Source organism: Mustelus asterias, chromosome 16 (genome assembly GCF_964213995.1).
Source record: "Mustelus asterias chromosome 16, sMusAst1.hap1.1, whole genome shotgun sequence".
NCBI lineage: Eukaryota > Metazoa > Chordata > Chondrichthyes > Carcharhiniformes > Triakidae > Mustelus > Mustelus asterias.
The window spans coordinates 69,256,259-69,387,947 of NC_135816.1; the positions used below are offsets into that span (position 1 = coordinate 69,256,259).

At 46.0% G+C, this 131,689-nt stretch overlaps 1 protein-coding gene across 2 annotated transcripts; it reads left to right on the forward strand.

The window, feature by feature from the left end:
* The first annotated feature begins 22,382 nt into the window (after positions 1–22,382).
* LOC144505522 (regulator of G-protein signaling 14-like) lies at positions 22,383–120,477 on the forward strand. Of its 2 annotated transcripts, none has more exons than XM_078231647.1 (15): positions 22,383–22,500; positions 48,139–48,203; positions 65,375–65,544; positions 70,828–70,920; positions 74,673–74,816; positions 78,577–78,756; positions 81,496–81,634; positions 84,109–84,224; positions 87,227–87,418; positions 92,254–92,330; positions 97,981–98,107; positions 100,731–100,818; positions 111,439–111,482; positions 112,818–112,956; positions 117,617–120,477. In XM_078231647.1, exons 1-15 carry the CDS (start codon positions 22,490–22,492, stop codon positions 117,937–117,939), a joined length of 1,908 nt encoding a protein of 635 aa, XP_078087773.1. In that variant the 5' UTR covers positions 22,383–22,489; the 3' UTR covers positions 117,940–120,477. The 2 variants fall into 2 exon arrangements, with proteins under 2 accessions (XP_078087773.1, XP_078087774.1); XM_078231648.1 differs by having other exon boundaries at positions 48,139–48,160.
* Positions 120,478–131,689: the final 11,212 nt, after the last annotated feature.

The following is a 131,689-nucleotide window of genomic DNA, read 5'->3' on the forward strand; positions in this document are numbered from 1 at the left end:
ATAGAACCTTTTGTCATTGAGGGATGTCCCAAAGTGCTTGAGATTTATCTTTGTAGTGCAGTCATGTTTGAAGTATATCTTCAGAAAGAGCCCTCAATGATGAGATAAATGACAAGAAAATCAAACATTCCAAAATCAGTAAAAGTGCAGTGAGTTACAGAGTAAACTCCTTCTTCACTCTCCCATGGATATGCCTCAGTCCCAAGCTCAGAATCTCTGCACCAGAAATATATTTTTCTTTTCCTATTTTATCCTAGCTTTATAGAACCTTAGTTAGGCTGCACTTGGAATATAGTGTTCAGTTTTGGTTGCCACACTACCAGAAGGATGTGGAGGCTTTGGAGAGGGTACAAAAAAGATTTACCAGGATGTTGCCTGGTATGGAGGGCATTAGCTATGAGGAGAAGTTGGAGAAACTTGATTTGTTCTCACTGGAACGATGGAGGTTGAGGGGAGACCTGATAGAAGTCTACAAGATTATGAGAGGCATGGACAGAGTGGATAGTCAGAAGCTTTTTCCCAGGGTGGAAGAGTCAATTACTAGGGGGCATAGGTTTAAGGTGCGAGAGGCAAGGTTCAAAGGAGATGTACAAGGCAGATTTTTTACACAGAGAATAATGGGTGCCTGGAACTCATTGCCGGGGGAGGTAGTGGAAGCGGATACGGTAGTGACTTTTAAAGGGCGTCTTGACAAGTACATGAATAGGATGGGAATAGAGGGATATGGTCTCCGGAAGGGTAGGGGGTTTTAATTAAGTTGGGCAACATGGTCGGTGCAGGCTTGGAGGGCTGAAGGGCCTGTTCCAGTGCTGTAATTTTCTTTGTTCTTTGTTCTCTTTGTTCTATGCCTTCTGTTTCATGGTCTTGCTGCGTGAGTTTGCCAACTGGTGCTAAATTGGAAAGAGTTTAATGTCATGGGCCCATGCCTGCTGGCTCTTGGATTATGGCTTCACAAACTCATTTCTCGTATAATTCCCAGACTGTGCTGGGTTAGCTGGCGTCAGCTTGGGTGACAGTTAGGGTTGTAACAATGGACATCAATATTCCTGAGCTCAAGAGGTGACTTTTTAAAAAAGTAACTGTTATGTTCCTTATTATTCTTCAGGGAACTCTAGTGGGAGATACATGTATGTGGAGGTAAGATGCGATAGGGTTGATCTTGTGAACATACAAAAATTTTCAGGTACAAAAACACAAGCTGGTTCATCAAACCTGCCTCACGTTCAGATCAGCCAGGGCATTGCCATAGATGCTTGTATGAGCGGGTAGGTCCACTACTGCATCCAGGTCATTCACTGGAAGAAATATTTGAGAGAGTAATCCAGAAACTAAAAGAGAAAAAAACTATCATGGAAACATTCCTCTAAAACCCTCAGTCAATTGAAAACAATCCAGGAAATCACATGAACCAATCATTATCTCTGAAGTGACTTAACTTCCTCATGATATGGTCACTGCCCCAAGCAAAAACATGTCCAACTCTCTCTCAATGACATGCAAGCAATCAACACATACTGCCCAGCTTTGGCCATGTTGGTCCCATGTTTCATATCCTGCCAATGCTCAAAGCCTCACTCACAAACAACTGGTAGTTGGTGAAGTCAAAATCGGTTCACCTTCAGGAGAGTATATCAACCTAACCCCCCTTCCATTTCACTTTGATGCACATTATGGCTTTAAACCTGATGCTTTCTCTTTGACAGAGGACTGTGCAGTTCAATGATCTTCCAAAGAGATTTGGCCAATGCCTTCAGCAGTCTTCATACCGGAGGAAGCCTGGAAGAAGCAATACTTATAATGGCAAGTTGGAGGTGAGTAAATATCAAGCTCCATGAATTCAATAGATTTTGGTTCTCTGTCTCCTTTTGACAGGTAACACTGACTCAATTCTCAGAAGTAACCATTGGTGTTCTTGATGATACATGGGCAGGCCTGGGGTCATGGGCAGGTTGGATCTCCTTCAGTTGTGCCACCTCAGCAGACATTGTTCTGTATGCATTTGGACCACCATCTCTGTCTTACAGGGATTAAAGTTTCCCCAAGGGAGCTCCTATGAAGGGAAATTGTAGATGGTAAGCTTATAACCTGTTATGCTACTGTGCCTTTAATAAATGTATTTTAAGCATGTTCTCTGCAGTTATAAGCAGGCACCAAGCTGGCTGTCCTTTTATTGCAGCAATGTTTATTTTTAATTTGGGCCTTGTGCAATGTCCTGGAGTTTTACGAGTTTTAGGACTCTTTTGAATTGCTGGGGGAAGACTGATTGACAGGTCATGGTCAGATGGTTCCTTCGCAGAGGAATCCAAGGATTCACTTTCAGTTTGGCTAGTTAGAAGCTGTTGGACCCCAGACTGCAAGCAGTGTGTTTCTGGGTCTCTTCCTGGTATTTGGAATTTAGCTCTTGGTGGCTGGCTACTTAGTAACTGGAGGCAAGGATTGCCCCTCCCTCTTGAAGTTGTTTGCTGGCTAAAAGCTAGAGGCCAGCAGTGGCTCTATCGCTACCTTGAGATGTGCTGGGAGTTCCAGGACAGGGAAGTCAGAGTTTCAATACTCCATCCAAAGGACTAAGTCACAGCAGTTGTTGTAAAGCTGCAAGATCCAGTATCATGTGAGCAAACTCACTTTCTATGCTAAGCCTGGGGTGAGGGTGCATGTTTGTATGGGTGGCTGTGTTGGAACAATGCATTGACCTTTTATGGTTTATACAATATCAAGGTTGTTTTTTCTTGTTTGTAATTGGTAAAAGGTATTGATAATTATCTTATTATATGTTAGCTGTATTCTTATTCTTTGTTTGATAAACGCTCCCTGGTGGGTCTTTGAATCATACCTGGAGTGAAACATCTTATGCTTACCTGTCTCAAACTTCAAAGTGTAAAACTTATGATCCAGGGTGACGCCTGGATTATAACAATTCCCTCAACCACAAAGGAAGCATTCATTATATTCCCAGGAGTGGAATTCCAGAAAGAAATTGAATTGGCATTGGCCAGAATTCTCCTGTCTCATCCGCCGTGGGAATAGTAATGGGTAAGACAGAAAATTTGGCGGATCATTCAAAGGTCCGTTGAGCTCGGGCGGAAATTTCCAGTCTTGCGGTATGTGCGGCCTGAGAATCACACCCATTGTCTGACAAGGCCTGAAAGTTAAAATTTTCCGTCAAGTTCAGAGAACTCTTGGTATCCATCTTTAAGCGGGTGGGGGGGGGAGGGGGGAGGTGAGGAGGTTGTCGAGCAAGAGCTCTGCACAGCTTTGACGTAACTTCCACCTCTCTGTATTCCTTCTTGAGATCAAGTCCAACATCCCATTCGCCCTTTCAACTGTAATTTGTATCTGCCCTTGAGCTTTTAGTGGTTTCTATAAATGGACACCCAAATTTCTCTACTCCTCCACAGTTCCTCACTTCACATCATTTAGCAAATAGTGTGCAGCAACCAGGTTATGCAGGTCAGTGTAAATCACAATCCTTTCCTCAGTAAGACAATACTACTTACTCTATTTGAAGGTGTGGGCAGTGTTAGCAGAGGATATCTGTGAGAGTAAGATTACTCTATCCCTACATAGTAATGTTGTTACATTGTCAGCACTTTTCAACTGCTCTTCCAGAAGAAGGGATTTGGAAAAGGCATTACTTACAATGATTTCTGAGCATCCTCATGGATTTAAACTTGACATGCTGAGGTGAAAGGTGATTCATATGCTAATCATAAATTGTCACTTGGTAGCACAGGACTTGAGTATTGCTGAAAAAAGAGACATGCTGTCAAAGTTTTTCATTTTACACTCATCAGAACAGATGCAAGAATTCCAAATTTCAAAGGAAGCAACAATTTATGCTGCACATAAGAAGGGTGTTGATTGATTGGTAAAATGAAAAGTTTGGACAATATGTCTCTTTTTCTCAGCATAAATAATCATAAATTATTTTCCCCTCCTGCCTGCAAACAGCACACCCTGCTCTCCCCCACTCCCAATACTTGTTAGCTTGTCCCCCACTCCCAATAATTGTTAGCTTGTCGAAGTACTGAAAAACAAAACACTCACAACCATTCTACGTGAAACTATTTTGATCCGCAGCTGTAAAAATACATATAAAGCTAGAGCGAGGTACCAGAATCCTCTGGTCTCACATGCTCCACTCCAGTGAGAATGGAGAATTTGATACTCAGCCAAATCTCTGTTCGCCACAGAGGGACTGAAGAGTCCCAGCTGCAGATGAGGGCAGAGAATTCTGGCCATGATATAGCCTGAGGAGGGATTTTTGAAATAGAATTCTGTCAGACGACCAAAGGCAGGCTCAGGAAAAAAGACACGAGATTTCAGGGACTGGAAATTCTGCTAAGGGCTGTAAAATAAAATGTAGAAGATTTATTCTGCTTAAGTTAAATCAGCTAAATAGTTGATGTGATTAAACACGGTTTATTCATTACTTTATGTTGTTCTACAAAGATAATTACTGATCAAAATAAAGTAAATCAGAACAAATAGTTGGTAAGAGGATTAACAATAAATGAGTACATGCTTAATTTAATTTCCTCGACTCATTTTCAATCTGCAAAGGGGGTTGGAGAAGACATTTTCATTGTGTTTGTTCATTATTGGTTCTGAATTTTTGGTGGGAATTTTTTGCCTCTCTCAGTAAATTGCGTGCCTGTGGGAGGAGAAGAAAGGTTTAGTCATGATGCCCCAGCCATCATGAATGTGGGCTGGCTTGGTAACCCATCTAGTTATATCCTACCTGACATTTTTTTATGTTTCTACATTTACTTGGTGTGATGCTGAATAATTCGCATCAAGCCTTGGTCCATCAAGTATTAATTCCAGTTGTCACAGACAATACGTGGACAAAGGGACAGATATCAGCCAGGATTCTCCCCAAAAATTCTAAGTGTCGAATTTGCGTAAAAACGGGAGTAACGCCCACTGATCTTTTTAGCGTGATTTTCAAAATGAACCTCCCAGACTCTGAATATCACAGAGAGCCCTAGCGGGATTCACTCTGAAAATCTGTGGGCCTATTCCCACGGGAGAAGCTGGCATCATAGCACTGAGTGAACCCTTGCGCATGCACCAATCTGTCCGCACTGAGATCAGCGCATGCACAGTGGCCCCGCACTGCCAGCCTCCTGATCGCTGGCCACCCGATCATTGGCCAGCCCCATGACCTCGCATCGCTGCCCCTCCGACCTCCCCCCCACCTCCCAATCGCTGGCCTCCCGGACATCTCTGGGCCAGCCCCGATGTCTCCCCACCACCCAGCCAGCCCCAATCTCCCCAGTTCCTGCAGCACATGCATCTCCCGCAGCGTGTGCATCACCCAGTGCCGAATTTCTGGCGCCATCAGATTCTCACTGGAAACCGGCGGGAAGACAGATAAGTTATTTAAATCCCTATTTACATCTAATTTTAATGTAATTAGCAGGTCTGGGACAGAGGTCTCTGGGCCCGTTAACCTCTCCCATCCCGCCAGAGTGTTTCACTCCAGCGGGGTTTACGGTAGCTCCTCACTTTCGGGCAGCTAGCGGCCCGACCTGGCTGGAATGAAAGGGGAACAATTGGGGCCCCCAAGAGGGTTGGGTGGCGGAGGGTGGTGCCCCTTGGGCATAGGCACCCTGGCAGTGCCTGCCTGTGCTCCCTGTCACTGCCCAAGGGGCAAGGTGCCAATCCACTGAGGGCACCTTGCCACAGCCCACTGTGCATGGGGATGTGCCAAATGGGGCTGTGCCAAATGGGCGGGGCCTATGGGGGGCAGGGACTGGGGTGATCAGTGGGAGAGGGTGATCCCGCTGCCACTCTGCCATTAGGATCGATAGGGACGGGAGGGAGGCCAGCGATTGGGGCGGACTGGGGGCGGGGTTTTGCTGGGAGGGGTGAGGGGTCTGCCAGGGGGGGTTCTGCCTGAGGGGATTGGCACTGCGGGGGGTGGGGGGGAGGGAGGGGGGACTGGAGATCAGGGCAGTCCGGGGAGGTCCGGGTCAAGGAGGGGGGGCAGGAATAGTCAGGGGGTCCATGATTGAGGCGTGGGGGGGTTTGGGGGTCCCATGCTGGCCAGCGATTGAGCCTCCCGGTGGGAATGGGCCCGCTCCCTGAAATTTAATGATATACGTGCTGGTGGTCTTTACATTGCACAAAGTGTGGGAGACTCTAGTGTGAATTCCCACAACAAAAAGCAGCACAAAATACCCCAGTTTTTCCGCAAATTCAACACTTAGAATTTTTTTGGGACAATTCCGCCTGAAAAGTTTTGATGTCATGCCTCTCCTTACAGCAATACTGGAAAACTTTTCCAGTGATAGGAATGTGTCAGGGAGACAATCCAACACACCTCTCTTATCAATTTACCAAATTCTCCAATCCTCATTCTCACCATCTATTGCCCTGAGTGTCAAACTGAATCAGAACTGCAGCTTCGGTTGATGATAAGAGAAAGGGTTTAACCATTTCCAGCAGTAGATTGTGTGAAATTAGAACCCAACCAAAGAACTGAATATACCAAGAACGTGTGCTGAGCCACTGTTGAGTGACCCTGAGCTGCACTAGTTTCTCACCAGGCTGGAATATAAAGCTATCAACGAGAACTGTTCAGATGCTGAGTAATTTGAGTTGAACATCTAAACGGCACAATTCGGGTCAGGTTCAATTAAATAATGACAAAGTTTGTTATTGAGAATATCAACAGGATGTGACTTCACCACAGAAGGCTGCAGGCAACAGATATAGTTCATACATTTATTAATTCTACAATGAGTGTTGTAGCAATTAATAGTGTCAATCAAACTAATCAACAAATTACCACCAAACAATTGTTTATACATTTGAAAACTTCAAACTGCTGCTAACTTCGAGATTTCTGGTTGTGATTTTTGTGAATCTTATGCTTATTAACATTGAAACATAGAAACTAGGAGCAAGGGGGGGCCATTTGGCCCTTCAAGCCTGCTCCACCATTCAATATGATCGTGGCTGATCATCTTAGTGCCCTATTCCCACGCTCTCCTCATACCCGTTGATGCCGTTAAAATCAAAAACAAATCTATTCTTTTTCTTTGATATATTCAGTGACAGCCTCCACAGCCATCTGGTTCACTACCTTTGAGCGAAGGAACTTTTCCTCAACTCAGTCCTAAATGCTCTGCCCTATATCCTGAGACTGTGCTCCCTGGTTCTAGAATCTCCAACCAGGAAAAACATCCTCCCTGCATTTAATCTGTCCTGCTTTGTTAGAATTTTATACGCTTCAAGCAGATGTCCTCTCATCCTTCCAAACTCTGGTGAATACAGGCCCAATCTCTCCTCATAGGACAGTTCAATCAATCATGGTATCAGTCTTGTGAACCTCCTCTGCATTCCCTCTGCAGCAAGTATCCCCTTTCTTAGGGAGGGATGTCAGCACTGAAGAAGCTCCTTCAAGTTCACACACACAATGGACCCAATTTTACCATCAGGTTGCGCCTGTTTTCGGGAGCGAAAACTTGGTAAAGTCAGGCGTTAGGCGAGTTGCGCGATCTGCGCCCACCTCCGCATCAGTTCCCCCTTTACCAAGGCCCGAAAATGAACACAAAGAACAAAGAACAGCACAGCACAGGAAACAGGCCCTTCAGCCCTCCAAGCCTGTGCCGCTCATTGGTCCAACTAGACCATTCATTTGTATCCCTCCATTCCCAGACTGCTCATGTGACTATCCAGGTAAGTCTTAAACGATGCCAGCGTGTCTGCCTCCACCACCCTACTTGGCAGCACATTCCAGGCCCCCACCACTCTCTGTGTAAAAAACGTCCCTCTGATATCTGAGTTATACCTCGCCCCTCTCACCTTGAGCCTGTGACCCCTCGTGATCGTCACTTCCGATCTGGGAAAAAGCTTCCCACTGTTCACCCTATCTATGCCCTTCATAATTTTGTACACCTCTATTAGGTCTCCCCTCATTCTCCGTCTTTCCAGAGAGAACAAGCCCAGTTTACCCAATCTCTCCTCATAGCTAAGACCCTCCATATCAGGCACAGGTGGTAACCTTCTCTGCACTCTCTCTAAAGCCTCCATGTCCTTCTGGTAGTGCGGCGACCAGAACTGGATGCAGTACTCCAAATGTGACCTAACTAGCGTTCTATACAGCTGCAACATCAGACTCCAGCTTTTATACTCTATACCCTGTTCTATAAAGGCAAGCATACCATATGCTTCTTCACCACCTTCTCCACCTGTGCTGCCACCTTCAAGGATTTGTGGACTTGCACACCTCGGTTCCTCTGTGTTTCTATACTCTTGATGGCTCTGCCATTTATTGTATAACTCCCCCCTACATTAGTTCTTCCAAAATGCATCACTTCGCATTTATTTGGATTAAATTCCATCTGCCATTTCTCCGCCCAATTTTCCAGCCTATCTATATCCTGCTGTATTGTCCGACAATGTTCATCGCTATCCGCAAGTCCAGCCATCTTTGTGTCATCCGCAAAATTGCTGATAACACCAGTTACACCTTCTTCCAAATCATTTATATATATCACAAATAGCAGAGGTCCCAGTACAGAGCCCTGTGGAACACCACTGGTCACAGACCTCCAGCCGGAATAAGACCCTTCGACTGTTACCCTCTGTCTCCTGTGGCCAAGCCAGTTTTCTACCCATCTAGCCACCTCTCCTTGTACCCCATGAGCCTTAACCTTCTTAACCAACCTGCCATGTGGGACTTCGTCAAATGCCTTACTGAAATCCATATAGACGACATCCACGGCCCTTCCTTCGTCAACATGATTGGGATCGCGCCCGAAATGGGCTCAATGGCCATTTAAATGCATTTGCATGCATTTCAATTGACCTAATTGGCTGCACGCCCAACTTTACCAGCATTTCCCCCTTTACCACCACGTTCGCCAATCCAGAATTGGCGCGAAACAGACATGCTCCATAAAAGCCTGATTTGGGCATTCCATCAGTGAAGGTTAGTGAGGAGGTAAGTGCGTAGCGTCCGACAGCTCTCTGTTGTTTGCAGGTGTCCTTTTGTTGCGGCCATTTTCTTTCTCGTGTCGGTGGCGGCTCTGCGAGTGTGTGGGGAGGGTGGGGGGGCTGTAGCTCAGCAGGGTGTCCGATGCCCGACTTGCAGCACGGACCCGGGTCTCAGCACTGACCTTGGGTCTTGTGGATGCTGCTGGGTCCTAGAGCACTCAGCTCACTTCCTGCTGAAGGATGTGCACAAAGCCCTTGCAAATTGCATTGCTGCAGTCTCTCAACTTTGCAAGGAGCTGTGATTTTGGGGAGCATGTGGCTGGGGGAATTGGGGGGGGAGCGGCTGTGATTTTGGGGAGCATGTGGCTGGGAGAATTGGGGGGGTTGTGATTTGGGGAGCATGTGGCTGCAGGAATTGGGGGGTTGTAATTTTGGGGAGCATGTGGCTGCAGGAATTGGGGGGTTGTAATTTTGGGGAGCATGTGGCTGGGGGAATTGGGGGGGTGGCTGTGATTTTGGGGAGTGTGTGGCTGGGGGAATTGGGGGGCTGTAATTTTGGGGAGCATGTGGCTGGGGGAATTGGGAGGCGGCTGTGATTGTGAGAAGAAGGAGGGAGCAGAGACCCCGGCAGTTTCATGCACAAGTGTCATTTGAACAGATGTCGGACAATGTGTGCCGTCGACGTCTCCGCCTCCAAAAGGAGACAGTGCAACACCTGGGCAACCTGTTGCAGGACCTGGCACTTAGGGCTTGGGGGTCGGGGGGGGTGGGGGGCATAGGGGGGTGGGCACCTACTCTCAGTGGCTGTCAAATTGACGGCCGCTCTGAACTTTTATGTGACTGGCTCCTTCCAGATCCCTCGTGGAGATGTATGTGGCATTTCCCAGTCAGCTGTGCATACCTGTGTCAAGCAGGTCACAGAAGCCCTGTATGCCCAGGCTGGGCAGTATATCAAATTTAACCTGGACCAGACCCATCAGGAAGCCCAGGTTCCTCGGAGGTCCCTACAGCCATATCCTCCGAGGATTCGTCTGAGCTGTCCTGACCAGGATGGGCGGGAGCTGTAGGTGGGGCCTGTAGTCCAGAAGGCCCCAGGGCATCCGGGTCTATCCCTGCAACACAGGACACAAGGTTAAGTGCAAGGGAGGGAGAGGAATCCGGGATGCAAAACACGTGATTCACATTTCTCCATTGAACATAGAACAAAGCACAAAGAAAATTACATCACAGGAACAGGCCCTTCGGCCCTCCAAGCCTGTAGCGACCAGGCTGCCCATCTGATTTGTAACCCCCACCCTTCCGAGGCCCATATGCCTCAATTCCTATCCCATTCATGTAGCCGTAAATTCGTCCCTTAAAGGCCACTATTGTATCTGCCTCCTTGACCTCCCCCAGCAGCGAGTTCCAGGCTCCCACTACCCTCGCTGTGCAAATAAACATGCCTTGTTCATCTCCTTTAAACCTTACCCCTTGCACCCAAAACTCATGCCCAGAGAAATTGCCTCAGAGTGAGTGGAGGAATGACAGGTGCTCACGTCTTGACAGCAGCCCGATCATGCTGTCGCTGACAGCCCGCATCTCCCCTTCCCTTGGCAGCTCCAGCGCCCACTCCTCAAAGGAGGTGAGGATCTGAAGGACTGACTCACCACCCCCTGTCTTCGCCCTCTCTTTGGTGTTATGGTCAGTATTCTCCTGTTGGGACCCAAGGAGCCATGAAAGAAATGATAGTGTCACTCCTGCAAAGTATCAGGTAGTGGCCCTTAGAGGCAAGCGCAGTGGGGCTCTTGGGAGGGATAGGAAGGAGGTGCTTGGGGGTCAGGGGCTAGAAACATGCAGGGTGGATGGGAGCATCTGGGGGAGATTTGGAGGAAGATATTAGATGGGGCAAGCACTCACCCTTGCTGCCCGGATGAGGTCATTCACCTTTTTCTGGCACTGCTTCCCAGTTCGGGGGGGCCTGTGCCCTGGCACTGACCGAGGCAGCGACTGCCTCCCAGGCCGCATATCCATCAGCCCCCTTGGGTCTGTGTCCTCCTGGGAGGAAGACGGTGTCCCACCTCGCTTCTGATGCATCCTGTAGCCTCCTCAGGTCGCCCTCAGAAAATCGGGGGGTCTGGTCTTGTGCACATTGTCCAGGAATGCCTGCCTGCCTGTCCATCTTTGGATTTTGTAATGGAGCTGCCCCTCGTTAGAGCAGATGAGCTGCAGGCAGTTTGGCAGAGCCTTCCAGCAAGTTCCATGCGGTTTGCTTGTTAGCATTGAGGGGAAGGCAAGTGAGCACTTGCAAGTGTGCTGATGGGTGGGGGGTGGGGGGAGTTTGGGGGGGGATGTGTGATGCGCTATCAATAAGACGAAAGACTATCGGTGTGCCAATACAAGTGTAGGCTTTTATTCACAACAGAATCATGAGCAGATCCCAACAAATAACCGACCTGGACTGAACAAGGGGGAGGAGACAGCCACCTTTATACTAGGTGCCAAGGGGAGGAACCAAACTGGAAGGGGAGGTGTCCAGGTATGACAAACACACACAACGGTGGTCCATATAGGACAAAGGCACAACTGAGGTCCACCACATTCACCCCTTCCTTTAAAAAACAACACGGGGGTGAAGCGGAAACAATATTACAAGTCCAGACGAACCGGTGGCTTGATCCGCCGTCGCGATCGCCGTAGTGCAGGTCGCAGAGTCGTCCGAGCAGGGAGCGATGTCGGCCCAGGCTCCGTACAGTGAGCGTCGAGAGAAGGCGCCAGGTGGTGTGAAGCGGACCGATCCGTCGTCCTGTCCTGTCATCGGGTACTGCGTGGCGACGGCTCCGGCGACTCAAGCGAGCTGTACACAGGGGCGAGAGGAGCGAGCAGTGGCCCTGGTGGCGTATGGGGAACAGTGGGAACCGGAGCTAGGGGGGGGTGGGGGGGGCCGCGACAGGCTCTGGGCGCACTACATTGGGGACAGGGACTGAGGGAGGAAGAGGCGCAGCAATCTCCGAGTGGACAACACCAGGGACCGTGGGGCGGAAGGACGTGGTGACCTCCGGGGCACCCGCGGGTGCCAAGTCACGGACAGCACCCGTGTCCTCCCGCCCATCAGGGTACGCTACATAAGCATATTGAGGATTAGCGTGGAGCAATTGGACCTCCTCGACCAAGGGATCTGCCTTATGGGTCCGGACATGCTTCCGAAGCAGGACGGGCCCCGGGGACATCAGCCAATCCGGGAGCGAAGTACCCGAGGAGGACTTCCTGGGGAACGAAAACATCCGCTCGTGAGGGGTCGTATTGGTCGCTGTGCACAAGAGTGACCTAATGGAATGTAATGCGTCCGGAAGGACGTCTTGCCAACGGCTGACTGGAAGGCCCCTAGACCGTAACGCTAATAGAACGGCCTTCCAAACGGTTGCGTTCTCCCGCTCTACTTGACCATTGCCCCTGGGGTTATAGCTAGTGGTGCGGCTGGAGGCAACGCCTTTGGTGAGCAGGTACTGCCACAGCTCGTCACTCATGAAAGAGGACCCACCATCGCTATGAATATAGGCTGGGAAGCCGAACAGGGTGAAGAGCTTGTTCAGGGTCCGAATCACTGTAGCCGTGGTCATGTCCGAGCAGGGGAAGGCAAAAGGGAAACGTGAGTATTCATCAATGATATTCAGGAAATAAACATTACGGTTAGAGGAGGGGAGGGGGCCTTTAAAATCAATGCTAAGGCGCTCAAACGCGCGAGTGGCCTTTACAAGGTGCGCCCTACCTGGCCGGTAGAACTGCGATTTGCACTCAGTGCAGACCCTGCATTGCCTGGTAATCGCCCGGACTTCCTCGAGGGAGAAGGGCAGGTTACGGGACTTGACAAAATGGAAAAATCTGGTGACACCCGGATGACAGAGGTCGTTATGGAGGGACTGTAGCTGGTCTAGTTGGGCGCTGGCGCATGATCCATGGGACAGGGCATCTGGGGGCTCATTGAGCTTCCCGGGCCGGTACATGATGTCATATCTGTAGGTGGAGAGCTCAATCCTCCACCGCAAGATCTTGTCATTCTTAATCTTGCCCTTTTGCCTGGTGTTAAACAGGAAGGCAACTGACCGCTGGTCCGTAATTAAGGTGAACCGTTGGCCCGCAAGATAATGGCGCCAGTGCCGGACGGCTTCCACGATGGCCTGGGCCTCCTTCTCAACCAAGGAGTGTCGAATCTCAGGGCCTTGTAAGGTCCGGGAAAAGAATGCCACCGGACGGCCTCCTGGTTAAGGGTGGCAGCTAGGACAAAGTCAGACGCATCACTTTCCGCTTGGAATGGGATGGATTCGTCCACAGCATGCATCGCGGCCTTCGCGATGTCCGCTTTGATGTCGTCGAAGGCCCGACGGGCCTCCTCCGCCAGGGGAAAAGAGGTCGATTTTAGGAGCGGACGGGCTTTATCCGCGTAACGGGGAACCCACTGGGCATAATAGGAGAAGAAGCCCAGGCATCCCCTCAGTGCTTTGAGGGTAGTAGGAAGGGGAAGCTGCATAAGGGGACGCATACGGGCTGGGTCGGGGCCAAGGACACCATTTTCTATCACGTACCCAAGGATGGCGAGGCGGCGTGTCCGGAAAACACACTTCGCCTCATTATATGTGAGGTTCAGGAGAGTGGCCGTACGGAGGAATTTTTGTAGGTTGGCATCATGATCCTGCAGGTCATGGCCGCAGATGGTGACATTATCCAGATACGGGAAAGTGGCCCGTAGCCCGTGCTGGTCTACCATTTTATCCATGGCCCGCTGGAAGACTGAGACCCCATTGGTGACACCAAAGGGGACTCGGAGGAACTGGTAGAGGCGGCCATCCGCCTCAAAGGCAGTATATGGGCGATCCTCCGAGCGGATAGAGAGCTGGTGGTAAGCCGATTTCAAATCGATCGTAGAGAAAATCCTATAGTGCGCGATGCGGTTGACTATGTCCGCGATACAGGGAAGAGGATACGCATCTAGTTGGGTATACCTGTTTATGGTCTGGCTGTAGTCAATCACCATGCGGTGTTTCTCCCCCGATTTAACTACGACCACTTGCGCCCTCCAGGGGCTGGTGCTGGCCTGGATAATCCCTTCCCGGAGCAACCGTTGTACCTCGGACCGAATGAAGGCCCAGTCATCCGCACTATAGCGCCTACTCTTGGTGGCTATAGGCCTACAATCCGGGGTAATGTTATCAAATAAGGGGGGGGAGGTGATCTTGAGGGTCGAGAGACTGCAGGTGGTGTGCGAGGGGCGCTGCAGTGACGGCGCCTTGCAGACGGAGAGCGGGGGATAAGGGCCATCGTACTGCAGGGTGACGCTCCTATGATGGCTGAGGAAATCTAACCCCAGCAGTACAGCTGCGCAGAGTTGCGGCAGCACGAGGAGCCGAAAGTGCTCGTAGACTGTGCCCTGTACCGTCAGCGTCACCAAACAGCACCCGAGGACCTCCACTGAGTGGGAATTCGAGGCCATGGAGATGGTTAGGCTCCATGGTCACACGGGTAGGGCATATTGACGCACTGTGCGAGGGTGTATAAAACTTTCTGTGCTCCCACAGTCGAACAGGCAGTTTTCTGCATGACCATTTACCTTGATCTCCATTATTGACTTGGAGAGTTGATGAGGCTGCGACTGGTCCAGGCAAATCGATGCCACCGTCGAATTAAAGAAGAATCCGTCTTCGTCGCCGTCTGATGACGTCACGGATGAAGCTTCCTGCTCAGAGCGTCTTGATGCCAGTCTCAAAGATGGCGATTCCAGTGCTTCCGGTGACTGCACCAAAGATGGCGATTCCCGCACTTCCGGTGACCGCATTAAAGGTGGCGATTCGCGCGCAGCCGCCACCTGCATTAAAGATGGCTGTGCCCGCGGAACACACATGGCGCCATGAGGCTTCAGAAGCGGCTTTGCCCGGCAGACTTTAGCGAAGTGGCCTAGCTTACCGCATCCGGAGCAAATCGCGTCCTTCGCCGGGCAGCGACGCCGAGGGTGCTTAGGTAGGCCGCAAAAGTAACATTTGGGCCCCGCCGGAACAGCCGTCGCAGTGGAGCCGTCGGTAGAACGGGATGCAAGGCAAGACCCGAGATTGTGAGAGGCCGCTTCTAACGTTTCAGCCATCGTGGCTGTTCTTTGGAGATCTAGGTCATCTTGTTCCAGCAGGCGGCACGGTAGCACAGTGGTTAGCACTGCTGCTTCACAGCTCCAGGGTCCCGGGTTCGATTCCCGCTCGGGTCACTGTCTGTGTGGAGTTTGCACATTCTCCTCGTGTCTGCGTGGGTTTCCTCCGGGTGCTCCGGTTTCCTCCCACAGTCCGAAGATGTGCAGGTTAGGTTGATTGGCCTGGTTAAAAATTGCCCCTTAGAGTCCTGGGATGCGTAGGTTAGAGGGATTAGCGGGTAAATATGTGGGGGTAGGGCCTGGGTGGGATTGTGGTCGGTGCAGACTCGATGGGCCGAATGGCCTCCTTCTGCACTGTAGGGTTTCTATGATTCTATGAGGCGCTGCCGGATGTATGTAGACTCAATGCCCGCAACGTAGGCGTCGCGGATCAGGTCCTCCATGTTCTGAGCTGCTGTAACAGCCTTACAGTTACAAGCGCGAGCTAGGACCCGCAGGGCGCGCAGAAATTGGGCGCACGATTCTCCTGGCTGCTGCTTGCGGGTAGTTAGGAGATGTCTGGCGTAAACCATGTTAGGGCTCTTTTGGAACTGCCCTTTTAGGAGTTCGATAGCGTCCGCGTTTGTAGCAGTGTCCCGGAAGATACCGTAGACAGCTTCGCTTACCCGGGCGCGGAGCACGTGGAGTTTAGCGTCGTCGGTGTCGATGGCCGTAGCGGTGGCGACAAATGCTTCGAAGCAGTCCAGCCAATGATCAAATTTATCAGGGGCTCCAACCTCTTGAGGGTCTAATGCTAACTTGTCGGGTTTTAGAAACTGCTCCATGCTGGTCAACTGTTGTGAATAAAATTGATGCGCTATCAATAAGGCGAAAGACTACCGGTGTGCCAATACAAGTGTAGGCTTTTATTCACAACAGAATCAGGAGCAGATCCCAACAAATAACCGAAATGGACTGAACAAGGGAGAGGAGACAGCCACCTTTATACTAGGTGCCGAGGGGAGGAACCAAACTGGAAGGGGATGTGTCCAGGTATGACAAGCACACACAACGGTGATCCGTATAGGACAAAGGCACAACTGAGGTCCACCACAGTGTGGATCAGTGCCTCAATGACTGGGCTCAGGGGAGAGAGAGAGAGGTGTCATACAGCCACTAGAGTCCAGAGGAGATGGTGGCCTTGTGAGGGAGGGTACAGATTGGGGGGAGGGAGAATCACTCTGCCTGATATCGGTCAGCTGGAGGGGGGAGGGTGGATCTCTCTGCCTGAGATCAGTGGGGGGGAAGGGGGGGTCCGTTGCCACTCTGCCTGAGATCAATGCGGGGGGAGCGGGGTCCGCTGCCACTCTGCCTGAGATTAGTGGGGGGAGAAGGGGGGTCCGCTGCCTCTCCTCCTGAGATCATTGAGGGGCGAAGGGGAGTCCACTGCCTCTCTGCTTGAGATCAGTGGGGGGGAAGGGAGGTCTGCTGCCACTCTGCCTGAGATCAGTGGGCGGAAGGGGGGTCCACTGCTACTCTGTCTGAGATCAGTGGGGGGAAAGGGGCAGGGGGCTGCGATCGGTCTGAGTGGCGGGTGAGGGGATAAGAGTGTCAGTAATGTTGTGTGGGTGGGGCAATGTCTGTGGGGGCCAGGGGGAGGCATTATCTGGCCCGGGAGGGATGTGGCAGGGGAGCAGCATTCTATCATTTTCTTTGACTGTAGATGCGCAGTTGGAGGCGCCGATCGGAGCTGCTGGGTTTTGGGCGTGTTAAGCCCCGCCCACAGGCTTGTACAGCGCGATTCAGAATCACTGATATTTTCACAGGCAGAGTGCGTATGGGGGCGCCTCAGACCAGGTTTAAAAGTCGGATCTGAAACACTCTCAGTTTCAAGTGTGTCCAGTACTTAGAATCAAAATGGTAAAATAGGGCCCACGCTCTCAGCATTAACACTCTCAGGGCAGATACATTGTAGGTTGAATTCAGAGTAAAAATCCATCTACATTGTCTTCATCGAAATCCCCTAGGGCAGGCAAACTATGGGTTAGATACAGAGAAAAGTTCCCTCTATGTTGTCCAATCATGCTGTCCACGAGCCTTCCCACCCTAGACTTAATTGGGGCAAAGTTGAGAGTACCCAGCTGTCACTCTCCCACCTAATTAAATGCCCCTTTCCTGCCTTCAAACCCACACCAGGAGAGAGCATTAAACTCTGCCCATTGTTTAAGGGGAAGTTACATTTTCCAATCACAGCACTTAGTTTAATAAACACAGATACAATTCATGCTACGGCATTTCATGATGAACTGCAAAGGAGGCAAAACATCTGGCTTACGTTTTAAACTCTTCCTGCCTGCAATCCATGGTTCACACTTCTTTGCAGCTGTGGTAAGACCCAACAGCTGCTAAAAGTCTGGTCACCTCCAAGAAAATGAGAAAACTTACCTGCGCAGGGCTTTTAATGAGTCCAAAACAATGACAGTTGTTTCCTTAATAGCACCGGGTTGGTTCCAACGCGTATTCCCTCCTCATCCCTTGTGGTAATGGGTGAGGGCAGAAATGGAGGGTGGACCTCCGGTTACATCGATAGGCAGCCATTTTTTTCTGGCTCTATTTTGCCCCAATCAAGATCATGAAAATCCAGCCCTCGGTGTCTCTTTTCTAGAAGCAAGGGAATATGCCACCTTCTACCTAGTCCAGGGTATATGTGATTCCAGTTCTTATGACAGGTTGACTATCACCCACAGCCAGAGGGCCAATTTTACATCACCATTGCTCTTTTCACTGTGAAAACGGTAATTAGTCATAATTGACAAAGGGCCAGAGGCTTCTCTGCCCATTAGAGAGAAACAATTGTTTAGATATTGCTTGAGGTAGCGTGAGGTAAAGGAGAGACACCTCCGAGCACAACCGCAGCTAGTACAGGGATTGAACCAATACCATTGCTAATATTCTACACCCCACTCTAGTCATCTCATAGAAATTATAGAATCCCTACAGTGCAGTAGGAGGCTCTGCGAGCCACATCTGGCCTGTGGGCCCTGAATTGGACAGGCCATGTAGAGCCATTCAGCCCATCGAGTCTGCACTGACTACAATCCCACCCAGGCCCTATCCCCATAACCCCACATATTTATCCTGCTAATCCCCCTGACACTAGGGTCAATTTATCCTGGCCAATCAACCTAACCCACATATCTTTGGATTGTGGGAGGAAACTGGAGCACCCAGAGGAAACCCATGCAGACATGGGGAAAACATGCAAAATCCACATGGACAGCAACCCGAGGCTGGAATTGAATCCGGGTCCCTGGCGCTGTGAGGCAGCAGTGCTAATCACTGTGCCACCGTGCTGCCCCTGAACTAACTGACCCCCAATGGCTGTGATAAAGAGCTTGAAAATGAAGTTCTTCCCATCCTGGGGGCCTACGAATTATAGAGTTTATGGTAAAGTTGAAATAGACTTCAAAACTGTGCCGCTCCTTTCCTCTCGGTTTTCTCCTTCTCCCAGAACCCACTGACATTCTAAACAAGCAGCCACATTTAGAATCAGCGAACCACTATTTCCATGCCTTCTCCCCTACAGTCTACAACAATGATGAATCTTCGTCCTTTGCCTGGTCCGTTCAAAGTTAGGAAAGCACTGAGTCGTTTTAAAGTACACTGATGGTTACATCAGCAAATACAGCAGCCAGTTTATACATTGCAAACCTGCAATGGATCAAAGGAAAACCGAATTATAGAAATAACAGTTGGCCATTTAATTATTAAACTTGCTCAGCCAGTCAATGAGATCATAGCTGATCTGTGATCTAATTCCATGTGCCTTTATTCCTGTCAACACTGCATCCCAGTCCTTGGCTCGACTCTGCTGGTCTGACTGTAATGCTTCTGCTGTGTTCAATATGTCTGGCTGGTCACCTGATCTCCAATGGATAGAAGATCTCTATTTTCCTGTCAACCTCTTGCAGCAAGTCCTTTAGTGCTGTATTGGAGAAGCTTAAAGCATGGTCTCTCCCTATTGCATGGCAATAGGTGGCATAGTGGTTAGCATTACTGCCTCACAGTGCTAGGGACCCTGGTACAATTCCAGCCTTGGGTGACTGTCTGTGTGGAGATTGCATGTTCTCCCCATGTCTGCATGGGTTTCCTCCAGGTGCTCCTCCCACAGTGTAAAGATGTGCAGGTTAGGTGGGATTGGCTATGCTAAATTACCCCTTAGTGTCAGGCAGATTAGCAGGGTAAATACGTGGGGTTACGGGGATAGAGCCTGGATGGGATTGTTGTCAGTGTGGGCTCAATGGGCCAAATAACCTCCTTCTGCACAGTAGGGAATCTATGATTATTCAATGTTCTTCCTGCTCACTTGCCATACCTGCTACAGCCAAAACGCACTGACCTTTTAAGAGATGCTTAGGCTTAAATGCACTAAAGCATGGCCTGTCCAATTCAGGGCCCACAGGCCAGCTGTGGCCTCCCAGTGTGGTCCTCAGAGACAGTTCTCAAAATTCCCGGAAATGAAGTGGACGATTCTGTAAAGAACTGTATCGCCAATCACAAGGTGCTCCTTTCCTGTGTGGAAGAGAAGCAGTTTGCGAGAGGAGGTTCGGACGACACCAAGGACAGTGAGTGTCCTCTGGAAAAGGAAACATTCGGGGAGGGGAGGGGGAGAAAAAAGGAGAGACTGGCTAAGGGGCCAGTGAGGGAAGATGCTGCTAGATTAGGCAGGGGAGGAAGACACTGTCAGACTGGGCCAGAAGAGGCTAGATGTGGTGGCAGGGGAAGGAGCTACATAGAGGGGAGGAGGGGTGGATGTGGTGTTTGTGGGCAGGGTGGAGTGGTGTGTTGGTCAGAGGGAAGTACAGTAGGAGAGAGAGGGGCAGTGAGTGAGTGAGTGTGGATGAATGAGTGAGTGTGAAAGAATGAGTGAGTGCGGGAGAGTGAGTGAGAGTGTGTCTGGTTCACCCTCACCCTCACACACCAACACATAGTCACACTCACTCACACAATGGGCAATGGTGAGTGAGTGAGCATGGAAACATTGAGAGGGAGCTGGACACACTCCCTGTCCCACTCACATTCTATTGGTGATCTTCATTGATTTTTTAAAAATTATCAATTCATTGCTCTGATGTGGCTTTATTCCTGCCCAGCGAGTTGTTTCTTTTCCTCATACCACAGATTTATTTTGAAATTCATGTTCAATGTGCCAAACCTTAACTTTTTGAAATTTGATCAGCAGACCCATGAGTGAGAAAAAATGGAAATGTGTACCACCCGCCGGCACCCCCACTGTGAAAAGGTTAGACAAGCCTGTGCTAGAATTTCCCAAACCTGTTGTCACTGCTGATGTATGCAACCACTCAGCATAGTTCATGCTATCTGCACCCTACAATCATGGTAATGAACAAGCACAGTGGTTAGCACTGCTGCCTAACAGCTCCAGAGACCTGGGTTCGATTCCCGGCCCGGGTCACTGTCTGTGTGGAGTTTGCACATTCTCCTCGTGTCTGCGTGGGTTTCCTCCGGGTGCTCCGGTTTCCTCCCACAGTCCAAAGATGTGCGGGTTAGGTTGATTGGCCATGCTAAAATTGCCCCTTGGTGTCCTGAGATGTGTAGGTTAGAGGGATTAGTGGGTAAATATGTAGGGATATGGGGGTAGGGCCTGGGTGGGATTGTGGTCAGTGCAGACGCGATGGGCCGAATGGCCTCTTTCTGCACTGTATGGATTCTAAAAACAAAACCAAGACTGTGGGTTAATTGCGCATCACCATCTGCGAACTTGTTTTTGGGGATTATCCCTTTCCCTACTCTCCTTAGAATAGTGCTGTGGGATCTTTACTACCTATCTGAAAAGGCAGATGGGCCTAAGTTTAATATAGTAATGAGGTGATCTGGTCAAGTCTTGGGACAAACCTTGAAACCTAAAGCATCCCGCGCAAGTAAAAGTGTTACCCACTCATGCCAGCTGACAACATTCTTGGCGTTGCTGGATCTCCTTAATGTAATAAGAAGGTAAGTAGTCCTCCTGACCGCTTCACATTAAAACTCTTTGGTATGTTTTGTCATATGTGAAGGTCTCTCACTCCCTCTGCAAATCCCAGCCTGAAGTACAACTCAGCCATTACTATTGCATTCAACACTCTACGGCCACTGGTCTTAGATTGACAGCTCAGTTCAAGACTCCCATGCTTGTCGTTTCATTCTAAGTCCCTGATTGTTATGTCTTCCTGCCTGATGAAAGTTTCATGGGGGGAGAGGGTTAGGATTAGGGTTAGTGGGGTTAAAAATGAGGCCAGTCACCCCCTATCATCCATTTTTGAGCAAGATAGCAGGAGAGCAGCTGGAATGCAGCCAAAATATATAGATCAGATCCGGGACCTGGCTGCAATATGAGCCGGAGTCCTGAGTGGAGGAGTGGTGATGTCCTCCCCATCAGATCAGGTCATAGAATCATAGAATCCCTACAATTCAGAAGGAGGCCATTTGCCCCATCAAGCCTGCACCAACAACAATCCTGCCCAGGCCCTATCCCCGTAACCCCACATATTTACCCTACTAATCCCCTGACACAAAGGGGCAATTTACCATGGCCAATCAACCTAATCTGCACATCTTTGAAGTGTGGGAGGAAACTGGAGCACACAGAGGAAACCCACGCAGATACGGGGAGAACATACAGACTCCACACAGGCAGTCACCTGAGGCTGGAATCGAACCCGGTTCCCTAGCACTGTGAGGCAGCAGTGCTAACCACTGTGCCACCGTACCGCCCTACAGATCGGAGAGACCTGCTCAGAGATTTACCTCAGATATATGTGAAAGATGTTTTAGGTTTCCTTGTGGGTTGAGACCCCTTTTACATGAGCTACCCCTGAATCAGAGCCAAAACCCCATCCACTTCTCTGATGGCCTTCTAATTCCCACATTCATCTGGCTATCCAGCTGGACCTCGCCCATCCACTGGCCAGGTGATGGTTTCCACCATGTTTGACCAGGAATCAGAGAAAATGTATTCCAATATGGCCCAATAATTAAGATACCCTGGCCTTCACCTTCAGATTCCCTTGGACTTGCTGCACAATGTGCTCTTGTATTCTCTATCTTGACACACCACACCCCTACCCAATCTGGTACCATTTAAATGGGAGCGAACCACGAGTAGGTTTGTAAACATCTGACTTGGGTAGAGTATCACAGCACTGCAAGCGTCCAGTCCCTTTTAATATGAAATGAAGTAAGGGTGTCTCATGGGGTGAGATCACCACTTCCTCCTGTGGTCTGTTGCTATGACAGTCCTTCCTGAGGAAGAGTGACAGCAGTAATCTGGGTACGAGAAATCGTTAGAGAACGATACCTTCTACAGGTTTGCCTCTCTCTTTCCAACAAGTCTCTGTTGAAACTATCAAATGTTCTAGATGAAAGACATGGCAGGATTAACAAAAATTACCCTCAATGGGAGGATGGTGAGTAGTTTTTGACATGTTGGATGGTTTGCAGTGTGTGTTTTTGAAGTTTGTGCATTCACTGAATTATATGTTTTTGTAATTTTAACAGAAAATGGGTATGCCTCTCACTGATCTTTATCTATGTTCAGCTTAAATCAACTTGGGTGTTACCTTTCTTATGTTAGTACAGACAAAAATAGTCTGATTTGCAATAGTGGTGACAGTCACATAAATGAAAATGTACCTGTGTTGACTGCAAAGCTCTTGACAATTGAACAGTTCTATTTCTGGAAAAAGGGTTTTGGCAAAGATAGACTTACCTAACCTCCGGAACATGATCACCACAGATCTCAAGACTATGGTTTGCAGTGCAATTTTAGTGCTGGGCTAATAACATTTCTTCAATCTTTTTCACAATACTTCAGCTAAACACTAACATCGCACAGCACGACTCAAAACAGCATGAGGATGAAATTTCTTCTACGCTTGCAATTTGAGGGAGAAAAATCGCAGGGAATGTTATGTGTCCTATCCCATCAAACAATTTGTTGTCTGTTATCACTGAAATCATCCGACAATTGTTCTATAAACACAGGGTAAATGATTCCACCTCAAGCTGACACTCCTATTGATAATACTTGGTACATAGAGCAGCTCACCTTTGCATGACATCTCTAATATGATTGGTCAAATCCTGAACTTTGGTGCAGGAGTTGGGGGTTTCAAGTCAACTTTGTGTGAGGTGTTGTGTCATATACTCATATTGCAAAATCATGGTGGCAAGCACTTCTGCAACATTGCATTTGCACAGATGAGTCTAAGTCAAGTTACAAGACAGATGCTGGAAAAGATAGACACAGTGTGAAAATATTAATTCACTAATGACTGTGTAGCTGGCAGAAATACCTGCCTTACAATCTGTACCAGTTCCTTTTACAACTCTATTCCTCATGTTGAGATGATTTCCACTGCTAGAGGTTTTGTTTTGTTCCTATGTGTTTGCCACGAGATTAAGGTTTGTGAATGACATTGAGGTATGAAGTGTGGCATGGCCAATACTCATCCAAAAAGGTGGGGCATTGAGAGTGTGCAGTGCACCAAGAAGGCTGTCAGCCACTTGTGCGGCTCCTTAACCCTTTAAACAGGATGCGGTCGGAGCTTCTGAATGAAAACTCAGAGTCTGTTTGCTGCTGGTGACAGAATTGAGTAACTAAGAAGGTATTTGCATATTCCCCCACCAGAGGAAACTGTTTCTCTGCATTTACCCGAGCATTTTAAAGACCCCAGTATGATCAGCCCACAACTTCTAAACTGAGGGCAAAACAAACCAAATTTCAACAACCTGGTGTTATAGAACAAAGAGATCTAGAGGTATAGGTTCATAGCTTCTTGAAAGTGGAGTCACAGGTGGACAGAGTGATGAAGAAGGTGTTCGGCATGCTTGGTTTCATTGGTCAGAACATTGAATATATGAGTTGGGATGTCTTGGTGAAGTTGTACAAGACATCAGAAGGACCACACTTGGAATGCTGTGTACAGTTCTGGTCACTCTATTATAGAAAGGATATTATTAAACTAGAAAGAGTGCAGAAAAGATTTACTAGGATGCTACCAGGACTTGATGGTCTGAGTTATAAGGAAAGGCTGGATAGATTGGGACTTTTTTCCCTGGAGTGTAGAAGGCTGAGGCATAATCTTATAGAGGTCTATAAAACAATGAGGGGCATAGATGAGGTAGATAGTCAACATCTTTTCTCAAAGGTAGGGGAGTCTAAAACTAGAGGGCATAGATTTAAGGTGAGAGGGAAGAGATACAAAAGGGTCCAGAGGGGCAATTCTTTCAGTCAGAGGCTGGTGAGTGTCTGGAACGAGTTGCCAGAGGCAGTAGTAGAGGTGGGTACAATTTTGTTTTTTAAAAAACATTTAGACAGTTATATAGAAACATAAAAATATAGAAGATAGGAGCGGGAGGAGGCCATTTGGCCCTTCGAGCCTGCTCCGCCATTTATTAAGATCATGGCTGATCATTCAACTCAATAGCCTAATCCTGCTTTCTCCCCATAACCTTTGATCCCATTCGTCCCAAGTGCTATATCCAGCCGCCTCTTGAATGCATTCAATGTTTTGGCATCAACTACATCCTGTGGTAATGAATTCCACAGGCTCACCACTCTTTGGGTGAAGAAATGTCTTCTCACCTCCGTCCTAAATGGTCTACTCTGAATTCTCAGACTGTGACCCCTGGTTCTGGATTCCCCCACCATCAGGAACATCCTTCCTGCATCTATACTGTCCAGACCTGTTAGAATTTTATAAGTCTCTATGAGATCCCCCCTCATTTGTCTGAACTCCAGCGAAAACAATCCTAATCTAGTCAATCTCTCCTCATACATCAGTCCTGCCATTCCCGGAATCAGCCTGCTAAACCTTCGCTGTACTCCCTCAAGAGCAAGAACATCCTTCCTCAGAAAAGGAGAACAAAACTGCATACAATACGCTAGGTGTGACCTCACCAAGGCCCTGTATAGTTGCAACAACACAGTCCTGCTCCTGTACAGGAAACCTTTCGCAGTGACGGCCAACATGCTATTTGCCTTCTTTACCACCTGCTGCACCTGCATGCTTACCTTCAGTGACTGGTACACAAGGACACCCAGGTCCCGCTGCACACTCCCCCTCCCAATTTACAGCCATTCAGGTAGTAAACTGCCTTCTTGTTTTTTCTTCCAAACTGAATAACCTCACATTTATCCAAATTATACTGCATTTGCCATTGATTAGCCCACTCACCCAACCTGTCCAGATCATTCTGAAGGATTCTGCATCCTTGTCACAGTTCACCCTCCCAGCTAACTTGGTATCATCTGCAAACTTTGAGATGTTCCATTTTGATCCCTCATCCAAATCATTAATATATATGTGAATAGCTGGGGTCCCAGCACCGATCTCTGTGGCACCCCACTAGTTTCCGCCTGCCAATTTGAAAAGCACCCATTAATTCCTACTCTTTGTTTCCTCAGCCAACCAGTTTTCTATCCATCTCAATACACTTCCTCCAATTCCATGCACTTTAATCTTGCACGATAATCTCTTGTGCGGGACTTTGTCAAAAGCTTTCTGAAAGTCCAAATATCCCATATCTATTGGTTCCCCCTTATTAACTCTACTAGTTACATCTTCAAAGAATTCCAACAGATTTGTCTTGCATGATTTCCCCTTCATAAGTCAATTCTGATTCTATCTGATCCTACCACTGCTGTATAAATGCTCTGCTATTAAGTTCTTGATAATTGATTCGAGAATTTTCCCCACTACCAATGTTAAGCTTGCTGGTCTATAATTCCCTGTTTTCTCTCTACCTTCCTTTTTGAATATTGGAGTGACATTAGCTGCCCTCCAATCTGCAGGGATTGTTCCAGAACCTGGAAGGTGACTACCAACTATTTCTAGAGCCACATCCTTAAGTACTCTGGGATAAAGATTATCAGGCCCTGGGGATTTATCTGCCTTCAATCCCATCAACTTTCCCAGTACCATTTCTCTACTAATATTGATCTCTCTCAGTTCTTCCCTCTCACTAAATCTTGTATTCTCCAACATTTCTGACATCTGATTTGTGTCCTCTTTTGTGAAGACAGAACCAAAGTATGTATTCAGTTGCTCGGCCATTTCTTTGTCCACTCTTATACATTCCCCCATTTCTGTCTGTAGGGGACCTACATTTGTCTTCACCAACCTCTTTCTCTTACATGGGTAAGATGGGTATAGAGGGATATTGGGCCAAACGTGGGCAATTGGGACTAGCTTAGTCATAAAACCTGGGTGACATGGACAAGTTGGGCTGAAGGGCCTGTTTCCATGCTGTAAACCTCTAATTCGTGTGAATGCTCCCAGGGTAGCTGCAGTCCACAGAACCGTAGAATTCCTACAATGCAAAAAGAGATCATTTAATCCATTGAGTCTGCACCAATTCTCCAAAAGAGAATTTCATCCAGGCCCACAGCGCACCCCCACCCCTCCCCCCCCATCCCCGTAACCCCACGCATTTATCATGGCTGATCCATCTAACCTACACATCTTATAGAATGCGGCAGGAAACCGGAGCACTGGGAGGGAACGCACATAGACACGGGTAGAAAGTGCAAACTCCACACAGACATATATAAGAGCAATAGTGCTCTTCCACGTAACAAATAATGGGTGAGAATTTCCAACCCTTCCCACCAGTGGGATTTTTCAGTCCCGCCAATGGAAACTCCCACCAGTGGGACAGGTAAACCATGCAAAACGCCCTCCATCCCATTTTCTTATTAGTTATTCACCCTCAGAAGGTGGGCATAACTGGTAAGACCGGGATCCATCTCTTGTTGCCCTGAGAAAGTTAGGTTAAGCCTTCTTCACAGATCCCTGGTAGCAGTGAAACTTGCTGAACCACTTTGGAGGGGGGCCTGGCCTATACAGTCCCAACACCAACTCAGTTGGTGGAAGAGAAATGGCTGTATTTCCTAGTTCAACTTGATGCTGTTGTAAATCCCACTGAGGTAATCATTTTCTGCTTAGGCTGAAGCGCCTACACAACATCATCGAAAACAGGAATAATTAAACTTGAAATAAACCCCAAGTTGACATTGCTTTTCTTGTTTTGTGTGAAGTGTGGGAAATGAGCATCCATATTCATTATACAGAGGGGAATCCCAAATGTAAAAAAATTCCATCACAACAAATTAATGCGCAAGATAGCCGGTATCTCTCAGTCATTGTAATCTGTGTGGTTGAGTGGGAACATCTGACCTTTTAGCATTGACTTCTATTCTTTGTCTATGCTCAATGCTTTGGGAAATTTCTACACTGCTGACTGACTGATGCATTAACTTGTAGCTACTGTTATGACAAATCGCCCATATCACTTAAAGTGGAAACAAATTTCTGATTTTGTTTCAGTGCTTATGTCTGTGTGCATATTTATGTCTGTGTCCATGTGTGTCTGAGTACATGTCTATCTCTGTGTATTTGTGTCTGTGTAGTCATGTGCATTTGTGTGTGTGTGCACGCGCGTGGTGTGTGTGTATGTGTGTGTGTGTGTGTGATTGTCTCTGTATGCGTGTCTGTGTATGTACATATATATGTGCATCTTTATGCACCCTTGTGTTTTTGTGTCAGTGTGTGACTGAATGGATGTCTGTGTGCCTGTGTGAGTCTGTATCCGCACCTGCATTGTGTGTATATCTGTGTTGATGCTGCCTTTGTGCTTGCCTGTGTCTGTGTGCATGTCTGTGACTTTGTGTATATGTGGGGTCGTTGGTTATCAGCAATAATGCACATTGCGTTTGAAGTAGATATAGTAAAAATAGCCTGAGCTGCTTCATCATGGAAAGGAAAAACTTTTTAATGACTGTATGTGATAACTTGCCTTCAAATAAAACATTTCCTGAGCATGTTTTGAAAATATTCCATTTTGATACAATTCAGACCATAAGGGAGTAGAATTTAAACATTCATATGTGAACACAAGTCCAGAATGAATAAGAGTAGGAGTAGGCCATCGAGACCCTCGAGCCTGCTCCACCACACACATGGCTGATCTGAACTTGGCTTCAACTCCACTTTCCTGCTTCTTCTTGACTTATACTTTGTCCCATAATGTAGCTACTATTACGGAGCCTGTAGACTATTCTCACCCGTGACTTATTTTCCAGAATATTTCTTGTCTCCATCCAAACTGATTCTGCACCTTGATCTTCCCAGCCAAGATTATTCCTCAATATTGTACACTAGACTCATCTTTTATGAACATAGCTACCCACCTCACCTCTTTATCTTTTCTCCACAATGTCAAGTACCCTGGAATCTTCAGTTCCCAGCCTTGGTCATCTTGCAACCATGTCCCTGTAATGGCCATCAGATCAAACCTATTCTTTTCTACTTGTTCTATCAATTCATCTATCTTGTTATGAATGCGACATGCATTTTGGATCTAATTTACAGATGCTCACTTTTATGTGCATGATCTGTCCCTTTCTATCACACTCTGGTTATGGCATTATACATACCACTGCCCTGCTCCATAGACTTGTTCTTTCTCTTTAACTTTCTAAATTTCCCCTCACCTGGAAAGCTCCCATCTCCCCATGCTATTTTGCTTAAAACTCTTTCAACGGCATGAATTACTCATTTTGCCAGGGAACTGGTCCCAATATGCTTCAAATGATGCCCATCCCAAAGGAAAATCATAGAATCCATAGAATCCCCCAGTGCCGAAGGAGGCCATTCGGCCCATTGAGTCTGCACCGACCACAATCCCACCCAGGTCCTATCCCCACAATCCCACGTATTAACCTTAGCTAGTACCTTTGACACTAAGAGGCAATTTAACATGGCCAATCTACCTAACCTGCACATCTTTGGACTGTGGGTGGAAACCGGAGCACCCGGAGGAAACTCACGCAGACACGGGAGAATGTGCAGACTCCACACAGATAGTGACCCAAGCTGGGAATCGAACCTGGGTCCCTGGCACTGTAAGGCAGCAGTGCTAACCACTGTGCCACCGTGCTGCCCAAAAGCCTCCTCTTTCCTCAGTTCTATTGCTGCTTCCCGATGAATTGAAAACCATTACTCCCACAACAGTCTTTGAGCCATACATTGCATTAGATACACAGCATTTGGCTCAACTAGTTCATGCAGAGTTCATGTTCCACTCAAGCCACATCCCATCTTTCCTTATTTAAATCTCTCATTCACCATCTATTCCCTTCTCCCTTCTATGCTTGACCAGCTTCCCCTTAAATGCATCTATGCTATTTGTTTAACCAGTTCCTGTGGCCATGAGTTCCGCATTTTTACATATTGAGTTAGGACAGAGAGTTAGTACACACTGGAGAAACTCCATTCCTTTATTCTCTTTATTTGCATTCTATCCATTTAATATCAAGGTAGTTGAAACCCCTCATGGTTAATATTCCCTAATTTACCTTCATATTTCTTCCTCTATCTCCCTTCCACTATTAGATGATTTGTAGGCTGCACCACTTAGTGTGGTCGATCTTTTATTCTGTTTTATTTCTATCCATAAGAATTCTGGGGCCGGGATACATCAGCGGAGTCCATTGAGCGGGCTCCCCGCTGGGCACTATGTCTCCGGCTCCAAGATTTTTGAAGTTATTAGCTCCGTGCTGGAAATTGGCGTGGAGCTGATTTTAATATTTAAATTGCAATTTCAATGTCATTAGCGGACCCAGGACTGAAGTCTCCGGGCCCGCTAACATCTCCCACCACCGGCCAGGAGTAGTTCCCTCCAGCAGCGTTTACTCCTGCTCAGCAGTAATGGGGAACGGGTGGCCCGACCCTGCTAACCCTGAACAGAGGCCATGCAGGCCTCCCCAGGAGGTCAGGAGTAAGGGAAGAGTGCCTCCTGGGCAGTGCCAGCCTGGTCCCCTGGCAATGCCCAAGGGGCAAACTGGCAATGCCCAAGGCAATGCCCAATGTCCAGGCATCAGCAACACCAAGGGGTGAGGTCTATTGGGGGGCTATTGGGGGTGGAGACTATTTGGGGTATGACCAGTGGTGGTGGGGGCACCCACTGCCACTCTGCCAGAGGGAGGGAAGGGTTGATCGGGGCTGGCCATCTGGGAGGGGAGGGGATCAGGGCTGCTGGGGAGTTGGGGGGGTGGTGGTGGGTAGATTGGGGCTGGTCGGGGGGGGGGGGGGAGGAGGGGCATTGGGGCTCGCCCAGAGAGGTCCGAGAGGCCAGCAATCGGGGGGTGAGAGGGTAGGAGGGGCAGCGATGTGGGGCCGCGGAGTTGGCCAGTGATCGGGAGGTCGGCAGTGCGGGGCCACTGCGCCTGTACCGATCTGTCAGCGTGGAGATTGGCGCATGCGCAGTGGCCCACTCAGCGCTATGCTGCCGGCCTCTCCATTGGGAATAGACATTCAGCAGTACTTGGAGTGTGGGAGTTTCATTCTGAAAATCTCGCTAAAATAGTCGGCGGGAGTTACTCCAATTCTGCACTCAGAATTTTATAGGAGAATCGCCCGTTCTATTTTTGTATTGCTTTGAGCTGCATTCCCTTCATTACCCTGCCAATATTAATTCTTATTAAGTACAGTTCCTCTGCCTCCCCTTTTGCCCTCCCTCTCTCAGACCACTTATTATGCTGTAAAAGAGCAAGACTACAATTCTTCCCTCACTGTGTCAATTCCCTCACGCACCAAAGTTCCTGAGTTAAGTAAGATCCGAGTATTGACAGAGTGGATGTGAAGAGGATGCTTCCTCTTGTTGGAGAATCTAGAACTAAGGGTCACTTTTAAAAATGTGAGTTAAAAATAAGACAGATGAGAATGTTTTGCTTTCAGAGGGTTGTGAATCTCTGGAACTCTCTTCCTCAAAAGGCAACAGAAGCAGAATCTTTGAAAATGAAATGCTGGAAAATCTCAGCAGATCTGACAGCATCTGCGGGGAGAGAATAAAGCCAACGTTTCGAGTCTAGGTGACCCTTCGTCAGAGCTGAGAGCAAAGAGGATCAGCGGAGATTTATACTATGAGGATGGTCGGGGAGTGCGGGGGTTGGGGGGGAGGTGGAATGGGACAAAGGGAATGTAAATGAGGATACAGAAGGATGCAAAAGTGCTAAAAAGTGTCCATTAAGTGATCAGAATGCATGAATGGCTGAACAGACGTACTGATGGTTAAGGGACTGCCTCAGGAATGTGGAGGTTGCCCTGAAGAGAGGGGGGGGGGGGGGGGGGGTTGGTGGCGGTGGCTGGCGGGGAGGCAAGAAGGAGAGCTGGAATGGAAAGTGGAAAAATGGAAGTGAGAAAGAAGGATGATAAAATGGAGAATGAGATGAAACAAAATGAAACAAAATAATTGGAAATGAGATGAAGGTGGAGGGGAGAGTTCATGCTCTGAAGTTGTTGAATTCAATGTTCAGTCCAGAAGACTATAAAGTGCCCAATCAGAAGATGAGGCGCTGTTCCTTCAGTTTGCATTGGGGTTCACTAGAACATTGCAAAAGGCCAAGGACGGACATGTGGACAGGAGAGCAGGGTGGTGTGTTAAAGTGGTAAGCAACAGGAAGGTCTGAGTCCTGCTTGCGGACAGACCAAAGGTGTTCAGCAAAGCACTTATTCAGTCTATGTTTGGTCTCTCCGATGTAGAGTAGACCGCATTGGGAGCAGCGAATGCAATAGACCAGATTGAAGGAGGTGTATGTGAAGCGCTGCTTCACTTGGAAGGGGTGTTTAGGGCCTGGGACGGTGAGCAGGGAGGAGGTAAAAGGGCAGGTGTTGCACCTTCTACAATTGCATAAGAAGGTGCTGTGCGCAGGGGGTGAGGTGTTGGTATGATGGAGGAGTGGACCAGGGTGTCCCGGAGAGAACGATCCCTACAGAATGTTGACAGGGGGCTGAGGGGAAGATGTGTTGAGTAGTGGCATCATGTTGGAGTTGGCGGAAATGGTGGAGGATGATCCTTTGAACGTGGAGGCAGGTGGGGTGAAAAGTGGGGACAAGGGGGACCCTATCCTGATTCTGGGAGGGGAGGGAGTGAGAGCAGTGGCCTGGGGGATAAGTTGGACGTGTTTGAGAGCCCTGTCAACCACAGTGGGTGGAAAACCAGGATTGAGGAAGAAGGAAGACATTTCAACAGCACTATTTTGGAAAGTGGCATCATCAGAACAGATGCGGTGGAGGCGAAGGAACTGAGAGAATGGGATTGAGTCCTTACAGGATGTGGGGTGTGAAGAGCTGTAGTCAAGGTAGTTGTAGGAGTCAGTGGGCTTGTAATGGATACTAGTGGACAGTTTATCACCAGAAATGGAGACAGAGAGGTCAAGGAAGAGAAGAGAAGTGTCAGAGATGGAAGGTGAAGGTGATGGAGGGGTGGAAATTGGAAGCAAAATTGACAAATTTTTCCAGGTCCAGACGAGAGCATGAAGTGGCACCAAAATAGTCGTCAATGTACAGATAAAGAAGTTGTGGGAGGGGGCCGGAACAGGGAATGCTTCACATAATCCATAAAGAGACTGGCATAACTGGGACCCATGCGGATGCCCAAAGTCACACCTTTTATTTGGAGGAAGTGAGACGAGTTAAAGGAGAAATTGTTGAATGAGAGAACCAGTTCAGCCAGATTGGACGAAAGTGATGGAGAATGGGGATTGTTCTAAACTCTGTTCAAGGAAGAAGCGAAAAGCTTTGTGGCCATCCTGATGGAGAATGGAGGTGTAGAGGATTGGGCATCCATGGTGAAGAGGAGGCGTTTTGGCCCAGGTTGTTGATATGGCGTGGGGCTTCAGAAGAATTACGGATGTAGGTGGAAAGGGACTGGACAAGAGGAGAGATAGCATGGTGTCAAGATAGGAGGAAATGGGTTCAGTGGGGCAGGAACAGACTGATACGATGGGCCTACCAGGGCAGTCCTGTTTGTGGATTTTGGGAAGGAGGTAGAGGTGGGCTGTCCGAGGTTGAGAGACTATGAGGTTGGAGGCTGTGGAGGGAAGATCTCCAGAAGAGATGAGGTCATTGACAACAGTGGCTTGATGTTCGGTGGTCGGGTCGTGGTCCAGGGGGAGGTAGGAGGAAGCGTCCGATAGTTGACACTCAGCCTCTGCAAGGTAGAGGTCCGTACACCAGACAACAACAGCATCGCCGTTGTCGGCGGGTTTGATGACAAGGTCAAGGTTGGTCCTAAGAGAGCGAAGTGCAGCAAGTTCGGAAGGAGGCAAGTTAGAGTGCTTGAGAGGAGCGAAGAAATTGAGACAGTCGATGTCATGCCGACACTTCTCGATGAAAAGATTGAGAGCAGGTAAAAGGCTAAAGGGAGGAGTCCAGGTGGACGGGGAATGCTGGAGGTGGGTGAAAGAATTTGCTGAACGGGGGGAGGACTCTTGCCCAAAGAAGTGAGCATTGAGACGAAGTGGAGTTCAGCATCATGTCGAGCCCGAAATTCGTTTAGGTGAGGCCATAAGGGTACAAAGCCAAATCCTTTGCTGAGTACGGAACTCAGCCTCAGAGAGGAGAAGGTCAGAGGGTATGGTAAATAAGTGGCAAGGACTGGAGTTGGAGAGAAGGGATCCAAGGGGCAGGAGGAGGTCGAGGGTCCTGGATGGGTGTTAGTACCGATGAATTGTTGGAGCTTGCATTCCTTAGCACCTAAAAGTAAGAGAAAAAGGTTCTTGTTAATGCGTTGGATGAAACAAAGAACGAAGTGTAACTGGGGACCAGGACAACTTTGAGAAAGAGAGAGTTGGTGCTGCTGGAGAGAGATATCGAGGGTGTGCGGCGCATGGCACTGAGTGTGAACTCAGGATGCGGCGAGAACAGCAGTCCGAGGGGTGTTGTATATCCTGGAGATACCTGTAATCCTGGATGGATTCAAAAGATGAGGGGTGGAACTTCATTTGGAATCCACATGGGGTGAGTCAGAGAGGAAGACAGTCGCTGAGGAAGGAAATATGGCTGTGAAAGTGAGTTTTGGTAAACACCTTGTCAAACACCAGGAGGGAAATGGAAAACAGTGACGGTGCACAGGGTGAAAGAGGCAAACGGAAATTCTGTCTGAGAGAAGAACAGTACTTCTTCAGGGAAGGTATTCCTAGAAGAGAAGCGGCAGTAAGTTAAATACTAAGATAAAAGCAAAATACTGTGGATGTTGAATCTGAAATAAAAACAGAAAATGCTGGAAAATCTCAGCAGGTCTGACAGTATCTGTGGGGTGAGAACAGAACCAGCGTTTTGCGTCTAGGAATACTCTTAGAATCCCTACAGCACAAAAAGAGGCCATTTGGCCCATCGAGTCTGCACCGACCACAATCCCACCCAGGCCCTATCCCCATATCCCTACATATTTACCCACTAATCCCTCTAACCTACGCATCCCAGGACACTAAGGGCAATTTTAGCATGGCCAATCAACCTAACCCGCACATCTTTGGACTGTGGGAGGAAACCGGAGCACCCGGAAGAAACCCACGCAGACACGAGGAGAATGTGCAAACTCCACACAGACAGTGACCCAAGCCAGGAATCGAACCCAGGTCCCTGGAGCTGTGAAGCAGCAGTGCTAACCACTGTGCTACCGTGCCGCCCGGTATTCTTCTAGGAATACCTTTGTCAGAACTGAGAGCAAAGAGAATAAGCGGAGATTTATACTACGAGGGTGGTGGGGGAGGGAGGGGGTGGAATGGGACAAAGGGGATGTAAATGAGGATACAAAAGGCTGAGAAGATGTTATAAAGTGTCCATATTCAAATCTTTGGATATTTTTAAGGAAGAGCGAGATAGATTATTGATTAACAAAGGGGTGAAGGTTTATGGCAGTAGACAGGAATTAGGTTAAAATCAGATCAGTCATAATCTTATTGAATGGTGGAGAAGGCTTGAGAAGCCAGCTGGCCTATTCCTGCTCCTAATTTGTATGTTTGTACATATGTTTGTATGTAAGTAAGTGCTCTGGTACCCGCATTCCATAAATGAATTTTTAAAAAGCTGCAGAGAATGGAATCTATCCTTGGCCCTCTGTCGTTACTTCATTCCATTTTACTACCCCAACTTCAATGGCCACTAAGGTGCTGTGATCAATTTGCTCATCCTTCCTGCAGCCTATACTCTTGTCTACATAGACAGTTAATGAATAATAGCATGATCAACCATCTTAAAATTTCTACTTAATGAATTCCTGTGACCAAATCGATGTGGCGTGTAATGAATAAAAGAAAGAACTTGACTCAAAATGCTTGGAAAGTACGACCTCCAATTAAATGCCCCCACATGCCAGTACTAGGGGGCAGCAGTGTCTGTGCATGACTATCTCTGCTCTGGGATCTGTACTCATCTGTGTGTCATTGGTAGGGACCATTCGCCAAGTCCCTGTTGGTCCAGATCTATTGTGAACTCTGCCAACATGACGTCACCTCAGCAAGGGGTGGGGGAGCGGGCAGATTATGTAATGTGGGGGAGGGGGGATTGATAGATTGGGGAAGCTTGCTCATTAGATGAAAATGCATGGTAACAGTGTTCTCAACCTTTCATGGCGGGAACCCCATTACATCATTGGCGGGACAGGGACAATGTAAATGGGAAACTCCACCGGCATAAATGCGGCTTGGGGACTCCTGTTGGATTCTTCACCCCCACAGAGTCTTCCCGCCTGGCGAAAATGGGGATGGAGAAACCTGGCCAATGAAAAAAGCAATCTTTAAAAAATTTGATTTTTTTTTTCTCCTCATTTCCTTGTAGTAGCATCTTGGAGATGGATCTGTAATTTCTGGAGACTCCAGGAAAACCTGCAGGGATTTTACTGAGGGATAGCTAATAGGTAGGGCATCAAGGAAATCTCACCTGCTCTTCTTTGTAATAGTGGCTGTGGGATATTTTACAGTAAGAAGTCTCACAACACCAGGTTAAAGTCCAACAGGTTTATTTGGCAGCACTCACCTCATGAAGGAGCTTGAGACTCTGAAAGCTAGTGCTGCCAAATAAGCCTGTTGGACTTCAACCTGATGTTGTGAGACTTCTTACTGTGCTTACCCCAGTCCAACGCCGGCATCTCCACATCATGGATATTTTACATCCAGATCTCACTTTGCCATCCCATACAAAATAGGCTTGTGCCTTAAACAAGGGAGACCCTTGGTCCACCCAAGTGAAGGTCTCTATGGACTCCCGGTGGGTGAATCGATGGACGGAAGGAGGTGGTAAATGTGTTTGCTGTAATTTCAGAGGTGCCACTGTTGAAATAAGGAACCTTGTCTCTGATGGCTGGAGTAAAGTCTCATACTGGCACTGTGCCAACATGTTAGAGGGCAGTTGTATTTCCCCTTTGTTATTTGTAGAAAGGATAAGTGAAGGTTTAGATTTCCCTTCTCGCTTCTGAAGGGAAGTCCCCTGATGTACAATATAAATAACAATTATTTTGACTCAAGTCAGATCTTCCTTGTGGCTTAACACGACGCCCATTATTTCCATTAAAGTCGGTGGAGAGTAATATCGAGTAGGGTGTACAGCAGTGGTTTCCCCACAGGGTGAGTTAAGCTAAATGACCTTCTTAGGCCTCAAAGCACGTGGTCCATTGTACAATAAAAGCTTTATTAAACCAGCTAGTTGTTCATGTGTCTCAGTCCTGATCAAACGCTCGTATAACACGGTATAATGATCCTCTAAACGATAATCTCCCTTCTGTCATAGCCACATCATCAAGGCAATTATGAAATAAATTGTACCCTCAGAACATTCTAAAGCATTTGTAAAGTGAACTCACTATTTTGTCGGCCAATGCAAAAGGCATTTCTGTTTACAGCCGAGATGAGATGAAGAACCAGAGAATACATTTTTGTGGTTGTTGGCTGAGAGTAAGGAATGAAGGCCAGCACTACCAGGGTTGCTTCTGAAGAATGATACCTGGGGTGAGAAATTAGAAAAACTGGGATTGTTCTCTTTAGAGCAGAGAGGATCAAAGAGAATTCCAATAGAGGTGTTTCAAATGATGAAGGATTTTGATAGAACAAATTAAGAGAAGCTGTTTGCATTGGCAGGAATGTCAATAATTGAAGCAAATAAATTTAAACAAATTGACTAACCAAGAGGAGAGATGAGAAGCTTTTCTTACACTGCGAGTTGTTATGTTCCAGATTGCAAGAGTAATGAGAGCGCATTCAATAGTAATTTTCAAAGATGAATTGGATATAGTGGGTGGTCTCTTTCTGTTTGCTTAATACAAACTAACCAACTTTCACAGGACTGGTAAATGGAATGTAGGTTTGATGAATTTGAGTATATTGTACAAGATTGTCTGGCAGAAGATTTACTATAAAGATTCAACAGCTATTGTTAACAGGAAAATACAGCTACAACTCCTTCACTCCACATTCTGCTGGCTAAACTGAAAACTCTTCTGAACAATGTCTGCTGGTTACATAGTTTACATCCCAGCGACTGACTTATTAATATATTGGGTAGGATTTTACGGCCTCGCTCGGGCAAGATCAGAATTCCCACCCGAGGTCAATGGAGATTTCTGTTGTTGGACCCTCACCCGTATTGTTTCCAAGGGGGACGAGGTGATAGAGTTCCGGCCATTCTCTCTGAAAGAGATATCACAACATTGGGATTGGTAATACAATGGTAAAATTACTGGATTAGTAACACAGAGCCTCAGCCTAACGTTCTAGTGTCATGAGTTTAAATCCCATCATGGCAGCTGGCAGAATTTAAAATAAATGAATAAATCTGGAAAAATGCTGATCTCATTAATATTGATCATAAAACCACACCATTGTCGAAAAAGCCCATCTGGTTCACAGATGTCCTTCAGGGAAACTAGCCTTACCTGGTCTGGCCTACCTATGACTCCAGATCCACAACAATGTGGTTCACTCTTAACTGCCCTCTGAAAAGGTATGGCAGTGCCACTCAGTTGTATCAAATTGCTACAGAATTAGCACTGCCAGTTTGAAGAAGGTGGTACATCACTACTTTCAGATGGTGAAAAAGCACTGACCTCACCAGCGAAGCTCACGTCCCAAGAATGATTGCCACTCTGGCAGAGGAACTAAGCCCATTTCTCAGTCAAAGTCTATCCTCCAACCAACACTACAAAAATAAATCATCTACTTGTTATCACATTGGTGTGTGTGGGACCTTTCTGTGTACAAATTGGCTGTTGTATTTCCTACATCCTAATAAAAAAATACACTGCAACAGTACTTCATTGACTGCAATCTGGGTTGTTTCTATTTTTAGCTGTCACAGAGATATGTGAAGAAAAATACAAAAATATTCCAAGTGCCGAATGAGTGTGAAAATGGGAGAGAATGTGGCCCATTTATTGGGCGAACTCCCAGATGCAATCATACAGCACTTAGAAAGAAAAGGCAAACTGTAATCCTTGTCAGCAGGGGGAGTGGGCAAAGCCTACCCACCGGGAAGCCAGTGGCTGAGCCTCAGGGGCAGCATCGCGCAGGCGCCCCAATCTCCCACTACACCGTGTACAGTGTGTGCACAGTGTACTGTCTTCTGTCACCCCCCGCCCCCCCATACCCCTAGACATCGCAGCCCCTGCGGATCGCCCACCCCCCGATCACAACCCTGGCCTATTGCAGCCCTTGATCCCTCCCATGGCCAATTGCTGCTCCTGATGCCTCTGTCCCTAGCCGATCGCCTCCCCAATTCCCCCCCCTCCGGCCGATTGCTGCCCTCTGATTTCCCCCCTCCCCCAGGCTGATCGCCCCCCTCTATGGAGTTCCCCCTGCCTCCCCTCCATGGCACCGCCCTTGGCATGGACACACCCCCTTCAAGCCCTGGCCCTTCAGACCACACCCCTCCCTTTAGACCATGCCCATTGGCAGTGCCCATGGGATCAGCAATGACCTCCAGTCTGACCGACAAGGCCATCACGTCAGGTCCACCCCATTGGTGGGGACCATACGTGATCCTCGCTGGTGAGGACCTTCACTGGCAAACAAGTAAGGACAAGTGAGCTCGGACGATAGCATTCGGGACTCATGAAGCATATTTAAATAACCTCATGAATATTTAAATCAGCCTTGTGTCCTTCCCGGGTGCAAGGCTGATGGGGCAGGTAACATTGTGAGAGATGAGAAACCAGGCGTGAGCCTGATTTTTCACCACTTGCCCGACTTTACCAGCTCGCCACACCGATCGATTAGCATAGTGAGCAGATAAGGTGGTAAAATCACCCCCAATGTCTGTTAGTATCATAAGTACGCAGATTAAATGTTTGCACTCAGCAGATCCATACCATGAAGTCAATATGATCTTTTGAACTAAATGTTGAGATGAAGAGTTTCCTATGGATGAAGGCATTCCAAGTGCATTAGCTGGGTGTATACAGAGTGCTATTTTAATCCAGTATCGACAACTTGTAGAGCTATGCTTAATCCACACAGAGAAAGAGAAAATAGTTGTTTGAATGACATTGTTTCAGTGCACCAACAGGTATTATCACGTAAACAGACACATGGGAACCTTGTGTTTACAGCTTAGTCTATACAGTATTAGCGAAAACAGATAAGTAATGCCGAACCACCATCAGGTATTGTTTAGGCTACATTTAGAATAACTTTGGAATACATTTTTGAAATGAAGGCATCATCAGCATGGCCAGCACTGATAGCCTTTTCTACACTTGCGCTGAGGGTACGGTGACATTCTCTTTCTGGACCATTGTAGTCCACGTGTTGCCAATGTTCCCACAATGCTGTCAGGTTGTGTATTTCCAGGATTGCGACCCAGTGATGATTAAGGAATGAGGATCAATGTGCCCAGGTTGGATGATATGTGACTTGGAGGTGCTTGAGTTTGCATGAGTTGTTTCGGAATGCTGGAAACCCCAGGTTTAGAATATTGTCTTTAGTTCTGGCTGCCTTACATTAGGAATGATGTGGAGGTGCCTCCATTAGGAAGAAGGTTAAGGCCCTGGAAAGGATGTAAGAGGGATTCACTGACCTGGATTTTCTTTCTATATTCTTTCATGGGATGTGGGCGTAGCTGGCAAGGCCAGTATTTGGTGTCCATCCCTAATTGCCGCTTGAACTGAATGCTTGGGCCAGTTCAAGATCACTTGAGTGAACTACATTGCTGCGGCTCTGGAGCCACATATAGGCCAGAGCAGATGGCAGATTTCCTTCCCTAAAGAACATTACTGATTCTAGATTTTATTAATTGAATTGAATTGAAATTCTACCAGTTGCTATGGCGGGATTCGAACCTGTATCTCCAGAGCATTAGTCTGGACCTTTGGATTATGAGGCAAATGATATTACCACAATCTCCCTGCTCTTTGGAGTTGGGCTAGGAGGTGGAAGGACTCGTACAATGAAGGTGGAAGGCAATGGGAAAGGAACCCAAACACTTGCCGCCAACGATGGGAAGCTCAATAGTGAGTCACTGGACAGATAATTCTGGAAATCAAGTTAAGGGCCACCTCCGCCCAGCTCTGTCACTTGGGAAATTGGCATTTGCTACCAAATAAATCTGTTGGACTTTAACCTGGTGTTGTGAAAACTCTTACTGTGTTTACCCCAGTCCAACGCCGGCATCTCCACATCATGACTTGGGAAATTGCCAGGTAAACCCTAGCAGTACCTAATGGGCTTCCATTAGGAAGACTGCTCAATGTTCCAAGGAGGAGACTCCTTATGACAGCAATTGCCTCCGCACCTATGATGCACTGATGGAAGGTGCCCCCCACCCCCCTGCCCAACCCCAATGGTGCTACCTCTCAGGCCCCAATACATTTAAAAATAAAACTGAGCTTGGTTTCAAGGACCCCTCTCTTTCAGCCTGCAAAATCAGCAGTGGCTACCTCTATGTGTGGCGCCACCGAGACTGCTAGCCTCTGATGGAGCCAGCAGCTCTGGGAGACAGGCTGCCACCCTCTGAATTGGCCGCTGCCAGTTAAATGCTGCCCCTGGGTCCTGCTGCCCATTAGTGCGGGGCTGGAGTCCTGCTTTTGGTCTTTTTAACTGCCATTTAGACTTTTTAGCCTATTAGCTTCCAGGGATGTGAAGCTTATGGGGAAAGTTAAGAAAAGTTGAAGTTTTCTTCATTATAGCAAAGAAAAGAAGCTCTGATGGAGTCAGACAAAATTTAGTTTAGTTTATTTATTAGTGTCACAAGTAGGCTTGCATTAACGCTGCAATGAAGTTACTGTGAAAATCCCCTAGTCGCCACATTCTGGTGCCTGCTTGGGTACACTGAGGAAGAATTTAGCATGGCAACGCATCTAACCAGCCCATCTTTTGGACTGTGGGAGGAAACCGGAGCACCCAGAGGAAACCCACACAGACATGGGGAGAACGTGCAGATTCCGCGCAGACAGTGACCCAAGCCAGGAATCGAACCTGGGTCCCTGGTACTGTGAGGCAGCAGTGCTAACTACTGCGCCACTGTGCAGCCCCAAAATTAAGAGAATTTTGACAATGTAAACTGGAAAATCCATTGAATCGCTAATAACTCGTAGGTATAAATTTAGGATTCATATTCAGAAAAACGGAGTAGTTTTCATTTGTTTTTCATAGATGTAGAGCCTATCAAAAATCTTTTTTTTAGTGACCCTCACACAATACACCTCAGGTATTGAACTTCCCACATACAGGGAAAGACATTTCAAAATCCTGAATCCCTCACGTACACAGACACATCATAAAGGCCAGAATACCACTTGCTCTTCAAGATAGTGCCACAGGACCATTGGCATCCACTTGAGAGAGAGAGGAGAGGGTGGGGGGGGGGGGGGGGGGGCGGTGGTGGAGGGCGGTCTGCAATTTAACAAGATCCAAAAGGTGGCACATCTGACAGTGCAACGCTCCCTTGGCACAGTACTGAAATGTCAGCCGAAGATTCGTCACTGGAGTGGTTTTTTTGAACACACGGTTGTCTCACTCAGTAGCTTGAGTGCCAGCACAGAGACAAGGCTGATACTTCCAGAAGCCTCTCTGTACGAGAGACATGTACTAGAGTTTTTGGAGATGGGGACCCATTCAGCATTGCTCAAATGGCCAAGATTACAGACCAGCACACATTCCAGTCAAGGTGGTTGTGCAATCAAGACACAAGGTCGATAAACGCAGGATCGATAAATGCTGGAGAGGAATTCTCTGGCCGTTCACACCGGCAGGATTCTCTGGTCCTGTTGGCAGCGCCCACCTCTCCGCCCCGCCCCCGTCGCAGGTTTCCCAGCAGCGTGGGTTGGCTTCAATGGGAATCCCATTGACAGCGATTTGACCAGAGGATCCTGCCGCCAGCAAACAACAGGACCAATTCCCGGCGCTGAGAAAAACCACTGAGGGGAGGCCAGAGTATCTCGCCCATTGTTGTCAGAGTGCTCGGCATTTGATCAAATTTACCAGCTCCCCTACTGAGCTTTGGGTCGAGGGTGTTCAAAGGCACAAAGTGTCCGGGTAGAATACATAGGGAGAAACTGTTCCTGTTAACAGAAGGATTGACAGTCAGAGGAGATTGATTTAAGGCAGTGGTTCCCAAAGGGTGCGGTGCGCCACACTGGTGCGGCGAGAGAGGATGGCAGGAATATTCAAGGCCAATCAAAGAAACATTTAAACATGGTTTAAACAAGCATTGTTTTATACTTTCTGGATGTCCCATGATCATATTATAAAGTAGTTGTGTTCTATGTTATGAATCGAGCACTGCTAGGAGTCGTTTTATTTTGTTTTTGAACGTATTTCTTATCAATAAAAAATTCGGTGTGGCGCGAGCAAATTTTTATTCCGAAAGCGCGACCCAGTGAAAAAAGTTTGGGAGCCACTGATTTAAGGTGATTAGAACCGATGTTGACATGAAGAATGAAAGCGGAAAATGCCGGAAATACACTGCCTGGCAGCATCCGTGGAGAGAGAAACAGAGTTGCCTTTCATGACCTTTCATCAGAACTGGGAGAAGTTCGAGATGTCATAGAGTTTGATCAGGGGTGGGTGGGAAACGGGGGTTAGGTTTTACCTGTGGCAGGATATTACATCCCACTAAAGTAAATGACAATCTAAATGGCCCAGCCGCCGGGGTGGGGGGAGAGGAGGGGGTGGGGTGGGGGCGTTGGGGGGGGGATGGAGGCAGGCCATGACGGGGCCAAGATGTGTGGTAGGGTGGAAGACAAGAGAAAGTGAATGGCGGGAGAGTTAGTCTCACAGAGCCAAAGCCAAAGGGGCAAGAAAAGAAACAAAGAAACTACAGATGTGCCTGGAGCAGGTGTGCGGCTGACTGAAAGAAAAAAAGAGAAAAAACCGAAACAAGCAAAGAAAATGGGGGTGAGTCGGGGGGGGGGGGGGGGGGGGGGGCGGGGGCAGAGGTTATGGTCTGAATTTGTTGAACTCAGTGTTGACTCCGGAAGTTGCAAAGTGCATGACTGAACGATAAACAATACCTCACCTTTCCACTCGGCACTTTACAAACTTCTGTACTCAACATTGATTTCAACTATTTAAGACCATAATCTCTGTGCCCCCCCCCCCCCCCCCAACCCCTCCCCCCTCCCTTTTCTTTGTTTGTTACGGTTTTTCTCTCTTATTTTTTTCTTCAGGCAGCTGCATGCCTGATCCAGGCACATCTTTAGTTTCTTTGTTTCTTTCCTTGCTCCATTCCCTTTGGCCCTGTGAGACGAGCTCTCCTGCCATTCACTCTCTTCTGTCTTATCACAAACCTTCCATTTGTCATGTGCACACTCCCCCATCCACCCCCACTCAAAACCCATTACACCTTTAATTTTTCCTCGCCCTGATGAAAAATTGTCAACCTGAAACGTTAACTCTGTTGCTCCCTCCGCAGTTCCTGGCCGTACCTGACGAATATTTCCAGCATTTTCTATTTTTATTCCCATATTCCAGCATCCAGAGGCTGCTTTTCGAATGGTCACGTAAGGGTTTTACACAGTTGCTGGTTAAGGATCTGGAAAGCATTGCCTGAGGATGTGGTGGAGGCAGAATCAATCGCGGCTTCCGGAGGAGAAGTGGACTATTATCTGAAGGGGAAAGAATTGCAGGGCTTCGGGGAAAAGGAAGGAGAAAGGGACAAGCTGCGTCGGGCCTCCAGAGAGCCAGCATCGACACCAAGGCTGAATGGCCTCCTTTCATGCTGTAACCATTCTATGCTTTTAGGAGACCAGCCGGTGTCAGGAGTGCAAGTCTGGGAGTATAATAGGAGCTTTAGCTTGGGGAGACCAGCGGGGGCCTACACTGTGGGTCGGGAAAGCAGCAGCAGACAGAGGGTCGTCAGGACAATGCTGTAAGTCGAAAGAGCGGTGGGGGGATTTGCAAATTTAACTTGGGGGTGATGGCCTGGACCGCATTCCCTCCCTCCACAACCCCCTTCCCGCATGTACAAAACTGGAGAACCCACCTCCCTATTGCTGGAGTTGTGAGTCTTTTTGCTTTCCAATTGGGCAGCACAGTGGCACAGTGGTTAGCACTGTTGCCTCATATCGCCAGGGACCTGCGTTCAATGCCAGCCTTGGCCCACTGTCTGTGTGGAGTTTGCATGTTCTCCACATGTCTACAGTGGGTTTCCTCTGGGTGCTCCGGTTTCCAAAGATGTGCAGGTTACATTGATTTGCCATGGTAAATTGCCCCTTAGTGTCAGGTGGATTAGCAGGGTAAATACGTGGGGTTACAGGGATAAGGCCTAGGTGGGTTGCCAGTGCAGGCTCAATGGGCCGAATGGTCTCTCTGCACTGTAGGGATTCTATGATTCTATGGTGTCGGAAGGCAGCATGGCAGACTAATGGTTGGAGTGTGGGGGAAAGTCATGTGATGAAACCTCCAGGAATATATTTTTTAATCACAGTTGGCAACCCTCAACTACTGTTTCTTGCCAATAGTGTGAAACGTGCAGACATTTACCCATTATACATCTTTCCCAACTAATGTGAATGGAAGTTAAAATCAGAAGAGATGTAATGGATGTTTGATCCAATTTTATATTATTATTCAAATTCAAGATTACTGCCTGTTGTGTTCAGAACTTAACAATGCACAGCATTGACAAGTTCCTGTCCTAACAGAGCCTTAAAACAAAAATATTGAGAAATATGTAACATCAGATATCAGTTTGAATTTATTTCCATCTTCTCTGTTTTGTTCTTTAATCTCGCCTGGGAAATTAATCTATAATCCTAATACCTATGGACTTTTAAAATCTATAGAATATTCTCACACTTGCATCACTAAGAAGTTTCTTGATTCTCAATTTGATGGTTCAAGCAATGGAGTCCGGAGTGACATTTGGTTATTTCAGCTTTTAGACTTATTGGTATTGCTTCTAGAGACCATAAGACCGTATGAGATAGGAACAGGAGTAGTCCGTTTGGCCCCTCGAGCCTGCTCCACTGTTCAGTAGGATCATGGTTCATCCGACATTCCTCACTTTCCTGCCCTTTCCCCAGAACCTTGATTCCCTTACTGATCAGAAATCTATCTGTCTTAGTCTAAAATATATACAAGGACTCTACCCCCACAGATCTCTGTGGCGGGGAGACCCAAAGACTCACAACAGTCTGAGAGAAGAAATTCCTCCTCATCTCAGCCTTAAATTGACACCCCTTTATTCTGGGACTATGCCCTCTGGTCCTAGACTGTCCCATGAGGGGAAACAATCTCTCTGCATTTACCCTGTCAAGCCCCTTAAAAATCCTATACATTTCAATGAGACAACCTCTCATTCTAAATTCCAATGAGTAGAGTCCCAACCATTTTAAACTGTGTTCATATGGCAATCCCTCCATATCGGGTGTGATAACCCCCCATGATCTGCATGGGGAATCACTAATTGACCTCCCAGTTGGGATCGTTGAACATAAGCTCCCTAGGGATTGGTGACAAAGAGCTGATGAAGGGTCATCTAGATTCGAAACGTTGGCTCTATTCTCTCCCATAGGCGCTGTCAGACCTGCTGAGATTTTCCAGCGTTTTCTGTTTTTGTTTCAGATTCCAATGCAGTATTTTGTTTTTATAATAGCTGTTCCAATATGGTCATGGGAGATAGTTAATTTAATTGAAATACATACTTTAAAGCTCTGCCCTTGAAAGAGTTATACTTGCTCACCTATTTGCTCCCTTGGACATCAGTTGGCCACTGATTTACCTCAAACTAATGTCAACTTTATCCGACCTCTGTCTCTAACTTGACTTTCCCTTATGTTGCCTTCTGTCTTCTCTCCATTTATTTCAGAACATGTCAATCTTGCTCTTGCATGTAACCATGTAGTTTCACTCCCATATCCATTCATTGCTTTTCACCCATGTCTCAAATTCCCAACTGGCTAAGCCTTTAAATGCCTAGTGAACCTGTACCGCCAAGTCCTTCTGCTATTCTACAGAACCACAGAATCCCCACAGTGCAGAAGGAGGCCATTCAGCCCATAGAGCTTCATTGACTCTCTGAAAGAGCATCTTATCTAGACCCACCCCTCCTCCCCCGACCCACCCCCCCGCCGCCCCCAACACTATCCGTGTACCCCATGCATTCACCATGGCTAATCCACCTAATCTAAACATCTTTGGACACTAAAGGGCAATTTAGCATGACCAATCCACCTAACCTGCATACCTTTGGACTGTGGGAGGAAACCAGAGCACTCGGAGGAAAGCCACGCAGACACGGGGAGAACGTGCAAACTCCACACAGAGTCATCAAAGGCTGGAATCAAACCTGGGTCCACTTTTCTCTGATTCAGTGTATAATTACTTGTGTATATTTTTATTTACCAAAATGTGCCACCTCACACTTAATGACATCGAATTCTATCTGTAGCTTATTAGAGCACTCTTCCACGTATGCAGTCTTCCTTTGGACTTTCCTTTGGTCTTTAAAAGAAATACCTCTATCTCATGTTTTAGTGTCACCTGCAAATTTCTGCACCACTCCCTGTAGGCATCTATCCAAATCATTGACAGCCATGTGTACAGAAGTGGCACAGGCTTAATTGGTAACAAAAGCCACTAGCTTTCGGAGCGCTGCTCCTTCATCAGGTGAGTGGGAGTTCTGTTCACAAACAGGGCATATAAAGACACAAACTCAATTTACAAAATAATGGTTGGAATGCGAGTCTTTACAGGTAATCAAGTCTCAAAGGTACAGACAATGTGAGTGGAGAGAGCGTTAAGCACAGGTCTCCACTCACATTGTCTGTATCTTTGAGACTTGATTACCTGTAAAGACTCGCATTCCAACCATTATTCTGTAAATTGAGTTTGTGTCTTTATATGCCCTGTTTGTGAACAGAACTCCCACTCACCTGACAAAGGAGCAGCAAATGCTCCGAAAGCTAGTGGCTTTTGCTACCAAATAAACCTGTTGGACTTTAACCTGGTGTTGTGAGACTTCTTACTGTGTTTACCCCAGTCCAACGCCGGCATCTCCACATCATTACAGAAGTGGCACAGACCCTAAGGATAGTACCCTCCTATTACTCTGCCCTTGGTTCCTACACTCTGTTTTCCCTCTTATGATGAATCTTTAATTCAATTTGCTGTCCTCCCCCTGATTTCATATAATTTAACCGCTTCCTCTAGCCTCCTGTGCATTATCTTGTCAAAGTCCTTCCTGAAGTCCATGTGTAGTGCATCCATCCCATTATCCCCGTCTTCCATGTCTGTTACCTCCCCGAGCAATTCGATAAGGTTTATCAAACACTGGTACTGCTTCATTCAATGAGATTAGCCGAGACCAGCGATCAAACCCTTAACATTACTGCTCCACCCGACTTGGCACCACGCTCAAACCCTCAGGAACTTGCGAATTATTTTTAAAAAGAACAAAAGCAAAGCCAAGTACGATATAATGACAATTTGCATTTAGATAGTGCCCATAACATGGCAAAGAGTGGTAGACAATACCAGAGAGGTGGGAGTGTGTAGCTATTTCGGTATAAGGAAACAAAAAAGAGAAAAGACCATCCGACTCAGTGATGTTCACTATCTTTATTGACCTGTGACAGAAACAGTTATCCTTTCCAATGAGGGGAATTACTGCTGATATTTATAACTAGTATCTAGGGATCAGGTAGGAGTTGTGAGTGACGGTGTTGGTATGTCCAAGTATACAGTCATGAATACTGTAAAGTCAAACTGGTTTAATCTGCTTCAGCACTGTGAATGAAGTCTCTTATCTCTTTTTGATGTTCTTTTCTAGGCAGTGGCCATTTCAGATGGAGGTTAGTATACTTGGATGGAGACAAGCAATGGACAACACTTGTGGTAGGATTGAGAAACTTGGGTGTCAGATCACTGGGAGTTAAGGAAGAAAACCTGTTAGAAACAGGTCAAAACATTTATTCATCACTCCATTTATCTGCCTTGTTCCTCTTGATATTCTTACCCAACTGCAATCTATGGATCTCAGCTTTGAAAATTTCAATTGGCCCACAACAACCACAACTTTCAGCTGTAAATTTCCGCTTATGTGAGAATATACTTCCTCTTTTTCATTCCTAAATGGTCTAACCCTGAATTTAAAATGGTGCACTAGCAATTCTTTCCACCAAATAAACAATTTCTCTGTAAACAGAGACTTGTGATGGTGCTATATTCGTATTTTTTTAGCATCACACCAGCGAATACAGGGAAGCCTCTCAGATGTTGTATAAAGTACACTTCATTTCATCCTAGGTCTTGTTATGTGATAAGTGCAGTGCTGGATTATCCAGTAGATGGAGCTGGGTTCCTATGTTTGCAACTCCAGAGGTTTCTATACATAATCCAGGCCGACACTAGCGCAACAATAGCAAGCAGTCACTTCTCTAATGCAGGAAATGTGGTGGCAAATATGCGGCAGCAAGATCCCAGAAACAATGTTGAAGTGATGAGTAGGCAATCTGTCTTAGCAGTGTGAGCTGAGGGATAAATAATGACAGGAAACAGAGAACACTCCCTTGCTCTTTTTCAATTAGCGTCTTGGAATCTTTCGCATCCAGCTGAGATGACAGACACAGCCTTGGTTTAACATTTCATCTGGAAGGTGGCACCTCACGCAGTGCAGCACTCTCTCAATACAGCACTGAAGTGTCAGTCTAGCTTTTGTGCCAAGTCTTTGGAACAGGGCTTGAATTTTTCAATCAGAAGTGAGCGTGTTACCACAGAACGATGGCTGATACACTGGGGTCTCTTCTTGCCATTCCCACTTGGGCATTACAGTCAGCAATGCTGGGTGGAAGGTCAGGAGACGGGAGCATTGTGGACCCCTTTACACAATCATCCTATTGAGGGAGAGAGAGAGAGAGAGATGGGAGGCACAGATACCAGGTTCAGGCAAGATTGTAGTCAGCTGCCAAAGTAGAATAGCCCACCAGGCACACGCCATGGAGGCTTGTGCATAATGAGCTGAATCTAGAGTTATTTTAATGCAAGTGTGACTGGAGAATGGAGCAGATAGATACAAGAGCTGTTAATTCAAGATGGAATTGTTCATTTTACTAATATAAAGTTAATGTCACAGAAGGAAAGCTGTTCTTGGTGTATTATTGCAAAGTTGGAAGCTCACTTTTGTTCTGGAGTATGTGAAATAAATATAAGTATATATACATTTAAATGGACAGCTCTTGACGTCTGGAATTCCCTGAACAGGATCAGAAGGACCTTGGGGTACATGTCCAAAGATTCCTGAAGGCAGCAGGACAGGTAGATAAGCTGGTTAGTAAGGTATATGGGATACTTGTCTTTATTAGTTGAGGCATAGAATATAAGAGCAGGGAGGGTATGATGGAGCTGAATAAAACAGCCATTAGGCCATAATTAGAGTACTGCGCACAGTTCTGGTCCCCACATTATAGGAAGGATGTGATTGCACTTAGAGAGGATGGAGTGGAGATTCACTAGGATGTAACCTGTGCTGGAGCATTTCAGCTATGAAGAGAGGCTGGCTAGGCTGGGATTGTTCTCCTTAGAGCAGAGAGGGCTGAGGGAGGGTTCACTACAACTGTAGTGCAGTGAAAGAAGATGGGCCAACCTTGGATCTGGCTGCAGGCAACAGAGTTCTGTAGTTTAGCTCCACTCCAGTGGGGAGCTTGCTGAGGGTGAGATGAGGGCTTTGCAGCAAGGAAGATCAATAAGAGTGTTCCTGCAGTGACATAGCCTTGCCTAACCTCAGATCGAATGTTAATTAGGTTGGTGGTGGATCCATTGGTCAGGGTTAAATGAGTATTTTGTGTCAGCATTCACCAATGAGAAGGACTTGGTGGATGATGAGTCTGGGAAAGGATGTGTAGATAGTTTGAGTCATGTTGAGATCAAAAAGGAGGAGGTATTGGGGTTCTTGAGAAACATTAAGGTGGACAAGTCCCCAGGGCCTGATGGGATATACCCCAGAATACTGAGAAAGGCAAGGGAAGAAATTGCTGGGGCCTTGAGAGAAATCTTTGTATCCTCACTGGCTACAGGGGAGGTCATGATGTGGAGATGCTGGCGTTGGACTGGGGTAAACACAGTAAGAAGTCTAACAACACCAGGTTAAAGTCCAACAGGTTTATTTGGTAGCAAAAGCCACTAGCTTTCAGAACAGGCTGTTCCTTCGTCAGGTGGGTGGGAGTTCTGATCACAAACAGGGCACAAAGACACAAACTCAATTTACATGAATAATGATTGAAAAGCGAGTCTTTACAACTAATCAAGTCTTAAAGGTGAGTCTTAAGCTGTAAAGACTCACATTCCAATCATTATTCATGTAAATTGAGTTTGTGTCTTTGTGCCCTGTTTGTGATCAGAACTCCCACCCACCTGACGAAGGAACAGCCTGTTCCGAAAGCTAGTGGCTTTTGCTACCAAATAAACCTGTTGGACTTTAACCTGGTGTTGTTAGACTTCTTACAAGGGAGGTCCCAGAGGATTGGAGAGTAGCCAATGTTGTTCCTTTGTTTAAGAAGGGTAGAAAGAATAATCCAGGTAATTACAGGCCGGTGAGCCTTACATCAGTGGTAGGGAAATTATTGGAGAAGATTCTTTGAGACAGGATTTATTCCCACTTGGAAATAAGTGGACGTATTATTGAGAGGCAACATTGTTTTGTGAAGGGGATGTTGTGTCTCACGAACTTGATCGAGTTTTTTGAGGAAGTGACAAAAATGATTGATGGGGGTAGGGCAGTGGATGTTGTCTACATGGACTTCAGTGAGGCCTTTGACAAGATCCCTCATGGCAGACTGGTGCAGAAGGTCAAGCCGCATGGGATCAGAGGTGAGCTGGCAATTTGGATACAAAACTGGCTCGGACAAAGAAGACAGAGGGTAGCAGTGGAAGGATGCGTTTCTGAATGGAGGGCTGTGACAAATGGTGTTCCTCAGGGATCAGTGCTGGGACCTTTGCTGTTTGTAATATATATAAATGATTTGGAGGAAGATGTAACTGGATTGATTAGTAAGTTTGCGGACGACACAAAGGTTGCTGGATTTGCGGATAGCGATGAGGACCATCAGAGGATACAGCAGGATATAGATCAGTTGGAGACTTGGGCGGAGAGGTGGCAGATGGAGTTTAATCCGGACAACTGTGAGGTAATGCATTTTGGAAGGTCTATTACAGATAGGAAATATACAGTAGATGACAGAACCCTTAAGAGTATTGATAGGCAGAGGGATCGAGGTGTACAGGTACACAGGTCACTGAAAGTGGCAATGCAGGTGGAGAAGGTAGTCAAGAAGGCATATGGCATGCTTGCCTTCATCGGCTGGGGTATTGAGTTTAAAAATTGGCAAGTCATGTTGCAGCTTTATAGAACCTTAGTTCAATTCTGGTCACCACACTACCAGAAGGATGTGGAGGCTTTGGAGAAGGGACAGAAAAGATTTACCAGGATGTTGCCTGGTATGGAGGGCATTAGCTATGAGGAGAGATTGGAGAAACTTGGTTTGTTCTCACTGGAGTGACGGAGGTTGAGCGGCGACCTGATAGAAGTCTACAAGATTATGAGAGGCCATGGACAGAGTGGATAGTCAGAAGCTTTTTCCCAGGGTGGAAAAGTCAATTACTAGGGGGTATAGGTTTAAGGTGCGAGGGGCAAGGTTTAAAGGAGATGTACGAGACAGATTTTTTACACAGAAAGTAGTGGGTGCCTGGAACTCATTGCCGGGGGAGGTAGTGGAAGTGGATACGGTAATGGCTTTTAAGGGGCGTCTTGACAAGTACATGAAGAGGATGGGAATAGAGGGATATGGTCCCTGGAAGCATAGGGGTTTTTAGTTAAGTCGGGCAGCATGGTTGGTGCAGGCTTGGAGGGCCGAAAAGCCTGTTCTTGTGCTGTAATTTTCTTTGTTATTTGTTCGTCGACCATAACTTGCATGTCATTGGAGAGCAGGCGGAGGAGGATAGTGACAAACCTTAGGGGGCAGCGGAAATGGAGGAGAGCATTCCATAATCCCTCGCAGCTGACAGTGTCGAAGGTCTTTGTTAGGTCAATGAAGGCCATATACAAGGATTGGTTCTGTTCCCTGCATTTCCCTTGTAGTTGCTGCCATTGTATCCATTGTGCCCCTTAGTGGGCAGAATCGACATTGCGACTTTGGTAGGAGCTCTTCAGCCCACAGGGAGAAGGTGGCTAAGGAGAACTCTTGCAATGCCCTTCCTTATGGCCAACAGCAGGGAAATTCCTCTTTAGTTGCTGCAGTTGGACTTGTCACCTTTCGTGAAGATGGTCATAATTACTGCATTGAGAGCTCCTGGCATGTTCTCCTCCTTCCACATAAGGGAAATTAGGTCATGTATTCACACCAATAGTGCTTCTGCGGGGATTCCATCTGCCCCTGATGCTCTGTTGTTCTTTAGCTGTCAGGTGTCCTCTTCCACCTCGTGCTCGGTTAGGGTTGTGCTGGGACGGTGGTGGGTAGCAGACTGTGGGATGCAGTCCAGGGCACTCTTGTTGAAGACCGAGTCTCTGTGAAAGTCTTCAAAGTACCGCTTCCAGCAGGTGCTGACTGAATGTCTGTTCTTGATTAGCACCTCTCCATTCTTACCTAATAGTGGGCTGGGTTGTGACCCTGTGTGATTGGGCCACAGGTAATCTTGAGTGTGCTTGAATGGGCAGCATGGTGGCACAGTGGTTAGCCACTGCTGCTTCACAACGCTAGGGACCTGGGTTAAATTCCCAGCTTGGGCCACTGTCTGTGAAGTTTGCACACTCTCCCCGTGTCTGCGTGGGTTTCCTCTGGGTGCTCCAGTTTCCTCCCACAGTCCAAACATATGCGGGTTAGGTGGACTGACCATGCTAAATTGTCCTTGGTGTCAGGGAGACTAGCTGGGGTAAATGCATGGGGTTATGGGGATAGGGCCTGGCTGGGATTATGGTTGGTGCAGACTCAAATGGCCTCCTTCTTGCACTGTAGGATTCTATGGTTATATGAAACGTCATAGTTATCAGCTAACTGATGGACCTCCTGCACTTTCTCCATCCTGTTTTACATCACTCTCCGGGTGGCACAGTCGCTAGTACTGCTGCCTCACAGCGCCAGGGACCCGGGTTCGATTCCTGGCTTGGACCACTGTCTATGTGGAGTCGCACACTCTCCCCATGTCTGTGTGAGTTTCCTCCGGGTGCTCCAGTTTCCTTCCACACTCCAAAAGATGTGCTGGTTAGATGCATTGGCCCAGCTAAATTCTCCCTCAGTGTACCCGAAGAGGTGCCGGAGTGTGGCAACTAGGGGATTTTCGCAGTAATGTCGCTGCAGTGAGCCTACTTGTGACACTAATAAATAAATTAAACCCACCACCTGTTCTTTAAGTTGTGGGTTTTTTGCTGAAGGACATTAATTAATTTGTAGCGTTTTACAAGTCACTTTTAATGGCATTAATGGGTACGGGGAGAAAGTGGGAATATGGCATTGAGGTAGAGGATCAACCATGATCATATTGAATGGTGGAGCAGGCTCGAAGGGCCGAGTGGCCTACTCCTGCTGCTATTTCCTGTTTTTTTTTACCAATACCAGCTTTTTTAATTTCCGGTTTATTATCTTGAAGTGCAGAATTCAAATTCCTAAACTATCACAGAAGAATTGGAGCACACATTCTGTTAGCCCTGTAAGATAACCATCGCACAGCCCCAATATTTAGGTGTTGGTTAGAGGCTGGTGAAACTACAACAGGACTGTAAGACCTTGTTTGTCGAGAATTTGTGTGGCGATTCAAGGTTTCTGTGTGGCTTAGCCACTGGTTTGAGAGGAAGTAGATTAGGCAGTTGCTACACAACCTTCACAAGACCACTTCCTAGATTCAATCTCCAAAAAAGAAACAAACAATTTGAGTTGAGTTCATAGGCCTCAGAAGCCTGGCCCATGGCAACATTGAACAAAGAACAAAGAACAATACAGCACAGGAACAGGCCCTTCGGCCCTCCAAGCCCGCGCCGCTCCCTGGTCCAAACTAGACCATTCTTTTGTATCCCTCCATTCCCACTCCATTCATGTGGCTATCTAGATAATTCTTAAACGTTCCCAGTGTGCCCGCCTCCACCACCTTGCCCGGCAGCGCATTCCAGGCCCCCACCATCCTTTGTGTAAAATATGTCCTTCTGATATCCGTGTTAAACCTCCCCCCCTCACCTTGAACCTATGACCCCTCATGGACGTCACCACCGACCTGGGAAAAAGCTTCCCACTGTTCACCCTATCTATGCCTTTCATAATTTTATACACATCTATTAGGTCTCCCCTCATCCTCCATCTTTCCAGTGAGAACAACCCCAGTTTACCCAATCTCTCCTCATAACTAAGCCCCTCCATACCAGGCAACATCCTGGTAAACCTCCTCTGTACTCTCTCTAAAGCCTCCACGTCCTTCTGGTAGTGTGGCGACCAGAACTGGATGCAGTATTCCAAATGTGGCCAACCAACGTTCTATACATCTGCAACATCAGACCCCAACTTTTATACTCTATACCCCGTCCTATAAAGGCAAGCGTGCCATATGCCTTCTTCACCACCTTCTCCACCTCTGACGTCACCTTCAAGGATCTGTGGACTTGCACACCCAGGTCCCTCTGCGTATCTACACCCTTTATGGTTCTGCCATTTATCGTATAGCTCCCCCCTACTTTAGCTCTACCAAAATGCATCACTTCGCATTTATGTGGATTGAACTCCATCTGCCATTTCTTTGCCCAAATTTCCAGCCTATCTATATCCATCTGTACCCTCTGACAATGTTCCTCACTGTCTGCAAGTCCTGCCAATTTTGTGTCGTCCGCAAACTTACTGATCACCCCAGTTACACCTTCTTCCAGATTGTTTATATAAATCACAAACAGCAGAGGTCCCAATACAGAGCCCTGTTGTACATTGTACATTGTACAATAGAAACCATAGACGAGACACAGGTTCTGCTATGGATACAATGTGTTTTTTTAAATCATCTCACCCAGCCTGCCACAGAATTTTTATCATCTAGTGTAGTGGGATTTGCACCTGAAAACCCAGAGCATTGCCCTGGATCTGTAGATTATCAGTTCAGTGACCTATATACTAGGCCATAGGGGTTATAACCACATGCACCAATTTGCGTTAAACCCTCTTGCACAATAAGGTAAATGTACTTAAAATACATATGTTTATTTACCAAAATCGACCACCATTTAGTTAACAAGAGTTATATATTTGGAATGATCAAAAATACATTTACAGACTGTTTTTCATCTACCAATTTTCCCAACAAATGTGCAAAAGGTTAAGGTTCACCTGCATCTGCCATGTGAATATGAGTATTGAGATCGCAGGCCCAATAATGATATCATTAATACCATTTGAAATTTACTAATCATGCTTAGTTAGCTAGCCCTGGATTCTCACTTCACCACATATGGCTAATATATTGAATGTGGATGGCCTTGGGAGAAGATCAATCCGGATTCCTAACAAGAGGAATGATATTGCAGGGGGAACGGTTGGGAAGTTGCAGGCACATTAATGTCCCAGTGATTTTTCTTCAAAGTTGCACACAGCAGCATCCTGGAGATTGACCTTCAAATCACGGTGGCACAGTGGTTAGCACTGCCACCTCACAGCGTCAGGGACCTGGGTTCGATTCCCGGCTTGGGTCACTATCTGTGTAGAGTCTGCATGTTCTCTCCGTGTCTGCGTGGGTTTCCTCCGGATGCTCCGGTTTTCTCCCACAGTCAGAAAGATGTGCTGGTTAGGTGCATTGGCCATGTTAAATTCTCTCTCAGTGTACCCGAACAGGCGCTGGAATGTGGCAACTACGGGATTTTCACAATATCTTCATTGCAGTGTTAATGTAAGCCTACTTATAACACTCATGAATAAACTTTAAATCCTGGAGACTCCAGGTCAATCCCGGAGGGTTGGCAAACCTTGTCCAGTGACATTACCCTTACGCCACTATTTCCCACACTGCTTCCAATAGCAGCCTTGCAGGGTCCTCTGTCTGCCTGATTGAATAAGTAAGAAGTCTCACAACACCAGGTTAAAGTCCAACAGGTTTATTTGGTCGCAAAAGCACTAGCTTTCGGAGCGCTGCTCCTTCTTCAGGTAAGTGGGAATTCTGTTCACAAACAGGGCATATAAAGACGCATTCCAACCATTATTTTGTAAATTGTGTTTGTCCCAATAATTTCTGTCTAATTATGGAAGGATTAGATTAGTCCCTTGCAATTCTTGAATAATTCCAGATATTTTCCTTCACACCTGATTTGACACATTGCTCAATTCGTACAAGCAACTCTAGGTCAAAGACTGTGCGCTGGTTCCATGCTGTCAAGTTAGAGCCAGCTTCATCAACAAATTGCATTTATATCGCAATTTTAATTTTGTGGCCAGAGATCTGGAAGGGCTGGAGGAGGTTACAGAGCAGTGGTGGGCAACCTGCAGCCTAGGGGACATATACGGCCCATCTGTGTTCTGAGTGTGGCCCATGAGACATTTGTTGACTGTTGCCCATGCGAAGTGTTGCTGCATTCCGCTGATTTCCATAGTTTTTTCCTACTGGTATGACTGATGTGATACACAGGAAAATTAAAGACAAGTGAAGTGAGGTGCATGCTGATTGCTCACAACATTGACTGAGAGAGCCGTGCAGTCCCTCTGCGACCCAAGCGTAAATACTTCTTTTGTCTTTACCATTTAACGTTGATGACAGTTATATTAATATTGAAATAATTGAGTATTTTCAATGACATATTTGGAAATATTCAGCATGTAATAATCTTATTCATGGGTCTTGGTTAGTGAACAAGCCTGATTTCAATCTTGAAGCCCACTGAGATGAAGGAGGGCCACTCATGAAGCCCACTCACTAGCCTCGGTTGCCCATCACTGTTACAGAAATAGGGAGAGACAAGAGGGAATGTAGGAACTGAAACATGACAATAAGAATTTTAAAATGGTTGCCGGGAATTAATGCAGGTCAGCCAGCACATGGGTAACATATGCATTGAATTTGATGTGAATTAAGATGTGGTCAGCAGGGTTTTAAATAGACTGAAGTCTACAGACAAAGGGAGCATGGGAAAGGCCACTGATGTGGCTCTGTTACCAATCCACTTTCTGATGACTTTAAGTTTATTTATTAATGTAACAAATAGGCTTACATTCACACTGCAATGAAGTTATTGTGAAAATCCCCTAGTCACCACACTCTGGCGCCTGTTCGGGTACACTGAAAGAGAACTTAGCATGGCCAATGCACCTAACCAGCACATTTTTCGTACTGTGGGAGGAAACCGGAGCACCTGGAGGAAACCCATACAGACACAGGGAGAACGTGTAGACTCCGCACAGACAGTGACCCAAGCCGGGAATCGAACCAAGTCCCTGGCACTGTGAGGCAACAGTGCTAACCACTGTGCCACCGAGCCACTTCCCAATGGAAATGCAGGGGTGCATTCATGTTCCATATGCAGCCTTATCAATGATTTGTGCAAATTGGGAATGGCCTGATCCATTCTACCAATAGAAAGGCACCATTGCACGTGTTAATGAGTGTATTAATGCTGGGGAAATGGTTAATGAAAAGTGAGACTGACTGAGCACAAAGCGTTTGGGAACTAGAGTCTCACTTCCTGTGAATTGAGTGGGGAAAAGGAGGAAGGATTATTTGGGGATTCTGAAGAGCACTCACTGATTATGCTGGCGTGCGCTGAGATTAGCATGTTTAACTTAAAGCGTTTAAGATTCTTTAAAGGCCGATACAGTTTCAGGAACTCTGGTGAGTGCCAGTTTTATGTGTGGTCCCTGTGATTTGGGGACAATAACTGATGGGTCAAGGAGTCATTTCTTCTTAACTCTCAAGCTCAGTGGAAAGTCATTGATTAAGAGAGTCAAGTTCTTGTGAAGGCTGGTCACTGGTCAAATTAGCTGGCTGGTGGGATGGGTGGGCTTCCTGTTCATCGGGCTTGGTTTACCGTTGACCTTGTTGAGCTTGTTCAGGATTGGCAAATGGGTATTCCTGCCTGCACTTGGAATCTCACCAAGGGTGGATTGGAAATGCCTACTATTACAGGATTGATAAATGGCTGTTCTTAAAGGGCTAGCTACCTGAGGGATCTCTTTGATGTGATCTTCAGAAATAGATTCCACCTTATGATAGTCAGGTATCACCTGGCGGAGTCCTTTTTTTATTGCTGCTTTGGCAAGAAAACCATCTGAATGTCACGGACAGATTAATGATTATGATGCCTGCATATCGAGCGGGGTTAGTTATCCAAGCTTCACCCATCAAAAAGATCACAAGGGAAATATTTTATCCAGATAAATGATAAACCTGTTTTGTCATGATGTAATGCACGGTTGCACGAGTCACAGGGACAGTCCACTGCTTAACGAACACATTCAGCCCATCAGCTTTATGCTGGCTCTCCGCAGAGCAATCCATTGAGTCCCATTCCCTCCCCCCCCCACCCTCGATCCCTGTATTCCTGCAAGTTCTTTCCCTCACGTGCACTTGCAATTTAATTTTGAAATAATTGATTCCAACACCATGCTAGATAGCAAATTTTAGCTCATTACCATGCGCTGTGTATCTCTCGTCCAAAATCTTGGGATCCTAAGCCCCTGATCCATCAGCTCATGGAAATTGCTTCTCTTTGTCAACCTTATCTCAACCTGTCATAATCTTATACACCTCAATTGAATCTCCCTTCAATCTTCTTTGTTACAGTTGGCTCAGATTACCCATCTTGTGTGTGATGCGGGCAATGAATGCAGGTGCTTACCTCACTAGGGCTCAGCTCTATCTGGTTGCAATACCGATGTAACCTCACTTAGTACAGCTCATTGAAAACAATTGAGTGAATGGCCTTCCTCATCCATATACTTCAGCCTTAAATCAAAATCATATTGGAAAATAGTAGGGGCCAATGTTCAAAGGCAGCTCAGCACTTTGCTTCCTGTCAAAAGACCAACAATAATTTGCATCTATATAGCACCTTTAACATCCCAGGAGCATAATCAGGTGGAATTTGATTCCAAATTACGTAAAGCCATATTAAGACAGGTTACTGAAAGCTTAGATAAAGAGGTTTAAAAGGGTATTGTAAAGGTGAGAGAGAGAGAGAGAGAGACAAAGAGATAGAGAGGTTTAGAAGGGGAAATCCAGACCTTAAGGCCCAGGTTGCTAAGTGCACTCGGTGGACCCGGAAATGGGTTTGAAACTCACTTCCATCCTTGATCGGCCCCGGAAAGCAATTTCATGCTGGCTGTCCAATTAATGATATGGAGATGCCGGCATTGGACTGGGGTAAGCCCAGTAAGAAGTCTCACAACACCAGGTTAAAGTCCAACAGGTTTGTTTGGCAGCACAAGCTTTTGGAGTCTCAGGCTCCTTCTTCAGGTGAGAAGGAGCATGAGACTCCGAAACCTTGGGCTGCCAAATAAATCTGTTGGACTTTAACCTGGTGTTGTGAGACTTCTTACTGTCCAATTAATGCACAGGCAGTATGAAATGCATGCTGGGAATTTCTCAGTGCTGCTGGGGAGAGTGGGAAGAGGGCGGCCACAGAGAAAAAGGAGGGTGTGAGCTGGCGTTTCTATTGTGCTCGCTCACGGGGACAGCTACTGTGAAGTTGTCTCCGGGAGCTGCAGGCCTGTGAAAAATAAATTGCGATGGAGAAACTATGCAAAGAGTGCCTAGGCAGCACATTCAAACAGAAATCCCAGACACAGAAACCTTTTTCAATTTTATTTCAGCCCCGACATTTTATCCCACCCTGGATCGAGGTGGCAGCTAGAATATTGAGGTCGCTTGGCCAATCGACTCACCCACCAACCGTGTAAGCAGACAGGCCACACAAAATTGTGTTTAATTGCCCCCTTAATTGGCAAAGTTGCCCACTTGATTGTCGGTGGGTGATCTTCCGACTCTCGCTTGGGCCCGCCAACCAAAATATCACACGAGTGGAAGATGGCATTGAAACGCAAGCTCAGAAACTTCTCCCGTAATTTCATGCAATTCCGGTTTGGTGCCCGCTTGTCCAAGCAGCATGAAATTCTGGCCAAAATGATTCTTCACAATCAGGTGCTGTCTGCTCATGTGGGTTCCATAGATGAATCCGAAGTGGATTTTTAAAAGATAGAAAGTTATTTAATTTTTACGGCATCTTATTTTATCTCTTAGAAAAGTGTAAAAGCAATGCCCTGAGTGACTTGTTTTAAGTGGAATGACTGTCAAAATGGTGCACAGGAAGATCCCATAAACAGCACCAATATAAATGACCAAGTAATCTCATTTTGACAATGATGGCCCTGGGATGAGCATTGCCCAGGACACTGGGCTCATCTTCAGCTGGTGCTTTGGTGATTTTTACACACACCTGAAATGGGAGATTTGGCTGTGGTTTATTGGCAGATTCGCTTTGTTTTGCACTGCAGTATCAATCAAAAACATTAGTTTTCCGAGAATATATGTAATATTAAATGTCAGCGATTTAGGACAGAGAGCAAAATAAAAGTATTTTTATACGCATAGGGACATGAGGTTCGGAATGCATCTGCCAGATCTAGTGATTGAAGCAAAGATCATGTCAACCACTGAAGAATAAGTTAGCTAGGAGTTTGATGGACGGGGGGGGGGGGGGGTAAAGATTATGGAACATAGGGGATTCAAGGCAAAGATAAACTCCAACAAGGACTGATTGGGAAAAACAGTCTTGTTTCATGTTGTAACTTCTACATGATTCAGTGTAAGAGAGGAAACTGACCCCATAGTGTTCATTGGTTGACACTATGACTAGTTTTGTCTGTCTTGTGCTCAGTCTGAAATATAACTACCAATTAATGCTCTCTGTCTTGTCTGAAGTTGGATTTTTCTCTTTACCAAGTGACAGCCTCTTCAATTCATATGTCACTTGTAACAACCCACCAGGGTGATTTCTTCCCAGTTCCTGCTGTGTTACAGTGTTCAGCCAAGTTCCTGTTCTCTAATGCCTCAGTGTACTCATGATCAGAAACATTGGAGTCTGAATCTCAGTGGAATCCTGAAATGGGAGGTGGGGTGGCGGCAGTGGTGTGGTAGTGGATGGGTGCTGAGGGGTGGGGGTGTGATAAGGGTAGTACAGACCAAAAACGTGAAGAAAAACTTGAAGTTACAGGGACCAATTTTTAGGTATCTCACAGTAATGATGGACAGTAACTCAAGCTCAGTAAAGGAAACTGGAGAAAGTTACCACCTTTTTTGCTTGAATCTTGTACTCACTGAAGTGACAGATGTTAGACTGGGGAATAGGACACTTTCTATTTTCTGTGGGGGGTGGGGGAGTGGTCTGGTGTGCGAGTATCAGCATCAGACAAGCCCAAACAATAAATTAGAGAGAAGGAATTTACATTCATATATCCACTGCCTCAGTTCATCCTAAAATGCTTTATATAGCCATTGAAATACTTCCAACCTGTGGTCACTCCTGTAATGCAGGAAACACATTTATGTACAGAAGATCCAAGAAGCAGCAATGCGATAAATGATCAGTTGAACTATTTTTGATGATGTTTAAAGGATAAATGTGGTCTAGCTTACAAAAAACTCCTCTGCTTTTCTTTGAATAATGCTGTGGGTCTCTCAAGTCCACTGGGAGGACGGGGGAACCGGATTTTCCAGCCACGCTCGCCCCAAGATTGGAAAATCTCACCTGAGGTCAAAATGGACCTTTGCATGGTCCTGTCTCGCCCGCTACGATTCCTGTGGCAGGCGGGATGGGAAAATTCTGCCTAGGACCTCCATCTGACAATTGGATCTGAACCCCCCACCCTCTGAATCAATGGGGAGAGCATTACTGCTAAAACAAGGCTAATGCCTTATCCCAAGCCAAACACAGCCCTCTGTACTTTGCCCAAGCTTTAAAGGAACACTCCCAGCAGCATTCATGTGACATTTTTTTCCCCAATGGCAGCACTGCAGCGAAGTGGGATATCCGAATGACGCAGATGTCAGGAGTGACACATATTTCTTTTATGTCAATTGGTGCCAAATTAAGGCCGTTTTGTCCACTAGGCCTAGGCCTACAAGGGACTCGATTTAGACAATGAAGAAAATCCCTTCAATATATAATTGGTAAATGGGCTGATGTACGGGAACAGTGAATGCACTGCCCTTCATTGGTACAAGGGTCTAGTTTCAAATTCTTGGCATGTGTGTTCTTGGTTTGATCTCAACAGATTTCTCTGTTTCCGTGGGGCCTATGATACAATGCTTGGTGCCCATATGGAGATGCAATGTGCTATCATTACATATAATGCTCATGATTTGGAGATGCTGGTGTTGGACTGGGTGGACAAGATGAGAGGTCAGACGACACCAGTTATAGTCCAACAAGTTTATTTGAAATCACAAGCTTTCAGAATGCTGCTCCTTTGTCAGGTGAGTGGAGCAAGATGTGCAGACACAGCCTCCTCCCCCCCCCCCCCCCCAACCCCCCCTGTATTTTCCTGCAGCGGAGGCCATTGGCCAATGGAGGAATCTTCCTATCCTGCCGGAGCTTTGCATGCCCCCCACCCTCCGCCATTGGCAGGACCAGAAGATCTCGCTGGTGGCAAGCACTTGAAAATTTCATCCCCAGTGTCTGATCCTGAGGATGTGGCAGCAGCGCCCCAAGCAGTCTAATGGCGCCGTGCACTTGATGAATGTTAGTGAATGATCTTCGCATGACATTTCCCATAATGTTGTTGCTGAGCTGCAATGGTGTGTAGCCAGGCAGCAGTCTGCCAAGTACTCCACACACCTCTGGAACGAGGTATCCCAGAACATGTCGTTCTGGGATAAATAATGTGTGAGACAGCCATACAAAGAAATTTAAAGCAACCATGCATTTTAAAAAGGTCTCCATGCATAGCAACTAAATATCAGAGGGAACATTGAACTCCCACACAGAACTCCACCAACATCTTATGCTGCTCAATACACCACACCTCCATCACTTACCCAGCCGCACTCCCTAGCAGGCAGGATTCACACCCATCCTATCCTCACCCTTTAAGGGAAGAGGTGACATATCGGAATTTCCACTGGGCTTGTAATCTGGAGACACAGGAGTTAATGCCCTGGGGATCTGGGGTCACATCCCACCATGGTAGATGGTAAAACCTGAATCTGGAATTAAAAGTCCAATGATGACTATGAAACCATTATTGATTGTTGTAAAAAACCCATCTAGTTCACTGATGGCCTTTGGGAAGGTAATCTGCAAGCCTTGCCTGGTCTAACCTACAGATGACACCATACATATCCACGGCAATGTGATTGATTCTTAAATGCCCTCTGAAATGGCCTAGCAAGCCACTTCAAGGGCAATCAGGAATGGGCAATAAATGCTGTCACAGCCAACAACACACATATCCCATGAATGGTGCCAGCTCACACCCACCCCTCACTGCTTCTACAGACATCCAGCTATGTCACGAACGTAACCTAATCATAATGTCATCATCCTAGACTAGATTCCCAAATGCTTGATACAATCCAATCAAATAATGTTTTGTATAAAGCAGACGAAGTTTGAAATTCAAGGAAGTTGCTAAGAGAATAAAGCCACAAGATCCTATGGTTTTCGAACAAACAAAAATAAACTTTACAAGGTTAGAAAGATAAAACAATTTACATTTTATACTCTAACATTCTGGGTTGCTGAGATACATGTAAATTAACAGACAAACTGGTCAAACAGATGGTAAATGTGACCAAGACATATTCCATGGATTTCTCAATAATGATGTAAGTAAACACTATGAGTCAACCAATCTCCTTGAAACTCTATCTCTCTCTCTCTTGAGGGATTCCAGTCTTTACCTTCAAAGATCGTGCCCTGGATTCTCCCCAAAAGTTGGTCCAGTTTGGGCAACCTGAATGATAGCCCTCTTTGCAGGATTTCAATCTCATCTCCCAAGACTCTGTTCACCTGGATTCCCGTGTGTGCACTCAAGCTCCAACTTACTTTCACAACCTTTGTTCTTCGACTGTGCCGAGCAGAATACTATTGATCCAAAGGGTTACCATCACCCTAATGGCCCATAGCTCAGAGTCACCAACTTTCTACTGCCTTCTTAGATCTTCAGAGTTTCTCTTGAGTTCTCTTCAATTACCAGGATTTCGGCTGAGACCACTTTGATCAGAATAGTGCCAAAACAAGTGTTTCAGCACATCCAGAGGATGCACCTGTAACCTTGAAGAACACCATAAAGACTACATAGAAAGTGACTAGCAGTGCTGTCTGACACTGCGAAACCTAGCTCGGTCTTCATAATGTTGCAAATGAACCTCAGACCCAATAAGCCTTTGTATTGACAAAGTGACAATGTACAAGAATCAGTTCAACCAGTCTGTGTTCGCATTTACTCTCCATGCAAACATCCCGTCCTTACCTACTCTTCCATTAACCCTTCACCCTCTTTCCCTTCAAGCACCATTCATCAAATTGTCAATGTTGAAATCATTTTTGCTTCAACCATTAATCCTGGAAGTGGATTTCACTGATTGACAGCTCTCTGTGTGAAGAGGTTTCTCCTGTTCTCAGTTCCAAATCCCTGACATCCAATTATCCATGACCCTTTATGTTAGACCTTTCAATCTGTGGAACCTGTCTGCTTCTAACTGCCCTGATTCATTCCTTTGCTTGGTTTTCTTTACAGTAACCTTGGCTTAAACACGTTGAAACCATGTCTGCTGATAATCAATTGAAATCTCCATGAAATTTCCCACATTGCTGTTGGGTAAAGACAGTAAAAGATATGGCAGAAAAGCGGATAAATAAAGTTCGTATCCAGATTACATATGATCCAACTCAAAGACTGGGGCTTGAGAGCATGAATTGTTCTTTCTTCCTGGGCCTTTGAGATACTGTATCCAGCATAAAGCTGCACACATTCAGTGCAAGTTCCATTTATAGTATTGATGTGTTTTTTTGTCCAGCTTATGCTTTGATAGCCAAAGACAATAACATGACTCAATCTCCACAGAGTTGAACATCACTGAGGTTGATGGTTGTGGAAGTGACCAGAGTCTAAACAGCAATGCCAGCCTTCCCAATGTTCAGAGCAGTGTGTGTTATGCTGAGCGATCAGTGGCCAGCTGGGCAGTGTCCTTTGAACGGCTTCTGCAAAATCCCGTTGGCGTGAAATATTTCACAGTAAGTATTCACCATCCAGCACATTTGCCGCAAACAGCCATGACTTGCAGGTCTTTCTGGAAATTAAGGATAACCCAATTTCTTCTCTTCATGATCAACTATCTTTTTTAAACCGCTTCCCCCCCACCCCTGTTCTTCATTCTCACCAAATGTGTTGTGTGTCACTAAGACAAACTATTCATTCAGCAACCTCTGCTGTGTCCCCTCTTTCCCCTTTCTCTCAATATGTCAACTTTAATTACAGTCTCTTTATGGCCTAATCTGTTTCCCTCCCTTTGTGTCTCTGTCAGGTTTCTTTCCCATAGCCCTGCAGGCTGACTCTGGCAGGGCCTACAGCTCCTTTCTTTGACCTCCTTCCACCTACACCCCAGCATTAGTGGCTGCCTAATTCAGCTGCCTAATTCCCAAGCTCTGGAATTCTCTCTCCAAACCTTTCCTCCATTTTTCCATCCTCTCCTCTTTTCAGTCCATCCCTCAAAGACCATCTTTATGGTCAACCCTCCTAATGTCACCTTCTTTGGCTCATTATCCATTTTGTTTCATTGATTGTAAAGTGCTTTTGGACATCTTGGGGTGGAAAGAGGTACTATATAAATCAGGTGGGAAGTTGTCCAATGTTCAAGGTGCACAATAACCGCAAGTTGTCTGTAATAATAGAGGAGGATCATTCTGGAGACCCTTCTTATTGCTGTTTACATTGGATTCATTCTCAGAATGTGGGTTTCTCTGGCAAGGCCAACATTTATTGCCCATTGCTCGTTGTCCTGAGAAGATTGTGGTGGGCCTTATTCTTGATGTGCAGGCAGCAAGCAGCTTTGATTCATAGAATAGAATCCCTACAGTGCAGAAGGAGGCCATTTGGCCCATCGAGTCTGCACCGACCACAATCCCACCCAGGCCTTATTCCTGTATCCCCACATATTTACCCTGCTAATCCCCCTGACACTTGGATCAATTTAGCATGGCCAATCAACGTAACCCACACATCTTTGGACTGTGGGAGGAAACCAGAGCACCCAGAGGAAACTCACGCAGACACGGGGAGAATGTGCAAACTCCAGACAGACAGTGACCCGAGGCTGGAATTGAACCTGGGTCCCTGGCGCTGTGAGGGACAGTGCTGGGCGCTGTGAGGGACAGTGCTGACCACTGTGCCACCATGCCGCCCATTTAGTTGAGTGACATATTAGATCATGTACAGGGCAGCTATACATCAACCATATTAGTGTGGGGCTGGCCAGATAGGGTGAAGATTGCAAGTTTCTTTCCCTAAAGAGTATCAGTGAGCTACTTAATAAAGCATTGTGGCCACTTTTATCGATCCCCCAACTTTTTAATTAGCAGATGAATTATTTTAAAGCTCCATTCAAATTCTCAATTTACCACAGTGGGAACTGAACTGCTATTGTTTTGATTATGGGCGGGATTTTCTGACCCTGAGGGGCATCATTGAGAACCTTTGGCTCTCCAAGTCTTCCCGTCCTGCTCATGACAATGCCTGCCTGTGTCGAGATGGGAAATCTCACTCTTCAAGTCTAGTAATGTTTACAGTAACCTTGGATTATCCTACTATCCTACCTGTATGTCCAAATATGTTGGACTAATTCACATAGGATGAGAAATATCTGAGGTATTTTGCTGAAGACTGTGGAATTTTCAAAAGCATTTCAAGGATTAACCATAGTGTTCACAGAAATTGTCCCAAGAGCACTTGGCATTGAATTGTAGCAGTGACTGTTCCATTGGCAACTCCACTGAGATGTCTTGGTTTTTTTTACTTTTCTTGGTAGCTGTTACCAGAAGATCTACTAATAAGAAAAGGTTGATTGGGTTAATTTTTTTGCAATAGGAAAGAGAAGGCTGAGAAATTAACTCATAGGGACCTCTGACCCTTATGAAGGAACTTGATAAGTTAGAAGTAGAATGGATTTTTTTCTTGTCTGGGAGAACAAACCTAACCAATATAAATATGAGATGGTAACTGATAAATCCAGTAGGAAATTCAGATGAAGCTCTGTACCCAGTGTAGTTAGAATATGCACCTCCATACTACAAGGAGCAGTTGAGGTGAATAGCATAGATACATTGAAGGGAAAGACAGATGAAGACACAAGGAAAGAAGTGTTAAAAGTATCTCCATTACGTCTGTTCCGATGATGCCACCTTCGATGACAGCACTTCTGACATGTCTGCCTTTTCCATAACTGAGATTCCCCACGCTCGCTCCATTATTGACAGGGCACTTAACTGAGTCCGACCCATTTCTCACACCTCTGCCCTCACCCCTTCCCTTCCCGCTCAGAACATAACAGGGTCCCTCTTTTCCTCACTTTTCACCCCACCAGTCTCAACATTCAAAGGCTCATCCTCCACCATTTCCGCCATCTCAAGCATGATGCCACCACAAAACACATCTTCCCCTCACGTCCACCCCCTTTTCCCCAGGTCAACCCCTTTCCCTGCCTGCATTCCACATGGACTGCTCCCTCCATGACACCCTGGCCCACTTCTCCATCACCCCAACCCCTCATCCCCTTCCCACGGTACTTTCCCTTGCAATCACAGAAGTTGGAACCTGCCCTTTGACCTCCTCCTCTTCAAGACTGCAACCATTTTCCTTGACCCCCCCCCCCCTTTTTTTAGTTCCAAAAAATCTTTTGTCTTTTGTCCCACACAATGCCCCTCTCCCCATCCCTATTGGGCCATCTGTCACTTGTTCTTGAGTTTTGCTTTCGCTGAGCACTGATCATTGTTCTATTAACACATTCTGCTATTTTACTTTTATGCCACTATCAACATCTTCTACAGTCCTTTCAGCATTTTCCATTTTCATTTCAAATTTCCAGCGTCCACGATATTCTTCTTTTATTCGTTTTTTTATTAGTGTCACAAGTAGGCTTACATTAACACCGCAATGAAATTACTGTGAAAATCCCCTAGTCACCACACCCTGGTGCCTGTTTGGGTGCACTCCGCACAGACAGCGACCCAAGCCGGGAATTGAACCCGGCTCCCTGACACTGTGAGGCAGCAGTGCTAACCACTGTGTTAAAAGTATACATCAATGGTGTTAACTGAATTGGAATAGGAGGAGGCACATGTCGATCATGAAAAGTGGCAGTTGGGTTGGATGGTCTGTTTCTGTCCTGTAGGAATGGGAGGAATTTTAACTTTTTGGCACACTGGGAGATGACGAGCATGGTGGCTGAGGTTACCGCATCTTTTAAGTTTACATTGTACAGGTGAAGTCAGCAACCAATTGGCCACCTGGAGATCAGGCCTAATTTGCAGGCTTGACTTGCAGTCAGACAGAGAGATTCTGGGAAGGCACATCGACATTGAGCCTTGACCCAGACAAGGTGGGTGATGGTGGATGGGCTGGTGGTGGTGGTTGGGGTGTAGGAAGGGGGGTGGGGGGTGCAGTTGTGTGAGAAGGAGTGGTGTGGCTTCATCCTTGTGTGGGGTTAGGGCTGTTAATCAGGCAAAAGGGGTTGTTTGATCCAAGAAGGTGGGATGGTCTTGGATTGGAGGCATGAAGAATGGAAGGCCTGAGGGAAAGACTGGAGGACTCAAACAGGTGGTCAAAGGCCTCAGGGAAAGATAATAGGCCTTTCGAGGGAGTTTGGAAGCCTCAGGATGCAGTGAGGGCAGTGGCCTCGGTAGAGTAAGTTTATAGGTGTGAGGGGAGCTTGGCAGAGTGAGGTGCCACTTAGTATGGGGGAGGATGTCCTACCACAGGTATTCAGCAGGGAATCAGGAATGACATTCATCCCCTGGACCGAGCTGCCTATTGCCTCTCTGTGGCTGACAGGTTCCCCAAGGCCCAAGAAGCCCAGTTGGTCAAAGTCAAGGTTGAAATGGTATATGAATATGAGGCATATGTTAAAATTACCAACCTGCCTTCTGGGACTGGGTTGGCTGCACTCACCACCCCCTCTGCTCAAAGGTCCCCAGCCCACCTCTCTTTCATCAATACTGGAAATGGATGAGTTGAAATCTGGATTCAGATTTTTAACACTTTAAGCTCCCACCTGACCTCTTTTGGGGTCAGAATTCCACTGCCTCATGAATAGATTTGTTATAAAGCTGAGGTAAATCCAACTAATAAATTCATATTTGTCTGGAAGGAAATGAAATTAGTCGGTGGTGAGTCATTGCCATATGACATTGGTGGGATGTTTTTTCCTGTGGTGAAAAATAGTTTGTGTATTTGTGGAAACAACTACAATACTGGGAAAGATTACATTTTCTAGAACTTCTCATCTTAATTAGAAATTCCCAGAACGTGTCTAAAAGGCAAACCAATTCAAAAGCGTGCCAAATTGGACCAAGATATTGGTGAGTGACATATGATGGAGGCCTGGGGTGGGGTGACAGCCAGATTTTGTCTCGTTCTTTGGGGAAATGTCCTGACTCCACATAGTGGAATGGTATCACTCCTGGTTGGACACAGTGTAGCAGAAAACCACATCACCCCACCTCACGCAACCACTACCCCCCCACCCCAACCATCAGCATCACTCCATCCACCATCACCCATCCTGTCTGGGGCAGGGCTCGATGCGCCTTCCCAGAATCCCCCTGTCTGACTACAAGCCAAGCCTGTCGATTAGGCCTCACCTCCAGTTGGACAATTGATTGCTGACATTCTGCTTCACTCCTGATTTCTGCATAGCGTCGACTATAAACCTCTTTCACTCCTAGTAGACAGTAGAACCATGAATCTGGATCACTCCTGGTCTCTTTCCAGTGTAGGACTCAGACATCTCTCTGACCTTTGTTTTTAATTTTAAAGCTTATTTATTAGTATCACAGGTAGGCTTATATTAACACTGCAATGAAGTTATTGTGAAAATCCCCTAGTCACCACACTCGGGTACACTTAAGGGAGAATTTAGCATGGCCAATGCACCTAACTAGCACGTCGTTCGGACTATGGGAGGAAATCAGAACACCCGGAGGAAACCGGTGCAGACACGGGGAGAATGTGCAAACTCCACACAGTGACCCAAGCCGGGAATTGAACCTGGCACTGTGAAGCAGCTGTGCCAACCACTGTGCCACCATGCCGCCCTGTTGCTCTGTGAATTATGTCTCTGTGAAACACTTGAGGATGTTGTTCTGTAGTAAAGATGCTATAAAAATATAAGTTGTTGTCGTGATAGCTATAGTGCCAGTTGCTGTGTTTCTGGAGAGAGGAATGTGCTAAGGGATATCGCTGAGGCTGAGTTTGACCCAATACACCTTTTCCATAATAACTGCAACTGTCTCCTCTTTCCTTAGGAGTTTTTAAAGAAGGAATTCAGTGCGGAAAACATATTATTTTGGCAAGCTTGCGAACGCTTTCAACAGATCCCACCCGATGACTTGGACCAAGTAAGTGTTGGCCGATCCTATTTCCTCCACAAGCATTCTGCATGTCTTCAACTTTCTTCTGTCTTCCAGAAGGCATAGCAGAGATAGAGTAGCCTATCTGCTGGTTTACCCCCATGTATTCTCCCTGAATGCACACCGATCATGCCCAAGTTTAGACCATGAGACCACTAATTTCCTGTTTGATCCAATGACGAGTGGTCCTCAGCAAAGTGGGACTTTAATCTGCCCCTTGCCTACCTTCAAAACTTTTGACCCCCAACTCTGAAATTGGGGGTCAGTTAATTTTTTTGGGTGGACACTGAAGCTCTTTACAGAAGCCCCCAGTTCTGGGTGGGATGTGAGAGTAAGATGGGAGAGTTTCGGGTGGTTAGCACTGCTGCCTCACCTTGCCAGGGACCCGGGTTCAATTCCGACCTCGGGTCACTGTCTGTGTGGAGTCTGCTCGTTTTCCCCGTGTCTGCGTGGGTTTCCTCCGGGTGCTCTGGTTTCCTTCCACAATCCAAAGATGTGTGGGTTAGGTGGATTGGCCATGCTAAATTGCTCCTTAGTGTCAGGCTGACGAGCTAGGGTAAGTACGTGGGGTTAGGGGGATAGGGTAGAATTGTTGATGGTGCAGACTCGATAGGCCGAATGGCCTCCTTCTGCACTGTGGGATTCCATGATTCTACGAACAGAGGAAACGATAGACAACAAAGGGTCTACTTAGCACACCTCTTACTACCATGATAGTTGACAAGATGGTGTAGTAGTAAGGCCACTGGACTAGTAATCTAGAGCTAAACCTCTGGGGATACAGGTTTAAATCCCACCACAACTATACCTCTTTCACTCCTAGTAGACAGTAGAACCATGAATCTGGATCACTCCTGGTCTCTTTCCAGTGTAGGACTCAGACATCTCTCTGACCTTTGTTTTTAATTTTAAAGCTTATTTATTAGTATCACAGGTAGGCTTATATTAACACTGCAATGAAGTTATTGTGAAAATCCCCTAGTCACCACACTCCGGCGCCTGTTCGGGTACACTTGAGAGAGAATTTAGCATGGCTAAATCCCACCACAACAGCTGGTGGAATTTAAATTCAATTGCTTAATTCAGCTAGTTAATTAAGAAAACAAATCTGGAATTAAAACTAGTCTCAGTAATCATGACCATGAAGCCCTCCGTGATTGTTGTAAAAACCTATCTGCCTCACCAATGCCCTTCAGGGAAGGATATCTACTTTCCTTCCCTGGTCTGGCCCACCTGTGTCTCCAGATCCACAGTAAAGTGATTGACACTTAAATGCTCTCAAAAGGCAATTGGGAATGGGCAACAAATTCTAGCAGCTGAACCACATCCCACGAAAGAACATTTAAAAACGAATAATCTGTCGACAACGGACTGGACAGCCTTTTCCTCCTAAGGTATGCTACATTTAGCATGTTTCAAATTATTCATATTCTGTATCACAAATCATTGCTTTCTAAAATAAAAATCTGTTTAATTTGCATTTGAATGAATCAGTGCTAACTGCTTCCAACTTCTCACAGAAACCTGTTCAATAGATTAACTGCTCTCTCCCTGAAATATTATGCTAGATGTAATGCCACTCATTATGGTGGGAAACATGGTGACCAGACCCACTTAATCATGAGGGGGCACTAGCGTCAGTCTCCCAGAGGTGACAAAACCTCCCCGGATTAAGTCAGAGTGGGGAAGAAGCAGATGGAGATTTCTTGGCCACGTCCAATGGGATGTCAATGAGACGAATTAATGAAGCAATCAACACCCATGATCACTGAGCCCAATGCAATTTACTGTTACCTCTGGGATTAAGTGCAGAGCTTTCCCACATCTTCTGAAAACTGCCCAGCAAACTGCTGCCTTTGTCCCTGAACCCCCTTCCCTTTCCCCGTCCTGTCATCACTCACCTATGGCTTGGCGTCCCTTGACAATCCTGGGCCTCTGGTGGATGCAGTACCGGACCCTGCCACTGCAATGTCCGGTACTGCATCCCGGTGGTTGCGGTGGCTGAGAAGGTCTGATTGGTTGGCAACTCTGGCCAGGCAAGACTTTCACTGCCAGGGACCTTAATCGCAGAAATGGTGGCCACATATGTGCCTGGATGGCACTCAATTCTCTCTGAGCTCCCCCACAAAACTGACAGGGAGTTCCCCGCTGTTCTCCGACCTGCTGGTGACACCCCCGCTGGCCCGACAAAATCCTAACCATTGAGTCTGCTGTTTAATTTCGATTCCCACTGATTGATTTGCCAGTCAATCGCTTCTTAATGAATTACACTGCAACATCTAACCTTTCAGACTTGTAACATTCAAAGATCTCTTATGATTCACAAGCAAAACACCATAGATGTGAAAAATCATAAATATAAAAGGAAAATGTCTGAAATACTCCTAAGTCGAAATCACACCACTGGAAAGAGAAACAGTTCAGGTTGGGGAACTTGCATCAGAACTTGGGATGCAGGAAAATGGGGGAAGGGTAGGAGTGGAGAGGCAGAGGGGGGGAGGTATGGCAGGGAGGGGCGAAGAACAAAAGGGAACATCTGTAATAGGGTGGAAGAGGAGATAAAATGACAAAAGGGATGGAGGCCAAGGCAAAAAGAGATGGTAATGGAACAAGTAAAGAAACAAAAGATGTGATTCAGGAGATGTAAGTAGGAAAAGCAGCATTATTATCAACAGGTGCTATCTAAAAGTAAGAAAAAGCACAAAAAAAACACCAAAACAAAGTGTGCAGAGGCTATGATCTGCAATGATTGAACTCAATGTTGAGTTTGAAAGTTTGTAAAGTGCACAATCAAAAGATGTACACTTCCTCGATCTTGCATTCAGCTTCATTGGAACCGTATTGGATGTCAAGAGCAGAGAGGTCAGAGTGGGGGTAGTGGGGAGAATTAAAATGACAAGTGACCGGCAGCTCAGGGGGTCATGCTCTTTGGACTGAGGGGAGACATTCCACAAAGTAGTCATTCAATCTCCATTTGATCTTGCTGTTGTATTGCATTTTGCGCTGTGAACATCGAAGTACACTAAGTCGATAGAATTACTACTAAACCACTGCTTCACCTGGAAGAAATGTTTAGGGCCATGGACAGTGAGAAAGACAGAGCAATTAGAGCAAGGACAGCATCACTCGATAGGTCGAATGGCCTAATTCTGCTCCACTATCTTATGGTCTTATGGTCTTCTATGCTTGCATGGGAAGGGGACAGGGTGTTAGGGTGATTGAGGCAAGGACAGTGTGCCGCCTTCGGAATGCTGAGAAGGGAGAGGAGGTGAAGGCCTGTTTGGTGATGGCTTCATGCTGGTGGTATCAAAAATGGCAGAGAATGATCTGTTGAATGTGGAGGCTGGTGAGGTGGAGGGTGTGGCCTGGTACATAACTGTACTTCTGTGGGAGCAGGAAAAAAGCAATGTGAGGAGAAATGGAAAAGACATGTCAAATATGGTGCGGGAGGGGGGGAGGAATCCTCAACTCAAAATAGAAGGGCATATAGGTAGCATTGGTGTGAAACACTGCATTGTCAGAACAGATATGTTGGAGTTTAAGAAATTGGAAGAATGGAATAGTGTCCTTCCAGCTTGGAAGCAGAGTGTGAGGAGTGTAGCTGAGGTAACTGTGAGAGCAGCTGGACTTACGTTTCTTAATCAAATATTTTTATATATTCCTCTAATCACTCAGGTATAACTCCCTTCATTACATGAATGATACTGTATTGACCCTTTTCTTTCTGTTCCTGTGTTAAGCTTTCAAAGAATGCTAGCGAGATCTACAGCACATACCTGTCCAGCAATTCCCTCAGCCCCATCAACATCGATAGACAGGCACAACTGGAGGAGGACGTTCTCAATGACCCCAAATCGGATATGTTCAAAGCACAACAGCTTCAGGTACGCTCTTCCAGTCCTTATAACATGTGAGCAAGTGTTGAACTGTCAGGAATCACCTCTGGTTATGAAAACATTTAGGACAACCAGATGCCGTGAGGTACCAGCCTTATAAAGTGTAGGAGATATAAATGCAGGAGCCGGCACAATGCCAGCACATGATTATCCATCACTGGACAAATAATCGTAGACTGAGGGCTCTATCTAAGTCATCTCTGGTACTAGTTCACAGTCTTAGAGCCAGTATTTTCAGGAAGAGTTTGTGTGGGAAACCTTTACTGGACTTCATGCCTCCTGGTTGGGACATGCCCACTATGCGCAAAACCAATTTCAAATCTGAAGATAAGCAGAGAGAAACTTCTGGCCCAAAGTTTTAAGAATCTGAAGATGGTGGGAGCAAGCAAAGACAAAGTGATGGTATTTATATTTGTTTCAACTTTCCAACACTCGCAACAAAATATTGGATCATTTTGCATTGCCTGTTTGAAGCAATCCTTGGCCAGCTCTGCTCTTTTAGATAAACAGCCAGCATCTATCCTATTGACCTGGAAGCTCAGTGGCAGTTTTCTCATCTCAGAATCAGATGTTCATCAAGTCAACCTCTACTCCAGAGACTTAGGACAGGATTTTCTGGCCTTTCCTGCCAGCGGGATCTTCCAGTCCCCCCGAAAACATCCCCCACCCAACAGCAGGCTCCCTGGCGGCAGGGCGGGTGAGACATACAAAACGTCATAGACTTTGGCAAGACTGAAAGATCCCGCCAGTGGGCAATAGCAAACTGCCTCTGCCATTGGAAAACGCAGTTGCAGAGCGGCTAGAAAATCCTGCCCATTAACACATCATTTCAACGGAGTTTACAGTGCAAAATGAGCGAATGCTGTATTGTAGGAGATGCCATGTTTTGATGCAATGTTAAACCGAGGCCCTGTCTCACCTTTCAGATGGATGTAAAAGATCCCATTGCACTGATTTGCAGAAAAGCAGGAGGTTTAACTCCACTCTGATAAATATTTTATCCTCAATCAATATCTTTAAAACTGGCTATCTGGTCATTTATCGCACTGCTTTTTGAGGGAGCTTGCAGTGTGCAAATTGACTGCCAGGTTTCCTACATTACTACAGTGACTACACTTCAAAAGCACTTCAATGATTCTGTAAACATTTTTTAAAAATACTTTTCCAATTCAATCAAATCAAATCCAATTCAGAGTCTCAACAAGTTGAGGCATTTCAGATCCAGGCTGACAAGACAGGGTGAGCGACCAAACCACCCTGTCCTGGGCCTGATCGACATGAGCCAAGCTGATTGGAGAAGGGGGAGGTTCCTCCTCCAAGACTTGAGCTCATTTGCATCTTAGCCAAAAGGCCGAGATGCCGCTTTAAAAAATTGCTTCATATGAAACATATGAAGCTTCAGTGTAACCTAATGACCTCGACCAAGTGCGGCTGACCATGGGCTGCCGACCATACTACACTTGATCTTAGCCATTCTGTAAACATTTAGGACATCGAGAGGCAGTGAGGTACCAGCCCTATAAAGTGCAGGATATTTAAATGCAGGATGCTTCCCTGCTGCCATCAGACTTTTGAGTGGACCTGCCTCTACACCCTAGGTATGACTGTAACACTACATTCTGCACCCTCTCATTTCCTTCTCTATGAACGGTATGTTTTGTCTGTATAGTGCACAAGAAACAATACTTTTCACTGTATACCAATACGTGTGACAATAATAAATCAAATCAAATCAAATCAATGCCAGCACATGGTTATCCATCACTGGACAGATAATTGTACGCTGAGGACTCTACCAAAGTAAAAAAACTCTGCATTGGTTAATTGGATTTTTCTTTTCCTGTGGAAGTCAGTTTAAGAATCACAGAATCACGCAGCACAGAGTGGGGCTTTTGGCCTGTTATGTCTGCTCAAAGGATCGAACTAATTCCTCCCTTTCCACTGACCTTTCCTCAAAGACATGCAAATTTTTCTCGTTTAAGTATTCATCTAATTTCCATTTGAAATTTTTAATTGAAGCTGCTTCCACTACCCTTTCAGACTGCATGTTCCAGATTATCACAAATCTTCGCATTTTTTTCCTCATTGTATCTTTATTTCCTTTTTTAATGACCTTAAATCTGCTTTCTCTGTTTGTGAACTTTTTAAAACTGGAAACTTTGAAACTGTTTCTCATTACTCTATCAAAATCATACAATTTTGAAAACCTCTATCAATTCTCTTCTTCACCTTTACAGGTTCTCTCTGTCTCTCTTATGCATGCCCCTCTAAAACTTTGTCACCATTATTAATGCGCAGTGCCCAGAATCAAACACAATGGGCCATAACTTTCTACTCGCGTCAGAAAGCGATGGCCGCAGAATTATAGAATCCTACTGTACAGAAGGAGGCCATCTGGCCCATCGAGTCTGCACCAACCACAATCCCACCCAGATCCCACCCCATAACCCCACACACTTACCCTAGCTAGTCCCCCTGACATTAAGGGGCAATTTAACATAGCCGGAAACTGGAGCACCCAGAGGAAACCCATGCAGACATGGGGCGAACATGCAGACTCCACACAGACAGTGACCCAAGCTGGGTCCCTGGCGCTGTGAGGCAGCAGCGCTAAACACTGTGCCACGCAGGATTTAGAAGAATTTAATGCATGCTTATTTCCTCCAGAAAACTTGAGTGGAGAGGGTCGGGGGGAGGGGTGAGGAGGGTGATTCATGAGGTGGGGAGGTCAAGGAATTGAAAGCATGGGGGTGAAGTGGTCATCGGAGGAAGGAGATTGGCGGTAGTTGGGTTGGATCCTCGTGTTGGGATAAGTTGGGTCATGAAGGAGTCGGGTCATGGGGGTGGGGGCAGGGGGAAGAGTCCCCCTGGTGGGGGGGGGGTGCGTGGGTGAAATCCTTGGCGGGAAGGGTTATCAGAGTCATGTTGGTGAGGAATACCAAGGGAGGTAGGTAGTCGGTGGGGGGGTCGCATCGGGTGGCCAGCCTGGCATTTGCAGTAGTTACCCAGATGTTAGAAGAAATTTTAATTCTGACTTTTTCGGAGTAACTATTGGTGTAAGCCTGATGGAACCATCTGGAGTTTGCCATCACTTTATAACTTGCTGAAATCAATTCTCCCCCAGTAAAGTAGTTTTAAGTCTGATTGTCCTTGTCCATGTCCTTTACAACAGCTATTCTAAACTTGGCAATATTACGATCACTGTTCCTCAATTTTTCTTCCATTAAAACATGCTCCACTGTATTCCCCAGAGATCCAGAACTGCTTCCTTCTTCATCGAGCTGCAATCAAAGTTATCAAAAAGGTTTCTTGTACACATTTCAGGAATTCTTTCTCTCTCTATGTCTGTATTTGGATAACTGAAATCCCCCATTATTACTAAAGCTCCACCACCTTTCTGATATTTGCCTCCAAATTTGCTCCCCCATCTACCTCCCAGCATTTGGTGAACAATGATGTGAACCCAGTAGCATAATAGCTTGTCTGTGCGGGTGCTCCAGTTTCTTCCCACAATCCAAAGCTGTGCGGGTTAGGTGGATTAACCATGGTAAATGCATGGGGTTACGAGCATAATGGGACAGGGGTGGGGTGATGGGCCTGTGTGGGATGCTCTATCGGAGAGTCGGTACAGATTCGATGAGACAAATGGCCTCCTACACTGCAGGGATTCTATTCTACTATATTGTCCCTTAATTCTTTCATTAGAATTTTCTATTTACCACACTACATTATATTTCTCCCTCTACAGATCTTTAACCTGATGAAATTTGACAGCTACACACGTTTTGTGAAGTCCCCACTTTACCAGCAGTGTGTGTTGGCAGAAGTTGAAGGTCGACCTCTACCTGGTAGCAACGCACAGGGAAGAAGTCCAGCCTTGGAGCACAGACAGGACAAGGAGACTTTGGGCTCCTGTGACTCCAAGAAGGTAAGGTCCAATCACTAACAGGGGATAATGGAGAATCTGACACAACCTCTAACTACCCTTACTTATTCCTATTAAATTGACTTTCAAAATTGAAAACTGTATTATCCTCTTTGGTGCTCCGGTTTAATTTTATGCAGCATGTATGTTCACTTTAACAGGTTCAATTCCACTCTGCCCCATTTAGGTATATCGAAACCCTGGATCTTGCCAATCTATACCTTAGCTTTGTGGTGGGCAGGGTGCGTCACAATAAGAGTATGATGTGGAGGTGCCGGCTTGGACTGGGGTGGGTACAGTAAGATGTCTCACAACACCAGGTTAAAGTCCAACAGGGAGAGGAGCCTGATGAAGGAGCTGCGTTCCGAAAGCTTGTGATGCCAAATAAATCTGTTGAACTTTAATCTGGTGTTGTGAAACTTCTTACAATAAGAATAGTGAGAACGCCATATCATGGAAATGGAATTTCCTTATGTGAATAAGTGGCTTGGAGGAACCTCTTACCCACCGAATGGGCTGGACTTAGCTGGGATGTGACATTTTGCAGCTTACCCCATTAGTTGGATTTGTTCACATCTGCTTTGTCTTTGTAGACTTTCATTGGAAAAGGTGAGTTGGTAGCATGAACAACAAGGCAGCTCTGGTATTTGTGGACAACAGGGCAAATGGTGTATCATCTTTACAAATGAGAAATAAGGGCAAGGATTCTCCCAGCTCGCATCACTGCTCGAGCAGCGCAGCGGGCTGGGAGGCACCAGCGGGGATCCGGTAGCAAGGTTCGCGACCGGTGTTAACGCTGATCGCGATTCTCCCAGGCACATTTTTTGAGCATAATCAGCTCTGTGCCGGAAATTGGCACGGAGCTGATTATCATATTGAAATGACGGTGTCCTCCGAACCCGCTAGCATCTCCCCCACTCAGGGAGTGCTTCCCTCTCGTGGTGTTTACGACTGCTCCCTACTAACAGGGAACAGGCATCCTGACCCCGCTGGAGGGAACAGAGGCTATTGAGGCATCCGCCCCCGCGCCCCCCCCCCCACCCCCAGGAGGTTGTGGGAATGGGCTTCCCAATTGGGCAGTGCCAGTCTGGCACCCTGGCACTCCTCAAGGGGCCAATTGGCACAGCCCACCGGGTACATTGGCACTGCCCACTGGGCACCAGGCAGTGCCAAGGGGGTGAGGCCAGAGGGGGCAGGCCATACTGGGGGCATGGGGCCGATTGGGGGGGGGCAGTGATCGGTGGTGGGGGAGGGTTGCTACAACTGTGCATTGAGGATCGATGGGAGAGGGAGGGAGGCGGTAATCGGGGCTGGCCGTCGGGGTGGGGTCGGTGTGTTAGGCCTGCCGGGGTGGGGGGGTGGGTGGAGTCGGGGCTGGCCTTTGGGGTCGGAGGTTCGGGATGTCCAGTGAGTCGGGGCTGGCTATCGGTGTTGCGGGGAGGGGCTGGGGCTGCTGGGGTGGGGGGGTGCTCTGGGCTGGCTGAGGGTGGAGGGGGTTTTCAGAGGGAGATCAGGGCAGGCCAAGGGTGGGCGGACATAGGGGCTGGCCTTGGGAAGTTCAGGAGGCAGCAATCGGGGGTTGGGTGTCAGAAGGCCAGCAATCAGGGGAGTTGGAGGCTGGCCAGCGATTGGGAAAGTCAGCGATCAGGAGGTCGGCAATGGGGGTGGGGGTGGGGGGGAGGCTACTGCGCATGCACTGATCTCTGTTCTGACAGATCGGTGCATGCATAGTGTCCCACTCAGCACAATGCTGCAGGCCGCCCGGGCGGGAATAGGCTCCACTCACCACTTACCTGAGTGAGTCATGCTGAGGCACTCTGCAATGCTCCGAAGGTTGGAGATTCGTCCAAATGCACCCAAATATGTAAATATGCCCAAAAATTGGGTGGGAAATATTCCTTTCTCCCGCACATTGGGCACTAAGTTGTTTTTTGGGAGAGTCCAGGCCAAGGATTGAGAGATAAACAATGAAAAGAGGGTAAATTAAGGTGGGTGAATTCGACGTCAAATCATGTGCAGAAAAGAGAAATAGGGAGGGAAAGAAAGATTGGATTAAGAGAGAAAATGAAAAGAAGGCAGTAAAAGGAGTGGGAAAAAAAGTAAAAATTCAAAATTTGAGTTTTAAAATCTCCAACAACTATTCACAACCTGAAGGAATGAGGGTCCATGTTTATAATTCATATCTCCCTGGACCAGAAGTTGATTGATAGATATTAACAAATATCAGGTTGATAAAAGGGTACTTACACTTTTAGTTTCTGGACACAACATTCTGTGGCATTAACGTAGATTTAATCTAACACAGCCATTTACAGAAATGCATCACTGATACTGTTTTGAAATGCATAAATCATCCAGCAGTTTGTGATGCTTCACAGTTCACCGCTGTGCTGTGATTGGGTGAATCTGGGCAAGCATACCATAGCTTATTTCCATACTGGGTTTGTTTTTGCAGACATTCCATCAGGCAGCTGATTTAACCGGTTTATTGAACCTTTCATAATTTTATTTGCTGTGGGGAAGTGTTTTTTCTACCTCATTATAATACTCTGGCTGATTTGCACATTAACAATGATGCGTGTTGTTCATAACCCTCTGTTTATTCAGTTACATCTGGCCCACGTCCTTTTGGTACACATTGGACTGAACTCAGACATGACAGATCAGGCATTGCAATGCTTTCACTTCCTGTGAGCAGGCGATAAATAACCTTCATGATGCATCTCTTACTGTCCTTAACAGAAGAAGAAGCTGAAGTCAGGAAAATCTTTCAGCGGCATCCCACAGGACAGCTATGACAAGAAAGGAAATCCAGAAAAACAGATCCGGAGGAGTAAAACCAAGCTGAGTCAGAAGAACGAGAAAAGAGATTCCTTTGGAGGTTAGGCTTGAAAAACCTACTCAATAATTGGAATGTAATGTCGTGAAGTATGAGCTAATGGTTGTAATACAATATAAATGGTTACAATGGGGTCAGTAAGATGTAATGTGATTCAATGGAGTGCACTGGACTGCGTGGGGAGGTGATGTTGTGGTGGTTTTGTCACTGGATTACTAAGGGTAATGCTCTGGGGCCCAGGGTTCAAATCCCACCACAGCAGATGATGAAATTTGAATTCAATTTTTAAAAAATCTGGAATTATAAAATCTAATTAATGATGACCACTGTTGATTGTCATCAAAAAAGACCCAGCTGGTTCACTAATGTCCTGAAGGGAAAAACATATGCCATGTTTACCTGGTCATACCTACCTGTGACTCCAAAGCCTCAGAAATGTGGTTGATTCTTAAAATGCCCTCTGAAATGGCCTGGCAAGCCATTCAGTTTAAGGGCAATTAGGGATGAGCAATAAATGCTGACCCAGCCAGTAACCCCTAAATCCCATGAATGAATTTTTAAAAAGAGTTATAATGAGGAACAATGCAGTTTAATGGGGTGCTACAGGGTTCAAAGGGATTTTCTCATTCGTACAAAGACCTTGTCCCTATAAAGCAAATATCTTGACCTCTCACATCTGGCATGTGAGAGGACCATTTACTTCTGACTTGTGAGTATATGTTTTTCCCAATTTTCTATCTCTTCATTCCTTCCTGAATGGGGTAGCCCAAACTGGGTTACAGTTCCACAGGCATCAACTGCCCTCGATACCCCGCCAATACTGTCTTATCAATCATATAAGACATAGCATCCTATCCTTACTGTGCATACACATGACATTGAACTGATCTTGAATTCTTCCAGCAACAACGGTTGACAATAACATGTTGTGCACTATGGGTTACCTTCACTCACAGTTCTGTTGCTGCCTTGGAATGGGAACCATAACAAACAAAATATATCTTATTTGCCATCTTAAACATCCAATCCCTTGACCTGCAGTGTGCACTATCTCGCTCAGTCTTCTTCAACAGCACTTTCCAAACCCACAGCTTTCACCATGAACCGTGGGAATATTGTCACCCCCAAGTTCCTATCTAAGTAACACACATCTCTGATTTGAAAATAATCTGTTGTTCCTTCATCGCCGCTGGGTTAAACCTCTGGAAATCTCTATCACAGGAGTGTCCTAGGCCCAACTATCTTCAGCTACTTCATCAATGACCTTCCTTCCGTCAAAAGGTCAGAAGTGGATTGTACAATGTTCAGCAACATTCAGGACTCCTCAGATTCTGAAGCAGTTGCCTGCCCAGATTTCAGATGCCTTTGCCCTTCTAGGTGGTAATGCACATGGTTTTGGAAGGTACTGCCTCAGGAACCTTGGTGAACCCCTCGGTGCATTTTGTAGATGGTACACACAGCTGCCACAGTTGTTGGTGGTGGAGGAATTGAATGTTTGTGGACAAATGTGAGGTAATGCATTTTGGAAGGTCTAATACAGATAGGAAATATACAGTAAATGGCAGAACCCCTAAGAGTATTGATAGGCAAAGGGATCTGGGTGTACAGGTACACAGGTCACTGAAAGTGGCAATGCAGGTGGAGAAGGCAGTCAAGAAGGCACATGGCATGCTTGCCTTCATCGCCCGGGGCATTGAGTTTAAAAATTGGCAATTCATGCTGTAGCTTTATAGAACCTTAGGCCGCACTTGGAATATAGTGTTCAATTCTGGTCGCCACACTACCAGAAGGATGTGGAGGCTTTGGAAAGGGTACAGAAAAGATTTACCAGGATGTTGCCTGGTATGGAGGGCATTAGCTATGAGGAGAGGTTGGAGAAACTTGGGTTTGTTCTCACTGGAACGACGAAGGTTGAGGGGCGACCTGATAGAAGCCTACAAGATTATGAGGGGCATGGACAGAGTGGATAGTCAGAAGCTTTTTCCCAGGGTGGAAGAGTCAATTACTAGGGGGCATAGGTTTAAGGTGCAAGGGGCAAGGTTTAAAGGAGATGTACGAGGCAAGTTTTTTGCACAGAGGGTGTTGGGTGCCTGGAACTCGCTGCTGAGGGAGGTAGTGGAAGCGGATACGGTAGTGATTTTTAAGGGGCGTCTTGACAAATACATGAATAGGATGGGAATAGAGGGATATGATCCCCGGAAGGGTCGAGAGTTTTAGTTAAGTCGGGCAGCATGGTCGGTGCAGGCTTGGAGGGCCGAAGGGCCTGTTCCTGTGCTGTAATTTTCTTTGTTCTTTGTTCTTTCTTCTTTGTTATCTAGTTTGTTGAAGTTGAGATCATCTAATTTGTTACAGACCAAAGATGGATCCATCTTATGGTCTATGCAACTTAACACTAATAGATACGTGCTTCACTCACTCACCCATCACGGAAGTGAACTGATGCTCTTTGTAACTTGATCAAGGTCATATTGAACTGTTTTACAGTGTGACTAACAATTACCTCTCTCTCTTTTTAGGGGACTTTGTGGAGAGTAATGGCTTCTCCCTATCTCGCTGTGAGTCCCAGGGATCTGTGTATTCAACAGCCAGTGTGGAACTGGGTTTCCTCAGCTCTTTACAAGCCAGAACTGAGGTACGATAAAGGCGAAGCAAAGAAATCTGTGATTGGAGTTACCCATTCAAGCTGCACAAATCTACAGCAGATGTTACAAATCTTCCACTTTGAGTACAATCAGTAATCTGGGTCAGTTGGACTGGGAACAGCCAAGGGAGAGCAGAGCAGCCAGCTACATGACTTGTTGATTTTATAGTTGTGCAGAGATGAACCTTGAAGCCATTTTGATTTACTCAGTAAATTCCCTGGTCTCTCAGCATTTCAAGCAGCAGTTGCCCTCGAGAAATGTCTGCTTAGGATTTGATGTCTCGCCACTTAAGTGTGTCTGTCCGTAGGAAATCTCTAAAAGAAATTAGTTTCAAACGGTAGAACCAGTAAAACCTGACAATTTTTAGTACTTATCTGAATTGGTCTTGTGTGCCTTAAAATGGAACTCCAGTTTGGACCAGTACCAGTCATTTATAAATGTTACTGTTTATACTGCAGGAACATCATTTAGCATTGTACAAATGATTTCTCTCAATGCTCACCTCAGATTTTTCAAGACCATTGGCAATTTTTTTGCAAAACAGTGCTTTTTGCTTATCACATGTAATTATCTAGTGATTGTCCAGTGTGCCAAACCTGTGAAAGACTTCTTCAGTTATTTATCAAAGGTCAGTTGGCGGTCCTTACAGTTAATCCAACCTTTTATCACCAGAAGGCAGATCGCCTGTTCAGGTATCACAGAATCATTGAATGCTGCAGCATAGGAGGACATTCAGACGATTAAATCTGTGACAGCCCTTTTTGAAGTAAACTCCAGTTAGTTAAGCTCCCCGGCTATTTCTCCATATCACTGCAATGTTTACTTCTTCATATTTCAGTCCAATTTTCTTTCAAAAGTTATTATTAAAGTAGCATCCACAGGCAATGCATTCCAAAACCCTCACCGCTCAGCATGTTAAAAAAACAAGGTTTCCTCTGGGTATTTTGTCAATCAACTTCAATGTGCTGTTGCAAGATTACTGCTCCTGCTGAGGTAACTAATCTCAGCTGAGGCAATGCTGTCGAGCTACGGCTCAATGTTCCAGGCGCCGGAGAGGAAATACTCAGCTGTGTTTTGCTGCAGCATTCAGTTGTAGCAGCAGCCTGAGCTGTGGTACCTGTCAGAAATGAATAACATGTAGATGCTCATTGTCCAGACTTGTATGTGAAGAATGGACACTTGGACAAGGTCACCAGAATTTTACCACCCGCCCACCATGGGAATCGGAGTGGGCAAGGGGCGATCAATGGGAAGGTCCATTGACCTCGTGTGTGATTTTATGGTTTCGGGATGAGTGAGGCCATAAAATCCCGCCCAATGTCTGTGAATGGACTAGACTCTCCCAAATGCCCTCTTAACTAGGTCATAGTGCGTAGCAAGCAATAGGACATAAGGGCTACTGCTCACATTTTCTTCCCTTAATTGGAATTTTTCTGGTTACGTCCTTCTTCACTCAAAACAAGTAGTCAGTGCTTGCAATTGGATGATGGGTAGTCTAGGAAAAAACTTTTGATATCAGTTAGACCCAGTTGGAGGCTGGCGGCAAAGACTATGAAATGAGATGGGTTCAATGGCTTTCTTTACCTATATCCATCTTCTGATCTGGTGATTTATTTTCTATGGGAAAGGGGATAACGTGTTAGACAGTAGATTGTGTTCAGTTGCTGATAGCTAAATCTGGTTTGTGGCATTGGTTTTTGCAGTTACAATTTAAAGAAAACTGAGGTATTAGAATGCCAAGTGTAAGTTCTTCCACTATCTTGATGGCAGCTGTCTGCCACATGGCTGATGAAGAAGCTCGGACACTTTGGACGGCAGCCAATAGAAGGCATTGCCTTGAGGCAGGGTGTTTTACCGAAATCTCATAATTGAGTCTGCGTCAACTTTATTAATCTGATACCTGAACCATGCCTTCAGTTCACCGTGATGGTGTTAACAATTAATCAGCAAGTTTAACTTTCCTGTTGAAATCTAAAGCAGATAGACCCGTCAACGAGAGCAGGATTTAAAAAAAAATTATTTCCCAAATAAACCCACAGGTCAATGCCTCAGTGGGCAGGGTGTCCCTAAATGAACAAGATAACAAGCAACTCCGATAAGCTGCACAGTGTCAGGCTGACACTTGGGCCTAACTTGAGTATCCCTAGTACTTGGCTCTGCCAATCTGTGCCTAGGCTCTCTGGGCTTGGGTAAGTGGGATGTGCCACTGCAGGGAGCAAGTGTGCATTAACTACCATCGAACTGTCGAACAGTTATGGTACAGGAAGAGGCCATTCAGCCCATCATGTCTGCGCTGGCCAAAATAAAGAAAAAGGAAACTAGCTGCTCATTTTAATACCACTTTTCAGCACCTGATCCATAGTCTTGCAGGTTACCGCACTTCAGATGCAGATCCAGGTACTTTTGAAATGAGTTGAGCGTTTCAACCTCAACATTCAGTTTGCACAGTGAATTCCAGATGTTCACCACCCTCTGGATAAAAATGTTTTTCCTCATGTCCCCTCCAATCCTTCTACCAATCACCTTAAAAATCTATGCCCTCTGGTAAATGACCCCTCAGCCAGGGGAAACCTAGTGGGAAACAGAAACAACAGCATTTCTATTAACAAGCATCCATAGGCATTTCATAATCTGACACCGAGCTACAAAAAGAGATATTAGGAGAACTAAAGTCTCAGAGTTAGATTTTAATGAGGATCTTACAGTAGAATAGGGAAGGGGAGAGATTTACAGAGGCAATTGTAAAGTTGAAGTTCTAGCTGGCTAAGGGGATGGTCACCACTGGTGGGTTGAAGACAGTGGGTGTTGCATAAGAGTTCTGGGTTAGAAACTTGTAGGGCTTGAGGAGCTTTGAGAGAGAGAGGAAGGGATCTCAACAGGTAGGTGTGGACTTTTCATTTGCAGTGAAGGGATTCCAAATGTGGATGATCAGAAGGAAAACTGCACTCAGATGTGTTGCAGTGGAGTTTTATTGTGTTGCTCTTGGTTGCAGAATGAAAGACTGAGCCCGGAAGTAGAAAAAGAAAGGAAAGTCAGATACTGCTGTGTTTACCTCCCTGACAAAACAGCCTCTTTAGTAATGGTTCAGCCTGGCTTGACCATCCGAGACTTACTGACTGGCGTATGTGAAAGACATGGGATTCTTTTGGCTGCCACGAGTGTCTATCTGGCTGGAAGTGAGAAGGTGAGTTGGTGTTTAACACTTTAACAAACTGATTGATTTCAATGTAGCTTTCCTCGCTGGCCTCATGGGTAAGTTATTAACTGTTCTAGGCTTCATATACAGCAGAAGGCTCTAGATCAATTCATTGAAATAGCAATAGACCAACTGCAACCACTCGAGCCTGTTCTATAATTCTATCACATCATGGCTGACCTGTACCTCAACTCCCTTTATCTGTCCTTTCTCCAAACCCTCAAAGTTAAAGTTCTCATCATCCAGCCTCATAACCCTCCAAGATATCTGCATTCCTCAAATTCTGATTTCATGAGCTTCCCAATTTTAATTGCCCCCAACACTGGTGTCCTTGCCTTCAGTGCCTAGGCCACCTCCCTAAACCTCTCTACATCTGTACCCCTCACCTCATTTAAGATGTTCCTTAAAATTCATCTCTTTAACACCAAGAACAACAACAACATCTGTAACCAAAATTTTGATCACCTGCCCTAATCTCTCCTTTAGTGGTCGTGGTGTCAAATTTGCTCTCCTACTAAACACTTTGGGGGGAATTTTCCTGTCCCACTCGCCACGGGAATCATAGTGGGTGGGGGGGTCGGGCGGACCGTGCAAAAGTCCATTGACCTCGGGCGGGATTTTCCAGTTTTGGGGTGAACGTGGCTGGAAAATCTCGCCCTTTGGCTGTTTTAATAAGGACTTTCTCAGAGGAACAGATTGCCTTTCCAGGCTATTCAGGTTATCTTTACTTGAAGACAGTGCAAGTTCCCATCTGAGTGGAGTTTGTAGTTTTTCATATTATGTTAAAAACAGTGCATTGATGGAGGAAATTAACTTCTATAATTATCTATTAAAAACAACATATAAACTCATTTGTATTTTTTTACATTAATGATACTAACAGCAGTGGTTGCGACAGAGCCTGAATTATTTGGGTCTACCACTCCCATTTATGTGGTATTTACATTCAATCAGTTAGCTTTCCCAACATATTTAGGTAGAGATTTGAAAACCAGTTTAAGCAGAGAATGGTTCGAATATGGGACTCACGAGCTGAGGTGAAAAGCGAAGATACATTGAAGGGGAAGTTAAGTAAGTGGATGAGGGAGAAAGGAAGTAAAGAGTTAACTGGGGTGAAATGGGAGGCTTGTGTGTAGCATAAAATCTGGCACAGAGAAGTTGGGTTGAATGGCGTGCTTCTGTGCTGTAAATGCGATGTAAATCCAGGTTTTAAACGGTTCGGATAGGCTCTGCAACTCTGTTGAAAGCAAAATACTGCAGATGCTGCCATCTGAAACAAAACAAAATTTTCTGTAACTCTGTATTGGTTTAACACAATGCTTTCACTTCACAGTGAAGTGAATGCGAGGCATCAGGGATGAAGGAAGTTACAATCTTAGTTTGCACTACCACAGGAAGTAAAAGCGATTTTATAGTTTAAAAAAGCTGATTTTGCGAAGTCAAGAGCATTTTATGACCACACGGCATTTTTTTGTATTTAACCAAGTTTCACATGACTTTAATCCATTGTTGCCTGTTCTCTGTCACAAGGTGTTACGTAAGTTTAAGTTTATTTATTAGTGTCACAAGTAGGCTTACATTAACACTGCAATGTAGTTACTGTGAAAACCCCCTAGCTGTGACACTCTGGCACTTGTTTGGATACACTGAGGAAGAATTCAGCATGGCCAATGCACGTCTTTTGGACTGTGGGAGGAAACCGGAGCACCCAGGGGAAGGCCACGCAGACACGGGGAGAACGTGCAAACTCCACACAGACAGTGAGCCAAGCTGGGAATCGAACCCGGGTCGCTCGTCCTTTGAGGCAGCAGTGCCAACCACAGTGCCACCATGCCGCCCCTAGATGTGTACTCCAGACAAACCTAGCCACAGGAACAACTGGAGGTCACTCAGTCTCTTAAAGCTATTCCATCATGCTCTTGAACTCCAGGTAACAATCTGTCAATCTCAGTTTTGACAGCCTTTTGAGAGGGGGAGTTCCAGAATTCTGCTATCCATTAGGTGAGAAAATGTTCCCTCATTTCATCCCTTAATAGTCTCGCTCTGATAATTAGATTATTGGCTAGATTTTCACCACGGAGGTGGAATGTTCGAGACAGGGAATCTCCCGGCATACCCGAATCCATGGAAATTATCCCTGCACAATCTTTGCTCCAGGCATGATCGGGTCAGGTCTCTGGAAGCAGATGGATAAGTGCTGAGGAGGGCTTGTTAGAAGCCAGGTCTCAATTCTCTGAGACTTTTCCCCATTTTTATAAAAGGCTGTTCAGGTCTCCAGCCCTCATCTCTGATCCCCACCTACCGCCCCCCCCCCCTCTCCATGTCACCTCATACTCCCACCTCACACCCCCAAGGCATCTCCTTGTCACCTCATACTTGCCACCTTACACCCCATGACACCTCATACCACTATGGCATCTCCATACTCCCTCATAATCCCATGCCACCTCTGTGCCACCTCATTCCATCTCCATAGCCATTCACCCACGGCGGCACAGTGGTTAGCACTGCTGCCTCACAGCACCAGGATCCAGGTTCAATTCCAGCCTCAGGTCACTGTCTGTGTGGAGTCTGCACATTCTCCCCGTGTCTGGTGGGTTTTCTCCGGGTGCTCCGGTTTCCTCCCACAGTCCAAAGATGTGCGGGTTAGGTTGATTGGCCATGCTAAATTAACCATAGTGTAAAGAGGATTAGTAGGGTGAATATGAAGGAATAGGGCCTGGGTGGGATTGTAATTGGTGCAGACTCGATGGACCAAATAGCCTCCTTCTGCACTGTAGGGATTCTATTTTATTCTATCCTATCCATTTTGGATAGACCTCAAAAGCTCTGTGGAGATTTTAAAAATTTTCTAACACTTCTAACAATTTCTGAGCTGTAATTTTCTATGGTTCTATGGTTCTAAGGAAGCTCTCATTCACACTTGATACAGAAAGAAAGGCTACATGAAATCTATTTCAAAGATTATAAATCCTTTCAAGTGGTCAATCTCTTATAAAAAATAAATAAACTCCTACTCAGTAACCACATCAAAGACATCTAATCATTTAATAGCCTCTTAAAACAGTCAATTAAACCATGAACTCAGACCACCCACTGAGATAAGTAATTTTGGAGTTTTTGAAGTGCATCCAAGAAGAATTTGTAATGGGCTCAACTGTAATAGTAGCCCTTGACAAAAAATCAGTTGAAACTGCAGTACGCAATGGTAATGTTATTTTTCTAAGCTACACCAGATGGCCTGTCTAGCAGGAGTTTTTCTTACGCTAACTGACAGTTCATTCTTTTCTGTTTCATTTTTAAAGAGCTGAGAATTAAATAACTTCAAATCATGGAACAAACAGACCTATCTGCCCCTTTAAGAGCATTTATGTCTTCTCCATAAATTCATGACATCTACTCTGCGAGTTAAGGCCTTTGGAATATCAAAAATGGGGTCTGTTTGAACTCAGCATAAATGTCCCTGCTGAGTTTGGGTTTCCCGCCTGTGTGATTCTCATCCCTCCCCTTCCCCCTGTGGTAAAAAAAATGACTAGCCCTGTGTTTCCTCTTTCATGACTCCCCCAACAGAGGAAATAATTTTACTATTCTCGGAGTTGGGAATTGAAAAATGGTTGCTTTGTGGACACCTTCACAATGGTGGGCTGTAAGTGTGAATTGTTTCAGTTGCCTAGGTTGCCTGCCATACTGGTTGAGGAGAAAGAAGTGATGTCCACCCAGCTCCAAATTAAAGGACTCCCTCAATCAATATTGCTTCCAGCCGCCTTTTCCCCCCAGCTTGACAATCTGAACTCCCCGACTAATGTACCTAAGGCCTATGCCTACAAACAAGTGAAAAGTTTACATCCCTAGACCTCTCCGCCTCTCCACCGCCCTTTTCTCCTTTAAGACATTTCTTAAAACTCTCTTTGATAAAATCTTTCACCATCTAATTTCCTGATATGACTTGTTTTGTAATACTCCTATGCAGCACCTGAGGAGTTTTAGTTATGTTAATTATATAGTTGTTGTTACTAATTTGTCCATATTTCCAGCAGCCATGCTAATGGAGTTCAGTGTTCTGATTTAGGATATATCCATTAATATCTAATGAAGAACACCCTTCCTAGATCTCCAGTCATTCATAATTTAAATAGCACAACACAGCGAATGAGAAATCTAAGTAAAAGCTGAGTTTGCTGGGGCTTCATGGATCTGATTACAGGGACTCAATAGGGCATAAAGTGTTGCAAAAAACAAGAGCAGATGAGGAAATAAATATATTTAAACTCCTCTGGTTAAGGATCCAGAGTTTGCCACCGAACCGTTGCTCTTAATCTTTGTATGTCTAGGCAAAACTTGTTGGAAAGCCACTCCAATATGGAGGGAAAGGCAATCACAGCTAGCTCCCATCCTATTCTCTATTCCCAACTGAAGCTGAGCCATAGATTAGTAATCAGGAGCAGAAGCCCCAGCAATTGCACCACACCACTCCTACCCCTCCATTTTCCTTCACCTCAAGAGCACCCGACAGATGTCACTGCCACGCTACTAACCATTACCGGATGTGACACCAGTTAACTCAAAGAGCAGGGTTTGATCCCAAAGCCCCGCTGGTCTTTACACCTCTTCTGTCCCCACTGGACAAACCAACTGAGACAATGGGGGAATCCCAATCGTAAGCACTAGCCACTTGCAAAAGCATATTGCAAGATTTGAGCATTTTGTTATATTGTCCCCTCTGTTTGGGAGGTGTAAATAAAGTCAGTTTAACAATGGCTGCCTGCAGTTGAGCTCATGTTGATGTGACTCAGTGTTGTTTATAGCCTGATTTTAAATTTCAGAAGCCTCTCGTGCTGGATCAGGACAGCATAATCTTGTGTGACCAGGAAGTTCGCGTGGAGAAGAAAATACTGTTTGAGTAAGTGTTGCATAAGATCAGTTGACTATTATCAGACATTGCTAGTAATAAAACTGGTCAGCAGAAAGACTGGAGAGACCTTGGGGAAGGTGGAGAAATTGGGCTTGGTAACATCTGTTTCTTGGACATTACAGGTGGGATTTTATGACCTTGCTCGGTGAGATTGTAAAATCCCGCCCGAGGCCAACGGAGATTTCCGTTCTGCGCACCTCGCCCTCCCTGATTCCGGGGCGGGTGAGGCGGCAAAATTCTGGCCGACACATATATCCTTAAGGGCCGGCTTAACTCAGTTGTCTGGACAGTTGACTGGTTTGTGCTATGGAGCGATGCCAACAGTGTGGGTTCAATTCCTGTACCAGCAGAGGTTATTACTCAACCTAGCCCCTTGCCTGAAGTAAGATGATCCTCAGGTTAAATCACCACCAGTCACAGCCTATGGTCATCTGGGACTATGGCGACTTTACCTTTTATATGCTTTGCGTTTTAAAATTGAGCCTGTGGAGTTTGTATTCACAATTCTATTGCAACACGTCACATCCCAGGTGAGGCTGTTAGTCTGCACGTACTTAACCTCTGCCAGCAACCTACAGAACAGGCAGATTGTGATGTAAGCTGATTTGATACCAATGTGCCATTTTGGAGTTCAGTGCTCCAGCTAATACATCACTTAACCTCACACGAATAAACATGAGTCAAGGAGGGGGATGGTGACATAGTGGTAATGTCACTGGACTACTAATCCAGAGGCTGAGGCTAATGTTCTGGAGACAAGAGTCCAAATCCCACCATGGTACATGGTGGAACTTAAACTTCATAGAAAAAGGTTCTGGAATTGTAAGCTGTCCTCAATAATAGCGATCATGAAACTATCATTGATTGTTAAAAGAATCTCATCTGGCCTACAAATATCCTTTAGGGAAGGAAATCCACCATCCCTACCCCGTCTAGCCCAGGTCCATAGCAATGTGGTTGACTCTGAACTGACCCACTGAAATGGTCAAGCAAACAAGTTCAAGGGCAATTCAGGATGGGCAACAAATGCTGGCCTTTCCAGTGACACCCACCATGTTAGTTAAAATGATTACCAACTACTAACAGGCTGTTTTTCTGGCTGTTGCTACAATCCTGCATCTGTTTAATGCTTTCCTTATGTTGATTGTTCTGCTATCCTTAACCTCTTGCAAGGTAAGCCTATTCCCTTGAAGTTATTGCTAGCTGCGAAGAAAATCTTGGATCGTCAAACAAGTATTACAAGAAAATTGTACTCACAAACGTAATATAGTTATATTAGGTTTTGAAATATCTCTGTCTTGGCCCAGGGAGAATTTGATAAGGAACTCAACACTTATGTGTCCAAGTATGGCTGACTGCTGACTAAGTTCTCACAGTGAATGGTGTTTACTTTAAAGAAACCTTTTGAGCAGAATTTCAACTATAATTATGAAAACAAATTGCCTTATCTAAGAGTGGCCTTGGTGCATAAGGTTTCCATTCATAAAATTTCAGACTCTAGACAGGCAGCTGGCTAATCTTGCTGAAGGAGATTGGCCAAAATCTTTTGGACGTTCCTGCCGGTGGAATCTTCTGGTCCTGCCGTGGGTTACCCAAAAGCGAAAGGTGCAAACAATGACAAAACCCATTGACAGTGCCTGGACTGGAAGATCCTGCCACCAGCCAATGGCAAGCTGCCTCCACCGCAAAACATACCACAGAGGGTCAGAAAATTCAACTGTGTTTACTCTATACCTATTGGCAACAATTCAAATTAGCAGCCATTTTTATGTCGAGCCTTTTGGCCGGATTTTACCGCCAATTCTGGGGGCGGGCAAGGCTCGGAGGCATTCTCTGTTGGCCTCGGGCGGGATCATACGAACCTTGGGCAGACGTGCTGGTAAAATTCCGCCCTTTATATCAAGTTGCTAATGTTATCATGGTAATAGGGGAGGCACGGTGGCACAGTGGTTAGCACTGCTGCCTCACAGCGCCAGGGACCCAGGTTTGATTCCCAGCTTGGGTCGCTGTCTGTGTTGAGTCTGCATGTTCTCCCCGTGTCTGCATGGGTTTCCTCTGGGTACTCCAGTCTCCTCTCACAGTCCAAAAGACGTGCTGGTTAGGTGCATTGGCTGTGCTAAATTCTCCCTCAGTGTAACCAAACAGATGCCTGAGTGTGGCGACTAGGGGATTTTCACAGTAACTTCATTGCAGTAAGTCTACTTATGACACTAATAAATAAACTTAAAAAACTTAATTTAGAATGGAAACCTTAAAATTTTAAATTTCCCCATCAAACGCATGAGTTCTTTAACACTTAGTTGTTTCAAGTTCTAAAGGTCAGCAGGAAGTGCCGTGACAGGTGCTGCAAGACTTTTTGCTGACTTTATGGCTTTTGCACAAGTCAGTTACTCCCAGACATGGGTGCACGGGGCGGCCTTCCTCTTCAGATCAGGCATGGCTGGGAAAATGAAGAGAGGTCACACAGAGCAAACCACGAGAAGAAGGAGGAAGAGGAGAATGAAGGAGGGGAAAGGAAGCTGCAACTTATATACCCCTTTTCCGATGGGCTGTCTGTGAAGAAATAATTCAAATGGGACACCAGTAACTGTGGCCCAAATTCCCCATGACCAAAAGTTCCATATTCCTTAGCTTCCCTCTGTCACAGATATAGTTCTCTTCACCACAATTCTTAATTAAAAACTAACACAAAATATGCATTCCAAACCAAATTTATAAATTAAATCATGCCTTTGTCATACCAAATGAAGTGAATCAACCTTATACATTACATTAATATTTGTCTTCCCTGTGCCTTTGCCTCTCCTATAGTGTTCCAATGAGGTGCTACTTTATTATGATTGCAACATGCCTTATGTGAGGCTACTGATTTGCAATGGAGGAGACTGCAGATGGTCTTGCAGGATGCCATGGCACAGTTCCGAGCAAAGAAGCACCACCTTGGCATTTGTGGCAGTAGGCTGGGCTGGCTGACTGACAGGCTAATTAAACAAGGAAACTGGCCAAGTGGCAGATGTAGGATTGCAAATGCTGTCATCCCGAGAGAGGACAGCAGGTTCCTTGGCAACATGGAATCACCGCTGCTCCTTAAGGACAGGGTCTCAGCAATCCGAGTAATCCTGTGCAAGACAGATTGTAAGACCCTACAAGCCCCTTTACACACCATAACCTGCAACCAAGATGCAGCAATCTGAGCTTGGCAGACAGCATTCTGAACTTCCGCAGTTGCACTTGGACTTTTGATGGAAGCTACTTGTACTGAAATGGAACTGAAACATCATCTATCAGAAACCCTAGCATAGTTGAACCCACAAGTGTGTTGACAGAGTTGATCACCAGTACATTGCCAAAACAAGTGGGCTCCAACATCTGTGTAAAGTTCTTTGCCAATTTGGTGCCAGTGTCCTCCTCATTTGAGTGGCACAGCGGTTAGCACTGCTGCCTCACAGCTCCAGGGACCTGGGTTCAATTCCCTGCTTGGGAGGGTAGGAAGAGGCGAGCAACGCAGGAATCCTTCTGGAATCGGGCACTCTCAAACTAATGTGTTCAACATTGGGCGGCACGGTGGCACAGTGGTTACCACTGCTGCCTCACAGTGCCAGGGACCTGAGTTGAATTCTGATCTCGGGTCACTGCCTGTGTGCAGTTTGCACATTATCCCCGTGTCTACGTGGGTTTCCTCTGGGGGCTCTCGTTTCCTCCCACAGTCCAAAGATGTGCGGGTTAGGTTGATTGGCCATGCTAAATTGCCCCTTAGTGTCCTGGGATGAATAGGTTTGAGGGATTAGTGGAGTAAATATGTGGGGTTGCAAGGATAGGGCCTCGGTGGGATTGTTGACGATGCAGATTCGATGAGCCGAATGGCCTCCTTCTGCACTGTAGGGTTTCTATAATCCTAATGATAGGCAATGAATACAGGCCATTTGGCAGGTTTCACACCGCCGTTTTGGTGTGTACAATGTTCATCAGCCATTTTCTATTGCCTGGCACATCACTTGTCCTTATCGGAGACCTCTGTTGTGTAGCTCACGTGTGACCTCAGCTTCCAGAGATCTGGCACCTACACTATTTGTGTCCTTGAAAAGTTTTGCCTCACCCTTCCTTCTTCCAAAGTTCTCTCAATTCATGAACCATCCCTTTAGATTGAAGGATTGGTCATGTCATTCGGCTGTAAGGTTCTTGGGAAGAAACATTAATGTTCAGCAAAATGCCTTCAGAATCAAGACTACATGGATTCCTTTATTTTCTAAGCCACTTTGCCATGTCATAAAGGAAATAATGACAGACTTGCATTTATAGTCACCCTTCTCAGTTGCAATGCCCTTTACAGTCAATGAAGTACTTTTTGAAATGTAGTCATTGTTTTAATGGAGGAAATTGGCTGCTAATTTTCACCCAGCAACAATGCGGTAATGACCAATTAACCTTTTTTATAATGATGTTGATCGAGAGGTAAACATCGGCCAGGATATCAGAGAAAGCTCCCCTACTCTTCATTGAATAATTGGGTTTTCTGCAACCATCCAAGAGCATAGCCTCAGTTCAGGCTCTTATCTGAAAGGGAGAGGTAGCTCTGACAGTTGGTACCCATTTTAGAGGGTGAAAGTAGATTGATGTGCTTAAGACCCGGAGTGAGATTTAGAATCATAGAACCACACAGTGCAGAAGGAGGCCATTCGGCCAACCGAGTCTGCACCAACCACAATCCCATCCAACCCTTATCCCCATCACTCCAAGTATTTACCCCAGCTAGTCCCCCTGACACTAAGTGGCAATTTAACATAGCCAATCAACCTAACCTGCACATCTTTGGACTGTGGGATAAAACCAGAGGACCCGGAGGAAACCCATGCAGACATGGGGAAAATGAGCAAACTCCACACAGACAGTGACCCAAGCTGGGAATCGAACCCAAGTCCCTGGCGCTGTGAGGCAGCGGTTCTAACCACTGTGTCATCGTGCCACCCAACTTTGAACCTGCAGCTTTCAGACCCAGAGGCAAAAGAGCTACCAACTGATTTGACTTGATTTTTGATTTTGATTTATTATTGTCACGTATTAACATACAGTGAAAAGTATTGTTTCTTATGCGCTATACAGACGAAGCATAATGTTCATAGAGAAGGAAATGAGAGCGTGCAGAATGTAGTGTTACAGTCATAGCTAGGATGTAGAGAAAGATCAACTTAATGCAAGGTAAGTCCATTCAAAGGTCTGATAGCAGCAGGGAAGAAGCTGTTCTTCTGTTGGTTGGTACATGACCTCAGACTTTTGTATCTTTTTCCTGACGGAAGAAGGTGAAAGAGAGAATGTCCGGGGTGCGTGACGTCCTTAATTATGCTGGCTGCTTTGCCGAGGCAGCGGGAAGTGTAGACAGAGTCAATGGACAGCTAACTTGCACTTTGGTTTGTGATGGGGATGTAGTGCCTCTTCCCTGACACGTATTCCCTTCCATCCCATCCTCATTGGGAAGTTGGGATTGGTGAATTTGCTCACCAGTTTGTTTTCCAAACAGTGGTGAAAGGGAAGTAATGTTAAACCTTGACTTCAGCAGCGGGGGGCGGGCGGGAGGGGGGGGGGAGTTTGCTGGCTGTTGACTTTCACACATTCACCATCTTTCACTCTGATTCCCTTTCAGGTTGGAACTGGTTCCAGTAAATCGGAAACTTTGGGTGACGGCTAAACCTGCCAAAACCGTGTCTGAGGCTTTGCAGCCATTTCTGATCAAATATAACTTAAATATCAAGGAGGTGGAGGCTAGAATTGTACGTATTAACACAATAAAATGAAAGAACTTCATCTCTGTAGAGCCTTTCACACATCCTCGGGACATCCAATAGCGCTTCGCTACTCATGAATTATTTTTAAAGTGTAGTCAATGCTGTAATACAGGAAACGTGGTGGCCAATCTGCTCACAGCAAGATCCCACAAACACCAATGAAGTAAAGATTCGGTGTTGATTGAAAGAGAAATATTGTTTAAGAAACTGAGGGGGACTTCCTTTCTTTGAATGGTATCAGACGGTCTCTCATTTCCAATTGAGAGGGCAGAAGTCCCTTGGTTTAGCATGCCATCTGAAAGGCACAACTGACAGTGCAGACCTCCCTCAGTATAGCTCACAAGTGCCTACCTTGATTATGTGGTCAAGTTGCTGAATTGGGCTCCTATTCTGATTCAGTGGCATAATTACAGACACTGAACCACAACAGACATTTAAACCACTGGGAAAGAGTCGCTTTAGAAGCTGAAGCCCTTTATCTCTGCAGCCTTCGTCTTAATCTATCCTCTTGGCGGGTATTCCCCCTCAAACACTTTCACAGAGAATCATAGAAACCTACAGTGCAGAAGGAGGCCATTCGGCCCATCGAGTCAGCAACAACCACAATCTCACCCAGGCCCTATCCCCATAACCCCATGCATTTACCCTAGCTAATCCCCCCTGACACTGAGGGGCAATTTAGCATGGTGAATCCACCTAACCCGCACATCTTTGGACTGTGGGAGAAAACCGGAGCACCCGGAGCAAACCCACGCAGACACGGTGAGAACACGCAGACGCCACACAGACAGTCACCCGAGACCTGAATTGAACCCAGGTCCCTGGTACTGTGAGACAGCAGTGCCAACCACTGTGCCACCGTGCTGCCCATGTGCCACCATCACCCACTTTGAAGACTGCCATCCTGCAGTGCCACTCTATGTGGAACCAATCAGCCAGTGGAGGAACTAAAATTGCTGTTTTACTTATGCTGTGCATGGTTGACAGGATTTCCAATGATAAATGAAAAACAACTACATTTAGGACAATTATCTATGCAGTAACACACTGTTAGCTTCCAAGCTCCAACTTGTAGACTAACTCCACCAGTTTGCTGTTTGCTTATTGAAAATCTAAACATTTAGAACAATAACTGACAGGAAAAGACAATTTCTATCCAGCCTGAGTCATTCAGTGAGACAACTTAATTTATTAGTGTCACAAGTAGGCTCATATTAACACTGCAATGAAGTTACTGTGAAAATCCCCTCGTGGACAAACTCCGGCGCCTGTTCGGGTACACTGAGGGAAAATTTAGCATGGCCAATGTACCGAACCAGCACGTCTTTCAGACTGTGGGAGGAAACCAGAGCACCCGGAGGAAACCCACGCAGACATGGGGAGAACGTGCAAAGTGCACACAGACAGTGACCCAAGCCGGGAATCGAACCCGGGTCCTTGATGCTGTGAGGCAGCAGTGTTAACCTCCGTGCCACTGTGCCACCCCAGTTGTTATGCCTTGTGGCAATAGCAGTGATCTGCCTGAGGTTTGGTCCCTTGCTTCACGTCTCACGGTTTTGCGCTTTCCTCTTGCACAAAGGAGCCTTCCATTTTCAATTTCAGTGAGCCATGCGACTAGTGAAAATAATTTATGAGGTGGCTTCCCATTGTCTTCCTTGTGTTTACAGTTAAGGAAGAGCAAGATATCTTCCTGAAGGATTTTCCCCCCCAACCCACTTCTGCAAGCAGCACTGTCCCTTCAGATTCCGATTCTAACCCCCTCACCACCAGAAATTCACTCATTGGCCATTATTCATCACCCTGAGCATGGTCCCTAGACCTGGGTCAATGCCTGGATATACTCTTTTTCACTGTCTTCCGTCGGGAAAAAGATACAAACGTCTGAGGTCACGTACCAACCGATTCAAGAACAGCTTCTTCCCTGCTCCCATCAGACTTTTGAATGGACCTATTATATATTAAGCTGATCTTTCTCTACACCCGACTTTTAACTGCAACACTATATTCTGCACCCTCTCCTTTTCCCCTATGTACTCTATGAACGGTATGCTTTGTCTGTATAGCGTGCAAGAAACAATACTTTTCACTGTGTACTCATACACGTGACAATAAATCAAATCAAATCAAAAGGGAAGAGCGACCAACATCTGAGAACCCAAATCACCTTGCTACCCTGTGGTGCCTTCACATGCTCCTTAGCCCCAGCTGTAACCATGCGATCCCCTGGGAGGTGTCAACATCCAGCTTAAAAAAAAACACAAGTTCATTTGGAAAAAAAAAATCTGGTGAGTTTCTCTTCCAACACACCCCCCGCCCTCTCCCCACCCAACACCTAGGTGATGAAAACTAGTTGTGGAGATTATTCTGGGGCTGATATTTCTATATGGATCCTACCTTCCCTAAGAGGTGATCCCTGACCTAGCCTGAAACATGTCCAGCTCCTGCACAACGTTTTAAAAGAACGCCTCAAAATGTTCTCAATAAAACTGCAACATTCATTCAGATCCCCTTACGGAAGTGTTGTTGCCACAGACTCTGGTGGAGTAGTTTTAACCAACAGCAATTGGAATGGTCTGGTGAATTACTGTCTTTAATCTGTGTTATACAGAGTGGAGAGTCCCAGTCTTTGAAGTTGGATGTCACAGTATCCTGCCTGGAGAATCAGCGAGTGATCCTGGACAAGAAACCTGAGCAGGGTATGTCTGCCGCAGAGTTCTTTCTCCCTTCAGTTTTTCTTATTCTTTCATAGAGTGTAAGCAAATCTGGCCAGAGCATCATTTATGGCTCATCCCTAATTGCTGTTTAGAAGGTAGTGCTGAGGTGCCGCCTTGACCTGCTACAGATCATCTATTTTAGGTTCACCCATATTGCTGTTAGAGAGGGAGTTCCGGGACCCAGGGACAGTGAAGGAATTGTGATATATTTCCAAGTCAGGGTGATGAGTGACTTGGAGGAGAACTTGCAGGTGATGGTGTTCCCATGCATCTGCTCCCATTGTCTTTCTAGGTGGTAGATTTAGAGAGTTTGGAAGGTACTGTCAAAGGAACCTTGATGAGATCCTGCAGTGCATCTTGTAGAGTACGCACTGCTGTCACTGTGTGTCGGTAGTGGAGGGAGGAAATGTTTAAGTGGGCTGCTGATCAAGCCAGCTGCTTTGTCCTGGATGTTGTTAAGCCTTTCAGTTACAAAGCAGAAATCAGCCATTTGGCCCCTTGGGTCTGCCCCATCTTTCAATTAGATCATGGCTGATCTTCTACATCGTGCCTTTCCTTGATATCTTTACTAACCAGAAACCAATCAATCTCGATGTTGAACATAATCAATGACTGAGCTTCCACAGAGTGCTGGGTTAAAGAATTCGAAAGATTCACCATTCTCTGACTAAAGGAATTCCTCCCATTTCAATCCTAGATAGTCTACCTCTTATTCTGAGATTGTGCACCCTGGTTCAAGATCCCTCCCGCACCCCATCACCACTCCCCAGTGCAGCCAGGGGAAACATCCTTTCTGCATCTACCCTGTAAGAATTTAGTATGCTTCAATGAGATCACCTCTGATTCTTCTGAACTCCCGCGAAACAGTCTCCTCAATCTCTCCTTACTGAACAATCCCACCATCCCAAGAATCAGTGTGGTGAATCTTCATTGCACTCCCTCTGTGGGAAGTATATCCTTCCTTGGGTAAAGAGACCAAAGCTGTAGATAATACTCCTGGTATGGTCTCACCAAGCCTCTATACAGCCACAGTAAGACTTCTTTATTCCTGTTCTCAGGATAAATAAAGGCTAACATGCCATTTTCATTCTTGTTTATTGAACCTGCATGTTCACTCTCAGTCATTTATGAACAAGGACATCCAGATCCTTTTGGATGTCAACACTTCCCTGTCTCTCACCATTTAAGAAATGCTCTGAATTTCCGCTTTACCTACCAAAGTGGATAACTTCACATTTTTTCACATTACGTTCCACCTGCTAGAATTTTTTCCTCTCCCCTTTCCAGGGTCTAGATTCTTGCTTTGAGTTTTGCTTTTCAATGCTGCCTCCCCACACTTCAATATTGAAGCTTCACGCTTCACAGGAAATGGGCGAGGTATTAAATGAGTACTTTGCGTCAGTATTCACCAAAGAGAAGGACTTGGTGGATGATGAGTCTGGGAAAGGATGTGTAGATAGTTTGAGTCATGTTGAGATCAAAAAGGAGGAGGTATTGGGGTTCTTCAGAAACATGAAGGTAGACAAGTCCCCAGGGCCTGATGGGATATACTCCAGAATACTGAGAGAGGCAAGGGAAGAAATTGCTGGGGCCTTGAGAGAAATCTTTGTATCCTCACTGGCTACAGGGGAGGTACACTCAGTAAGAAGTCTCACAACACCAGGTTAAAGTCCAACAGGTTTATTTGGTAGCACAAGCCACTAGCTTTTGGAGCGCTGCCCCTTCATAGGTGAGTGGGTGTTCTGTTCACAAACAGGGCATATAAAGACACAAACTCAATTTACAAAATAATGGTTGGAATGCGAATCTTTACAGGTAATCAAGTCTTAAAGGTACAGACAATGTGAGTGGAGAGAGGGTTAAGCACAGGTTAAAGAGATGTGTATTGTCTCCAGCCAGGACAGTTAGTGAGATTTTGCAAGTCCAGGCAAATTGTGGGGATTCCAGATAGTGTGACATGAACCCAAGATCTCGGTTGAGGCCGTCCTCATGTGTGCGGAACTTGGCTATCAGTCTCTGCTTAGCGACTCTGCGTTGTCGTGTGTCGTGAAGGCCGCCTTGGGGAACGCTTATCCGAAGATCAGAGGCTGAATGCCCGTGACCACTGAAGTGTTCCCCAACATGAAGAGAACACTGGTGATTGTCGAGCAGTGTTCATTCATCCGTTGTCGTAGCATCTGCATGGTCTCCCCAATGTACCATGCCTCAGGACATCCTTTCCTGCAGCATATTCTCCTCGTGTCTGCGTGGGTTTCCTCCGGGTGCTCCGGTTTCCTCCCACAGTCCAAAGATGTGCGGGTTAGCTTGATTGGCCATGCTAAAATTGCCCCTTAGTGTCCTGAGATGTGTAGGTTAGAGGGATTAGTGGGTAAAAATATGAGGGTAGGGCCTGGGTGGGATTGTGGTCGGTGCAGACTCGATGGGCCGAATGGCCTCTTTCTGTAATGTAGGGTTTCTATGATTCTATGATATCAGGTAGACAACATTGGCCGAGTTACAAGAGTATGTACCGTGTACCTGGTGGATTGTATTCTCACGTGAGATGATGGCATCCATATCGATGATCCGGCATGTCTTGCAGAGGTTGCTGTGGCAGGGTTGTGTGGTGTCATTGCCACTGTTCTTCTGAAGGCTGGGTAGTTTGCTGCGGACAACGGTCTGTTTGAGGTTGTGCCGTTGTTTGAAGGGTGGCCTCAACCGGGATCTTGGGTTCATGTCACACTATCTGTAATCCCCACGACTTGCCTGGGCTTGCAAAATCTCACTAACTGTCCTGGCTGGAGACAATACACATCTCTTTAACCTGTGCTTAACCCTTTCTCCACTCACATTGTCTGTACCTTCAAGACTTGATTACCTGTAAAGACTCGCATTCTAACCATTATTTTGTAAATTGAGTTTGTGTCTTTATATGCCCTGTTTGTGAACAGAACTCCCACTCACCTGATGAAGGGGCAGCGCTCCGGAAGCTAGTGGCTTGTGCTACCAAATAAACCTGTTGGACTTTAACCTGGTGTTGTGAGACTTCTTACTGTGTTTACCCCAGTCCAATGCCGGCATCTCCACATTACAGGGTAGGTCCCAGAGGATTGGAGAATAGCCAATGTTGTTCTTTTGTTTAAGAAGGGTAGCAAGAATAATCCAAGTAATTACAGGCCGGTGAGCCTTACATCAGTGGTAGGGAAATTATTAGAGAGGATTCTTCGAGACAGGATTTATTCCCACTTGGAAATAAGTGGACGTATTAGTGAGAGGCAACATGGTTTTGCGAAGGGGAGGTCGTGTCTCACGAACTTAATCGAGTTTTTCGACGAAGTGACGAAGATGATTGATGAGCGTAGGGCAGTGGATGTTGTCTACATGGACTTCAGTAAGGCCTTTGACAAGGTCCCTCGTGACAGACTGGTGCAGAAGGTGAAGTCGCATGGGATCAGAGGTGAGCTGGCAAGGTGGATGCAAAACTGGCTCGGTCAAAGAAGACAGAGGGTAGCAGTGGAAGGGTGCATTTCTGAATGGAGGGCTGTGACAAGTGGCGTTCTTCAGGGATCAGTGCTGGGACCTTTGCTGTTCATAATATGTATTAATGATTTGGAGGAATATGTAACTGGATTGATTAGTAAGTTTGCGGACGACACAAAGGTTGCTGGATTTGCGGATAGCGATGAGGACTATCAGAGGATACAGCAGGATATAGATCAGTTGGAGACTTGGGCAGAGAGATGGCAGATGGAATTTAATCCGGACAAATGTGAGGTAATGCATTTTGGAAGGTCTAATACAGATAGGAAATATACAGTAAATGGCAGAGCCCCGAAGAGTATTGATAGGCAAAGGGATCTGGGTGTACAGGTACACAGGTCACTGAAAGTGGCAATGCAGGTGGAGAAAGTAGTCAAGAAAGCATACGGCATGCTTGCCTTCATCGGCCGGGGTATTGAGTTTAAAAATTGAGTTTAAAAGTCATGTTGCAGCTTTGTAGAACCTTAGTTAGGCCGCACTTGGAATATAGTGTTCAATTCTAGTCGCCACACTACCAGAAGGATGTGGAGGCTTTGGAGAGGGTGCAGAAAAGATTTACCAGGATGTTGCCTAGTATGGAGGGCATTAGCTATGAGGAGAGATTGGAGAAACTTGGTTTGTTCTCACTGGAGCGACGGAGGTTGAGAGGAGACCCGATAGAAGTCTACAAGATTATGAGAGGCATGGACAGAGTGGATAGTCAGAAGCTTTTTCCCAGGGTGGAGGAGTCAATTACTAGGGGGCATAGGTTTAAGGTGCGAGGGGCAAGATTTAAAGGAGATGTATGAGGCAGAGAGTGGTGGATGCCTGGAACTCGTTGCCGGGGGAGGTAGTGGAAGCGGATACGGTAGTGACTTTCAAGGGCGTCTTGACAAGTACATGAATAAGATGGGAATAGAGGGATATGGTCCCTGGAAGGATAGGGGGTTTTAGTTAAGTCGGGCAGCATGGTCGGTGCAGGATTGGAGGGCCGAAGGGCCTGTTCCTGTGCTGTAATTTTCTTTGTCCTTTATGATATGTATCCATTAAAAAATGACTCTCTTATTATTGGTTTGCATGCCTCTGGAGTGACTGAGGAAGTGGCCCTCGGAGGATAAGCCTCCTTGTCTATTCTGTGTAGACTGGTATATTAACAATCTATGTTCGAAGAGGCATTGTATAATGTGTCCTCCTCAGGGTGCAAACCATCTGGTTAAAGTTTATTTATTAGTGTCACAAGTAGGCTTACATTAACGCTGCAATGAAGTTACTGTGAAAATTCCCTAGTCGCCACACTCTGGCGCCTGTTCGGGTACACCGAGGGAGAATTTAGTATGGCCAGTGCACCTAACCAGCATGCCTTTCGAACTGTGGGAGGAATCCAGAGCACCCAGAGGAAACCCACGCAGACACGGGGAGAATGTGTAGACTCCGCACAGACAGTGACCCAAGCCGGGAATCAAACCCTGGCACTGTGAGGCAGCAGTGCTAACCACTGTGCCACCGTGACACCCTAAAACTATTAAGGCACCGCTGAAATCTGATTATCAAGCTGAGAATTGATCAAATTTACCTCCCCCCTGTCCTGCCCCCACTATCACCTCCTCCTCAAGTCCTTGCCCATGCCCCTAATTCTCTCATGTGCAGCATTGTATCATACTCAACTATCAGGCAAAGTAGGTGGCCCCCTGTCAAAGTCAGCAGGGACTCAAAATATCCCTATGCCTGATGGGATAGCAGGTTGGTGGGCAGCTCACTCTAGCCAAAGTGTAGTATACGGTATTCTTGAGTTAGATTGTCCTTTCTCACATTGCCCACTGACTTATATTGAAGCCTCATCTGGAGTGAAGGGGTTAACCCTTTCATCCTCCTTCGCAGTTGCAACCCCCCCTCACCGTACTCCCCACAATTCACCACTGGCAAGCAACCTCTGAACAGCTCACTTGGCATGAATCATGCAAAATCGAATTAAATATATACTTATTCTGGTTTCTAACTAATTCTTTTTTTTCATTAAAATGCTGAAATCCCTGAAAATTGCATTGTTGTAGTTCAGATTAAGGCTTGATTATGCCAACCAGGATTAGATTTAAATTACTTTAATGTCCCAGCTATTGACTTCAATCCAGCTTTTAACTCTTACCTCTTTTTGAGCATGCCTGGCTACAACATTTCAGTATGTTCAACAAAAACAACAAATCCCAACTGGACACATAATACATACAAATCACTGATTAATATTCATTCATTTGCAAATCAATATTTGTGAGCAACCTGACTGATTTGGAATGTGTACATTTGGGAGATGTGCTTGATTATTCCTCCTGGACTTAAGCATTTCACTGTGACACTAACCCTTTCTCTTGTCCTGTTCAATGAAGTTGCATTTATATAGCAGCAGTCATGATCTCAAATCCTTCTTAAATACACTCAGTGACTTTGACCTCGACGGTCTGCAGAGGTAGAGAATTCCACAGATTCACCACTCTGAGAGAAGACTGGGAGCTCGGTCTTTTCTCCTTGGAGAGACGAAGGATGAGAGGAGACCTAATAGAGCTGTATAAGATGTTGAGATGATGTGGAGATGCCGGCGTTGGACTGGGGTAAACAGAGTAAGAAGTTTAACAACACCAGGTTAAAGTCCAACAGGTTTATTTGGTAGCAAAAACCACACAAGCTTTCGGAGCTCCAAGCCCCTTCTTCAGGTGAGTGGGAATTCTGTTCACAAACAGAGCATATAAAGACACAAACTCAATTTACATGAATAATGGTTGAAATAAGTATTCGCATTCCAACCATTATTCATGTAAATTGAGTTTGTGTCTTTATATGCTCTGTTTGTGAACAGAATTCCCACTCACCTGAAGAAGGGGCTTGGAGCTCCGAAAGCTTGTGTGGTTTTTGCTACCAAATAAACCTGTTGGACTTTAACCTGGTGTTGTTAAACTTCTTAAGATGTTGAGAGGCATAGATCGGGTGGACTCTCAGAGGCTTTTTCCCAGGGTGGAAATGTCTGCTACGAGAGGACACAGGTTTAAGGTGCTGGGGGATAGGTACAGGGGAGATGTTAGGGGTGGTGGGCGAGTGGAATCGGCTGCCGTCAGGGGTGGTGGAGGCGAACTCAATAGGGTCTTTTAAGAGACTCCTGGATGAGTACATGGAGCTTAATAGGATGGAGGGTTATAGGTAGGTCTAGAAGGTAGGGATGTGTTCGGCACAACTTGTGGGCCGAAGGGCCTGTTTGTGCTGTAGTTTTTCTATGTTTCTAAGACCTTTCTCCTCATCTCAGTCTTAAATGGTGTACCCCATATCCTGAGACTGTGACCTCCTCATTCTAGACGCAACCTCTCACCTCCCCCGCACCCCCCCTCTCCCCCCACCCTGCCACCAGAGGAAACACCATCCCTACATCCAGTCTGTCCAGCCTTGTTTGAATTTTATATGAGATGAACTCCAGTCAATACAGGTCCTGTCGAACCAATCTCTCCTCATACGGCAATCCTGTCATCCTAGGAATCCGTTTGGGATTATACACAGAAAGCAAGGAACCCATAGTTAATTCATCCCTTCTCTATTCCTGAGCCTAGGGTACTGAGATCCATCAACACAAGAAAACAATCGCCTAGCTGAGGTCAGGTCAGTGCAGCTAAAGGTTTGGAGCCTCTGTGGTCTATAGAGATGCTTCCAGATGGGTCAGTGCACTAACTAACTGAGGCATAGAGGCCATTGTGCTCTGCATTTAAGAAACAGTGCACATCTTTCTGTGACTCAAATAGCAGGCTGGTGAGCTGCTTCTTATTGTGTGTGCGTCACCAGATAGCAGCATTAAATGTTAAACAACCAATTGTAAATAGGGTTCCCACAGAGCTGACCTTTTACTGGCCAGATTCAATCACATCAAAGTTTTCTGTGGCTGTATTAACTTGTCGCATTCAGCTATTGAATTCTTTTTTATCGCCTATTGCTTCCCAGAGCCTTAATCCATTTAGGTTTCAGTGAGTTTTAGTCCAGGATTTGATGCGGTGTGGATTCATCTTGTGCATGACTAAATCATAAACTGTAAATTCAGGACTGATCCTATGTTGGCTGTCACTGCAAACTGTGCCTTTATTTTTTGCAATGATTGACATGGCTGCATGGTGGGTTCTAAGTACAAACTACTGTGATCTTAAAAAGCATTTCTTCATTTATTGTTCTCTCAGATAGTAGGCGCTGGTAAAGATCAATGGCTGTAGCGGAGTGCTGGAGGTTTGTGTAGGATATGTGAGGAGGATGGGGTTCCCTATTGATGTGTGGTAAAGTCTTGTGGTCTACAATCTCCTTTTTCCACTGTAGCCCCAGGCTACAGGAGCCTTTTTCAAATGTTGCCATATTTGCTAAACCTTTCTTACCCTCTTTAAATTCTACAAGAAACCATTCACAACTCCACTCGATCCACCTTGTGTTTCTTGTCCCAGTATTACCACCTTTTGTCATTTAATCACTCCTTTTCCCCTCAAATCCTTTCCTCTGCTGACCACTTAGGCAGGGAAAATTCATGCCCTACCCACTTTCATTCGCCACTGTAGAAAATATATCAGAATTAATGGAAACTTATGGAAACTATAAATGAGAGATATGGATAGAATGGATAGTCAGAGTCTTTATCCCAGTGTAGAAATGTCAATTACGAGGAGACATAGCTTTAAGGTAAAAGGGGGGAAGTTTAATGGAGATGTGAGAGGCAGGTTTTTACCACAGAAGGTGATAAGTGTCTGAAATGTGCTGCCAGAGGAGGTGGTAGTAGCAGATACAACAGCAACGTTGAAGAGGCAACTTGACAGATACATGAATAGGCAAGGATTAGAGTGATATGGACCGTGTAGAGGCAAAAGGTCTTTAATTTAGAAAGGTGTCATGTGTTGATGCAGGCTTGGTGGGCCGAAGGGCCTGTTTCTGTGCTGTACTCTTCTTTGTTCTAAATGTAGTAAATATATACGCATTTAATTCTTTTATTAATAATATAATTATGCTACGAGTTCACTGAAGAAACAAGAGTATAGACATGATTATTATAAACATTAATACCATTAGAAAACACATTTAGAACCATAGAACCATAGAAAATTACAGCTCAGAAACAGCCTTTTGGCCCTTCTTGTCTGTGCCGAACCATTTTATGCCTAGTCCCACTGACCTGCACTTGGACCATATCCCTCCACACCCCTCTCATCCATGAACCCGTCCAAGTTTTTCTTAAATGTTAAAAGTGACAATTTGTTTGAAACATTTTCAAAAGTATTATAAAATCATCACAATTATCTTGTTCTAAGTTTATCTTACATGTGTGTTGATCAAAGAAAATCAATAGTAACATAAATCTTGCTTATAAATCTACATTGTTGCTGCAATCTGCAACTCATGCCACTCACAGGGGAGCCGGTCTGGTTGTGTGACATCACACAAGTGGCGGGGATGAGGGCTCTGATCTGTTCTCTTGCATGGCCTCGGTGGTGCGTGGCCACATTTTAAGAATGGATGCTCTATTCTTACATCACGCAAACCAGCCTCCCATCCATTGACTCTGTCTACACTTCCCGTCGCCTCAGCAAAGCAGCCAGCATAATTAAGGACCCCATGCACCCCGGACATTCTCTCTTCCACCTTCTTCTTTTGGGAAAAAGATACAAAAGTCTGAGGTCATGTAGCAACCATCTCAAGGACAGCTTCTTCCCTGCTGCTGTCAGACTTTTGAATGGACTTACCTCACATTAAGTTGATATTTGTCTACACCCTAGCTATGACTGTAACACTACATTCTGCACTCTCTCGTTTCCTTCTCTATGAATGATATGTTTTGTCTGTATAGCGCGCAAGAAACAATACTTTTCACTGTATGTTAATACATGTGACAATAATAAATCAAATCAAAATCTTATCATGGACCTTCCCTTTTGTTTTTCCATTTGCATTCCCCCCCCCCCCCCCCCCCCCACCCCCACTTTGTTCCTAGCTCTAAATTTGCTTAAAATTTGTTCACTTCCAACATTTTCCCATTCTAATTAATGGTCAACGACCTGAAACATTAATGGCTTCACTTCCCGTATATGTCCAACCATCTTGAGTCTTTTCCAGTTCTTTGCACTTTAGTTTCATATCTCTCAAGTTATCCTCTTGGAACATAAACTTATACAAACAGATGAACAAGGAGCAGGAGTAGACCATTCAACCCCTCATACCTGTCCCACTATTTAATAAGATCATAGCTGATATGATGGTAACCTCAAATCTGCATCCCGCCTACCCCCAATAACCTAAGATCCCAATGCTTACTAAGAATCTATCCACCACTGGCTTAAAAATATTTAAACACTCAGGGAGAGAGTTGCAGTAACTCAGGATCCTCTCACAGAATAAAATGTTGCCTCATCTCCATTTTAAATGGGCGACCCTTTATTTTTAACAGTGACTCCTATTTCTAGATTCCCACACAAGAGGAAACATCCTCTTCACATCTACCCTGTGAAGACCCCTCAGGATCTTAAGTTTCAATCACATCACCTCTTATTCTTCTACACTCTTGTGGATACAAGCCTAGCTTGTCCAACTTTTCCCCATAAGTCAACCCACCCATTTCAAGTATTCGTCTGGTAAACCTTCTCTGAATCGCTTCCAGCTTTCACTTTTGTTCCCCACATTAAACAATGATCTCTTGATTCTGTCTGACCCTATTGAAAATATAGTTATATTCATTGGCAAGAAGGATACAAGAGAATGCGTTAAACACTTCAAATTGCTTTGAATTGAACAGCAATGATAGGGCAAAATGACAAAGGTTAAAAAGAGTTGAATTTAGGATTGTTATCTGGATGTACTTCACACAAAGGAATGTTAACACATAGATTGGACTCTAGGTTAGATCATGGAGGTGAAAACCCTGGAAGCATTAGAGGACAAATTGAATGTTGTGGTGGAAGGTCCTACCAGTCGCATTGGGTCAAGAATGGATTGAGAAGGTTACCTTATCCATAAAAATCCCATCAACTGAAAGGTAGCCATAGTAAGAAACAGCCAATATCTTGCTGGGTGCTTTCTAACCATCAGCTTTGTTTCCACTGTTCACAGGTGGACAAGAGAAGAAGAGTTCCAGCCAATCGTCCACATGCCTTGTGAGTGGAGCAGAATTTTCCTTCCTCAAATGAGCCGCCGTGAAAGGCACCTTTGTATTAGGAATGAGTGCCCTGCCCCAAACACACCATTCTTCGAATATCTGTTTGAAAGGCAGTTGCAGACCACAACAGCTTGCATTTATGTAGCACCATTAACAAATTGAAATATCCCATAACATTGCAACGGAGGGTTATTAAACATCTGGCAGCATAAAACATAAATAAATATTAGCACAGGTGACTCAAATCATGATCAATGAGGTGGGTTTTGAGGAACTTAAGGAAATAGTTTTTCAGTTACAGGGTTTGGGGGGGGCGGGTGGTTCTGGAACTCACCAACTGAAAGGGGCAGATGTCGGAATTCTCCGGCCTCGCCTGCAGCTGGGATTCTCCAGTGCCGCTGCAGTGAATGGAGTTTTGACTGAGCTCAAAATTCTCCATTCTCGCTAGCAGCGGTGGCGAAATCAAAGAATTCCAGCCAGAAATGCTCAACTCATTTAAAAGATGTCTGGATAATCAGCTCAAGAGCCAGAACCCACAGGACTACGGACCCAATACTGGGAAGTGGGATTTGGCTAGGTGGCTCATTTTTCACCTAGCACAGACAGGATGGACCAAGTGACCTCGTTCTACATCATTAACTTTCTATGCTTCTATGATTCAACACTGTGAATGTCTTAAAGGAAACGAGGGAGTTAGAGAAATGTAGAAGCTTTGAGCGGGAATCCCACAGTTCAAGTTTCAGGTAGCTGGAGCTGCCAATAACAAAGTAAAAGGGTGTTCAAGAGATTAGAATTGCAAGAGTGCCAGTATATTGGAGGTTTGGAGGAGGTTACAAAAATAGGGGGGGGGGGGGATTTTCCTGCCTGCCTGGGAATCGTAGCGGGTGGGGGGTGGACCACGCAAAGGTCTGTTGACCTCAGGTGGGATTTTCTGGTTTTGGGGCGAGCGCAGCTGGAAAATCCCGCCCAAGGAGAGGTGAGACTATGAAGGGGCTTGAAAATTAGGATGAGACTTTTACAATTGAGTTGTTGTCTTTGTAAGATTAGTGAGCAACAAGATTGATAGGTGAATGGGACTTGGTGTGAGTGAAGATATGGCAGCAGAGTTTGGGAGGGACTCAAGTTTTACAGTCAATGGGAGAACGGCAAGAGGAATCGGTATTGTAGCATTATCACCAATCCATACTCTGAGCGCCACTCTCTACTTGGAATGCAGGAGCACTGAATCTACCCCCCAAGTGATGTTGGAGCTGAAGCAGTAGTTCGGAAGGGTCGAGGGGTAAAGTATATTAGATCAAAGGTACATTGATTTCTCCAAATGTCTCATCCACAGAAGCAGCAGGAGTCTTCCACACGCCTACAGGAAACCTTGGAGACTCCCTCCCACTCATTGCAGACGTCAAGGAGAAATCGAGTTAAAGGAAAATATGAAGGGAGGAAGGATGTATACCGCAAGACTTATGATGTGGAAGGTAAAGCAGACAAACAGGAATTAGTTACTTGTGAGTAAGAATACTTGCCAACTCCCTGCACCTGAAGGAACAAGAGTGGTAAAGGGAGAAACAAAGTCGGTTTGAAAGGGGGAGGAATGGAGTGGTTTCTGCCATGCAGAAGATTGTGGGTATTCTCTGGGTCTGTACTCGTTGGAGTTTAGAAGGATGAAGGGGAATATCACAGCTGTACTGTGGTAGGACACTTTGAAGGACTCATACAGTGAGGCAATATGGGTAGAGCTCAGGAATAGGAAGGGTGCCGTCACAATGTTGGGGGTTTACTATAGGCCACCCAATAGCCAGCAGGAGATAGAGGAACAGATATGTAGGCAGATTTTGGCAAGGTGTAAAAGTAACAGGATTGTTGTGGTGGGAGATTTTAACTTCCCCTATATTGACTGGGACTCACTTAGTGTTAGGGGCATGGATGGGGCTGAGTTTGTAAGGAGCATCCAGGAGGGCTTCTTGAAACAGTATGTAGATAGACCAACTACAGAAGGGCCCATACTGGACCTGGTATTGGGGAATGAGCCCGGCCAGGTGGTCGATGTTTCAGTAGGGGAGCAGTTTGGGAACAGTGACCACAATTCAGGAAGCTTTAAGGTACCGATGGATAAAGATAAGTGTAGTCCTCAAGTGAAGGGGCTAAATTGGGGGAAGGCTTATTACAACAATATTAGGCAGGAACTGAAGAATGTAGATTGGGGGCAGATGTTTGAGGGCAAATCAACATCTGGCATGTGGGAGGCTTTCAAGTGTAAGCTGATAGGGATTCAGGACCGGCTCATTCCTGTAAGGATGAAGGATAAGTATGGCATGTTTTGGGAACCTTGGATAACGAGAGATATTGTGAGCCTAGTCAAAGAGAAAAAGGAAGCATCTGTCAAAGCTAGAAGACTGGGAACACACGAAGCAAGTGTGGAATACAAGGAAAGTAGAAAGAAACTTAAGCAAGGAGTAAGGAGGGCTAAAAGGGGTCACGAAAAAGCATTGGCCAGCAGGATTAAGGAAAATCCCAAGACTTTTTATACATATATAAAGAGCAAGAGGGTAGCCAGGGAGGGGGTTGGCTCACTCAAGGACAGTGGAAGGAATCTATTCGTGGAGCCAGAGGAGATGGGTGAGGTATTAAATGAGTACTTTGCATCAGTATTCACCAAAGAGAAGGACTTGGTGGGTGATGAGTCTGAGAAAGGGTGTGTAGATAGTTTGAATCATGTTGAGATCAAAAAGGAGGAGGTATTGGGGTTCTTGAGAAACATTAAGGTAGCCAAGTCCCCAGGGCCTGATGGGATATACCCCAGAATACTGAGAGAGGCAAGGGAGGAAATTGCTGGGGCCTTGAGAGAAATCTTTGTATCCTCACTGGCTACAGGGGAGGTCATGATGTGTCATCTCTTTAACCTGTGTTTAATGCTCTCTCCACCCACATTGTCTGTACCTTTAAGACCTGGCTGGCTTTAGGGATTCGCATTCTAATCAGTATTCTGTAACTTGATTTTGTGTCTGTGCCCTGTTTGAGAGCACATTTCTACTCCATCTGACGGAGGAGCAGCGCTCCGAAAGCTTATAGTATTTGCTACCAAATAAACCTGTTGGACTTTAACCTGGTGTTGTGAGACTTCTTACAGGGGAGGTCCCAGGAGATTGGAGAATAGCCATTGTTGTTCCTTTGTTTAAGAAGGGGAGCAAGAATAATCCAGGTAATCATAGGCCGGTGAGCCTTACATCAGTGGTAGGGAAATTATTGGAGAAGATTCTTCGAGACGGAATTTATTCCCTCTTAGAAATAAGTAGACGTATTAGCGAGAGGCAACATGGTTTTGTGAAGGGGAGGTCGTGTCTCACTAACTTGATCGAGTTTTTCGAGGATGTGATGAAGATGGTTGATGAGGGTAGGGCAGTGGATTTTGTCGAATGGACTTCAGTAAGGCCTTTGACAAGGTCCTTCATGGCAGACTGGTGCAGAAGGTGAAGTCGCATGGGATCAGAGGTGAGCTGGCAAGGTGGATACAGAACTGGCTCGGTCATAGAAGACAGAAGGGAGCAGTGGAAGGGTGCGTTTCTGAATGGAAGGCTGTGACAAGTGGCATTCCTCAGGGACCTTTGCTATTTGTAATATATATAAATGATTTGGAGGAAAATGTAACTGGTTTGATTAGTAAGTTTGCGAACGACACAAAGGTTGGTGGAGTTGCGGATAGAGATGAGCACCATCAGAGGATACAGCAGGATATAGATCGGTTGGAGACTTGGGGGGAGAGGTGGCAGATGGAGTTTAATCCAGACAAATGTGAGGTAATGCATTTTGGAAGATCGAATACAAATAGGAAATATGCAGTAAATGGCAGAACCCTTAAGAGTATTGATAGGCAGAGGGATCGAGGTGTACAGGTACACAGCTCACTGAAAGTGGCAACACAGGTGGAGAAGGTAGTCAAGAAGGCATACGGCATGCCTTCATCGACCGGGGCATTGAGTTTAAAAATTGTCAAGTCATGTTGCAGCTTTATAGAACCTTAGTTAGGCAGCACTTGGAATATAGTGTTCAATTCTAGTCGCCACACTACCAGAAGGATGTGGAGGCTTTGGAGAGGGTACAGAAAAGATTTACAAGGATGTTGCCTGGTATGGAGGGCCTTAGCTATGAGGAGAGGTCGGAGAAACTTGGTTTGTTCTCACTAGAACATCAGAGGTTGAGGGGCGACCTGATAGAAGTCTACAAGATTATGAGAGGCATGGACAGAGTGGATAGAAAGAAACTTTTTCCCAGGGTGGAAGAGTCAATTACTAGAGGGCATAGGTTTAAGGTGCGAGGGGCAAGGTTTAAAAGAGATGTACGAGGCACACAGAGGGTGCTGGGTGCCTGGAACACGCTGCCGGGCGAGGTAGTGGAAGCGGATACGATAGTGACTTTTAAGGGGCGTCTTGACAAATACATGAATAGGATGGGAAAAGAGGGATACGGTCCCCGGAAGGGTAGGGGGTTTTAGTTCAGTTGGGCAGCATGGTCGGTGCACGCTTGGAGGGCCGAAGGGCCTGTTCCTGTGCTGTAATTTTCTTTGTTCTTTGTTCGTTGATGAAGGGGGATTTTATTGAAACTTACAGGATACTGCGAGACCTGGATAGAGCGGATGTGGAGAGGATGTTTCCACTCGTAGGAAAAACTAGAATCAGAGGGCACAACCTCGGATGAAAGGGACAATCCTTTAAAACAGAGATCAGGAGGAATTTCATCAGCCAGAGAGTGGTGAATCTGTGGAACTCCTTGCCACAGAAGGCTGTGGAGGCCAGGTCATTGAGTGTCTTAAAGACAGAGATCATAGAATCATAGAAACCCTACAGTGCAGAAGGAGGCCATTCGGCCCATCGAGTCTGCACCGACCACAATCCCACCCAGGCCCTACCCCCACACATTTACCCGCTAATCCCACTAACCTACGCATCACAGGACTCTAAGGGGCAATTTTTAACCTGGCCAATCAACCTAACCCGCACATCTTTGTGGGAGGAAACCGGAGCACCCGGAGGAAACCCACGCAGACACGAGGAGAATGTGCAAACTCCACACAGACAGTGACCCGAGCCGGGAATCGAACCCGGGACCCTGGAGCTGTGAAGCAGCAGTGCTAACCACTGTGCTACCGTGCCGCCCCCTCAAGAACCCATCAAGATGGGTTCTTGATTAATAAGATGAGGGGTTATGGGGAAAAGGCAGGAGAATGGGCATGAGAAAAATATTAGCCATGATTGAATGGCGGGGCAGACTCGATGGGCCGAGTGGCCTAATTCTGCTCCTATGTCTTATGATCTTATGTAGCTGCCATTATTGACCAATTGCTAGAGGGATTTATGAGTCAGTTGATCAATGGTGGAGCATGGGGAGTTGAGGGGGGGGGGGGGGGAGCGGTGGAACAGGTCATGTGATGCAATCTCTTGGATTACAATCCAACTAGCTTTGACAACCCAAGGTCAAAGGACAACAGGGGAGTGTAGAGGACTGGACAACAGCTGGTGGAGCAGAGAGAGGGAAGGAGGGTCTTTGAGAATTGTCAGATCAGCTGGTGCAAATACTGTGGACTTGAGCTGCGCTTACCAAAAGCTCTGATGATCAAAACAATGGACTGATTTGGTGATTGTCCCTTTAAGGGCAACACAGCAGAATAAAGCTCACATGGCCTGTGGGACCATCTAGGCCTATAGAATCAACCCATGGTGAGAGAGGGTTCTTAGGCAGAGAGACATTTTGGGAGATAGCTACAGTCTTGGGGCCGATGTACAATTCTTATTAATAAATATACTGAGTGGGATTTTACAGCCTCGCTCCTCCCGAATCTGTAAAATCCCACCCGAGGTCCACAGACCCTTCCTGCTCCGATTCTCGTGGCAGGCAGGACGGTAAAATTCCGGCCATTGTGTTTTCACTAATGGAGTCTGTGAAAGTGCATTTTTACAAGTCAGCAGGCCTTATGTGTGGCAGTTGTGGAAATGCCCCTGTTAAACTCAGTCGCCCCTTGGATGAAGCAGCTCTGATCAATTCCTCTTGACTCACCTTCAGGAAGGGAGGGAATCAGAGGTGGAGATAGTCACCTGTACACCAGCGCCACAATATAACTGCAGTCTTGTCCTTTCTTTGCAGCACTGTTTGAGATGTTGTCAAAGGCACAGAGCTGCCGTGCTGATGATCAGCGAGGCCTCCTGAAGAAGGAAGACTTGGTGCTTCCAGACTTTCTGCAGCTTCCTGAGGAACTGGCTGGCATCAGTCTTCAGCCATCTGAGTCGGACATGAGGAGAGAGAAAGGCTCCGGAAATCAAACCTGCCCGGACAAAGGTACGACTGAGAGCGGGAAGATCCTGGGAGTTCTGAATGAAGAGCCAACCCCGAATACCTCCACCTCGCAGGGCACACAGCAGGAAGATTCAACAGAGGGGAAGAGTCTGAACTCCCACATGGCCTTTTAGCAATGGGCGAAACAGTGTAGTCATGGCCTACAGAGCCGGAAGGCCAACTTAGAGCAGCTTCTCCAACTCTTCCTGTTTCCCCATGATGGGAGCAGGGGGCCGAGCACAACAGGGGAGGAATTCCCAATCCCCGGTGAGTTCCAATCCACCAACGCTGCCAATTCCTTCGGCAAAATGCCTGCTGATGATGCTCCTGTGGTGGCGGGACTCTCATTTCCTCCCCGATGGGCCAAATGGCCTCCTTTTGCGCTGTATGACTCTATGAATTCTAGGTTTTTAGGCACTTTACAGAATCCAAGCTGTGAAAGAAATAATATTAGAATCTAAGAAATATTGGGAGTCTCAGGATCGCAATTGCAGAAAAGACCACCGTCTATGAAGGACCCTCTTTTTCATGATTTCTCTCCATTTTAATATCCTGCTAATGCTGCTGAGTGCAATGAACCTGAATTTGTTGAACTCCAAAGAGGACCATGCTTGGATTTTACTTTGAAGCCATTTGTGTTCGGAGAAATGTGCTCTTGATCAGGAAGGCAGACTTAAACTGAGAGGCACTGGATCAAAGATGTGACTGACTGGTCCTAATTTAAACTGTTTCCTGGATATTTCTAAAGTGACCTCAGCACCTCAGCCGGCACATTTATCCACTCTCGAATTTGTTTACACTTATCTATTGTTCTTATTGTTGTGTGTCTTTGCATATTTTTCTCTTTTTCCAGTGCAACTAAAGAATGTGGGACTCAGGAAAATGTATTGAATGTCCACACCCAAGTCAGGATATGTACACAGGGTATGGTACACAATGTCAGTGTATCAGGCATTGACTTACAATTAGTGATTTGGGGGATGTAGAATCATTATGCGACAGCCTGCAGTTTAATACCCTTTGTGTGGTAGAAAACACACACGGGGGGGGGGAATTTTCCCATCCGACCGCTACAGGAATCGTAGCAGGCAGTGGGACAGACCATGCAAAGGTCCGTTGACCTTGGACGGGATTTTTCGATTTTGGGGCGAGCGTGGCCGGAAAATCCTGCCCACGGAGTCCGTATGCCGGTGAAAAGGTTTCTGTGCGGATCTGATCCAGTGGCTACAAAATAATGCCGCTGCCCTCACAGGGAAGACTAGCTTGTTTCATTATTTCAGTCAGCAGCCTGTGGCTATAAGCAGGCTTCCTGGGTCCCTGATGTAAACGGTTGGTTCCATATTCACAACGTCATTCCCAAATCACAACCAGATGGCCATCCTTTCAGTAAATGTTGTCTATCAGCATCTGTCAAACCTGAGATATAACCTGTGATATAATCAATCTTACAGTCAGTGTGGTTTTCTGAGACGATTTTCAGGAGGGGATGTGTCAATATCGTGTGGCTGGTTCCGGGGCCGGCTGCTCTTGTCAGCTCTGGTTCGGTACAAATGACTGGACCTCGCTGATGACACACAGCTATATGCGTATCTGGAAGGTCAATGGTGAGCTCATTCCAACTGGCTCACAATGCTCGCTACACCTGCGGAACACAAGGCAGAAGAAAGAAACAGCCAAGGCTATTGGAATTATCCTTCACAAATCAAAACTTTTAATAAAAATGTGATTGTGAGCGTTAAATGTAGAAGCCTTTGTTTAAACATGCAATGAGGAGTGGTCACAGCTGTGGATAAGTCTGTGTCTCTGTGTGTGTGTGTGCATGCACATGTGCACATATGTATATCTGTGTGCGCATGCGTGTCTGTGTGCACCTGTGCATATGCACATATGTGTGTGCATGTACATGTGTTTGTATGTTGTTGCTGTGTGTGCCTACGCATGTGTGTGCCCATGTATGCATATATGTGTATGCACTTGTGTGTGCATGCATGTGCACATGTGTGTGCACATGAGTTATTGTGTTATGGCTGTTTGTGTGTGCATATGTGTGTATGTTTACGGGTGTGTGTGTGTGCACATGTATTTGCATGGTGTGGCTGTGTGTGTGTGGAGCTCTGTTTGAGTCTCTACCCATGTGTGCATGTTGCTTTGTGTGTGTCTGTGGTTGTCTGTGAGCGTGTATGTTGCATTGCGTGCCTGTGAATGTGGTTGTGAATGTGGGGGCGATTTTCCCAGCCTGCTGCACTGCTGGGATGCATCAACGGAGGCTGGTTGGCAGGCTTCCCGCTGGGCGCCCGGACCTCCATGCATCTCCCAGCCGAAGATTTCCAAAGACATCAGCCCCACACTGGAAATCAGTTCCGAGCTGATTGCAAAAGGGAAATCATCATGTCCATTTCATTAGCGGGTCCGGGACTGATGTCTCCGGGCCTGCTCGCATCTCCTCCCACCGTTTGGGAGTGGTTCCTTCCAGTGGGTTTTGCAACTGCTCCTCACTAACAGGAAACAGGAATCTGACTCCGATAGAGAGAACAGAGGCCATTGAGGCTCACCAGGAGGTCAGGGGTAAGGAGAGGGTGGCTCTCGGGCAGTGACAGCCTGGCAGTGCCAGCCAGGCATCATGGCACTGCCCAAGAGGCAAACTGGCAATACCCAAGGGGCACCTTGGCATTATCCACTGGGAATGGGGCAGTGCCAAGGGCACAATGCCAGAGGCGGGGCCTATTGGGGGGCAATTGGTAGGGGTGCGGGGGTCCCATTGCCCCGCTGCACTGGAATTGGTGGCGCAGGGAGGGAGGACAACAATTGGGGCTGGTCATCCAGGTGGTGGGGGGGGGGGGGGGGGGTGGTCAGGACTCTTGGGGTGGGAGGGGGCAGGACTGTCAGGAGGGGGAGTCGGCTGCTGGTGGGGGTCAGCGAGATCAAGGCTGGCCGAAGGGGGAATATTGGTGCTTGCCCAGGGACGTCTGGGAGACCAGCGATCGGGGGGGGTGGGGGGGTTGTTGGTAGGCCAGCAATGGGCTGTCGCGGAGCTGGTCAACAATCGGGAAGGCCAGTGATCGGGAGACCGGCAATGCGGGGCCATTGAGCATGCACCAACCTTGGCGCTGACAGGTCAGCGCATGTGGCCCGCTCAGCGCTATGCTGCCAGCCTCTTGAGCGGGAATAGGCCCTGCCCCAGATTTTCAGAGGGAATCCCGCTACGGCACTCTGTGATGCACAGTGTCAGAGATTCATTCTGGAAATCCCGCTGAAAAGTCAGCGGCAGTTACTCTCGTTTTCACGCGTTTGGGGACTTTGAAATTTTTGGGGAAAATCCCGGCCTATGTGTTTCTGAATGTATCTGTAATTTTGTGTGCCCGTGTGGTGTGTGTCGATATGTTAGTACTTATCTGTATGTGTGTGTTGGTGAGTGTGTGGTCGTGAGTGTGCTTTTTGAGTGTGCTTTTTGAGTGTGTGTAGTGAGTGTGTGTTGTGAGTGTGTGTTTGTGAGTGTGTTGTAAATGTGTGTTGGTGTGAGAGTGTGTTGGTGTGAGTGTTGATGAGTGTTTGTTGGAGTGTGTTGGTGAGTATTTGTTGTATGTGTTCTCACTGTTTGTTGATGAGTGTGTGTGGGTGTGAGTGTGTATTGTGAGTGTGTGTTGGTGTGTGTTGAGTGTTTGTTGATGAGTGTGTGCAGTTGTGAGTGTGCTGTGAGTGTGTGGTTGTAAGTGTGTCACTGTGAGTGTGTGTTGGTTGAGTGTTGGTGAGTGTTTGTTGATGAGTGTGTGTTGGTAAGTGTATTTTGGTGAGTGTGTGTGGTTGTGTGTTTTGTGTGTGCTTTGTGTGTGTGTGTGTGAGTCTTGTGAATGTGTATTGATGTGAGTGTGCGTTGGTGAATGTGCGTTGGTGAGTGTGTGTTGGTAAGTGTGTTTTGGTGAGTGTGTGTGTGGTTGTGAGTGTGTTTTGTGTGTGCTTTGTGAGTGTGTGTTTGAGAATTTTGTGAATGTGTGTTGGTGTGAGTGTTGGTGAGTGTGCATTGTGAGTATGTGTTGGTGAGTATTTTGTTGGTGTGTGTTGGTAGGTGTGTTTTGGTGAGTGTGTGTGGTTGTGAGAATTTTGTGATTGTGTGTTGGTGTGAGTTGGTGAGTATGCGTTGGTGAGTATTTGTTGTATGTGTTGTCAGTGTTTGTTGGAGTGTGTGTATGGTTGTGTGTGTTGGTGAGTATTTGTTGTATGTGTTCTCACTTTGTTGATGTGTGGGTGTGAGTGTGTGTTGTGAGTGTGTGTTGGTGTGAGTGTTGATGAGTGTTTGTTGGTGAGTGTGTGGTTGTGAGTGTGTGTTGGTGAATGTGTGGTTGTGATGTGCATTGGCCGGCATTTTGTATGTTTGACAAACATGAGATTTCACTTTGTCCATCAAGGCAGGAACTTATTGCTCATCCCGAGCTTCCCTGAGAAAGTGGTGACAGATATTCAAATACTGGAAGTGATTTAATATCACTGAGTGGTTTGGGCCTCTTCAGTACAAAGTTATCATCGTGGGACGAGAGTCATGTTTGACCAGACTGCGACGGCAGCCTTCCTTCTCTAAAAGGCAGTTGGGTTTTTATGAAAATCCAGTAGTTTCAGGGTCACTGATGCCAAATTTATTTTTCAGATTTTGTACCAGTTTTAATATGTATCCTTGTCCCAAACCTATTCCATGTCAACGTTAGACTTTGTTTCAACGATATAAGATAAAACTGGAACATCAGACATATTCAATGAGGGTTAAATAAGGAGATATGGGGAAGAGGAATTACAGCAGTCAGACCCAAATAAAACCAATTCTTTCTCCAACCCTAAAAATGTTTTTTGTGAATCTACTTTGACAGGACCTTTATCACTGGCACTGACTGCCATTTATTTATTCCCGTGCTCAGAAACTAGTTTACTTTAAAGTCTGAGGAAGGACTGCCCAAGTGACGTAACTTCCCAATCAGTAACGGTTGACACTTGTAACCCGGTGCTTTATTGTATATATTGTTTATTGATTGTAATTCTAAATAATAGCACGTTTTGTTCAAATTTCTCTTGCAGAAAGTATTAAAGCTGAATTACTCACCATTTTAATATTGCTGTTAATCTATGTGCCCCGTTATTGCCCTTTTGAATTGTTTTCAGTCTTACAACCTTTTTGGTAAGCTTAGAAAATAGAGTACCGCTCAAAAAAGAGATAGGTTGTTGAATACTTTTGTCTTATACTCATCAGGCCATTCACAAGAATATCAAATGTAAAGGGAACAGCTATGTATATTTAATGAAAAGACTTCTCGTGAATTATAAATTGTCCTTTTCACATTTAGCATTCTTGCAAATGTCCTGATGAATACAAGATAAAAAGCTTCAATATGTCTTTTTTCAGCAATATTTAAGTTTTGTGCTATCAAATTACTAATTGTCTATATTATTGTTTTTCTCTTTCTCCATTTGTCTAGCTCCATCTCTATCATCTCTCTCCAGTATTTCTATCTTTTTCTCACTTTCCTTGTCGATCTCGATATCTCTCTCTCAGTCTCTGTCTCCTATCTCTTTATTTTTTTATGTCTCTCCCTTTACTGCCTGTATCTCCTGTTCCTCCGTCTCTCTCTTTCAGTCTCTCTGTATCTCACCATCTCTATACTTAATGTCTCCCTCCCTCTCTCTGTTTATCTCTTATCTCTTTGTCTTGTCTCTCTCTTAGATTGGAACATTGCATGTGTCTACAGGTAAAAGTGGGAAACTAGGAATTATAGATCAGTTAGCCTAATATCTGTTGTCCGGAAATTACGAGAGATAGAGTGATGGAACACCTTTAAAACCTTTTGCTGGAGGTAGTCAGCATGGATTTGTAAAGGGTAGGTCATACCTGATGAAGTTGATTGAATATTTTGAAGAGGTGATCAAAGTATTTGACGGGGAATGTCTCTGGTTATTAGATATTGGTAGGAGAGAAGGTAAGGATAATTAATAAAACCTGAAACCAGCTCTGTTGACCAAGATCAGGAAGGGACAGTTGGAATTTCTTAGGCACGTAATAAGAAATCATGATTTAAAAAGTCTGATGGTAAAAGAGATTGAGGTAGATAAGGAACAATATTTTTAAAGAACCTCATAGCACTAATTAACCTGCTGACAAGGACATTGGCCCAAGCCGTGTTCAGGTGGATCCCACTAATCTGGAATGGTGACCCTCCCCCACTCACCCTGCCACAGGACTGATTCTAATGTCCCAGGAATGTGAAAACCTCCCTCCTGCACCATGACTCCATAGTCATGCTTTAACAAGCCATATCCTCCTAGCACACAGTAAAGAGAGTAATCCTGGGATTATTGCCCTGGAACTTCTATTTTTAAATTCTTAAATCCTTCAACTCTGATTGTAGGCCTTCAAATCTCTTATTCTCTAGTTGTTGATTCAGACATGGACCACAACAAATGACTTATTCCTGCTCCTATTTCTTATGTTCTTATGATTTCTGGCTTTCTTCCTCTCCCCTGCAGAAAGTTCCACACCTTCTCCATGATGTTCCTTTCCCTGGAAGCAGAGGGCAACATATCATACGGGATCTCACAGCAGAACCTCCCACCTAACCATCCCCCAATTTCCAATTGCTAGTGAAGTCACACACTTTTCTCTGCAGTCCTTCACCCCAGACTCAAGTCATCATCCTCATTCATATCATAGAATCATAGAATCCCTACGGTGCAGAAGGAGGCCATTCAGTCCATCAATTCTGCACCAACCACGATCCCTCCCAGGCCCGATTCCCGTAACTCCACATATTTACCTTGTTAATCCCCCAGACACTAGGGTCAATTTACCATGGCCATGGCCAATCAGCCTAATCCGCACATCTTTGCACTGTGGGAGGAAACCGGAGCACCCAGAGTAAAACCCACGCAGACACAGGGAGAACATGCAGACTCCACACAGACAGTGACCTGAGGCCAGAATTGAACCTGGGTCCCTGGTGCTGTGAGGCAGCAGTGGTAAACACTGTGCCACCGTGCCGCCCAATGTTGAACGCATGAGTTTGAGAGTGCCCGACTCCAGAATAATTCCTGCACTGCTTGCCTTTTCCTACCCTTCCTGGTGACCGGCCAATTGCTAATTTTGAGCTCAGTTCAGACACTGTGTGACCATCTTCTGGAACCTCCAATTCTGGACACATCCAGTCATCAGTGCGTCTTTCAGTGAATCCAATTGCTCCTCAAGCTCAGACACCCTCAAAGTTCAAATTGCTGGAGGCACTTGCAGCAAAAATGGGTCTCTGGGACAGGTGAAGTGTCCTTATGCTACCATGCGATGCAGTAATTGCAGGTTGTGGGTCATAGCTGTCCCCTCACAGTCTAATTAGAAACTTAAAATAAACTCTTTAGCTACAAGGTGATTATTAACATAATTGTTCTTATGTAGGTCTAAACCAGACCGCTTTTGTTCTCTTCACTCATCAAAGCAAGCCAACCTGTTTCCAATTCTGATGAAAGCTCGACCTGAAACATTCATAGTTTCCGTTTCCGTAGATGCTGCCAGACATACTGAGCATTTCCAGCAGTTTCTTATTTCAAATTTCCAGTATCTGCAGCATTTTTGTGGTAATTTTAAAATCAAGGTGTTGCGGGACCAACGTAGACCATCGAGTACAGGGGATAATGCTGAACTGGGCTTGATTACAGCAACACAAAGTACATGATAACCTGAAGAGTCAGGCATGCTGACAATGGTCGATTGAACATGTAATCCTTCGCGTTGAGAATAAGTTCATTTTTGCAAAGGACTGTTGGTGGCACCTGTATCACTTTCGCTTTCTGTGGGACATTTGACATCACACATTTAAGAAGACAAACTGTCAATGGGTTTTTTTGTCATCGGTGGGAAATGTCCACCTTACTTCACACTTTAATTCTTCAGCAGCCCCGCCAACTCCTCATCCATTTAACAATGAAGTGGAAACTGTGGGGATTTTTTTCACTCTAAGCATACGCATAGAAAGTCGACAAAGTTAAATGAATAGGCTTCACAGAGTCATTCCCTGCAAAAGAATGCTGAGGAGAGAAAATTGGACAGTCCGCAGCTATCATTTCTAAAAAAACTTTATGACTCTGGGTACTGGTGATTCAAGGAAAAAGAATCGAAGGAATCAAGAGCAACCATGCCGGCTTAACACTTTCACAGGATTGAAAGCATTTGGCAAAGCTTGGTAATTGTGGGGAGAACAGGTTAGGGAACTGTGCGGCCTTGATTCTTCCGTTTCATTCCAAAGTCGGGGCGATCTTACCGGCTTGTCACACAGATCGACTGGCATGGCAAGCTGGTAAGATCACGAGAGAGGCGAAAAACCGGGGGTGACGATGCGATGTCTGGTGGTTGGAGGATGATTGACAATCTCCCAGTGCACTATGTACTCTTGACACAGTGCACTGGGAGATCAGGACACGTGCACAATAGTCCCCTCTAACAGTTTCCCATCTTGAATCGACTCTGTCCACTTCCCCTGCAGGTGAGAATCACACGTTGTCTCATTTTAAGTATCGTAAGATATGAGCTGGCATTCTACCGCCCTGCCCGCCATGGAATCAGAGTTGGCGAGGGACGGACAACGGAAATGCCCGTTGACCTTGGGCAGGAATTTCTAGTCTCGCTCGAGCGAGGCCGCAAAATCCCGCCCATGATTTTTTCTCTTGCCGAAAACAACGGATCTGAAATTCTGTTTTCACGCTCATTCGGCACTTAGAGTTTTCTTTTGTAAGATCAAAACGCCCCCCCCCCCCCGCCCCCGGCCCGCATGCCCCGATCTTTACGAACATCCTGATCTGGAGCTCTGACTCCTGGTCAATTCCTGACCCAATTCCCTGATTCCTGCTGGTTGCTTAAACCACAGTGACCTCTGCTGGTTTTGTAACCTGAGGCCCTTGCTGGTGCCTTGACTAAAGCCCTGATTCCTATTGCTTTCTTAACCCAGAGTTCCGGCTCCTGCTGGTGTGCAGACCTTAAGCTCAGACCAACCTTAAGCTGCATCAGAGTGACGTCAATGGTTAGTTCTTTCTGAGGCCTGCCAGCCAGATGACACCTAATAAACCAAATGGAGTAAGAACCCCAAGTCTCTAATAATTAAACAAAGCATCTGAGCTGATTTTGAAAATCGAAAGCCCAACCAGCAGACAAGTTCTTGGAGCAAAAGAATGAGATAAGAGAAAGTAATCAAGGGTCAACCTTATGGCTGCATTCTTTATTGAACTGGTGTCGTCTGTATTCCACTGATGGAGTTGCCTGCTTCAGGTATCCATGGCAACCTTCATGCAAAAATTTCTTGCTCTGGAGCTTTGTGACTCAAGTACAATTATATTCATCAGCCATTATTGTCAAAACCCTATGTGAGACAAGGGTGCTTGACAGTTTAATTCCTAGTTGGCTGAACCTCCTGTGTTTTATAATTGATAAGCAGAAAATTAAGCACTTCAGTGGATATTGCTGCTTACATAAATTCTCAGATATTTATGATGAGTGTTCCTTCTAGACGCCAGGCAAATTAACTGTCAAGCTGCCTTCAGTGATTCACAACAATGAACATTAAGTCAATCATTTAGATTTTATTGGTTCTGCAGGCCAAACCTCGAGATGCATCTTGTTTCTTTCCCCAATGTGGTCAACACCCCCATGCATTTTCCTAGTTGGCTCATCGTAATGATGTGTCTATCTGTTGTAGCTTTGTGGAAGGTGGTGGCATAGTGCTTTTAGCATTGGACTAGTATTCCAGAGACCCAGTGTAGTGCTCTGGTGGTTCAGGTGAAATCTAAATTCATTAAAAATCTGGAATTAAAAGTCTAATGGTGACCATGAAACTATTGTCAATTGTCAGAAAAGCCCATCTGGTTCATTAATGTTCATTAGGGAAAGAAATCTGCCATCCCTTACCTGTTAAGGCCTCTATGTGATTCCAGACCCACAGCACTGTGATTGACTCTTAAATGCCCTTTGAACAAGAGCAATGAGGGATGGGCAATAAATACTGGCCTACTTAGCAACACCCACATCCCATGAATGAGTGAAGAAAAACCCTTACTGCCCAAGTTTGAGGACACATGAATGTCCACAATTACACCCCTCACTATCTGAAAACAAGTTAACATTTCCCAAGACTATGCATAAGCAAAAGAGTAAATACAATAGGGGCAGCATGGTGGCACAGTGGTTAGCACTGCTGCCTCACAGCACCAAGGACCTGGGTTCAATTCTGGCCTTGGGTCACTGTCTGTGCAGAGTTCGTACATTCCCCCCCATGTCTGCTTAGGTTTCCTCCGGGTGCTCTGGTTTCCTCCCACACTCCAAAGATGTGCACGTTAGGTTGATTGGCCATGCTAAATTACCTTAGTGTGCAAAGATGTGTAAATTAGGTGGATTAGCCACGGTAGGTTATGGGGATAGGGCAGATGGAAGGGCCTGGTGGGGTGCCCTTTCAGGGTGCAGACTCAATGGCCTCTTTCTGTGCTGTAGGGATTCTATGGATTCTATAGAATCTCAGAATAGTGGCATAATTGACTCGGTTAAATTGGCAGTGGCGGGATTTCTTTTTGATGATTGACTTACTCGATTACATTAGGGTAGTTAAGAATCAACCACAGTGGCACAGGAATGGAGTCACATGTAGGCCAGACCAGTTAAGGAAGCAGCCAGCATAACCAAGGGCCCCACACACACACTGGACATACTCTCTTCCATCCATCTTCAAGAAGTTGTGCTGGAATCTTTGAATGGCATCAAGATAGATAAGTCGCCGGGTCCGGATGGGATGTACCCCAGGTTACTGTGGGAGATGAGGGAAGAGATTGCAGAGCCTCTGGCGATGATCTTTGTGTCGTCAATGGAGACGGGAGAGGTGCTGGAGGATTGGAGGATTGCGGATGTGGTTCCTATTTTCAAGAAGGGGAATAGGGATAGCCCAGGAAATTACCGACCAGTGAGTCTAACCTCAGTGGTTGGTAAGCTGATGGAGAAGATCCTGAGGGACAAGATTTATGAGCATTCGGAGAGGTTTAGTATGCTCAAGAATACTCAGCATGGCTTTGTCAAAGGCAGATCGTGCCTTACGAGCCTGGTGGAATTCTTCAAAAATGTGACTAAACACATTGACGAAGGGAAGGCGGTAGATGTGGTTTATATGGATTTTAGCAAGGCGTTCGATAAGGTCCCCCATGCAAGACTTCTCGAAAAAGTGAGAGGGCATGGGATCCAAGGGGCTGCTGCCCTGTGGATCCAGAACTGGCTTGCCCAAAGGAGGCAGAGAGTGTGTATAGATGGGTCTTTGTCTAAATGGAGGTCGGTCACCAGTGGTGTGCCCCAGGGATCTGTTCTGGGACCCTTGCTGTTTGTCATTTTCATAAATGACCTGGATGAGGAAGTGGAGGGATGGGTTGGTAAGTTTGCCGACGACACGAAGATTGATGGGGTTGTGGATAGCCTGGAGGGATGTCAGAAGTTACAGAGGGACATAGATAGGATGCAAGACTGGGCGGAAAAGTGGCAGATGGACTTCAACCCAGATGTGAAACTGCAGGGGATGGGCACAATTGTAATGTGGAACTTGTTCAAGGAACAGCTCCTACGCGTCCTTGATAAATATGTACCTGTCAGGCAGGGAGGAAGCAGACGTGTGAGGGAACCGTGGTTTACTAAGGAGGTTGAATCTCTTGTGAAGAGGAAGAAGGAGACTTACGTTCAGATGAGACGTGAAGGATCAGTTAGGGCGCTTGAGAGTTACAAGTTAGCCAGGAAGGACCTAAAGAAAGAGTTAAGAAGAGCCAGGAGGGGACATGAGAAGTCTTTGGCAGGTAGGATCAAGGAAAACCCTAAAGCTTTCTATAGGTATATCAGGAGTAAAAGAATGACTAGGGTAAGATTAGAGCCAGTCAAGGACAGGAGTGGGAAGTTGTGCGTGGAGTCTGAAGAGATAGGAGAGGCACTAAATGAATATTTTTAGTCAGTATTCACACTGGAGAGGGACAGTGTTGTTGAGGGGAGTACTGAGATGCAGGCTGTTGGACTGGATGGGATTGATGTTCATAAGGAGGAGGTGTTAGCAATTCTGGAAAGGGTAAAAATAGATAAGTCCCCTGGGCCCGATGGGATTTATCCTAGGATTCTCTGGGAGGCTAGAGAGGAGATTGCAGAGCCTTTGGCTTTGATCTTTGTGTCGTCATTGTCTACAGGAACAGTGCCAGAAGATTGGAGGATAGCAAATGTTGTCCCCTTGTTCAAGAAGGGGAGTAGGGACAACCCTGGTAATTATAGACCGGTGAGCCTTACTTCTGTTGTGGGCAAAGTATTGGAAAGGATTATAAGAGATAGGATTTATAATCACCTAGAAAGGAATAATTTGATTAGGGATAGTCAGCACGGTTTTGTGAAGGGTAGGTCGTGCCTCACAAACCTTATTGAGTTCTTTGAGAAGGTGACCAAAGAGGTGGATGAGGGTAAAGCGGTTGATGTGGTGTATATGGATTTCAGCAAAGCGTTTGATAAGGTTCCCCATGGTAAACTTTTGCAGAAAATACGGACACATGGGATTGAGGGTGATTTAGTGGTTTGGATCAGGAATTGGCTAGCTGTAAGAAAACAAAGGGTGGTGGTTGATGGGAAATATTCATCCTGGAGTTCAGTTACTAGTGGTGTACCGCAAGGATCTGTTTTGGGGCCACTGCTGTTTGTCATTTTTATTAATGACTTGGATGAGGGCGTGGAAGGATGGATGAGTAAATTTGCGGATGACACTAAAGTCGGTGGAGTTGTAGACAGTGCGGAGGGAAGTGGCAGGTTACAGAGGGACATAGATAAGCTGCAGAGCTGGGCTGAGAGGTGGCAAATGGAGTTTAATGCGGAAAAGTGTGAGGTGATTCACTTTGGAAGGAGTAACAGGAATACAGAGTACTGGGCTAATGGTAAGATACTTGGTAGTGTGGATGAACAGAGGGATCTGGGTGTCCATGTGCATAGATCCCTGAAAGTTGGCACCCAGGTTGATAGGATTGTTAAGAAGGCATACGGTGTGTTAGCTTTTATTGGTAGAGGGATTGAGTTTCGGAGCCAGGAGGTCATGCTGCAACTGTACAAAACTCTGGTGCGGCCGCATTTGGAGTATTGCGTACAGTTCTGGTCGCCGTATTATAGGAAAGATGTGGAAGTGTTGGAAAGGGTGCAGAGGAGATTTACCAGGATGTTGCCTGGTATGGTGGGAAAATCGTATGAGGAAAGGCTGAGGGGCTTGAGGTTGTTTTCGTTAGAGAGAAGAAGGTTAAGAGGTGACTTAATAGAGGCATACAAGATGATCAGAGGATTAGATAGGGTGGATAGTGAGAGCCTTTTTCCTCGGATGGTGTTGGCTAGCACGAGGGGACATAGCTTTAAATTGAGGGGTGAGAGATATAGGACAGATGTTAGAGGTAGGTTCTTTACTCAGAGAGTAGTAAGGGTGTGGAATGCCCTGCCTGCAGCAGTGGTGGACTCTTCAACGTTGAGAGTGTTCAAGTGGTTATTGGATAAACATATGGATGATATTGGAATAGTGTAGATTAGAGGGGCTTTAGATTGGTACCACTGATCGGCGCAACATCGAGGGCCGAAGGGCCTGTACTGCGCTGTAATGTTCTATGTTCTATGTTCTAAATGCGTAGTGGTCCATTTTGGCAGGTCAAATGGGATGAATGAGTACAATATAAAGGGAAAGACTCTTAGTACTGTGGAGGATAAGAAGGACCTTGGGGTCCGGGTCCATAGGACTCTAACACCTGCCCCGCAGGTGGAGGAGGTGGTTAAGAAGGCGTATGGTGTGCTGACCTTTATCAATCGAGGGATTGAGTTTAGGAGTCCAGGGATAATGATGCAGC

Excerpts from the sequence above, each read along its gene's own strand:
- LOC144505522 (XM_078231647.1), top strand. Across the intron at positions 87,419-92,253 it reads ATCTGGCTGGAAGTGAGAAG|AAGCCTCTCGTGCTGGATCA; the intron begins GTGAGTTGGTGT and ends TTTAAATTTCAG. Across the intron at positions 98,108-100,730 it reads AGGAGGTGGAGGCTAGAATT|AGTGGAGAGTCCCAGTCTTT; the intron begins GTACGTATTAAC and ends TGTGTTATACAG.